This window comes from Sinohyriopsis cumingii, chromosome 1, assembly GCF_028554795.1.
Source record: "Sinohyriopsis cumingii isolate HCF-2022 chromosome 1, ASM2855479v2, whole genome shotgun sequence".
In the NCBI taxonomy this organism is placed as follows: Eukaryota; Metazoa; Mollusca; class Bivalvia; order Unionida; family Unionidae; genus Sinohyriopsis; species Sinohyriopsis cumingii.
In genome coordinates this window covers 45727248-45871426 of record NC_142961.1, presented here as the reverse complement: position 1 = coordinate 45871426, position 144179 = coordinate 45727248, and the positions used below count along the sequence as shown (strand labels likewise).

General features: G+C 38.1%; 1 protein-coding gene across 2 annotated transcripts; it reads right to left on the bottom strand.

Moving 5' to 3' along the window:
* Positions 1–38690: 38690 nt before the first annotated feature.
* Positions 38691–115060, bottom strand: LOC149806798 (uncharacterized). 2 transcript variants are annotated; one of them, XM_089979295.1, is made up of 8 exons: positions 114971–115060; positions 105321–105641; positions 101393–101520; positions 94661–94781; positions 91855–91959; positions 75405–75456; positions 50201–50432; positions 38691–38858 (listed from the first exon to the last, which is right to left on the bottom strand). In XM_089979295.1, exons 1-8 carry the CDS (start codon positions 115047–115049, stop codon positions 38802–38804), a joined length of 1095 nt encoding a protein of 364 aa, XP_089835421.1. In that variant the 5' UTR covers positions 115050–115060; the 3' UTR covers positions 38691–38801. The 2 variants fall into 2 exon arrangements, with proteins under 2 accessions (XP_089835421.1, XP_089835495.1); XM_089979369.1 differs by lacking the exon at positions 50201–50432 and having other exon boundaries at positions 38798–38858.
* Positions 115061–144179: the final 29119 nt, after the last annotated feature.

The following is a 144179-nucleotide window of genomic DNA, read 5'->3' as shown; positions in this document are numbered from 1 at the left end:
AATTTTTCATTCGTGCATGATGATATTTTTTTGCGATAATATTGAGAACACCGGCGATTGTCGTTGTCGATGAGATTATTATCGTTGCTGCGATCGGCGCGATTGTTGTTACCGCGGATAAGATTATACCTGCGCCGGCGATAATTGCGCTTACCGCGTACACAGCAACATCGATGGCAATTAATCTGCGTTGATATTTCTTTATTTTTATCTGATACTCGTCGATGAGCTTTTTTAACGAATCCTGCCATAAACGCGCCTGATTGTATCGGTAATCCGATGCAGTCATTTATTAGTTACCTATCTCAACAATTATCCATCCGGTTTGGCGCCACCTATCTCAACAATTACAGTCGATTCGGATTTACCAACTGTGGTCCATACCGATAAATATTCGAAAATTACAAAATATACAACCGGTCCTGTGGTGGTTCTATCTGGCGGTGATAGCGTAAATGTTTCCGTGGCATTTTCATCCATGGAAATAATAAAAAATCCGCGATAATATTCGTGAATTTTGTGGGCACCTGCTGTTACGCTGAAATTTATCGCCGAGATAATATATACTCGATATACACCCTGAATTGACGCGGTAAAGCCAAATACGTTATTTTCGGGTGTCCAAGTAAGATTCTGTGTCCTAAACACAAACGGTACATGGCAAGGGAGATTTTTTTGTTACCACCTGATCTGGCACGTAAAAACGCGCCAATTTTGGAAGATTCAATGGCGATATTTTTGTGTTAATATCGCTAATTTTTGTAGATGCGTCGAGAAGTTTCGTGTTAAAATCTCGAATTTCTCCGTCGTACAACGATACATCGATCTTTTGACGCGCCAATTCACGTACCACGTTAATTTCCTCGTTGATTTTAGTAATATCCTCGTTGATTTTTTTCGTTTTCTCGCTGATATCATCGTGCGATGTTTTATCGCTTTTCTGACTCATTACAGTATTTATTTTGGTAATATCGGCGAGAATTTTAGTAATATCCTCGTTGATTTTTCTTACTCTCTCGCTAAGATCGTCATGCGATGCTTGATCGGCTTTTTTCTTTGCAAGCTCGTCTGCGGCGGTGGAGATATTATCGACGGATGTTTTTATGTCCTCGTCAATTTTTTTGCTAAATTTAGTTAGGGTATCGTCGAGTTTTTTAAGATCGTTATTTAGCCTGTTAAGTCTCTTTGTCAATCTGTCCTGAAGATCGTCGTATAATGTTTTATCAGCCTTTAGAAGCAACGTTGCTGATAGCTCGTTGTCCTTTTTTTCCACATCCGCGATATTAACCTTCAGGGGTAACTTCGCTATAATATCGGCGATATCAGCGATGGATTTTGATACCGAATCTGATAGGTGAGTAAATTGATTAATGCGATCGTTATATTCGTCTCGCTTGATTATATCGGTTATTTTCACGTTGCTTGTTTGTAATCTTCCTTCGCGGCTCTGAAAAACAGCAACTTCGCCAGGATCCACTTCTGACAGCGATAGAAGATTGTTAATATCATCCCTGGTTGCGAATTTTGATAGATCGACGTCAGTCACTTCTGCTTCCTTCTTCCTGTAGATAAATCTACCGTAAATATCAACCATGATATTTATCTATGGCATATTCAAATACGATTCTATGATACGGACCGGATGATTTTGAAATTGCATCAAGGACATTAATTGATTCAGGACCGCATATCGGTGGATCCATTAACGTCTGCGTTGGAAGTGTCGAATACCAAATCGGAATATTTAACTTTGACACGTAATCGATAAATTCTTTTGGTGGAGCTAATCCATACGAGTCAAAATAAACAACTTCGCGAGGATTAATCGCGTAGGCGACCCAGTGTATGCCAGGACCGGTATTTGAATCGAGATTTATTATTCCTGTCTCGGTGGGGTTTGGTTTTTCTGGTAGTTGATCCCGCATAAATACGCCGCTGAAAAATTTTATTTTTTTATTCTTTGCTTCGTTGAATAAATCTAAATTTGAATAGGCCGTGCTAATCTTAGGCCGGATCCGTACGGGGGGCGTCTTAGATAAAGGCCGCTTCCCTTTTTTTTACCATATCGCCCTCCCATTACTTTGTGTACTAGTTTGTCGCCTACAGCTCCGGCCGCACCTAATCCTATCGCTTTTGCAATTGCCGGAAGAGCCCCGGATAATAATCCAGGAATAGCGGCTAGGAAAGGGAAAATTCCGCCCGTTTTGACCATGTCTCTGATGGCACCTATACTAAGATTCACATGAACGCCGGAATTCGCTGATTTGGCTTTGGTGAAACGTTCACGTTGACCCCTAGTTAGCGATAGTTTGTTAGGACCGCCCTGAATTTGATCGTTTTTCAAGGTTAATTTCAAACCGCATCGCTTTGATATCGCTGATTGGAGCTTTTTCATCTGACCCGGGGTCAGAGTTACGCTGACGTGTTCGTATGGCATATTAATAATCGTTTAATCTAAATTTAGAAATCTTAAAATCTTCGATTTTAAAGTTACATTTTCTCAACAGGTGCGAGTAGTGAAAGGGGATACCCTACGGACAATGGGAATTAGCATTACAGAACCCCTTGGGACAATCTACGGACAATGGAAATTTAACATGGCGAAAAATCGTGGGACAATCTACGGACAAGGGGAATTTAACATGGCAATAAATCGTGGGACAATCTACGGACAAGGGGAATTTAACATGGGGAATAGAGTTTGGGCTTGTTTAGGGACAAAGGGAATGGAACATGGGATTTTTTTTTAAAAAAAAATTTTTAAAAAAAGGGGTAGGCAATTCAAAGACTATCTCTTTTCGAGAAATATGGCTGGCCCTAAAAAGGGCCTTTGGTTTATGTTAATATGACTTAACATAGAGGGCATTTGCGACATCTTCTTTTCCTCAAACTTCGTCTTACAGCAGGGCCATACATCAGAGTCCTCTTGAGGCAACCTTGTCTCTCTATATAGACTCTTCTTATCCACAGGCTGCTGTTGGTCCTGTGGACAACGGTCCACTTGGATCGGACATACATGAGCATGTCCGTCCTGAACATCATTGTTGACACAAGGGTTGAAGATTCAACGTCTGTCCACATGTTGAGGCTCCGAGAATAGGTGAATCAATGCAGTGAACGGCGCTTATTTATAGGGACAGGAAGGATTCAAACGGATTGAGTTCATTCACCAATCCGAACACGCGTTACAGAATTCAGTCAGTCTGCATCCAATCCGAAGAGAGCAGTCTGTGACGTCACGTAGTCAATATAGATTCGCTAGCGCTTGTGTGCAGTCAATCTATGCGATAGTGATTCAACATGACGGAAACTCAGAAAACGATCCAGTGGGGTGCACCAGCAGGGGAGACCGCCCAAGGGAACCCGGACTTACTTTCAGAAGAGGTGAATTGGGATTTTGTGGATTTTCTCTCCTCGCAAGAATTTGTTCCGGAACCTTCGTTACCTTCTTCATTACCGCAAGTGGAGAATTTTAGACAGAGACATAAAGAAGAATTGGAGAAATTTATACAACGACAAAAGGAAGCGGAACAGGCTTTTCTCCTACAGCAACAGCAACAGCAAGAAGAAGAGGTAAGAAAAAAACAACAGCAAGAAGAAGTAGCAGCAAAGAAACAAGAGGGTGAAAATCAAACGGTCACGGTACTGTTGGACATTTTAGCGGAGTTAAGAAGTCTGAAACAAATGTATCAGACTTCTTTATCACGACCGAAGAGAATACGACCTTCCCGAGCCAAACATGTCAACCCTGTGACTAAGCCTACCGTACCACCCTTAGTGATTTCAACCCAATCATTATCATCATTACGCAGTCCAGAAGTAGGCCTTGGCCGTGGCAAAGGCTTAAGGCAGTTAAAATTGATTGCTTAAACTCACCCCTGCACCATAAAGAAAAAAGGCCCTTTTCAGGGCCACCCACATTTCTCGAAAAGAAATACAATTTCAATTTGCCAATAACTCAAAAAAAACTCACCCATTTTACCCTTATAGTACGTGTCTGTGTATGAGTGCGTGAGTGTAGCTTCTTATTTTAAAATCAAAACTCAAAGACTCTTACCTTATATCATTCATTTATTCTTTTCTCCATTTTTTTTTTACAATCCAATTCACAATTCACAACACAACACCTTAATAAAAAGTTCATTGACTTCTTCTTTTCTCCTTGTTTAGTCTCTCTGTTTTTTGAATTTCTTCACCGTCACACTCTTTTCCTCTTCTTTTTCCTCCTCGCTTTCTTCCCTTCTTCTTTTTTTCTCCTGTTTCTTTTTCTTCACCTGTCTTCTTTCTTCCTCAGAAGAATCCCTCTCTTCCTCTGAAGAATCCCTCTCTTCTTCTGAAGAATTCCTCTTTTCTTCTGACTCCTCTTGTTTCTTTTTGGGGCAATCTGGAGACCAATGTCCTTTTTCTTTACAATAATAACAGGTATCTTGACTTTTGTCTTTTTTATCCCTTGTTTTTTTTCTTTCTTGACGGTCTGGACACTCTGAAGACCAATGCCCTTTCTTCTGACAGATATAGCAAGTATCTTGACTTTTATCTCTAAAGGAAGGAGAGTAGTCCGTAGGCTGATCTGAAGAGAATTTTCTAATGACCCCTCGCAAAGCTCTGACGAAACGTTCCATCTGGTTAGTCTCTTCCATCGTTGTGCTCGGCTTGAGAGTGAAATGAATAGTGAAAGGACAAGACACACACCCTTTTATATACGCTGGTCTGCTATGACTATAAAGTAGTTTATGGTGTTTGAACTTGAGTCATTTGACTTTTTGCTTTCAAGATGAAACGATCCCATTCATTCGAGAAGAAAGAAGAAGAAGAAAGTAAGAGGCAGAAACGTGATCTATCGCCTCGTACCAGGGCTGAAATCTTGGCACAAATTCATGCCAGTGATTTTGAAGAGGACATGAGTGAACCAGAATCCGAACCCTCTAAACCAAGTTCACCACCCTTAGTCAACCCTGAAAAGTACTATTCCATTCGAGAGACGGAGAAGCGCTCCTCTAGAAAATTTAGAACCACGGCTTACAAATACACGGTGAAGTTTAAAGATTTCAAGGCTGAAGTGCCGTTAGAGAAAGCAGAAGTGTTCATCACCGAGGTGTGGGATTCTTTGCTCACTGCACTCAAGCGACAATGTCAACCCAAAGAAGACGATCGCTTGAGACTTTCCATACAACACGACGGTTTGAAATCCCCTGTTTGGATCGAGTTTAGCACCCCTGCAGAATTGACTGCTTCCAAAGTCATGGACAAGATTCAACACGTACAACAATCTAATGATCAGTTTGACATCACCGATGGTAAAGCCACACTGGACATGACCCACGTCTCTCCTCCTCAAGGGACAGGACGCAAAAAGATGTTATTGGTGGACGACCTTCGCAACACCAAAACGAGACTCGGCCGAATTAACAACCCTCATGACCAGATGTGTTTAGCCCGTGCCATCGTGGTGGGACGAACCTATGCCAATAAGAACGACACGGTAGAATGGAAAAGAACCTGGGACACTATTCAACGTTCCGACCGAGCCAAACAACGAAACGAAGCAGAACTCCTGTTACAACAAGCCGGACTGCCCAAAGACACACCCTGCGGCATTCCTGAGATGCAAAAATTGCAAGATGTCCTAGCTCCACGATACACCTTGAAAGTGCACCCTCAAGAAATGCGCGGGCCTCTATTGTTTCGAGGCCAAGATTTTAAGGACGAAAAATACATTCATGTTTATCATCACGATGACCATTTCGATACCATTACCAGTATCACCGGATTCCTGGGATACGGTTATTACTGTGAGAAATGTGACTATGGTTATAATAATCGAGAGCAACACAAACATTGTGGATGGAAATGCTCAGGATGTTTGGCCTCTCCACCCTGTCTGAGCGAAGAACCAGTGCCTTGTTCCACTTGTCTGCGCACGTTTGTCAGCCCTACCTGTTACCAACAACATTTGAAGACGCAAGGTTCACAGAAGAAATGCGCTTGTCAACTGCTGAGATTGTGCCCTACGTGTGGACAAGGCATACGTACCAATAATACCAAGGCACACGTATGTTCAGGAAAGAAAAAATGTCACATTTGTCACCACATCGTGGACTTGGAACACGAATGTTACGTGCAAAAATACCAACCCCCACCAAAGAAAGAGGACGGTCACAAGAAGAAAGGCAATTTCATCTTTTTCGATTTCGAATGCATGCAAGAGACTGGCATTCACATTCCTAATTTCTGCGTGGCTCATCGAGCGTGCGAGAAGTGCATTCAAGAACCTATCTTCAGTCATTGCCCTCACTGCAGCAAGATTCCCGGAGGGCGTGAAAAAATCTTTCGGGGACCAAACACGTTAGCCGATTTTGCCCAATGGGTTTTAGACCCCGTCGACAAGACGTGGAGCCAAGAGGACATCGAACGTTACGGAGATTGTCATCGTCATGCCACGGTGATGGCTCACAATTTCTCCGGATACGATGGACAGTTTCTTCTCAGATACTATACGGAACAAGGTACCGAGCGTCCTAAAGTGACTTTGAACGGAGCCAAAATCATTTTCATGCAAGTGGGACAAGTACAGTTTAAAGATTCGATGAGCTATTTGGCCATGCCTTTGAGTCGAATGCCTAAAACGTTTGGAATGACAGAAATGGCTAAAGGGTACTTTCCACACTTTTTCAATACGGAAGCCAATCAACACGCCGTTCTACCCCATTTACCTGAGGCTCACTATTACGACCCCGACAACATGCGTACCGAACAACGAGAAGCTTTCTACGCTTGGTACCAGATTCACGCCTCGGACCCTTTCGACTTTCAGGAAGAAATGCTAAAGTATTGTCGTTCCGACGTGGACATTTTACGGCGTTGCTGTGGAAAATTTCGAGAACTGTTCATGGAACACGGAGGGGTCGATCCTTTGAAAGAAGCTTGCACCATTGCCAAAGCGTGTTCCTTAGTGTATCGACAACGATTCATGCCTGAAAAGACCGTGACTGTCATCAGTCCTCAAACGACCCACTTTGTCAAACGTCAATACTCGGTCAAAGCCCTACGTTGGTTACATTACTTGTGCGACAAGGAAGACAAGTGGATTCAGCATGCCCGCAACGGAGGGGGCGAAAAGACCATCGGAACGTATTCGGTCGATGGCTGGGACTTAAAAAAAACCAAGATCGTGTACGAGTTTAACGGTTGCTTATTTCACGGATGTCCCGTCTGTTACCCTGACCGTGGCACTAAAAATCAGTTTTTGCAACGAACCATGGAAGACTTGTACCAGGACACTTGTCAGCGACGCCTAAAGTTAGAACAGGAAGGATACCAAGTGGTGGAAATGTGGGAACACGAGTACGATCACCGTATGAAAACCGATCCCGAGTTTAAACGCCTCGTGGAAAGTTACCAGTTCATGGACCCGCTGAACCCGAGGGATAGTTTGTACGGAGGAAGGACCAATGCCACCTGTTTGCTGTACCAAGCCGACGAAGAGATAGGAGAAGAAATCAAATACTTGGACGTGTGTTCGCTGTATCCCTACGTGTGCAAATATTGTCGCTTTCCTGTAGGGCACCCGCAATTGTTAACGGAACACATCGACCTGAAAAACATTCGACAATACGAAGGCTTGATCAAGTGTAAAGTTTTGCCTCCCACGAACCTATACCATCCCGTCTTACCTCACCATTGTCAAGGCAAATTGATGTTTCCCTTGTGCCGTACTTGTGCCGAAACGTGCAACCAAGATCAACCTTGTCAGCACAGCCAGGAAGAACGGGCCTTGACGGGAACCTGGGTCAGCGTAGAATTGTTCAAAGCTCTGGACATGGGATACCAACTGTTAGAAGTGTACGAAATTTGCCACTTTCCCAAGACACAACAGTATCGCAAGGGTGATCCCAGTCAGAAAGGCATTTTCGCAGACTACGTGGATGCCTTTTTGAAACTGAAGCAAGAAGCCAGCGGCTATCCTTCCTGGTGTCACACTCCCGAAGACCAAATACAATTCAAAGAGAAATACTACGAACAAGAAGGCATCACTTTAGACCACATCGAGAAAAACGAAGGCAGGCGATCGTTTGCCAAAGTGATGTCAAATTGCTTGTGGGGTAAAATGGCACAACGACCGTGTTTACCCAAGACGGAATATTTGACAGAACCTTCCCGCTACTTCCAGATGATTCACGACAAAACCAAATACATGAAACACGTGGACGTCGTTCGAGAGAATTTGATCTTGGTCAATTACGAAGAAGATCTGGACTTTGTGCAAGACGACCCTTTTGGAAATGTCATCATTGCGGCTTACGTGACAGCCCATGCTCGCTTAAAATTGTACGAAGCTTTAGAACTGTTAGAAGAACGCGTCCTGTACTTTGACACGGACAGTTGCATTTACATCCATCACCCGATTCAACATCACCCTAACATCGAAGGAGACCGTTTAGGAGCCTGGACAGACGAGCATCCCGACGACAAGATTCTAAGTTTCGTCAGTGGCGGTCCCAAAAATTACGGCTACGAATACCGGGACAAACAAGGAGAAGTGCACACGACGTGCAAAGTGAAAGGACTGACTCTGAATTATCGTACCAGTCGAGTGGTCAACTTTGGGGTATTGAAAGAAGCCTTGCAATCGGGAGAGGATGGAAACTTTAAAGTGACCACTCACCAACCGAACAAGATTGTACGTTTACCCACTCACCACATCGTCAGTCGACCCCTGGAAAAAGTCTATCAAATCGTGTACCAGAAGCGAGTTCGACTTCCCAATCATTTCACCTTACCGTACGGTCACGTCGGTATTGGTCTGTATATAAAAAAGGAACCCTAGGCAAGATCGATAGTTCATTGTGACTACCAAGACCGAGCGAACAAGATGAATACTTTGAAAGAGGCATCGTTCCAGTTTGGGGATTGTAAAAAAGTTGTATCTTCCTCTAGTGTGACTAATATTGGATGGATAAGACCCAGGCATTGCGACGGAAAATGTCCGGAAGGAAACTGCGATTGTCCATGTGGTTACCATTGTAATTGCGTAACGGAGTTTGCAGACGAGTGCGATTGTGAGCCTTGCGATGGGACCGATGCTGTACCTTGTGACCTGAGCGATGCCGTAAAGCATCATGGGAACTTTAGTGCCCCTACCCCTGTCATGGAAAGTGATGCTGTGCGTGTCAAACCTGTGGGATGCGAAAGCGATGCTGCTCGTCCTCTTGGACATTTTACTGGGTTTCGTTTTAAAGGGGAATGTCGAACTTCACGTTTACCTCCCTACGGATGTCATCCAGCCCTGAGCAAACTCCTGCCCATTTCACTCAACCCTCATCGAAACGAACCTGTGAAAAACGAATATTCGTTTCCTGTGCGTTTGTCTGAATACTGCGACTTTGAAAATCGTCTTCAATCGTTCAAAGGAAAATGGCCAAAGTATCTGGGAGGACCGACCCCCGAAGAATTAGCCAGAGCCGGATTTTTCTACTTGGGCGAAGGAGATAAAGTCAAGTGCTTCAGTTGCGGTGTGTCACTTCACCACTGGGAACCGCAAGATTCGGTCTACGTAGAACATGCTCGATGGTCACCGAATTGTCATTACTTACCTTTAGTGGGACCGAGACATTGAAGTAACTTCTTACCATAATAATCTGTTCATGGATACTTTACAAGAGAACATTCGTGCTTTGCCTGTGGAGTTGAGAGAACGCATTTATCGAGAACTGGTCAAAATACAAGTGAAACGTAAAGAACAATTGCATCCGATACGTCACCGGTGTTTGAACCACTGGTACCTGAAGGCTATACAAGGACTGATTCAATTGAAAGTGTTCCATTGGACAGACATTGATCAACGATCCTCTAGTTTTAAAAAGGATTGGTTTGGTATGGACGATTGTAGTTACATCATTGTAAACGTACTGCATCGAATTCCAGAGGAAGAGTTAACGAATTACCAACATCTTGAACACAATGTCAACTTGGTGAAAGAGGAAACTTCTGAACGAATTGTAATGTGTAGATTAGTGACTCAACGATTTAAATTCGACACTGAAGTGAAACCATGTTTGTGCAAAGAGAACATTTCTTGTGTCAGACCAAAGAGGATTTAGTATGACCTATTCATGGATACTTTACAAGAGAACATTTGTGCTTTGCCTGTGGAGTTGAGAGAACGCATTTACCGAGAGCTGGTCAAAATACAAGTGAAACGTAAACTCAAAGTGATTCATCCGTTTTTAAATTATGCTCTGTTCCAAAGTACAAGAAGACTGATTATGAGTGGATATTACATTAGGCACATAGTTAAACGAGGCTATTGGCTACCACCCAACGATTCCAAAAACAGTGTATATACTTATGGATACTTTACAAGAGTACATTTTGGGCTTGCCTGTGGAGTTGAGAGAACGCATTTACCGAGAGCTGGTGAAAATACAAGTGAAACGTAAAGAACAATTGCATCCGTTACGTCACCAGATCTTTAACCACTGGTACCTGAAGGGTATAAGAGAACTGATTCGTCAGAAATTGTTTCAGTGGTCAGACCTTGTTCAATACTTCCAGGCCCCCGATGATTCACGTGTTGATCATGTTGGTTACTTCGAGATTCACCTAGAGCAACCCATTGAGGAAGACGAGGTAAAGGATTACCAACATATTTTACGTGGAATCTACTTAGCGGAAGAGGAAACTTCTAATGGAACTCTGACGTTTCGGTTACAGTATGCAAGATTTACATTCCCAACTGGAGAACGAAGATCACTGGCTAGAAAGTACGTGTATTCTTTTCGAAACAAAGAGACTATAAAAACAGGCTGCTATGCCACGACTTTTGTCGTATGTCATCCAACAGATTCCGTGGAAGGAACTCAATGACCATATTCAAACCGTGGATCATTACCATCGATTATTACAAGAACTGTATCCATTCAATTTGGGACGACAAGTGGTGTGTGTCTTAGTGACTTGTTTTCTGGGATTTCGTTTACCAGCCGATTCTTTGTGGACTCTTTACGATCAGTACTTACCACCTCCATGGCCTTAAATGGTCACGAAAAACTCCTTTTGCTCAAAGCCTTGCGTTTTCATCTGGATACTTCTCGACCTCAACAGGAAAAAAAGATTCGTCAACTTTTAGCGACCCAAGACGTGTATGACGATGTGTGTGTAGCTTGTGACTTACACCCTCATTGGACAGATGTTCGTGACTGGAAAAAGGGGGGTTTTGAGGCTTGGACCCAAGAAGTGGCCCAGTATGCACAAGAGTTGTTCAAGGAAAAAAGTTACTTTTCAACCTGTGTTAGTGACGGTGCCAGAAGAACCCGTCACCGAGAACAACCACTCGCTTCAGGACAGGACTGTCATGGACATTCCTGAAAGGTCATTCCGGGAGGACACTTGTGTGACAATACCTCATGTAGAGACTGTAAGAACATTACACACTGTCCCTAGGACATCTTGGTTACCCAAAACATGTTGTACAGACACTTGTTTATATTCCACTTTGATCGCTTTGCTGTTTTTTATATTCCTGTACATCACTATTTGGGTTGTATGTATTTTTGTCTTTCGTGTTCATATTTGAAACATTCAATAAACGTGTTCTGAAAAAAGTATATAAACTCTTGTCTTGTTTGTTTTTCGTGTCACAAGTGACATTTCTCATACCATGGCTACCTCTGCTGTCTCTGCTCCCTCTTCCTCTACTGTCAAAGTCATCGACGAACACTTAGATCGTGCCAGTTGGGAGGCTTTGTATCTTCGCCATCCCTTTAACATGCTCATTGCTGGACCTAGCGGTTCAGGCAAAACCGAATTCGTCAAACGTTTGATCGAACATAAACATCATTTGATCGATCGGCCCCCTCAACGGATCGTGTGGTGTTACAAAGAGTGGCAATCGGCGTACAACCTCTTGCGTGAAAGTCAAGGCGATTCCATCGTGTTTGTGGAAGGCATTCCTAAAGAAGACGATGGCATCGTCTCTGACTCGCGTCTAACCCATTTGGTCATTTTCGACGACATGTTAGGAGAAGACGAAGAAGAAATTAAATTGTGGTTTACGCGCAAAGGGCATCACCGTAATGCCAGTGTCGTTTACATCACCCAAAATTTGTTTCAACAAAGTAAAGCCCATCGCACCATCAGTCTCAATGCGCATTACGTGGTCTTGTTTAAAAGCCCTCGAGATAAATCGCAAGTGCAAGTCTTAGCCAAACAGTTAGGAACGCCTTGGCTGACTCAGGCGTACGACGATGCCACTCAAACGCCACACGCCTATTTACTCGTCGATTTGAAACCTACGACTCCCGAGGATTTGCGATTTCGTACCCACTTGTTTCACCACTGGTGCCAAGACGGAGGGCCTGTCCTGTACACGTCTCCGTCCTCGACTTCATTTCACTCCCCATGAAAAAAATCTATAAAAACCTCAGACCCTTTTTCGTCTGTCTCACACAGTGTGAACATGACGTCCCTTCAGTCGCATCTTCCCGTCAAATTGATTCGTGCCTTGTATGGCATCAGCCGAGAAAAAGATCCACAAACACGAGCCCGTGTCTTAGAAGCTAGTCTCAAAGAAGTCTTACGATGGTTCACGGTGACGGCACGTCAATTACTCCAAGGAATCATTCAGATTCCTCATCAAACCCAACGCTTTTTCGATCGAAACAAAGTCGCTTTGGTCCAACTGGCCGATCCCCGCATCGACACTCAAACCAAAAAACAAATCATTTTGAAACCTGGAGGGAGCGGTACTCTAGGAGGGGTCATCATTCGCTCACTCTTAAGATGGGATCCTAATGCCCCCAAAGTTATCCCCAAGACAAAAGTTCAACGAAGCCCCAAGAAGAAAAAGAAAAAGACCAGGTCCCTAAGAAGAACTTCTCCAGTGGCAGGACCGTCCTCTTACCAGACACCACCACCATCACCCCGGAAGAAGAAAAGAAGCCCCCAGAAAAAGAAACAGAGAAAAAGTCCCCAGAAAAAGAAAAGTCCACAGAAGAAGAAAACTAGTCGCAAGAGAGGCACTTCGGCCAGGACGCAACCTTACACTCGCAAGCCACGACCTGCCACAGCGTCTCCGGCAGCCTCACGTTTGTCCACTTCTCCGTTGATGTCACCAGGAACTGAAGAGTACTTGGAGACGTTGATCACACCAAGAACTTCTCCGTTGATGACCCCCAAAAGAACTTCCCCAGTGGCAGGACCTTCCAATTTAGCGGCAGTGGCTGCTGCTCACAAAGTACCTTCTCCCAAAATCAAAGTTCAAGAAAGATCGGGCATGTTACAAAGTTTACTGGATTTGTCCAAGCAAGAACTGGCTCGATTTAGTCCGTTACGTACCCCTGCACGACGTGTCATGCCTGTCCTCAAACTGATAAAACGTAAAGACAATCAGTGGCGACGCGTTCCAGCAGAAAAAAGGCCTGTGACCGAGTAGGGTATCAGTGTTTTTAGGTGCTCCTAAAGACTCAAAGATGTCACCCTCCAGAAAACCCCAAGGAAAGAAAAGAAAAGGACTACCACCACGTTTAGCCAAACATGGGGACCTGTTATCTGTCCTGTCCAAAGCTTCTCCACCCCTACGAAAAAAACTCATTCAAACGGCCTCCAAAGAGGTCATCGATACCGTGTGCGAATGTTGTTTGAACGTTTTGAAAGGCACGATCCCTTTGTCCAAACACCAGAAACAATGCTTAGGCAAACATCGTCACGTTCTTCGGAAAATGGTTCAAAAGAAAATTCCCATTCGTCAAAAAAAGAAGATGTTGGTCCAACGTGGAGGCATTTTACCTCTCTTGTTAGGCCCCATACTGAAAGGAGTCTTGGGAACCATGTTGGGAGGACTGATGGGAGCAAGATAAAAAGGCCTTCGGAAGTCCCAAGATCTCAGAATTCACCCCTGACAACCCCATGGAAGGACGAAAACTAGCTTTAGTGCCTTACAAACGATGGATGGAATACCATCGGTGGCAAGAACAACGCACCCCGCATTTACCTCCCAATCCCAATTTGAGCGAGATGTCCCAGTTACAACACGAATTGCAATCCTTGCTGGATCGCCAAGATTTGTCCGAAACAGAAAAATCGCAAAAGTACGGTCAACTCTTGCAACGACTGCAACTCTTTCACCAGAAAGCTTTAGACGAAACAGCTTTACCCACTTTGAAAGATTTTAAGACCTTGATGAAAAGTCCAGCACCATCACCAGTACCAGTACCAGTACCACCAGTACCCGTGACCAAGACAGAAAAAGGAAAAGAAGAAGAAGAAGAAGGGTTTCAAACTCCACCAGAAAAAGTACGCAAGTTAACAACACCACCTACCTCCAGAATTGGATGGATTAAAAAGATGATGGCCACCCCTTCTTCCTCACAAGAGAAAAAGAAAGTGAAGGCAGAAGTGAAGACAGAAGTGAAACAAGAGCCGATATCCCCTGCTCAGACATCCTCCTCCTCTTCGACACCTATTGCTGGCCGCACACGCAAAGCCTTGCAATCCAAGAAAATACCCCAAGAGAAAAAGAGTAGCCTCTTCCAAGAGTGGGTGCCTTATTAAGACACCAATGAACATAAAAAAATGGAAAAAGTCTTAGCTAGCATTTACTACGATCCCTCGCATCCTGCAGGTTACGCAGGAGTTCAAAAATTGTATCGTGCTGCCAAAACGCGACTGAAAAGTCTCCGTTTACCTCAAGTGCAACGATGGTTACAAGAACAAGCTACCTACACTTTACACAAACCCATTCGACGCAAGTTTGCCAGAAGTCGCACCCGAGTGGAAGGTATCGATCATCAATGGCAAGCCGATTTAGCCGATGTCTCTCATTTGGCCAGCTACAATCGTGGTTACAAATATTTGTTTTGTGTCATCGACGTCTTTTCCAAATTTGCCTGGGTCGTGCCTTTGACTTCCAAATCCAGCAGCGAGTTAGTGCGAGCCCTGCAACGGGTGTTGAAACAAAGCGGTCGTCACCCTCTTCGATGGCAAACGGACAAAGGCACCGAATTTCTGAACCAAGCTTTCCAAAAAGAATTAAAGAAACGTGACATTAATTTTTTTACCACCGAGAATCCCGAAACCAAAGCCAGCATCGTGGAACGTTTTCAACGCACTTTGAAAGAACGCATGTGGAAATATTTTACGCATCACCACACTCTGAAGTACATCGACATCTTACCGCACCTGGTGCAAGCGTACAACCAATCTTACCATCGAAGCATCGGACGTGCCCCGCAAGACGTGACTCCCGACAACGAAGTGCTGGTGTTCGAGCGCCTGTTCGGTACGTCCCCGACGAGGGCTGTCCCCAAGAAAAGTGGAGAGTTGACCGTAGGAGATTGGGTGCGCATTGGCAAAACCAAACGCACTTTCGACAAAGGTTGCTTACCTAACTGGACGACCGAATTGTTTCGCGTCACTGGACGAGTACATGGCCGTTATCCTGCCGTCTATAAATTGGAAGACATGAACGGAGAAGTACTCAAAGGAACGTTTTATTTGCCCGAGTTACAACGTGTCACCAAAAAAGAAGACGACGTGTACGACATCGAAAGCATTCTCGAACGCAGAACCCGTAAAGTGGGCAAACGACGTGTCAAAGAAGTCAAAGTACGTTGGAAAGGATATCCACCCAGTTTCGATTCTTGGATCGACGCTTCGCAAGTCATCGACTATAAAAAGAAGAAGTGACCATCATGCCCTTTCACACAGCAGCAGACGCAGCTACGTCGACCAGTCCTTCTTCCCCTAGTTCTTCTGTGCAAGATTTACAAAAACAACCCTTGTGGGTGTGGTGTGGAGAACGTGTGCCTAAAACGCAAATCGTCTTTTTCTGCCAAATCTTCGTGGTGTATTGTGTCATCGGGGCAGCCATTGCCAATTTGAGTTTGCAACAAGGAGACAAACAATTGTGGACCATTTTATTGAGCAGTTGCATCGGTTACCTACTTCCCAATCCCTCCCTGAAATTCTCCTCGAACGGGAACGTTGTGTCCAGTGCCAGTGCCAGTCACCACTCCAACAACAACAACCACAACCAGAACCCCATTTTGGGCGGAGACACGCCTCTGACATCCACTAACCCCTCGGACAGCCACAGAACTCTGGAATTATGAGTCACCAAAACCAATTTTACTTAACCTTACGCAGTGACAGTTCCATGGAGGTGTTTCCCAACAACACGTTGTGCTGTTACACGGCCAAATTACCTCAAGCCATCCCCTTAGATCACGAAGCCCATTGGGAAGTGGCTTTAGTGGAAATGATTCACCCAACCCAAGTCCACAATATCATTGCCCAGCAAAATTGGTTTAAGGTGGAAGTTCATGACCAACAATTGCAAGTGGAGTTGGATAAAATTGGCACATCTACCAATAGAACCTATGATGACAAACTTAAAACGTGGACCTACAACTTGTCCATTCTCCCAGGCTATTATTTCAGTGGTCATCATTTGGTCAGCGCCATAGCCTCCAGGTTTAATGGCGTGTTCCATAAAGCTTTGAGTAATGTCCAAAAAAGTGTCACCCTGGAATACCACAAAATAGCTCGTCGCTTTCTGATGAAATTTTCTGAGGGGTCCCAAAAATTCATATCTTTCTTCTTTTGTCCTGAATTGTTTGACATATTGGGCGGTGACACGGAGATGAGAATGGTCATGACGAAGAAAAACGAATTGCCAGTCATTTCCGACAACGATATTTTTGCCAGGTATTTTCGTTTCCCGGTAGAACTGAACCAAGGACTGAATTTGATCTTTGTGTATTCCGATGTGGTGGAATACAACGTGGTGGGACACACCTCCGTACCGTTACTGCGTGTCATTCCTTTCAAATAGGATTCTGCCACGAACGCTGACGAGGAAGGTGGAAACACTTACCACGTCCACCGCGAATTTGTCCATCCTCACTATTTGCCGGTCAGCAAGTCGTATTTGGACACGGTCAACATTACTATAAAAGGAGATTTGGGACAAAATATTCCATTCACCAAAGGAAAAGTCACGGTGAAACTCCATTTTCGAAAACGGTTCTCTCACGACTCGTAAGTCATGTATCCAGTGTACCAAGGGGTGGCTCGACAGCGAGGACACGGTTTAGGAGACATGTTAAAATCGGCCTTTCGTTCGGTGGCCCCAGTGTTGAAACCGATGGTGACACGCGGATTGCACGCCTTGAAAGATGCGGCACTGACACAAGGCAAAGAATTTCTCCAAAATGTCATCATCGACAAACAAAACCCTAAAGAAGCCTTCATGAGGGCAGGTAAAAATGTCTTGCTGCAAACGGGCAAAGACATTTTGGGCCGACGAGACACACCTATAAATGCCCTGCACGCTACCGAGTCAAGCATTCAGCAAGGACAAGGCAGAAAGAGACGACGATGAAGAAAACACCCTTTTACCAGACTTCAAGCGAGAAAGGCCAAGAAAAGAAGAACCGTTCGAGACTTAGACGTTTTCGATTATTGAGACACAGCAACAACAAAAAATGATGCACCGAGAGTCTTGCGCCTGTTCCAAGACGGAACTGGATCTGTTTGCCATGCCCCCCACCATGATGACCATGCAAGAATCCCAATGGGTGGAATTTAATCCCATCTCCTCACTGACCGATTCCGCTCCCATCGAGTTTGAAATCAAGGGGCAGCCCGAAGATTACATCGATCTGAATAGCAGTTACTTGTACTTGAAAGTCCAAGTTCTAGAAAAAGATGATAGTGGAGTAGATGACGCTGACGAAATAGCTCCCGTCAACAATTTCATGCATTCCTTGTTCAGCTCAGTGGATTTGTACTTGAATAACAAACTAGTCAGCAGCAGCATGGATACATACCCTTACCGTGCCTACTTGGAAAATCTCTTGACGTACGGAATAGATGCCAAGGATAGTCATCTCAATGCCTGCGTGCTGTGGGTAGCTGACGAAGCGGGCAAGTTCGAAAAAACAGATGGAAGCAATTCCGGCTTTGAGGCAAGAGAAAGCAAAATCTTAGAGAAGAAGAGTTTAGAACTGATGGATCGTTTGCATTTGGACATGTGGTTGCAAGAGAAATATTTGCTGAACGGGGTGAATGTCCGCTTGAGACTGAATCGCAGCAGTGCCGCTTTCCATTTGATAGCTGCTGATCCTACTAAGGCTCCTAAAAGCATAATCCAGGAGGCCAAACTCTACGTACGACGCGTGGAAGTGTTACCCAAAGTGGGTAACGACATCAGTCAAACGTTGAGCAGAACGACCGCCAAGTATCCCATACGACGCGTGGAAGTGAAAACGTTCACCATTCCCGCTAACCTTCAATCCATAACCGAAGATCATCTGTTTCAAGGACAGTTACCCAAGCGTTTAATCCTTGGTATGGTCTCGAATTCAGCCTTCAACGGAGCCTTCAAAGAAAATCCTTTCAACTTTCAACACTTTTTAGTGAAGAAAATCGAAGTCAGTCGTGATGGCAAGACCTTGTGTACCCGACCTTTCGAACCTGACTTTAGTGACAAGAAGATGAATTACTTGAGATCGTACTTGTCCCTGTACGAAGCCACCGGTCAGTTAGGAACCAACACCAGTCACGGCATTGAGTATGACGATTATGCAGGAGGCTATGCTTTGTGGGCTTTCGATTTCACTCCAGACCAAGGCAGCGACGAGGGACATTTCCACCCTATAAAATCTGGCCAGATTCGTGTGGAACTTCAGTTTGTAAATCCTCTACCAGCGACAGTGAACGTCATCCTGTATGCCGAATTCGATAATACCATAGAAATCAACAGTTTGAGAGAAGTCATTCTAGATTATTAGAAGCCATGGAAGACTGTTATCCCTCTTTACCTAGTGGAGAAACTTTGGAGATGGAATGTAAGGAGACCGTGGAAGGAGAAGAATCTCAAGACAAAGACGAAGAAGATATCATGATGAAGTCGAGATGGCCAGAACAAGAAGCCCATTTAGTCTGCTGTTTTGCCAAACACTTGGTCGACAAAATGACGGAATTGATCAAGAAAAATTGTTATGGATGTCAAAACGATCATCCCAGTCAAATTCAACACGATAAATGCCTAATGTTAAGTCAAGAAGAAAAATTGGACGAGTATCTGGACGAAGCTTGGAGTCTCATCTCGAACAAAGACGTGTTGCACCAGTGGTATAAAGACTTGCGTGAACATTCTTGTCCAGCATTAACCACTCAAGAGATCCATCGTATCGAAGCTCTCCTGAATCAGAGTGAGGAAACAGAACGAATAACCGTTTATTCGTCAGACATTTTCAAGCAAAAAGTCAGGATCGAATTGACGACGTATTATTACCTGTGAAGAAGAAAACAAACACAAAACAATGGATACCTGGGAACTTTATTACCTTTTGAACCACAGTTCGTATACGGCTTCTTGGAATCCTGTCGTCTGTGCTAAAGATGAACTCCCTCATCGCAAACCTAAAGACCATCAAGCTTACGTGATCAACACAGACGACAGTCATCTCCCAGGAACCCACTGGGTAACCGTCTACTTTCCTCAAGAAGGCTGTGTGGAATATTTCGATTCGTACGGATTGCCCCCTTTGGAAGACGATATCATCGACTTTATGAGAAGAAATGCTCAAACCACCCGATTCAATAACGTGAAATTACAAGGCACAGATTCCTTGGTGTGTGGACAGTACTGTGTGTATTTTCTGCATCATCGCAGCCTGGGCTATTCCTTAGAACATTTAGTGACTCATTTCGATCCTCGTTCTTCTGCTAGAAACGATGTGAAAGTAGATCGATGGTTTTGTGACCATTATGCTTATCTTTTGTCTCAAGCTAGGAAACGTAGTGTCCATCAATGGCCTAATGATTTCCAACAGTGGAAATCACAATTTCATTCACAACGTTGTCAGCCTTGTTTAAAGTAGGTGTAAAATGAGAAAAAAATGTTTGTGATTTGAAAAAAATTGTTTGATGTTATAGTGTTGGATTATTGTTAAAAATGTTGTTGTTTAGTGTTAAGTGATTTTTGAATAAAAAATGTTGTGTTTAGAAAAAAATGCCTTTGTCTTTTGTTTAGCTATAAGAATGTTGGATTGATGCTCTTTCATTTCTTACTATCCCTCTCATGAACGTTGCGGCTCGAAAACCGTGTGGGGGATGTTTTCCTTCACGTCCGCGCTTTAACTTTAAGAACCGGGTTGTTCCCAGTCTAGCCATCCATTGTCGACTCATCCTCCTAAGAAGATGTGCTCCAAACTAGCTAAGCTCAACGAAGCCTACGTGAATCTGCATAGGGTCAGACACAGTCTGATACCGAAACCAGAAGAAATAGAGAATGTGAGAATGTTAAAAATCACTGAAGACCTGATAGAAGAGCTCTTCAGAGAAGAAATGAACAGGGAGAAAGAAGAATGGACAGAGAAGTACAGACTTCAGAGACAGCAGCAACAGCAGCAACAACAGCAACAGCAGCAGCAACCTGAAGCTGACAGAGGCTTTGTCGATTGTCGTATCGACACCAAAGAATTCTTCTTCTCTTTCCGAAGAAACAGACCTATCGCCAGAAAGTCTATCCTCAGAGGACATCGCATTCTTAGAAACTAAAAAAGAATGCCATAGCAAAACAAAAAAAACAGCCCTTTTCAGGGCTACCCAATACTCTAGAAAAGAAATAACGATCGATTTGCCAATGTGTGTAGGTAGAGTAGTGTGAAAATAAACACTAACTCTTTCTTAAAAAATGTGAGGGTATGAGTTTGTGTGTTTGTGTTTGTAAGTGATAAAATAGGTTGGTGTGGATAGTAGATTAAAATGATGTTTGGTTTCTTGGGCTGTTTGAGGTGTATATTTGGGGTTAGATTGGATTGCCTTGCGTATGTGGATAGTCTATTGAAGTGATGGGTAGCATAAAAAAGTGAGCGAGTGTTTCTTTTAGGTCCGCGCGTTGTTCTGGTTAATGATCTAGGTAAGATGAATTTTATGTTATTAGGGGGATGTTTTCCTTCACGTCCGCGCTTTCAGTATAAATTGAAACTCGTTCGGCAGTCCAGCTACCCTTGTTGATTGATCAACACAGCCAGAAGAATGAATAGCAGAATAGTGAAACTGTTAGAACTCCAGATGCACCTGGAATATGCCAGGCGCATAGTAAACGAACTATCAGCGGAGGCTATCGTAGAAGAAGCAAGAATAAAGAAGGAAGAAGAGGAGAGAAGACAGAGGGAAGAGGAGGAAAAGAAAAGAGAAGAGACGATGTCGTTTAATATTCCTGAAACAGAGGATTGGGGTGCTGAAGCGAATCATCCTCCCTCTGCGCTCCCCAGAAGAAAGGTGAAAGAAGACTGGGGAAGAAGATGCGTGTGCGGCGCCAGGCCAGGAAGGTGCAACCATTAGATAGGTGCATCTGGAGTTTAAAAAAACAGCCCTTTTCAGGGCTACCCAATAGTCTAGAAAAGAAATAACTATTAATTTGCCAATGTGAGTAGGTAGAGTAGTGTGAAAATAAACACTAACTCTTTATTAATAGTGGAAGTGTATGTGTTTGTGTGTTTGTAAGAGCTCAGGTATGTTTGTGTGAATAGTAGATTATGGGTTTTTTAGCAAATGTGGAGAGTATAGTTAGGGTTATATTATATGAAATGAGAAAGTAGGGGGATGTTTTCCTTCACGTCCGCGCGGTGTTTGGTCATCATCTAGGTAAGATCCATTTTATGTTTTAGGGGGATGTTTTCCTTCACGTTCGCGCTTTTCGTATAAGAACCCACAGTATTAGTTGTTCAAACCATTCTGCAAAGAATACAAAGAAGATGGCGTCAAACCAAATGGACAAAATACAAACCTTGCAAGACGTTTTAGACAACTTAGGAATAATGGAACAGATGCTATTAAGACTGGTTGAAGACCATTATTCCTATAGTCCCCATCGTGTGAAGATGGAAATTAATAACTTAAGGAAAGCAAAGGACAAGATTAGTGGTGTCATGAAAGAGATCAAGGAGGAGAAGGAGGATGAAGAGGAAAGAATAAGAATACGCAATTGGAACGAAAAAATTGAAAAAGAAGAAGAAAATGAAAAGAAGAAGAAAGAAGAGGAGGAAGAGAAGAAAGAAGAGGAGAAGAAAAAAAAGAAAGAGAAGAAGAGTGTAGGAGATAAAATAAGAACTTGGTGGAGGAAAAGAAGAAATTAGAAGAAAACCCAAAGGCCCTTTTCAGGGCCAGCCATATTTCTCGAAAAGAGATAGTCTTTGAATTGCCTACCCCTTTTTTAAAAAAAAATTTTTTAAAAAAAATCCCATGTTAAATTCCCCTTGTCCGTAGATTGTCCCACGATTTATTGCCATGTTAAATTCCCCTTGTCCGTAGATTGTCCCACGATTTTTCGCCATGTTAAATTTCCATTGTCCGTAGATTTTCCCAAGGGGTTCTGTAATGCTAATTCCCATTGTCCGTAGGGTATCCCCTTTCACTACTGGTGCGTCGATAATTCTCATTCTGCCACTGATGCCTTCCAAGATCATTGTTCTATCGCTGAGAATAACCGCGATCACTTTGTGATTAATTCCACCTGTGTTAATTCTGGCTTTGAAATGGATATCAACGACAGATTGCTTTACCAGATCAAGATGCTCCAGGGAAAAGTAATAGATAGGATAAAATTTATTAAAATCTAGCTGCGATATTTGCAATCCCGTATCGATATTTTGATCGCGACCCATGAAACTTAGCAAGCGATGATACGCACGAGCCGTCGAATAATTTTCAAAATCAATCGATATTTCCTCGGATGGCTCTTGTTGCCCGTTTATTCTCAACGATACGTTTGTTGCTCCAATGTGATCAAATATCATGTGACTGTATAATTGATGATATCTATTGGTACGCAAAAAAGCGATAAAGATATGCCTAGGCGCAGAGGTACCCTGCTGGGATGCAATACGCCAGGTAAAATCACCATTAATATTGGTAGTTGTGGAATCTGTTGTTGTTGTCAGCCATGACATGACAGATTTACCGCCTTGGTTCATGAATGATAATAATGTTTCTTCTTCGATTATTGATGGAGGTATCGCTGGCATCCACAAAGTAAATTTAAGTAATCTTACTATGCCGTTATTATTCGCGGCATCATTGGGACCTATCACGCCAGTAGCGTAATCGACAGCACCTTGTCGCCAGATAGCATCGTTGCTATTTTCCTTTCTGACAAACGTAACGGTGTGTTTTGCTCCGTAGATAATTTTCCTGAAATGTCTGCAAAATCCGAATATATGGGATAACGGGATAGCACAAGAGAATCTTCTGTTACCTGGTGCTAGCATAGACCTTCGCGTGGTAAATCCGAGATTATAATCAGGATAAGATTTAATGATCATATCTTCGACATCATTATTGGGAACAGCAGGATTGGCGCGATTGTTGGGTTGTCTGACAAGAAACGGCCTACTTTCGGGACGATCGGTATTATCCTTGACAAACATCATACTAGGGCCAGCTGATCTAGTAAAATCATCCGAGTATCTAGCTAGGCCTATTATTGTCGTTGCCAAATCAACATCGTTGGTAATTGACTCAATTTCTCTTCCATCAATCATATAAGTGGCGCTCTTGAATAATGCCATAATACCGTTGTTAACAAATCCGACTCTAAAATCTGCTCCATAATTGGTACCATCCGTTTTAACAACTTCCCCGATAACTTCGATATATGCCTCAGATGGGAGAAAATATCTTGTTGTATCGTGAACTTGAATTTCCAAACGATTGGGTGTGTTTTGTTCAACTGCAACGTACGAGAAATACTGGAAATCTCGCACGGATGTATCTCTACCTACAGGCTCGTCCATGTCAAACACTTCATTTGACACTTGTGCGAACATTTATTAATAAGAATTTCATCTAAAACGAAGACCACTACCTGAAATAAAACTTGTGTTCGCAACTTCCTGTGCTAGATTTGTGTTAGCAACTTCCTGTGCTAGTTCATTTATTTTTTTATTTGCTGCGTCGTTTATAGCTTTACTGATTTCGGGGGGCATTTCGCTGGTGCTAGGTAATTTGACAGGCTGTTTTTTACGTGTTAAATTTGATATTCTACCTCTGACAAAATCGAAGCCTTTAGTGGCCAAATTACCAATACCAGAAACGACAGTCTCGCCGATCTTTCCTATTGCTTTTGACGCGAATTGCTTAGCTGCGGGTCCTATTTTAGGGACTACTCGCGTGACGAGGCTTTTAACGATGTCGCCGAATCCATTGCCGTGAATATATTTATATACAGGCAATCGAGAGTTAACTATGCGGACCTGTCTAGGTCTGCGCTGATGTTTGTGAACAATCATGTTATTTCAATTGTGCTGTTTTAATCGATGAGTTCATCAATGAGCTCCTTGTAAATGTAGGAGTCGATGACACCACCACGGAATAATCGCTGACAAATATCGGAGGCCTCGTTGATTATTTCACGAGAGTTATTTCCGGCTCGTTTTCCTCCGATTAATATTTCGAGGCGAGACACGTCGTTGACAACACTGTCAGGACAAATGGTATATCCTTCTCCTGTCTTTGGTTCATCTTCAGGTTTATCAGATAACGATCCTAATATTTTTTCCTCCTGACTTAATCGGTTTATTTTTTTTAGAAAACTTTTATATCCCGGATCATCAAAATCAATAAATTTTTTCTTTGAAGCAAAATATACCGCAGGTATCCATTTTCCTTTTGTCATTTTTTGTTCACGATATATTGGTTTCAAATAATTTTCTTGTTCTTCAAAACCAAATCTAGCGACATAAATCAATTTATCTTCGTCACTAAATGTTTTAAGAGCATCACGGGTAAAATACATTGATGGTAAAATATTAATTTTTTTAGTTTTTGCAGGTTCGGTTTCAGTTTCTGCAGGTTCGGTTTCAGTTTCTGCAGGTTCGGTTTTAGTTTTTGCGGGTGGAGATGATAACGATAGTGGTACCGGAAACAATCCTCGCGGCCTAAAAGAATAATTATTTACCAAATCAACAAATTTACCATATTCAGGATCATTACCTTTAATCGAATTGACATCTTTGTATATATAATATACCCATCTTACCCATTGCTCATATGTTACACCTTCGGCATAACCAGGTTTCATCAATTTTTTTCGTTTGTTTATGTCAAAATTTTCCACAGTAAATTTTACAACCTCCATTGGTTCCATTAATTTTATTCTTTCGGTAATCTCATCGGTAAATCTATCAGAACCTAAGATTCTTATTCTTCCGCCTCCAGGTTGCTCTTGTTCTCTCGCTGTTTTACGCGAAAACTTCCTTTTTGTTTGTGTTTGTGCTTGTACAGGCGCTTGTGCTTGTGCTTGTGCTTGTGCTAGTTGATCTGGTAATATTCGAGTGTGTTCCTCAATATCTCTCAACACGGGGAGAATTCCGCGTTTTCTGATATCCGGATCTTTCACATCACCAATTAAGACTCGCTCGGTTGTTTCGGTAACTGGCTTTAACCATTTTGACGATAACTCGGTGATTCCATATTGCGTATCTTCGTGCTCACGAACTTTTTCCTTAAATAATTGTTTTGCCGGGATAAGTTTCTTTAGTGACGCTAATTGCTCTCGCGCTAATCTAGCAGAATGAGGCTCTCCAACTGTGCTAGTTTTCCGACTCATATTATTTTCAAGTATATTATTTTAATGCGACGTAAAATTGGCCAAAGCAGCCCCACGTTGCAACAAAATATTCCCTAAATTTTATTTTTCCTGTCTCGGGTACTATATTTACTAACACACCGGCGCGACCACCTGATGCACTCAGTCTGAAATGCACGAAAATTAATCTCCGTAGAAGGCCGTAAAAGTGAAATCTGAGGCTTCTACGGAGAAAGTTCGCGTAGGAAGCTTTATTTGGTCTGGAACGGAAGGTCTGTTAAACTTCCCTGCTGCTCTGCGCGAGTTGTAATTGTGTAATGCGCTGGCGTTATTCGGATAAAGACGCTCGCCAATTTACCGTGGACAGGATCGATAACAGTCTCGGTCATGTCAAAAACAATGTGAGGTTGACCTGTCTTGAGTGCAATAGACGCAACGGCGCTAGTTAAGACCACGCGGGGGCAATTGAGTATCGTCAGGTATCACTTGAAATTGCTCGCGTGTAAACCCCCGCTGTGGGGCAGTTGAATCCAGTCTATAGATCGGTGGTCTATCAGTTGATCGTGTTATCGTTGATATGGTATGTGTGGTAACACTCCAAATAGGATCAGTAGCTCTTTTTTTACCGCCTTCAAGCTCTCCTGGTTCATACAGATATCTCACGGTGACATCGCCGAGAATCGGCTTGGAAACGCTATCTATTTTTGATCTTCCGGGTATATACTTTTTTTTAATCGCGTCGCTGGGCTTCATGTTGATTGCTCGGGTAATCTCGTTATTTAACGCGGCAATTACGCCTGGCAACCTTTTGACCCATTCACGAGATCGTTTTTCTTGGATGAATTCCTTCGCGTATTGATATCCAAATAACCGTTCAGCAAGAGTCCGATTGAATCGTTCAACAATTGCCTGATCACGATGTAGCGCAGTATGACCTCGTCGTACCGCGACGCTATGATGTTTCAGCGTTGATAGAACAGCGCCGCGAAATTCATTGCCAGGATCAACTTGTAATAGATTTGGCCAGCGCAGAGGGCCCCTTCGATAAATCCGCTCAAACGCATCGGCTACTTCAGTTGCTGACTTTGTTTTTAACGGCTCCGCTTGTTTGTATCGACTCGCAACATCAACTACGGTTAGCGCGTATTTGTAACCGTTGTCATGCGGCAAAAATAGTATATCAGCCTGATGAACTTCATTAGGTACGCTGACATCAAAGCGCGAGAAGTTGATTTGTTTAGGCGGTGGTAGATATATTTGCCATATAGCCTGTCTGGATAACCAATTAGCCGCAGTGGCCCTCGTTACTTTTGCAGCGCTTGCAAGCTTACCAATTGCGGCCTTTCCCTTCCAGTATCCTCTCGGAGAATAATAGATGGATTCCATGTTGTTATCAATTACCAGCGCCCATCATTAATTTACCTTTCATAGCCGATTTTACCAACCATGAAGCCAATTTTTCTTTGAAGGATTTATCAGGAATAGCATTTAACGCGTGAATTAATTTTACGTCCGCGATATGACGCTGTTGCAGATCGCTACTTTTGTAGTAAGCAACATCATGAGCATGACACGCCTTATCAATAGCGTTTATTGGATACTCACCGGGTTTGGGCTGATTTTGATCATCGAGTCTGATATCTAATCGTGTTCCGGGGCCACAGTAGCTATATCCTGGGAGGTGCTTTTCTCCTGGATACTTTGCCCTCGGGGTTCCGGGGAGTTTTGATAACTTGGCTGCGATGTCACCTCCTCGCTTTTTTTAAAAACATCTCCGGGTCTAATAGAAATAAATCTAAATTTCTTTATACCGCATTGTACACACTTACCAGTAAGCGCCGATCTGTTATTTCTTGTTGTAACGGTTGTCATATCATTTGTGCCAGTACGCACTCTACACTTCACACAATATAGATCCATAATTTATGTACAGAGATATGAATATAATTGATTTTTCGGCGACTAAAACAAGAGAACCAGTTAAGCATGTTGCAGCGTTACCAAACTCGATCCGGATGATTATCATCGGACCATCTGGATCCGGCAAGACGCAATTGTTACTCAATTTAATAATGAGATGGATGAAGTGGGATAAGTTGTATTTAATCGCCCCTAGCGTAGATGATCAACGATGCTACGAGGTGTTGAAAGATTTCAACGAGAATGCATCAGCGATCGCTGAAAAAAAAATGTTATTGAGTTTATTACAGATATCAATGATGCACCAGGTATCGATGATATTGATGGCGACGTTAACAATCTAGTCGTGTACGATGATGTTATGTTAGACAATCAAAAAAACCCAGCTAGGATATTTTCCAGAGGCAGGCATAAAAACACTGACGTGATATATGTCACTCAACGATACACTCAGATTCCAAAAGTAATCAGAGATAACTGTAATATTCTTGCTGTATTCAACGGCGTTGATACACACACGCTACGAAATATTTGGCAGACATGGTGCGGCGGTGACATGGACTTTAATGTTTTTCGAAACTTTTTTAGTCATGCTCAGTCGACCCCACATGGATTCGTAACGATAAATTTACATGATCCTCGGACACGATATCGTATCGGACTTGACCAAATATTCGGTTAAATTGTAAGATCATTGTAAGCAGCAGGGAGGGCGATAACATCGACGCGGTCGTCGCGCTTTTTTACCGAACGCTGACGACGCTGGGATCGGCGCGCAGAAGGTATTAATTAAACCAAATGACGATTGGACGATCCCCCGACGACGACGTCGTTTTTTTTTTTTACCGGGCGCTGACGACGCTGGATCCGCTGAGTGCAGAAGGTATTAATTAAGCCAAATGACGATTGGACAAAATGTCGGATTCGCCCTCCCTGCTGCTATGAATGAAAGTTACGTAAACAATGAGTAGAATTCATAGTGCACTTGCCCTGTAGATATCTAACATGCACGCCCTAGCATTTGAATGGTTCAATACTACTTGAAGGTTAGAACAGGACTGTTTGTTTACAACTGTTTGAGTTATATTTATAACTGTTTGAGCCATGTTGAAATAATATTCAATTGTTTGAAAAATTACAGTGAAACTGATTTGTTTATTTGAAATGCAAATGGACTGTATAGAATGACCATACTCGCCACTTATTTTATTAATATACAGTTATACTAGCTTCGTAAGAGTCAGAGAGAGAGAGGACTTGTGAATTATTTGTAACTGTTGTTGGATATAGCACAGCCAAAGAACAATATTTAATTTAAATAGTACTTTGGGACGAAGTGAATTTATTCAAAGACTTGAATACCTAATATAATCGGATTATGTCAAACTTTTCAGGATTTCAGTGATAGTCTATGCTCATGTGATTGCACTGAAGTAAAAAACATTTGGATTAAAAACTTAAATTCATTTGTCTTATCACGGTAGCACATAGGTACTTTAGAAAGTTTATTTGGAATACATTGAAGTAGTTTCTGTGTTAGTGAGAAATTGACAGTACAATTTAGGATTTATTTGGTTTACATTCTAAGAATTCCTACACTCTTATTTTAAATTCTTTCACTTTGACTTTATATTGTATTTAAATAAATTTATATTTTGGAAACTTGAATGCTTGTTGGGTTTACCTTTCATTGTTACTTAAGTTTAAGCCCTTAGACGTAACAGTGCCAATTTCCAAAAATATAAAATCAAGTTTTTGCAGCGTTAAATTAATTGCTTCAATGCTTTAGTTCCCGGATATTAGCTTCCAAACCCTCTGATCTTTAGTTGAAAGTAGATTATACAATCTGTGATCGTGAACTTCTTTACGTCTTGAAATAAAATAAATACATTGTTTTGTTTGTCCTACACGCTTTTGACAAAACCATGGACTTCTGAACAATGTTGTTCTTTTCCTTTTTTTTTAAAGCTGACTTTTCTAATATCAGAAAACGGTTAAAAAATAAAAGGGTACATTTTCAGTATTATTGTGTTGACTGTATACCGTTATCTTGGGTTGGTTTATGCTATGGGATTTTGTGGGGCATGTTTCTGTGGTATCTACTTTCAGATGACACATATCATGAAAAGTGATATTTGACAACATGACAAAAAATTATCTTTCAACTGACACTTATAGCCTTATTTTTTGTTCATGCATATGATTTGCGTACTGTAAGAAAGTCACAAAGATAAAAAATAGGTATAGAAATGAGTGATTAGAGATGTGATACGTATGATATCCGAAATACATTTTTCCGCTATAATCCTTTTAACACCTTATCTGAAATAAACCAGAAATATATATATATATATATATATATATATATATATATATATATATATATATATATATATATATATATATATATAAATCATACAGCTTGGCATCTCACAGGTTGGTACTACACATGGTCGATACATTTTGTCGGCAATAATATGACCTAGTTTAAGCTGTTATTTTGGGTTTAACGTCATTTTTTTTAGTGTATGCTAGGCTATACATGGCTGACAGTATAAGTGGTGGAGGAACAACCCGGATTAACCTCGGTAAGAACCAACGACCCAAAGGAAGCTACTGGCCAGTTCCTCGCATACCCACACTGACTGAGCCCGAGACCAGAACACACCCGGACAGATGTGAGAAGGCAGCAATCGGTAAAGGCGAGGACTTCACACGACTCGAACACCCGTGGACCCTCCTATTTTAAGTTCATTCGGTAATAAGTGAACATAATATTTCGAATCACAAACCAAGCCAGGTAACAAATATATATCAAGAAAAAAAGACATTTTATATATGCCAGAATATATTGCTGCAATTCTGTCTATGAATATTTACACAGTAGAGTTATTCAGGATTTAAAGAACAAGAAAATCTACTATTCAGCATATTTTATTCACCAAAATAAATCGGGAAAGCATATATAAACTAAGGGACATCAATAATTTAAAGTGACGTCATATGCAAATAATCATTCAAGTAGCTACGATCTCCGTAACAATTCATTTCCAAGTACATGTAGTTTAGTTTTTTGTTCTTTTTAGGTAAAAAAAAAAAAAGTCTTTTTCACTGGCGTTAAAAATGCTTTATCTGGGGAACTTTCTCTTGAGGTCGGGGACTCATTTAAGATAATCTGATCTACGAAATTTACAATTTAAATTAACAAGAACTGCTAACATCAATTATGGACAAATTTAAGACAAGAATGAATACGGCATGTGTATAAATTATGTACATAATATTTAACTTTGGTAAACTTCTCATAGACAAGTAAAGTCTCTGACATTAGTCACGTCTTTCGTACTATTTATACATCATTGACTATATCATGCCAAGGAAATGTGAGCTAACTGTTGTTGCCAAGGGCACACAGATACAGCAAGTCATCATTGGTACACTAGACTGGAAGTCAAAATGATGCCATATTTTTGTCATCGACTACAATAGGCAGATTCGATTAGGGCTTTAATCCTACATTAAATCAATGTCATTTTTTTGTTGTTTATATGTCTGATCTTTCTTAAGTTTAAAATGCATCAATGTATTAGGACGTAATTTTTTAGTAAAAGTAATAAGATTGAAATTTTCTCTAAATTGTATTAAAATATTTTTTCCTCATTAAATTATATCGAAAGTAATTTTTTATTAAAATATATTGAGATTAAATTCATTTATTTCGGTATTACAATTAAATACTATTTAATAAAGATTGCGCCCTTATGAGCAAAAGGTAAAACTCTCTTGTACTATACATTTCCCTTGTATCATAAGTCAGCAAAAACTACACTCGGTATGTTGTGTTGATATATGAACTAAACAAATTCCGAAGATTCTTTCTAAATGGGTAAATGAGCTGATCTGGTAGAATTGTCTATCTAATGACGTACAGAGACTCAGATGATAGTTTGTAAGAAATGATGGTGCCCAACTTTGAGATTCTGGCAAAACAAAAAACTAGACGTATGACCATATTTGGCTATGTCCTAAGAAAATGTGCATAAAAGCGTCGGACTTGCGTACACATCAGTCCATTCATCGGAATCTCAAAGAGGATTGTATCATTACAGGTAAGATTATCGTCTATGTACACTTTTTTTTTTAATATAGTATAAGGATTTTTAGTGTTAAGATGTTAATCTACGATCAGTATTTTGCAACACTGGATTTTAATATTTCTTTACTATTCTTTAATATAATGTATCGGAAAGTTTAATTTTTTTGAAGAACTTATATTTCCTTGTAATTATATTATTGATTATAGTAAAAAAAATGACGTTCGCTACCAACTTCATACTCAGTAGTAGTTAATTCAGAAAAAAAATACTCTTTAAATAATAAAGTTTAATATTATGACATTTTAGATTAAATTCAAAAAAATATATTTCTACTAAATGATTGCAGTATTAGTCTAAAATACTGAATTATATATTCGTTAGCTATCGTGAATTTATTCGATATTTAATTATCTGTATTATATTCTAAAAGGCAGAAATGATAAAAATGTATGATGTTGGTAAGTAAAGGAATATTGTAGTTTTATATGTATCTCTTATATCTGTAATTTAAGTTTATGAAGATTGATACTGGAATGTTGATACTGGAATGTAATTTCATATGTTGAGTATTTCAATAAAATGAGTCCATTCGTCGGAATCTCACAGAGGCTTGTGTCGTTACAGTATCCCGTACCTCCCGCAATGCCATTTTCCCCAAGATGAAGCCAACCCGTTATGAGTGACACCCTCTTTCAAGAGAACCCGGAACTCTTTCTTCTCTCTCTCACACCATGAACAAAGAATTTCTTAACTGTTGAGTAATTCCTTCTCATATCAAGAAATGAGAAGAAGGTTATGAGAAAAATTCTGTTTCATAACAAATGTATTATCACAATAACAGCACCGCCTCGCTCCCCATCCCCATTAAACATACAATAATGTGTTGCGTCAAAGTGATGTATGCTTAAAATTCAAGCTGTCAGATGTCATGAGAGAGAGTAAAAAATAATTTATTACAATGTACTGATATGTTTTGAGGTCTTAGTCAGCAACTGTAACCCAGGGTTACATCATGTTAATGGGATCCGATTGTGATAAGTATGGCATGCTCGAAGTATTTTTCTTTCTATAATATTTCTAAAACCAAAATTCCATGTTGGGTGTAATAGAGATTTCAAAAGAAAACAAGAAATAAGGAAAGAAAGATAGAAATCACACAACATTATGAACTTAAAGTTCAAACAATCTGATAGAGAAGTATTTAACATGGCTGTATAAGTTAGCAAATATTTTTTTTTATATTCCTGTGGCTGGAGCACATCTGTGGGGAAATAAAAATGGCATTATTTGGCTTTAATAATTTGCTTACCAATATTCCTATAAAATCTTTAAGCATTTCCATTATGTCAAACAAAAAAACGTCATAACAATAATTACGTTGTCACTTAAGCTGGGTGGAGATTATGCCAACAAATTACTGTATACAATAATCACACTTGTATAAATTAAAGACAAGGAATTTACAAAATGATAAAATCAAGTGATACTTATTAAATACAAATAATACAACATACTTTTTAAGGAAAAATCAGGTGAGATATTAAACGCCAGTTTGACTTGCCAAGTTCCTTCAATATCCCTTGGCTGGCAACGATGAATAAAGGAAAGAAAACACAAATAAGTTTTCAAAATAATATGCACTTAAAATTACATGAATTATGTATTCAAGTCGAAAACAATATTGTAAGAATTTCGGATTTAGCGAAAACAATTTTCATATCTCCATAAATCCCTGCATTTTAATACAAGACAAACTTGAGATAAAATAAATAAAGTCCCATAAAATAAAATATTTGGAAATACAAAACTATCAACCTATCCCTCGTCTCGCCTGTTCATCCTGAATATAATTTAAGAACCCAAGGAAGGTAATTTTGGCTGGGAAATAGGTCATTATGTCATTTATTTTGTACAAAAAATATTAGCAGCCATCAAATGAATTTACGAATCCAGCTTCCGAGTGTTTATTAAACAAGTTCAAAAGAGCGGGTTAATACAAAACGTTGAGATAATAATGCATAACAAGAGTTGCTGAGTATGTCAATTAATGCATGTAATTCAGACAGTGTTGAAAATGAAACATTATTTAAGACAAATCATATTGTAAAAAAGTAGCTATGATGGGCTTTTGTATCGAAAGGTGCCCTAATGATGAATGGACAATTAATTCATACACACTACGCGAGAATGGAGCATCAAAGTATTAAACACTCAACCTTCACAGCGACACCGTAGATGAAGGTGAAAAATGCGGTGTCGAAAAAGCTGTACCTCTAACTTACCCATAAGCAGCAGAACAAAACCAATTAATAACAAGAATCTCTTGATGGGACAAACACTCAAATGGTCTAAAAAAAATCAAGGAATTAAAAAAAAGACAATTTCTCCCTTTAACTGCTGAATATGAAACCATTTCTGATATTTTTTTTATAGAAATAACAAGAATTTTAAGTAGCCGTCGTATCTTCAATATTGGATTAACATTAGCACCATTCCCATTTAGTACAAAATTAGACACCATTAAACATCTTTTGGTGAATACCTCATATGAACATTCAGGAGGAGCAGCTACTACAAGATTTTCAAGATGGCTGCTGGTTGACCATACTGAATGTCACATCAGTATCGTTTTCACTAGGACCAAGTGAGCATCATAATAAATCTTTTGATGAAAACCCTATGTCAATATTACCATCTATCTTGGAAAAGTACCAATAACTAGATTTTTTGAAAATGGCCACCACATATGCAATATTGGAGGTCAGATCAGCACTATTTTAATTAAAACCATCTAGATGCTATAAGAAATGATCTGGTGCGAACCCCGTTATCACTATGACTTTGCATTCTAGAGATGTAGGGATAGCAAGATTTTTTAAGGTAGTTACTATGGCGGTCAAAGTGTATTTCAGATCTGAACTAATTTCACTTAAGTCAAACTAGAAATTAAATTTTTTGTTGCTGTTGCACGGGAAACCCAATGTCAATGTGACCACCAATCTAGGATAAGAAGTGACAAAAAGAGATTTTCAAGATAGTTGCCAAACTGGAGGTCAAATCAGCACCATTTTCATCATTGGGACCAACCATACATCATCGTGAAAGGACAAGGTCGATATGGCTTCATTTGAATAGGAATGATACAATTTTCAAGATGGCCACCATGATGGTCATATTGGAGATCAGAGCTGCACTATTTACTGTTAAGACTAACTAAACATGATAATAAGACGTTTGGTGAAAACGCCATGTCAGTATGTCCATCAGTTAAGAGTAGCAATAAAAGATTTTTTTAAAGTGGCTGCAATGATGACCATATTAGCTCTCAGATTGGCACAATTTTCAAAGGATGGTAACAGACATCGCAAGAGGTAATTCAGTGAAAACCCATGTTAATATGACCATCTATTCAGGAAGAGTAACGATAACAAGATTTTAAATTTTAATACATGTCTCTCACAACTCGAAATGTTTACAAAGTTGATAATGATAAATTCATATCTTTCAATTGTATATTTTTACAGAATATATGTGAAAAAGGCTGTGCAGATTCATATTATATATGTGCACACAGAAATACACACTAAAAGTGTTAGACAATTCAATGAAGCTTTTAATATCACTGACATCATTTAGTCTGTTGCAGTGGCAGTAGCAAAGCCATAAATCTTCAAATTTATATAGCTTTTATTATACTTATCTTATTTTTAAGCTGAAACCACATGTTCTGATTGCTAAAAAGAATTTCAGCAATAACATGATTTTAAAAGTAGCCACTATTGTGGACATATTGGATGTCTCATCTGCACCATATTTAATTAGGACAAAGCAGGCATCATTATGTCTTTTGGTGAAAGCTCCATGTCAATATCACCATCCTTTCACTGGGACTGGTGAAAGCAATATTTTCAAGACAGTCATACAGTATGAACAAATGACACCCTTTTCATTTTGGACCAACAAGGTCTCAAATGAAGTTTTTAAGTAAAAACTCCATTTGGAAGGAGTAGAGATAACATTTTAATATGGCTGCCACGGTTTGCATCATTTAGGACCAACTAGACATCACAAATACTTTCTGATAAATACCCCATGCCAGAACAACTTTCAGTTTAAGAGTAGCAATAGCACGACTTTCCAGATAGCCATTGTGGCTGCCATTTTGGAGATTAGATCGGTGCAGTTTTCATTCAAGACCAACAAGACATTGTAAAAGTCTTTTAGTGAAAACTTCAATGCGATACTACCATCCAGTGAGGTAGAATAGTGATAAGTTTTTCAAGGTGGCTATTGTGGTGGCCATATTGAATGTCTGAGAAGCATTTAAGCCCAACCAGACATCATAAGAAGCTTTTAGCAAATCCCATGTTGACATAATCATTCTTTCAGGAGGCATAATAATAAAAAGATTCTCAAAACAAAAGACTGTTGTGTTGGTGATCTTGGATGTGCGAGTGGCATTGTTTTCACAGTAATCCACCAAGTAGTTTGAGAGTAGTTATAACAAACTAGTACTAATGGACCAGGGAGGGCAGAATATCAGATTAGCTCTTGTAGTCTATTACCAGTAGAGCTATAAATAAGCATTATAATGGCGAGTAGTTAAACTGAAGAATTGTATTTTGTAATAACAAAAAAGGAAAGGTTATACATTTGAGAAAAATACATGCTTTGATAACACCAAACTGAAAATGTCTGAATATATGAATCTAAATTTTCACTTAAAAGTTCTGATTTTGAAAACTGTCCTTTGGCAAATTTTTCTTTTATTCAGCATTTTCTCTTAATATCACATCCATGATTATAATAAGATAATAATTCTTTACTTCAGAGTGCATAGTCCATACATCAAAATTAAAATATAAATATAAAATAAAAATACTTTAAATATAAAAGATCACAGATAACTTATGTACAAATATACCAACACATCAACAACTAAAGAATGTAACATTGTTAAGAAAGAAATGATGTCAGACATTTAAAGATTAATTTGTCCCATCTGTCTATAATATGGAAATTTAAACAAATGTCATAGTTCCACCAAGATTTCAAGATACAATTCTTGCCATTAGATATTCTTGTCATAACTGAAAACATAGTTTCTCATTACTTCTTCAAGACTGAATACATTATAGTTCTCTATCATGCTAGAGGCACTGTTCAATAACAGAAAACAAAGACCATTATTATAATCAATAATTAGTTATCTTTCATATATTTACTACAGTTTGTGCAGCAATAAGATTTAAAAAATCCAATTTGCATATTCAAAGATTTTTTTTTAAAACTGACGTAGAAGCACATTTATTCAAGTACACAAAAATCTGTAAAGTCCGATCATATCTTCATGATCTGACCAATTGGATTTTAAATATAACCAAAATATGTATAACTGGTGACATAATTAAGAACATGCCCATTAAGATGTACCTGGAAGAAGATGGTAATTTGAAAAAAGTTGCCTGAAAGACCATGCGATTATTGTGTATATATATATCATTCTCACATAACATAATTTCCTTAAACCTGTGATTGAAGGACAAATCAATAACATATCAATAGCAAAACTAAAGTTGTTAAGAAATGGCACATTTTGGTGTAAAATGTAACCCCATGTAACACTGATCAGTTTATGATTTAAGTCATCTATGTACATATTATATAACAAAATGGAAAAAACACCTCACTGTCTTACCCATTGCTTACATGGAAGGATCTGGATACTATACTTACCCAATGCACATGGTACAACTGTTTGCTATACCAGTTAACTGAAGTATGAACTATGTCAATGAGTATCAAGAAATTTTGTTAAGAGTGTCCAATGTCTGACCCAATGAAATGTCTTACCAGCATGTAAAATCATGCAAACACACGACCGCCATGTTTTGCGTAATAGCTGACAGTTTCCTTAAAGTCAGGGAGGCATAAATCTGTTGAAAGTTGCTCTTCAAAACCAAACTGGTTATCAGTGATTTTGAATTCACATCTTTTTAGTAAAATACATTCAAATATTTTTGAAATAATTGTCATAAGAGCTATAGGTCTATAATTATATTTGTCCATCCGGTTACCAATTTTACTTTTTAGTAGCATTATAATTGTAACTTTTGTGAAATTATCTGGAACAAAGCTATGTACAAACATAAACTTAAATAAAATCATCAAAAGGACATGAAGTCTACTCTCTGATAATTAAAAATGTTCCACATACAAAAAAATCTGATCCTTCATATTTACCCTCTTTTTGTTTAGCTGTGGCACATTGGATAATAATGTGATTATTGAGAATATATATCTAAATCTTTATTTAAGAAAAACTATAATATGATTAGTTTATTATGACTAGAAGGGGTCTTGAATGCTGAAAGACTTATTCAAATCATTTTTAAGACTTTTGAGTCAGGCTTCAAAGTGATTTTTCCACATGCTGCATGTGTTATTTTGGACGTGCTTCCCATCAGTGCAGATTGGTAGCCTATTGGAAGTTTCTGCAGAATACTGTTTGTTTCCAAAACTCATCTTGGTCTAAATTTTTCAAATTTATTTGCAAGCGTGTCTGCTCAATGTTTTAATTCTTCCTTCCTACATAATCTAAATCATACTTAAACTGAGCTCTAGTTTGGCACTTATAGTTACTGAGAAGTAAATGATAAAGTTTGCCATTATCATGCACACAAGGTAAGCATTTCATGCAGACTTGTGCAGTTTTTTGACATTTTAGTCTGGTATAACCTAGAGAGCACATCTGGATTTACTAGGTAAGTATTTACCAGAAGGGGACAAAGTTCTTAAAATATTTGTGTATTATCCACAATTCCTCAATCTGATAAAATACAATTAAAAATTTTCATCATGCAATAAGTAGAATCATAACAAATTTAGAAATTATTAAATTTATTTCATCAGTATATTTGAAAAGAGCACTAATGTAAGATCTGCTACACAAGTGTTACGTCCAGAGAATCAAAAGACAAAAGTTTATGCAGAATCTGCATAAAAAGAGGTTTGATTAAATATTAAAATTAGAAATAATCCTTCTTAAATAAAGATTAAGACAAATTTAAGCAACACTCTTAAAGAAAACAATACATCTTGTCTAAAATGATGAAGATATAAGCTACAATGCATTTTGTTTACAGTAAACTGACACAATTTATAAATATAAAGTTGTTATTCTTTCCTTACTGCATCTCCTCTGGATATTTAGATCCCTCATTTTTTCTTACAGATGTGGTTATCTATAATGGAAAAAAAAACAACATTTCAAATAAAATACTGGAGAATAAATGTTTTGTATTATATCTGATCAAGCCTGTTGCACCAGTTGCTGATTTACGAGAGATTAATAGTATCGTTAGGTAGGGGGATTTCTTATTTAACCATGGACATATGATGCAAGAGAAGGATATTTTGTTAGGATATCTCACTAGCATTCTGGAGTAACCTGTTTACTGTTGCAGCTTAGCCCTGAAACCATTGACAACTGTGATGGAAGAAATTTCATACAATATTTGTTGCAAACAAGAAAAGTTAAGTAAGATGTTTTTGAAAATAAAAGAAAAATTCATTAAGATGGTTAAAGTTGATCTAAATTTGCAGTGATGTTTCCATGGTTAACTCTGTCATGTTCAATGCTAACAATGAACTGAGTGGAAACCAAGATATCTGTAACTGTTGTTTTGAAAAATAGACTATCATAAACAATATTGATGACATGTTTTAAATAAAACAATTGGTCACAAGTTAAATGGTTTCTAAAATACAACAATGTCATCTTACCAAAGCCATCAGATCTGTGGTAGGACCTAAGTGTAATTATTGCCTCTACTGCTGTACATCTTGGGTTAATTTTATATACAGGTTAGTTGCATGAACACATGTGACCTAGTTCTGGTCACATTTAGGTAATATATATTGTGAGAAAATAAATGTACAGTGTTCATTTGATTACCCACCTATTTTCCAAACAAATGTATGAAAATGGTGGTTAATCAAAGTTACTGTGGACTCCGAGGATGATTCATCATTGGTGGATAGTGGATGGTGAGAGTGTTGAATGAAAAGGGGGAAGGTAAAAGTTAATCAACTGGCACATTCAATTTTGTTGATGGTAAATGAGAACGGTAAGAGACTAGAGTTGTATGTATGTATGTATGTATGACTGACTTTCTTTATTTCCTCTTCAGAAGAGATTTTATTCAGTTAATTTTTAATTCTTACACAATAGAGATAGAAACTTAGCTTGATATTAACAGATTTGCACACACACATACACATATATATATATATATATATATATATATATATATATATATATATATATACAAACATACACACATATATATACATACATATAACATATACACACACACATTCATATATGCATACACACATACATATACAAACATACATACAGACACACACACACACACATACATACATACATACATACATATACAAATATGTACATATATACAAAAGTAAAGAAAACAATATCTAAACACATGAGTGAGAGAACTCAATGCAAACAAAATATATAAGCAACAGAGATTAAGAGATGGAAAAAAAAAAGGAATTGAAATTATTTGCATTCGACTGGAATGATTTAAATGGATTATCAAATTGGCTCTCACTTAGAACACCTGTAAATAATTTATAAAATAGAAATGAAATGGGTCCATTTCCCTAATTTACTGAACAAGCAATGTATCATATATTGTTTTCAAGTTCATTTGTTCTTCTGTACATTGTGTCTATTCCATCTGCCATCACACACATGAATGCCTGCCATGATTGATCATCCATAGAATACAAGATGTCCACTCTCTTGCCCAAAAGGTTATGAAGTAATGAGTCACTGTCTTGACATAAAAGCCAGTGCTAGTCTAGAATGTCTATTGCATCTATTATTTTTTCAAACATAGTATTATGTTTGTTGTTTAGGGCTTGGCAGTATAATAACATATGCTTGGCTCTATCTGTAGTCAATCTCTTGCAAAGTTTACAGTTATATTCATTCTGTATTGAAACTGAACACATAGTTAAATAGGCAATGTTAGCGAAAGTCCAAGTTTTATTACGAAAACATTTACAAAGTTTCCAGACAGCAAGAGGTTGAAGAGTAGTATGGACACTTGCATAATGTAAACGTTCAGGTCTCATTTCAAGTTTAGATCTCCACAATGATTCTTCACAGCAGTGAACTGTGATTTCAATATTCCTCCTCCAGACTGGTTTCGGTACAGAATATAAGGTGTTCATGTATAGGCGGACCTTATTTTAGCACTATTAATTGGAATCATTCCATCCTTTCCAATGCCAGTTCCAACAAGGGAATTAAATAATGATCTTCGTTTATCACAAGCATTTTTCAATGCAGCATTATTAGAAAGATATGTGGATAGAGTAACCCCATCATAGATTCTAGAAGAAACTATAAATATGTATGTATGTATGTATGTATGTATATATGTATGTAAACTTTAAATATTATTTAACAAATGTTTTCATTCTTTCATTAACAAATAACTTGATATGACAACATACTCTAGATGTTTTAGATTTTATTTAAGTAAAAGTAGTCACAAGTTTACTACATAAGTGAAAGAAGACATAATCTGAATTGTACATTACATCCCCATCCTGTGCTTAATAGTCCTTGATGTAGGAAGTGCACAGCTGACTATGAAGGTCACTGACCAAAGGGTCTCAATTACTTCAGTGTATGGTCAAAGCATGCATTCTTGAACTAAACAGTGCAGAAACATTTTCTTTCTTCTTCTGGCACTTATCAAGGCTGTGATCTCTGACTATAATATCCCAAAATGCATTGGGTTTTTTTAATACCCATTAAGTGCAAGGCATCCATCTAGAATAATGGATATTCCTCACCCATTTTTCTCTCAGTCACATGTCTAAAACAACTTCAACTGTCCTTTCCCATGTATTAATCGCAAACCCTCCATAAGATCTAGTCAAAATTACATGTTCCAAAACTACAGTTATTATGCAGAAACCATTTTTTTCTATTAGTCACAGTGACCCTGATCTCTGCTTGACCCTGGAGTAAATAGGCTTCATCCTTATTAAAAGTACAAGCCGTATAAAAAAGATTGCTGTAGGTCTGTGATTTGGAACTATTAATGTTTCTTCTCATCACAATGATATTGACCTTTAACCTTATGACCCACAACTGAAAAGGCTCCTTATTTACTACAAGTGCAAGGCTCAAGCTGTCTATACAGCCTGTGATATAAAACTAACGTTATCTGAGAGAAACCATTCCTTTCTTCTTTCATTCACGATGACTTCAAACTTTGATCACTCCAAAATTAATTGGTTAGGGTTAAGTTTGTCTGTTATGCAAAGTTTAAGGGACTCACAATGTTTTAGTAATTACAGATTGTGGAAAGCTTGAGGTATTATGCAGAAATTAAACTGGTAACTGACAGACAACCAGACAGAAACAGAACATTATAACATACTATTCTAGGGATTATGGTTGACATACAAATTTAAAATAATTATGTACTTGAAAACAAATTCTCGAAAAGAAATTGTCTCATTTCATTCATTCTTTGTGAACTCAGTTATCAGAAATACATCACATATATATCTGAAACCATTACAAATACAGTTTGCCACATTTTCATTTGTATCATTAACCATTCTTCAATCAAAGATATTGAAGTAAAATCTAGCCACTTAGGATCAGCTGTTTCAACTTAACTGGTTCTTCAATGTTACAAATTTACTTGAAAAAATATATTTAAGAAAACTGGAAGCACAAATTAAGTATAAATCATGTCCACCTTGATGACTGTTTAGACATACATTCTCATGGTTAATACAATTTGTAATTTCTTGCTTTTGTTGCCAGTCAACATTTGGTTGCCACAAGTCAGTCAAGTAGAACAATGACAAATAATGATAGTAGCCACAATGAACTTGATACCAAGAAAGCTACAGGACTTGATCAGATTGGTCCATGACTCATTAAATCTTCTGCCTCTGCTATTGTAGATAGCATAACATTCATAATTAATTTAAGTATTGCAACCTCATCTGTCCCCAAAATATGGAAAGCTGCAAAAGTAACTCCTATTCACAAATCTGGTTCTAAGGATGATGCTGATAACTACCAACCAATCTCAATACTACCAAACTTGTCAAAATTGATTGAAAAACATGTCCATGACTCATTCATGTCATATTTAACCAAACACTTGCTGTTACAACCTAATCAATCAGGCTTTAGACAGAACCATTCCTGTGAGACTGCCTTGATCTCCCTAACTGATAAATGGCTTTAAGCACTTGACCAAGGCAGAATAATAGGATCTGTATTTGTAGATTTCAGGAAAGCTTTTGACATGGTGGATCATGAAATCCTTTTGAAGAAACTGAAAATCTACCAATATGATGAAAGCACAGTTGGATGGTTTACTTCTTACTTAAGTGAGAGAACACAACATGTTTACATAAATAATGTTCTGTCTGAACCTGAAACAATTAGATATGGAGTACCACAAGGCTCAATTCTAGGTCCATTACTATTCATTTTATTTATTAATGACCTACCACTTTTACTAAGAGACTCAATATCATCTACAGATCTCTATGCAGATGACACAACATTGCCAGACATCCAAAACACAAAGTATGAACTCGAAATATCTTTACAAGATGTCCTAAACAAACTGGAAAACTGGTGCACATGTAATGGCATGGTGATAAATACTGGTAAAACTAAAATATTACTTATCTCAACACGGCAAAGAAGGACAAATCTTGATAGTGATGAACTATGATATCGAAGGATACAAATTTGCATATGGTCTGTCATGATAGACTACTTGGTGTTCTGATAGATAATAACCTATCATGGACTGAACATATCAAACATATCAGTAAAAAAGTCAATTCAAGTTTATGGCTTTTCAGTAGGATAAGACATTTTCTCCCTGAAAGGCACAGAGAACTATTTTATAACAGTTACATACAACCCTATTTAGACTAGTGTAATACAGTATGGAGTAATTCAAATGATAAATACATAGCAAAGCTGGCACATCTTCAAAAAAGAGCATTTGGGCTAATATGAATCTAGAAAGAAAGCAAGGAAAATTTAGCTGGTAGTTAAAAATATTACCTATTAAAGACCAAATCTGTTTGAGAAAAGCTAAATTAATGTACAGGATATCTCATAATAGTGCTCCTGAATATTTACAATCACTATTCCAGTATAGGCTACCTGGTAATACTCCCCATCTGTGATCCATGTCTACCAAACAGTATAAAATTCCCAAACCAAAAAAGGAGTTATTTAAAAAAGGTTTCCACTACTCTGGAACTCTGCTTTGGAATAGTATTCCAGTTTAGATTAGAAATGCCCACTCTATTTCCTTCTTCCAAACCCAAAATATCCAATGGTTTCAGAGATGCAGCTAAAATAAATAAATTCCTTTGTATGAGGGCCTCAAGGTAGATTAGTTTTTAGCTAATTGTGTTACCCTCTTTAAATGTCATTATTATTATTATTATTATCAAATGGAACAATTAAAAGGTTTTGTTATTGTAATGATACAACACCAGATTTCAAAGTTCTGTTCTTCTATAGCTGAACATACCATGTATCCTTTTGTACAAGTCCCTTCACACTTACACTTTTCTTAACAAAAAAGAATTGCTTAATTGTAAATTGAAATCTCTATAGAATCCTGAAAATATATAGGTTACTTTGATCTACCAATAACTACCTCTGCAATGTCTATTCAAACTTCAGCAACAAATATTCTGGTTGGGTGTTTTATGGCATGGCAATACTAGCATGTTATTTAGTGCCAATTAAGGAAAGATGAGAAAAGTATCATGCTCAAGAACATTACATGGAAGCCAATCCACACTGATCCAGAGGTAGTATTCAAAACCACAACTATTCAGTTGTGAGTCTGGCATGCTAAACACTGAGCCATTAAGGCTCCTGCCACTATTAGCTGCCCTGATGACAAGCAGGAGAGTGCACTGGGCCTATTCTAAATCCATAAGCCTGAAGGGTCTAAAACATACTGTTTAAAATTAAAACATTACAACGCTGCTAGATATAAATCATTGTTACTGTAAAATGCAATGTTAAAAAGATGCAGTTTAAGCATAAAAAGATTATCTGTCTTGTCGTCAAAATGATCATGGCCAGTTTCTATTAGCAAAAAACACATCGCAGTACATATAATAAAATATCAGCTGGGTATAGTTGTATTGATCATTCATGTTAAGCATATCCATTAAAAAAGTATGAAAATATTGTGAAACATTTTGAGCACATACAATTGTATCTGTACGAATAAACAATATCTAAAACTTACAGTCACACTTTTTTCTTGAGTAACAAAACCACAAAACTGGTTCCTATTTTGAGTCTTTCCTTTTTCTAAAATGCATTATACAGGGTGCAAAAAACCTTGCTAGTCATGAACTAAATGCAAAAAATTAACCTATGCCAGTAAATCTGAGAAATAGGTCACAGGTACCTTTTGTGGTAAGTGATGTGATACTAATATAAAAACACAGAAAATATTTTGAAGATTCTATCATACTCAGGGCTTGAGAAAGAAATGTAAACTGAATCAAAGTCAGTGAAGCATGAAATATATGTTAGTTATCTATATTTCTCATGAGGGTGTAGTATCATGATGATGCAAAGTTTTATGATTCCGGGCATAACAGTATTTATACAGTGTGAAAAAGCAATGAGTTCCATGCAAAATCTTAATGAAGAATGTACAACTGATATGCATGCTTGCATCAAATTAGCCTTCACCCCCGGGAGTATGTGCTATGAAACCAACCCAAAACTGTTGCCTACAACAGGAACAATGAATGGTTCTGATTAGATGAGGGTGTACATGTGTATATGTATTATTTATATGGATGATGATCAGATGTCTAGGGTAATTATAGCACAAGAGCTTGTTTCAACTTCATAGAGGTGTGCCGTCGAAATGAGAAGAAAATATTAAGGACAACAATGAAAAAAAAAGAGGAGGCAACTTTTATTTATATTCCCTTCAGTTACAAAGAATTTTTTGGGGTAAAAAGTTACCTTGCAGGGGAAAAAATAATGAATACTAATGGATGAATGTCTACAAAAACAAATGTCATGTTTATATATATTATTTGTTAAAACAGAATTATATCACTACGGATCATAACATGTATGAAGAAAAAAGGTGAACTGAACTGTGTTCCCTAGTCAAAACATTCATAGGTTTCTTATTAACCCGATGTAAAAACAATCCACAAAGTTTGGTCCGGTATGTGATGTAGAACTAATATTACTGTGCAGAAGCAATATTAACTTCATTTTAGTCAAAGTGACCTGGACTTTTGATCCCAAAATTAATATGCTCCTTTCTTACCCCAATTAGTCTGGTCCAGTTATGTGATATAAGCTAATGTAACTGTGCAAAACCAGTTGTCTTCTTTCAGGTATAGTGAAATTTAAGGTAAACATCATCCACAGAATGTGATAACTGTAAATAATGATGAACTAGAGTTATTGTGCAGAAAGTTTATAATACAAAAGCATTTAATTTTGCACAAGATTTGGGATCCTGGCTTCTAAAAGTGTATGTTATCAGAATGATAGTTAGGCAAATCTTTATACTTCACTAATCATGTTTACATTTAAAAGATGGCAAAAAAGACACAAGAGGGTGAATTATTCTCGTTAAGATATTCAAACATTAATTTACACAGTTATGTACCCCAACCCAACTAACTTGATACAGTGAACATAACAAAGTGATTCCACTGCTAATATTTACAAAAAGCAATAGAGGCACAACAGTAACATACCAAAAATCACAGAAAATATCACATGCTGCTTAATAACAGAATAATTGTACTGTAATATTATTCTTTTTAATCTGGTTTACTTGCAGGTCAAAGTGACACAATCAGGTAATTAACACATTCATCCCTGAAGGTTTTTGTTGTTTTCGTCTGAAATTCGAGTAGGAAACACATTTTGAAAGCTATTTCTGAATACATCTGAAAACAACTACTTCCAGGTATGTGATCTTCCAATAACATACTGCACAGCTGTGTTAGAAACATGGTTTTCATTGGCTATTGGGCTTGGGTATGAGCAGAAGGGTACAAGTTGGAGTTCTTTCTTTTTTTTTGGCTTAACGGACCCATTACTTTCGTATCGAGACAACTCTTTATTCCAAATGCCCATCTTATCCTACTTTTTGCAAAGGTTCATTTGTCTGTTTGCAGTTCATACTGGTTTTCGTTAGATCTGAGACCAAAAAGTCTAAATCCAGACACAAAATCGGATTCTGACCACGGGCGAATTTTGGGTAGAAAAAAAAATTGGGTCCAAAAAATGCAGTTTTTCCCTCTGTATTTTGTAGTGCAACTAGATATTCCAGATTATTTGGTATCATTGTAGAGCTACATCTGTCTACCTTTCTATAATACCCCACACTTATGGTGTATCATACATGACCTTGACGCTACAGAGATCGGCATTAGGCTACTACCTCAAGCCATTTAAACTCGTTGCCAGGGGTTAATGTGTTAGCAGCACACTGGAGAAAATAATTGACAAAGTTTTGAACAGATCATGATTTGTGACATTTTTTCTCAAACTCTCCCCTACAATTATGGATTTGTGTGTATCACATATGAAGAAAAGCTGTACAATAATTATATTTAATTTTAACAAATTACTTTAGCTTTCTTACTGTATACATAAATTAAACAAAAATAATGTCTTCCTATGAACAGAAAATCTGTAAAAAGAATTGAGGCAATCTTAACTTATGCTTAAATGTGCTAATTCAAGCATTTTTACTTTAATTGGACAGCCAAAGTTATAAGATAAACATATATGTAAATGAAAATGACCAAATTATTCATAACACTTTCATAATGAATATCTTAAACAGCTTTTCTTTATAATAAGATTCAGGTCCATAACAAATGATCACATTATTCACCAAACTGCAGTGTAGTGAGAATGATGAATATGTGATGGGGATCTGGTGTGGGTGGAGGTGGAGTAATGGGGTTAGACAGAATGAATCAAAACTCCAGTTAAGTAATAATGTAAATTATGCAATTTCAAGTTATTTTTTCACTTCGATGTGAACTTCTCCCTCAATAACTTGTGCACAATAAGGTCCAAAAACACAGACTGCATTATAAGCAAGGGCAAGAGTTACTGGGGGACATTTGAAGAATTCAGAAAGGGTACCATCCTGGCTAAACATTGAGAAGACCTGGGAAAGTGGGGTAGCCATGCTATTTATTGGCTGAGTACTAGTTTTATAGGGGACCTGAGTGGCCTAGTGGTCTAAAGCACTCACCATTACGGATCAATGCCATTTCACCTCTGTCTGCTTGGGTTCGAGTATCAGGTTCGGCCAATGTGGGTATGTGAGAGAGCTTGCCAGTAGCTTCTTGTGGGTTGGTAGTTCTTTCTGGGTTTTTCCAGGGTTATTCCTCCACCATTAATAATGGCCACCACATATAGCCTATCTTGTGCTGAAAAATGGCATTAAACCCCACAACAACTAGTTTTATAATCACATTAAGAACAATTGTCAACAAACAGCTTTTTCTATTAAAAAAATTGTTTGCCCTTTGCCAATCTCTGATAGATCATGAAAATATAGCTCCAAGATGTTTCAACATATCATGTACATGTATGCCTCAATTTGTACCTGCAAATCATTGTGTACATCACTACTTTCTGCACACGAGAAAACATGATTGCTTTTGTTAAAAGAGAAAAGACTTTTGTTTTGTGAATAAAATCCTCAGTGTTGAAACTCAATTTTTAAAATTGTTTTATCAGTGAAAGATGTAAGCCGTGATTTCAATGCAAGTAATAGTGAAACTTCTGCTCATCCCTGAGCAAGTCTCTCAGTACTAATTCAGGAAGTCCTAGTTCATGAGGAGTGATAACAAGGGTTTCTGATGGCGATGGATAGGTGCCATTTTAATAGTGAGCCAACTAGATATCATAATTAGCCTTCTGGTGTAAACCCCATGTCAATATGACTTTCTGTTGTGGAATAGCAACAAGATTTCAATGCAGCAGCTAGATATCACAGATAGTTTTTGTGAAACCTCGTGCTGATATGATCATCCATTTAGCAGTGATAAGATTTTCTAAAAGACAGCTGTAGCTGCAATATTGGAGGCTAGATCTGCACTACTTTCATTTGGGGCCAACATCTTCATGTGAAAACCCATGTTGATATGACTTTCCACTTAGGAGTAGGATAACAAACTTCTAAAGATAGCTGCTATGGTGGCCAAGTGACATGTCAGATTGGCATCGGTTCTATTCAGAATCAACTAGGCTATATAAAAGTATGATCTCCAATTTAGAAGAAATAGCCACTACACTGTGTCAGCTCTATTGGATGTCAGAACAGCACCATTTTTTTAATCAGCACCAACAAGACATAAGAATTCTTTCAGTGAAGATTTGATGTTTATATGACCACCCTTTCAGTAGGAATAGTGATAAAGTCATGCATAGGCCATATTGGATGTCTGAGCTGGACCATTTTCATATAGGACTAACGAGACATCATAAGTCTTCTGGTGAAAACCCAACGTCAATATGACTTTCTGCTCAGAAGTAGAGATACAACATTTTTCAGGATGGCTGCCACATTACTTAATGTTGAAGCAGCACAATTTTCATTTACAAAGTAGTTGTGGGAGGAGTGAGAAAAAAAAATCTGGTGTTGAAGGACATATGGCTTTCAGATGACAGATGATGCACTACAGGCCATCCCATATGCTGTTCTGGTCTATGACCAGTAGAGCTAACAATTAAGTTTACAGAAGCCTTCTTCCTGTAAAAAGGATAAGCTGTCACTGAGTGGCAAATTACAGCTCAAATTTTCACATAATTGCTCAATTACACGTGAAATACATTTGGAAAGTGATTAGTTGTGTCAGGACATTTTCTGAACAATTACTTTCTGAATGATTATTAAACAAAAAATATAGCTGAACAGTTTCCTGAACTGCAATGAACATTTACTTTAGAGTTTTTAAATTATCTAAACTTTCTCTGGGTAATTTCTGAATCTTTAAGTATAGAACATATTTTGCTGAAAACGTGTTGAAAAAGTGTCAATTTCTGACATATTTCAGAAAAAAAGTTAAAAAAAACTAGTTCTGCAAAAATTCTTAAATATGTTCAACAGGTTTTGAGGAACTTATGTTCTTGGGGGCAAGCAATCATCACTTAGAAGACTATATAGATTGGAAGACAGAAGGGTCAAATTGTGATGTTTTTTCCCTTATCTCTAGCTCCTTTAATTCCTCCACATCCACCCCCACCAAAAAATATAAGAAAAGCAATTTTTAAACATTTTTCAAAATGTTTGCCAAGCCAAATTTGTTTTTGTGAAAGAAACATGCAGTTGGTTACATGTACCAATTCAGATTTTAGATAATAAATGTTTTATTATGATGTTTGTTGCTTTTCTTTTTTTGAGACATCTGAGTCCTCATGTGAGTTTCTTTATCCTTCTCTTTCCCTTACTTCTTGTTCAGGGCTCTCTTCATCCTTCTGTACCTTCTTCTGTTTCTTCCTTTTTTTTTTAGGCTTCACCAAGTTCTGCTGTCCACTATTGGGTGGTTGATTTACATTTCCAGAAGTCAGGGAATTTAGGGGTTCAAGAGGCAAAAGGCGACGTACACTTGGGTTAACACTTGTTTGGGGTTTTACTTCTGTGCCAGCTTTGTTTAGAGTTTTAAGATCTATTGCTGTATGCCTGAAAATTAAGAATCCCTGCACTTATATAATACTGGAAATAGTATGGAACATAATGTCTACATCATAAAAAGCATCAAAGTCTGGAACAAATTGAAACGGTGTTATGAATGAGAACTCTTTTGCTACATGCAGTGCTATTACAGAAATAACACTAATAAGAGCCAAAGAAAGTAAGTTTGCACACTGAACTAAATATGCACAGGAGACTCTTGCCATTCACTCAAGGAGATATGTTTTAGATCCTGCATAAATGAGGAAATCCAAAAATACTGTACTATACTGAGAATAAAGACTTGTACAGAAATGGTGATTTGTTCCTGATGAAAAAGCAACCACATTTTCATTATATAAAGTAATGTAATAATGTAATAAGCGGGTGATTAACATGCATATTATGTAATAATGCAGTCAACACATGTAATATATAAAATGAAAGTTTAAAAAAAAAAATAAAAGTCTTTCACTGGTCTTACATTTAATGGTGTATAGGGAAACATCGTTTAAAAAAAAAAACTAAAAGTCTTTCACTGGTCTTACATTTAATGGTGTATAGGGAAACATCATGGGTTAGTGCAGCGCAAAACAAATTGCAAATCTGTGAATAACAAGAATGTCCTGTATTGCAAATGTGATAATGTGACCTGCATTATTAAGTGATAGATAGTGTTGCAAACAACAGTGCAGTGAGATATCATAGTCTGTGCAAAGCTTGAAATGTTTTGTGGTGCTGCAGCATATAAATAATAGAACTCTAGACTGAAACCACACTGTTTATAAAGGAAAAGGAAAATCACAAACTATGTCAGAGATATCAATAATAGAAAAAGAGGTCCTCTATATCTTTATGGAACAAACTTGTTCAGGTAATTTGTTCAATGTCATACTTTTAAATGAAAAAGACAGCTTAAACCTGATTATATACATTGGCAAAACAACAGGCATGAATGTTATAAAGTCACTGATTTTCACATCATGAAAAGAGACTGTGTGCTTTGCCTGATGTTTATTTTAATTTTGTAGCATTGTAATTTTTCATTTATTTTGTTCATATCAGTGAAGCAAATTTTATAATTGTACAAGTAATGGTGTGGAAGAAACTCGAAGTGAAATGTAAAAAGATAAGATAAGAATTCTTTATTTCAGACTACATAGTCCATACATCTAAATTAAAATATAGATATGAAGTAGAAACACAGTAAACATAAAAGAACATATATATACCATACAAACAAGTATACAGATACATCTACACAATTAACTGTGTTAAAAAGCTTTCCATGGTGACATATTTGATATCACAGAAATGTTTTGCCCAGACTGAATGCAGATATATAGCTCTATGACTGCACAGTGTCTTTGAAACTCACTTTGAAATTAGACATTTAAACTGTCACTGAAGCCTAAATTAAACTGACCAACTTTTGGTTTGATAATGTTGTACACCTCAAGCTATTTACACACAAAAATGTTCATGACTGTACAAGCAACAAGATCAAATTATCATATATAAATGCAAAAGGTGTATATTATTGCTGAAGTGCATAGGCCACAGTGATCTATTTTTTTAGCATTTTACTCTTCAGGATGTGTAAAAATTGCAAATAAAGTCAGGTGGGGTGGAGTGGGTAAAACTTATTTTAATTATGTAAGAGAGATTCAAATCTAGTCTCAATAAGCAGTTTGTTCGGGCTAAGTCCATTTTTCTGATTAGTGCATGTTTGGATGCTGGCAAGAGTAGATCACAGAGAAGTTGTGAGACTAGTCTGCACTCTCAGTGCAGAAATTGTGCGCTCATTAAAAAGGCAGGAAAGGTCTTTAGGGAAATTCTAAGCTTGGATTGTTGACGAAGACTTAAGAAGCTTTCAGGGTGGGAGTGAGAGGCGACACTCAAGAATCAGAGAGAAGAAAGATATGTTGATAACATGTGGGAGGTCTATTGTGATGTAAGCAGTTTGGGTGGAGGCGTAGTACTGGAAGAAGCATGGAAGAGAGTTGTGGAAGTGCAAGGAGAGCACAGAGTCGAGGGTACTGGAAGTATCAAAAGAGAGAAATGAGAGATGGACAGAAGAATAACAGAATCAACACCGAAGGGAAAACACACTCTCTTAAGACTTTAATTTCATATGAGGATAGTAAATGGCAACTGTGGAAAGGTCATTGTTTGTATGGGTTGGAATTGTCTATCAAACAGCTTAATACGTCAATATTTATTAAATCGTTACACATTTCACCTTGAGTCTTTTATACACCTAGACCGTTGTCATTGCTGACTGGAGTCTAGGAGCTACTTAAATTTAAATTGTCCATCCTTCTCCGGTGTTAGAAATAATACCGTAGGAGGCATGTGATGGAAACCCTGGACGTTGTGCATGGAAAAGGTGGACATGCGAGGAAAACCTTGGATAGTTTGGACTTAAAATTTTGTCATCATAGAAAACCCTGGAAAAGTGTGGACAGTTTGGACTTTTATATTTTTTAAATATGTTTCAGCATAGAAAACTCACAAAAATATTAGTCAATTGGCATTTAGTATTATTTATCATTTCTGCTCAATTGATATGGGTTAGCCATGCAGAAAAATCTCAACAATTCTCATGCGCTTCTTATAAGCTGCACATCTGAATCTAGTTTTCAATGTATGTAGAAAGGGTAGATTTTGCAAGCTCATGTGTGCAGTTTGTTAAATCTTGTAAGTGAAGGAATAAGTAACCAAATTTTCACATGTGCAGATTTTGGACTTTGATTCGAATTTTAAGACACATGATAAATCTGTTCAAAGGTGGATTTTCTCACATGCACAATTTGGATTTGTTGTGTGCAAATGTTGGATATCTGGCATGGCATCCTGACTAATGTCAAACTGCCATTTCACTGGAATACAATAATACTCAAGGACAAGATTATAATGTTTAAGTGCCCCATCTGCACAGTGTATGCAATTTATCTTAAACAGTGGTATCAAAAAACCTAATTTTTAAACAATTTCAAGTAGCAAATGTACAAGTAACAATTTTATATTAACGATACCCTCAATTAAATTAATGAAAATTATTTTGTTATTCCAGTAAGTCCAATTTGTTACATTTTATACTGCCATATTTGTAGATTTCTGAAGGAGGTAACTATCAAAACTTTTAATAATAATAGTAATAATAAAAATAAAAATAAACTCCATATTTATTTAAGATTTAAGATAAGTAAATAAATATTTTATTTCCTGTATTATATATTTCCATACAATATCAATACTTAAATAATGAGTATTTTTACAAAAGAAAGGGGGCAAAAATCAATCATTATTTTTTAAAAATGTGAATCTTTCGCTCTAATCATCATGCATGTTATACCTGTCCCAGTTATTATCAGTATAGATATAACCTGGATTTCAGCTTCTGTGTAGAGAAAAGGATATGAGCCGTGGCATTTTCTGGACCTACATGTGTTTGAAACATGTGCTTTCAATTATGTGCCAAAAAGTTGGTTGCTAATTTCAGTAATGTGTTCCAAACTCAAGGCTATTAAAGGACTGAAATTCCATTGGTTTACGGGACTATTTTGAAGGCTGTAGGGCCTATATCTATGTCTGTTGCTGCACAGCTTTCACATAAGATTTAATACTTTAGATGAGGTTTTGTAATCTTGCCAAGTAATCACCAAGATGATAGCTTTGCAGATCATTATTAAACTGCAGTTCTTGATGAATCAGTTACCAACAATACATTGATGAAAATTAGCATACTGCATGCAAGTTTGTTAATGTAATTTCCATTTTTCTTCTCACATGTCAAATTTGGCAATTCTTTAGAGGTTATTGGAACTACATTTTTTTCTATTTTTAAACAAGATTGAAGCATTATATTCAAAGGTATCAAGTAACTTTTCGTTTTGTTTACAGATATAGCATAAAGTATCAATTGTTTGACATGTAGCCCTTGCAAAATGGGTGGTAGAGCTAAACTTTAGGATTTCTTTAAATGATGATCATGAACAACACAGAGATGTTTCTATGTCTTGTAAAGTGATTTTTGAATGTTGAAATAAACAAAAAAATGAAATGTTTTTGCCGAACAAGTAAAAAGTCATGATTTTTTTTTCTCAGGATGTTTCCATCCAGGTCCGAAGATCAGCCATTGTCTAACTGCTCTAATAATGTCTGTCTTACTTGGTGGATCAAACATGTATATGTTCATTAGCATTGGAACTATGTCTTTATTTATACAGTTTACACTTCTGAAGTTGTTCATAGATACCACTTAGCTTATGCCACTTTATTTATTTGGTGTATGTGTAAGCAAGTTACAGCTGAATTATTATACATTAAAGTTAAACTTAAAAAATCTTGAACAGCGCAATTAGCAATTAAACAAAACCATTAAAAAAATCAATACTCTTGCAAAAAAATTTTGCCAAAATAATTTTGAGTAAGTCTTTCCTTCTTATCTCAAAGTCAGTGAAGACTCAAAAATCAAAACAGCCACATTTACCCCTTTAATACTTATAATACCTGACACCCACCAGCAGTTTTTGCCCTAAACTCTTTAGATTACAAGAACAAAGCAATCAGTTTACAGCCTGTCATGTAAACATGCTTTACCATGGTTTTCCATATAGATTTGTCCAGGGTATTCCATGCTAAAGTTTTCCATGGTTTTCTATCCTACCCTGGACAAAGCCTGGAATATTAGTCCAAATACGCCATGGTTTTCCATGCTAGAATTGTCCAGCTTTTTCCATGCTTTTCCATGTCTTTCTTTCCCATGCTTTTCCAGCCTACCCTGGACAGAATCTGGAATATTAGTCCAAATACTGCATGGTTTTCCATGCAAGAGTTTTCCATGCTTTTCCATGGAATACCATGGAAAATCTACAGCCAGGGGTAACTTCCAACATTCAGAATGTCTTCCTTCCTTGACTCGGAAAGGGATTGAATGATATTAAAAAAAAGGGAGGAAGATATCAAATAAAAGAGGAAGGATTGTGTAATAATAGCAGGTATTACAAAATTAAAATTGTTACACCCAAAACCAACATAAGTTACATTAAAAAAATGCAATATATCACCTGCTATTATTACATTGCTATTATTATTCAGTCATATCACTATGATGTCTGCAGTGTGACAGTTTATAGTGATGTCTAGCACTGGGGCATAATGCCGCAGACATGTAGCATCATGTCCCACCCAGTCACATTATCCTGACACCGGGCCGACCAGTCCTAACACTAACCTCTTAATGCTGATTGCCAAGCGAGGCAGCTGTTAGTACCATTTTTGTAAGTCTTTGGTATGACTCGGCCAGGGATCAAACCCACGACCTCCCGCATCTGAGGCGGACGCTCTAACCACTAGGCCACCAGAGCAGTGTCTAAATGACCTACTTGTGTTGCTGTGCCATAACAACCAAAACAAACCAAACCAAACTTCTGAGCTGAATATCATTAAACACACCAAACCAAACCTAGACTGATGGCCAAACCTTGCCTCTGGTCTGAAGAGTGTCCACCACCTGCACTTCATGTCTGGTGACCAGTGTTCGGTGTACCATGACTGCAAATGGCTGATCGCCAGGCAACTAGTGTCAAAAGCCATGTGCCTGGCACATACTGTCAGACCTGCATAACTGTGACCAGACACATATGCGCATGACCAGCATCCACTGCCCACTGACCCTGTGACAGAACTTTTGTTGACTGTCATCTGATACACTACCCAGTGATCCAGTACTTGGTGACTGGTCAGTGTGTTTGTGGAACTCAACTCTGACCTTGATTTAAATCAAAGTTTACTAGTTCAAGATGACTATGCTTCCCTTGAATCAGACAGGCTATCTGGGGTTGGTAACTTATCAATATCCGGAAATACTTTAGATAAATTTGACCTTAGTTGCACGCTCAACTTAGCTTTTCTAAAGAAAATGGCATGTCTAGTTAAAATTGACATTTGGAGTCATATTGTGAATAAATGCGCAATGCAACAACTTTTCCATCTGATCTGGAACGAATAGACTTTGGGTTTTTTTCTCGATTCTACAAACTTTTGTGATTATGGACTGGATTTATAGGTGACAATTCCACATGAAATACATCGGATTGAAGAAGCGAGGGAGAACCATGTTTACATCTGCAAATGTGTTTCTGTTTCTGTCACTGAATGTTTGAAATCGCAATGTGGGGAAAAATATGAAGTTTTTCAATTGCAATTATCAAAAAGACGCTATGGAATTTAATGCTTATTTCATTTTGAGTGCAGTAAGAGGATGTAATTGCACTTATATTCAAAATTACAGTACAATTTTGAAATGTGTAATCAAGATTGAGAACCTATGATATGGCTCATGTAATTCAGATTTGCAGAACTAAGAAAGTACATTTTGAGGAAATTCAGGATGCAAAACTGATAAGTATATTTTATTGCCATTCTTATTACAAGCTAAAGAAGAGAGTTTATCCCTTGTAGGTTATTTGTAAGGACCCCTTCTGGCGTCAACTGTATAACTAACCTAAATCCAAAACACTGGATCAAAAAATTTAACGCAGAATGTGCCAAAGCAGCTGGAATGTGGCAGTCCATGAAACATCTGCTTTACTTCATTCAAAAACAAACTTAATCAACTAAAACATAAAGCGCCTACTATACGAATGTACAGGACTTGTTTACAAATCAAAAGTGCTGGCGTCTGCGTCTATTGTTTGTTTACAATAGTAGTACCTTTATGCACGTGAATGCAATATGAAGGTGTGGAATACTGTAAAATATTAAATGATTCTGACAATGTAAAGTTAATGGAGAATAAAATGAGCATATAATAAGTATTTTTCTCATACACGAATAAGTTTTTTCTTCTTAAAAGTACAAAAACAATTTATCTATTGTTACATAAACAAATTCTTTGTCCATATTGACAAACCATCTTAACAGTGCACTATTGTATCATAATCCACTTATGTTGACATCTAGCATGAGTACTGTACGTTGTGAGATATCCGTTTTCTTGTTGTTGACATTTCTATAAGCAGAGATCAACTGGATGAGGCATTATCTCATAATCTATCTTTCGTTGGATTTTCGGCCACTCACAAGGAATTAATATATTTATATAGACTGACATTTGTATGTGGATGGTAAGTAAAATTCCTCTTCATTTCACTCAGAATTAAATCCTTCAGTACACTCACATTTTCTGTAGTAATCCCGGTCATCAGAACACCTGTGTCTCTATTGTCCATTGACCCTTTGTTAAATTTTTGATGTGTGTGTGGAAGGCAGCATTCCTCCGCTACCACAAATGTAAAAAAAAAAAAAAAAAAAAAAAAAAAAAAAAAAAAAAAAAAGCAAAACCAAAAACAAACCAACAAATATCTTGCTTGTTGGTCTATTCATAGTCAGGGAGGAACAGTATATACAAACGACGGCTAATTCCCTTTTTAAAAATGTACCCAGATAAACTAGTTTGATGAAATTTCAAAGAAAACAGATTACCTCTGAAGCACCGATTTTTACGAAAACGTACTAAGCAATGGAAAAAAAATCAGTCTCAATAATGCAATACAATTATTTGATGTTGCCGCCACAATAAGAAATGGGAAATTGTTTGGTTCTCCAAAGATGTCCTTTAGCAGCAACTTCAATAACGCATGCATCCTTCAAAGAAAGCCAACTACAATCTTCAATAAAAACAAAGAACTTTTCTTCAAAGGAAGTCAGTACCAAACTTAAATAAAAGCAATGGAATCTGATGGATTTTTTCCATTTTTCAACATCACTGGAACACGTTTACTGTGCCATGAAAGTTTCCTTTTCACATGGAAAAAATGTATGCTTACGAACTCTATCAATGGCGGTTTAAAATGCAAATGTTTACCAACTTGTGATGTACTTTAAAGTAAATGTGCTTCATCATTCATTACGTGATTGTGCTTGTTTTTCAACTGAATTCGGACCTATATGACCTGTTACAAAATTATTGAATATTTTAAATCTCTGTGTGTGTGCATATGTTTGATAGAATTACTTGTATTGTGGATTCAATATATGTGATGAGATTCACAGGTGAGTACATGGTGGTGATACTCTATTAGACATTTGTATATAAACAGTATTCATGTATATGTACCAATTCATGGTTGTCTAAATAAAGTAAAATATTATATATGCCTTCTCTGTTTTCACTAGAGGTGTATTTCACATTTAATATGCATCAATTTAAGATGGTAACTGCCAATTAAGCATGTATTTTACCACCACCACCCATGGCAAATTTATTTGGGTACATGCATCAATTTCTTCAGGTAACTGATTTGGTTACTTATAACATGGTTCGGTCTATAATACAGTCTGGTTCTATGGCTCCCAACTACCATAATATATTGGGGTCACACTGTATATGCCTCAGTGCAAAATGGACACAGATACAAGAAAATAAAGCAAGGCTGGGGAAATATTAACAAATAAAACAAAACAGGATATGACTGACAGTAGATATGCCAAAAGCCACCTAAGTGATGAAGTGTTGAAGAAAGATTTGTATAAATCAATCAGGGATCATGTTTTTTTATTCTACACCACAAGTTATGAATTGTAGAAGGAATAATATTCTTGGTCTGGGAAATAGATTTTTAAAAAGTAATGGAATAATAGTAGGTAATGTGTTACTGATATTTAAGTGTTCATTTTTTAATGCTTTACTAGTGGCTATGGATGACTCCAACTATAATGACATGGGTAAATCATAGATTACACACCCACAACAACTAGACTAGGCCATGGTTGGATCAGGAGATTACTGAAAAATGGTCAAAGTGAACTAAACATACCTGAAATATACCTAACGCAAGGTAAACCAGAGGTAAAAGATTTGAAGTACACATATATCATACCTCCAAAATAAGGTAAAATAATTTAGGTAAAGTTTCATGGTACTTTTTAGGCAAGTTATATACCTCAAATACATCTATAATATCGAAAACCTGATGTATTGGCTCTCAGTGACACCTAAAAATTATGTTGCCAATGGTACTTACAAAAACCCAGATGCAAAGTGTGATCACGGACATTATTAAAGTATGTGTTGAAGGAAACAACAAAAATAATACTATACATGTTGAAGAAAAAAAAATAAGAAAAAGCCTTCACTAAATTTTATATGTCCATCTACTGCTTAGATAGATAGAAGAATACGCTAGCTTCTTGCAGCCCTTTAATGTTAGGCATGTTGTGCTCTCATTCCTTAACACAAAGACTACCCATACTTTAGAGTGTATCCAAGCCACCTAAAAGGTGGGATACAAAATGTAACTTGTATATCCTAAAAGAACTGAATTCTAAAGGGGAGAATATTTACCACAACAGAAAGTAGATGAAAAAAAGTATGGAACAAACTGTGTGACACTGAGATTCATATTAACTGCAAATGGAACACCGCTAAGGAGGTAAGCACTTGCTACCAGCAAATTTTCTTTCATGATTGAGGTGTATCATCCATACTGCATTACATCCCTGAAAAAGTGACCACTGTATTCATGTGCCATGCCATATGTATGAGTGGAATGTGTCATACTGACAGTTTTCTACTCTGTGGAAGGATGTATTTGTATGAAACAGATGGTGAATTTTTGGCATGAAAAAGTAAATCTATGCAATAGCATCAGGTAAGTTATTGCTGCTATTAAAATGTACTGTACTTATACTAAGCTTCATTCCTTCATCACAGATAGAGACAAAATGATAGTTTGGAAAGAAAAGTACAATGGAACAGTTTAGCATGCTACATGTTTGACTGCAATGAAAGCATTCCTGAACAACTATTCTATACCTAAACTTGTGGTCTGATTGTATTATCTACAGATCCTTTATCTAACCCTAGTCTATATACCAAAGTGTCCAAAATCTAAGGTTTTATAACCAAATTATTGCCATATTTCCACTCTCCCCACACACACACACTCTCTCTCTCTCTCTCACTTTTGTACCTGATAATGTACATTAGAAACTCCAAAAATATTATAGTAAGTAGAAAATCAGTTGAAAAATTTATTCTTATGAGCTAATCAATTCCAAATTAAACTGCAACAACCCAACTCTTTTTTTTAGCACTTTATATCTACTAAGAGATTCAAATTTCCCAACAACTAATTTAAATGTTTGATTTCTAAGGGAAACGTGCTATCATTAGTTTATAGACCTTTTTCAGTAAGTCAAATCTGGGTTTTTCCACTCCAATATTTAATGCATGCGCAATCAACATAGGGCAACTTTTAAGCGATTGTCATGAACATAGTGTATGTTCGTGAAGAAAGTTTAAATTTTTTTTTTTAAAGGTTTGACATCTGTACACCCTTCACAGAAATAGTGTATTTAAAAATCATGAGTAAATAGTTCAATAACCTGCCTAAAACAAAAGTAGATATGAGCACAGAAAGCATCAGAGAGGACCAGGGCAGGGGACAGGATTTGTGTGCCCTAGAAAAAATTATCCAATGGCTCCAATGACTCACAAATTGAAACAACGATGGAACCCCTGACCGTTGTGGTCTCGAGGAATTATTCCTACCCTGTCCGCGGTCCTGGATATCACTTACAAAGTTGGATTATCCATTTCTGAAAGGAAAGGGGTGGATGGATGATTTTCGCATGTGACCAGAATTACAATTTGTATAAATCTACGTGTATTTAGATGATTCTTCAAGACTACATACTCATGAAAACATGAGGACTTAAAAATCTTGCATATAATTAATTTCATTGTGGACGGATGCATACAGGTGAACACAGCATTATCAATGCCAGCATAATCAGATCAAAAGCCCAATCCAAGGCACACGAGTTACACATAGCTTATAGCAATGTAGCAACTGGCCATTGCAGATGTATCGCAGGATGAGTTAACTCATCATTATTATCCATATTTGTTCAAGGAATTAGCAAACTAAGGCGAGAGAGAGAGAGTAAATTCCTTAGCCAGTCCAATGTATCATAAGCAGTTTTGGGATTCACATTCATTCCCCATTTAATTTATGAACTAAATGGCAAACCTTTGAGGAGTCTGCTTAATATGTGATGTGCCACCTTTGGTGTTCATTGTTTGCTGCTAATTAGACAAGTTAACTTTTTTATTTTTGGATTATTCATTACCATGCAGTCATAAGGGGTGGGGGTCAAGTTTAGATGAGTCACGATGCAGTAACGTAAAGCAATAGATATTCTTTTATTGTTAAATTTACTTGATGAAAATGTACATTTCAACTCTTATACTTGTGTGCTGGCATATTGTTGTTTACTACTATCTCCAGTGATCTATAATGACAAATGTTCTATTCATGTAAGAAGTGTAGGTCACTTGAGTTGCCCTACGTCAAATGCGTCAAATACATCAAATGCGCATGCAGTCCTATCTTATTAATGCGGTTATATCTTATTGAGAGACAAGTAATATTATGATAGTGATATTAAATATTCTATTAGCATTCATAATCATAAATTCAAGATGTACTTTCATCGAAAAAGATCGACCATGACAAGATTGATAGTACAAATACTGTACATCATTTAACATGTTACTATCATAATTTGCAGTTAACCGAAGTACGGTACAGTACAGCTTTAAATCAGCACGACATGAATATAGGTGAAGAATAACGTATAAAGATGATTAGAATCCACTCTTTCAACGTTTACTTAAATGAAACAAGAGTCTACAATGAACAACACTAACGTAATATTGTTAAATCAAACACAATGAAATTGACGATTTCCGAAAGAAATCGGCAATTGATGTCTGCACATAAGTTTTACTAATAAGTTGGTGAACTGCCAACTCTATTTTGTAAAACGGTTCAAACAGCTCACATTCTCTCTGTTCCATGAATCTGCGTAAATTCTGAAGTGACTGAATAGCAACTTTAGATGAAACCTGGTCATCTACTGCGTCGTCGTCATCACTTCTTTTGTCATTTTCTACTGAGTCGTCGATTTCACCTTCTGTCTGAAGACCGTCATCTATTGCAACATATGATTGTTCCCACGCTATTGCTCTCTGGTGGGCGGGAATATACATGTATCTACCCCCATGGCGTCCTTTACATGTCAATCATTTACAAAGTCGCATTTACTGGCTTAATTGTCGGCATATTTGAAGCGTTACAGCAGTGGACTGGCAATAACTGATCCTGACTATAGATTGTGCAGTTAACCGGAGTAAAATTGTAATGAATAATGTGCCACGGGCAGAACATTTATCGTGCTATTATCCGGAGTGTGCATTTAAGCGAAGTGCAGTTATCCGAAGTTTGTTCCCATTGAAAAGCATTGGGAAAAAACGGGACCGGCGTGACTACATGCAGTTATCCGGAGTGTGCAGTTAACCGATGTGCAGTTAAGTGGAGTCGACTGTATAACGAAAATTATTATTTTTCATAACAGCTATATATATTTATTTATGTATGATTGTAGGCTGCTTCATTGAGTGTTGATCATCTCTGTGTTATTGCCCGTCGAGAAAAATGTATTTTACCGCCTCTAAAAAGTAGCCATGTTAAAGATAATTCAAGTCTTCGTATAGATTTCACTGCTCTAGGATTCTTGGAATGTAATTCATGCAACGAAACCGATACTTTGCAACCATTTATGATCACGGGTGATGGGAACTGTTTGTTTAATGCATTGTCTATTGGACTTGGTGGTAGTGAAACGTTAAGTGCAGAAATTAGAGCACACACATGCACTGAAATGTCCATGCATTGTGACTATTATACCATGCAACCTTACGCCAAGGACTTTTCATTATGCTCGCCATCGTTTGCCGAAGCAACTGCGAACTGTGCAAAACTTGGTGGGTACTTTAGTGCATGGACTATTCAATCCGCATCAGATGTATTGCATTGTACAATAAATGCTGTGTATCCATTTGTTAATGGCAAAGCGGACTTCCAAGCTAAATTGCTGACAAGAACACACGAGCCACGGCATAATGAAAATTCGTCTGAAGCGCTTTGTGTAATGTGGTCTAGACTAGGTGTCAGTGGCAGGATATGGCTTCCAAATCATTTTGTACCATTGATGTCACGCAAACCAGAGAAGGTCAGTACGCCAGACAAATTGATAAATGATGCAAGCATGATGTGCGATGAATCGCGCATAAGTAATCATTCAATATTTCATGATTAAGAAAATGTTGTCAATGTTTCTACCACCACGATGATTTAAGTGATGATACTTACGTTGATTGTGATGACATATGATCTTCTAGAGACAAACATATTGCAGGAACGTATTCGTTACCAGCCGGTCGACCGCCGAGTTCAGAGCAAATAATGGACATTATTTTAAGTGAAATTCTGGCCGTGAACAAAATTCCTTTAGGTGTCAAAGAGACTGTATATCGTGCTTGACAATTCAGAAAACACAGAAAGGAAATCTGCAAAACAGCCAAAGCACTATTGGGACGATTGCGGTGCATGGGATTATAGAAAAGGCCGTTGTGTAAAAACAAAATTCATGATGAAAGGCGACGGACTGAAAAAAAACCTGTGCAGGTTATCGTGAAGGACGATGTAGTATACACTGAGACTCATGAAAAAGGCTCAAAAGCTTTGAAACAGATCGTTCCACAACCAGAGAAGACTAATATAGTCATATTTACCAGGTACTACACAGCATTAAAACACCAACTATCTTATAGAAAGCGGGTAACACACGTTGACGATTCATTCAACAGAGATGTTGCCATTGTCGCATATACTGGACAGTATGCTACAGCAGAAGTGCCACATGAAAATGCAAAAATATGCACGGAAACATACGAACGAACCAATCCACAAACTCTTCAAAGGATTCAGAAAGAGGTTCAGCATAAAAAAGCCAGTAAGGTGTATGGAAAACTGACGGACCCCGCAAAGAATGAATCATTAAATTATCCACGTGATATCCGACAGTGTCAGAATGCTAAGGCTCGCGTGAAGGCTGAAAAAAGAGGTGGAGTAGGTTTGAAGAACGTTGCTGATGAACTTTTGAAAGTTATAAGTATGTTAAGTGATAAGAATCTGTATGTAGCTGAGATTATTCATTCTAGAGACAATCCCTTACCCTCAGTAATATGCTACACTAATGAACAAATACTGGACTCGAAGTCGTTTTTATCATCGAAAGAAGGTGTTGTGGGCATCGATAGAACATTTCACTGGGAAAGTGTTTTGTCACAACCATGGTATACAAATCGAACAAGGCACTGTGCAAGGGAACTGGAGACACGCCAATACTTCTGAGGTCACTTATGCTTCACTGGGATGGCCGCCAACAGAATTACTTCAGATTATTTTCGCATTTGAGAGGGGTGCTCGGCATGGAAATTAAAAACATTCAAATGATCCTGGGAACTGACGACGAACGGGCAATGATCATTGCCATAGACATGGCATTTCCGGGCTGCTCAAGGAAACTGTGTTCGAAACACCTAAAAGACAATACACTTCGACAAATGACTGACAAGATCTCAAAGAGTACCATTGATAGAAAGGAAATCGTTGACATGATTTTCGGAGCAAACGGCGTTGCAATGCCAAACGACTCTGTGACCTTTGAGGAGTGAAACATCAAACTTAAAAACAATCTTGGAGGACAATGTCATAGTGACTTCCTGCAGTATTATGTTTGGCATGTCGAGGACAAATTGGTGAACTATGTTATTTCCAGATGCGGCTATGGAATAGGTTTGACCAACTAAAAATAGTATCGATAAATGATCTATAGTAAATCTACAAACACAATCCCACCACTATAATGGCTTTTTGGTTTTCATTGCCTCAGCTTGCATTGTAACCTAAAACTATTGCTCCTGAGTGACTGTAGATAGTACCATATTTAACACAAATCACACTCCTAATTTAACTGTAAATACAGATGTACTCCTCTATCATCTACATACACCTCTCCCTCGATAACCCGCGCACATCAGGGTCCAAAAATATAGACCACACTCTAAGCGAGGGTCCATGTTACAGAGGGACCTCCAAAAAAATCCACTAGACATGCAGAGAACTGTGGGATGGGGGAGGGGGACTGGGCTGTTTAATGACTGGATCTTTGTTTTATAATCATGTCGAGAATAATTGTCAGTAAATTGCTTTTCTGATAAAGTTGTTCGTTATTCTGTATAAATTACATTTATTTTCAAAATGTCCAACATCTGAATGATCAATAACATGATTCCAAAACTGATTTCAACAACCAACATGGGTACACAAAAACATTTGTGTATTACGTCATGGCTTTTTGTGTTGTTGACTAGTCTGGTTCCCGGAGTGGTGTGTATAGTATTTTCCAAAACAAGGAGTCAACAAAGCACAGAACCAGACTAACTGTTGATACACTACCAAACAAGATTCTTTTTATCAACAAAAAAACCTGCTACATTTCACGACACAATCATGTACGTCAAAACTCAATTATTGATTTGTTCAATCAGTAAAATATTGAAGCTGTGATTTCATTCTAAGTAGCCTTGAAACTTTTAATCATCCTTGAGGATATCTCTAATCGCAAATTCAGGAATACTCTGAAATTAGTTTTCCCCACAATGATCCGTATCTGTGAAACAAAGCTCTTTATTTCACGAAGTACTCATTTCGCTTGGTTGCCTTGCTATATTTAATCAGTTATGATTGAGCAGGTTAATTTCAGTTAGTTTAATTAGATTATGTACACAATAACATTTATAAGTGTTCGATTGATGAACTGAAATGAGTTATCTGACATATGACCGGGGTTGCTGGTTCTTAAGCATGTAAGATTTGTATGCCTTTTAAATTTCTTATTTATTCCACCTCCTTTATTTGATTCAGAAGACGTAATAACATGATAATAGGAAAGAAGCCACTTTTTTTTTAGTGTAACAATACAACAAATGCTTCCGTTAGCCTGATATCAAAACACGGTTGGCACTGAATTAGGTTCTCAGAGAAATGCTTACGGACATAGCTGATATGGTAGATTGACACATTTTTCGTTTAATTACAAGATGACAAATTACATTTATGATGATTACACCTAAAAGAAACTAAAAAACTGCGGGAGGTCGTGGGTTTGAACCCTTGCCGAGTCATACCAAAGACTTACAAAAATGGTACTAACAGCTGCCTCGCTAGACGCTCAGCATTAAGAGGTTAGTGTTAGGACTAGTCGGCCTGGTGTCAGGATAATGTGACTGGGTGGGACATCATGCTACATGTCTGCGTTATGATGCCCCAGTGCTAGACATCACTATAAACTGCCACACTGCAGACATCATAGCGAAATGACTGAAAAATTATTAAAGCTACGTTAAAATTCCTAATCAAACAATCACACACACAGAACTTTAACACAAATTTCAACTGATAAAAAAATTTCTATTTGGTGTTTATTTATTAAAGTACTGCCTCCACTAGGCATAAGTGACATCTTCATGGATCAAAATTTCCTTGAATATCGTTAATTACGGTGTACTATGAATGTCATCTGGAAAGAAAATGTAAAAAAATTATGACTTCTTTTTAAAGTTGACATTTCCTAATGTTGATTACAATTTCCAGGTCTTTTCTACCATTTTCGACGATAAAACAAGCTATATATCAAAGTTTCCATTCCCAATTTTGATCACGATTTTCGTCAAGTTCAACAAATAGGGATCAGATGTTTGGTATTTTCTGGTTTAAAAAATGGGATCTGCATCTGACCCCGCATTATAAACGGGTTTGCGAGTTATCAAGGTGCGAGTTATCAAGTGAGTGGTGTACACTTGTTTTATTTACCAAGAACATTAGAAAATTTATATACAAATGTATATTCTTTTCTAAACCATGCTAAATACCATAGCACCTTAAATAACTAAATTAGTCATATTATGTCCCTCTGGTCCACAAATTTGTATAACTATATATTATTGTGTTGGCCAAATTACTGAATAAACAGGATTAAACAAGTATTTAATAGCGCTTTACCTCATATCAGTTCATTTACATTACAAACCTACAAATTAAACTCTATTAACAGAAATTAAATTCCATAGGGCAGGGTACTAAGGTATAACAATATTGCGCTTATTACAATTTTTTCGATTGGACATAGAGAAAATAATAATAGTGATAATAATAATAATAATAAAGAGGATTTTGTATAGCACCTAATCTTTAGAAGCTCTAAGCGCTTTACAACATTAGCCAACACCCAAAACATAAAAAAACATATATAATGATATTATTTTTAAAAAAAACACTATAGAATAAAAAAACATAAAAAACATGCTGAAAATATTTAAGGTAGGGAACATTATTAGGTCTTTAAGTTTGTTCTTGCAGTCGAAATAAGTGAGTTTTAAGAGAAGGCTTGAATGGGATCACTGTCTTTGTGTCTAAGTTCAGTGGGTAATTCATTCCACATTGCTGGGCATTGGTATGCAAAAGAACGTTGTCCATATGACTTCGTTTTCATAGTGGGAATAATGAGTATACGATTGTCAGAAGAGGAGCGTAAGTATCTTGCTGGTGTGTACACATGGGTGAGGTCGGACAGGTATGTAGGACTGGAGTCCGTCAGTGAAACGTAGCACAGAGAACAAATTTTGTGTTTGATTCTGGATCAAATGGATAGCCAGTGTGGGGTACAGAGCAGCAGGGAGGTGTGCTCTGATCGTGGTACTCTAAGTATGATCTGAGCAGCTGTGTTTTGAACTGTTTGAAGTTTCTGAAGTAGATACTGAGATGAACCAGACAGAATTGAGTTATAACAGCCCAGTCTTGAAAGTACTAATGAACATACAAGTGTTTTTGTGGCATAACCTGAAAGATATTTGCGAATGGAGCTGATGCGTCTCAGCTCAAGATATGCAGCCTTGCATATGTTCATGACATATTGGTGCAACGTGAGAGTACTGTCCTGAGTGACACAGGTTTCGTACTGACCGTGTGAATTTAATGTTGGTGTTACTGATATTTATTGTTTGAGGTAAAGGATGTGACTAAGTCTTTGTGTTATGATCAGAATGGCCTCAGTTTTATCATCATTCATCTGCAGCTTGTTACATTATTGTCATCCATGATTTCACATCAGAAATGCACCTCTCTAAACCTTGGATGGTAGCATCAACTTCAGCTGGGTGGCTAGATTTGTATAAGGAGAGTGAGGACTGTAATCTTTCTGCTATCCAAAGCAGAGAGAATGTCATTAACTACTTTTAGAAGAGTAGTTTCAGTACTGTGACAAGGGCGATATGCAGACTGTACATGGCTAAAAAGACTGTTTGAATTTAGATGAGATACAAGCTGGGATAGAACAACCTTTTCTAAGATTTTTTTATATGAATGGAAGATTAGAATCTGGGTGGTAGTTCTTTTAAATCGTTATGGTTGAGTGTTGGTTTCTTAAGCAGAGGCTTTATAACGGCAGTTTTGAAAAATGATGGGAATTCCCCGGATGAGAGACAGGTATTAAATAACATCAGTTAGTGAAGGCAATACTGAATCTAAGCACTCAAGCAGCAGCGATGTTGGAATTGGATCAAGTTCACATGACTTTGGTGCACTCTTCATCACGATTGTATGTACTAAATTCATAGAGACAGAGATAACTTGAAAGTCCCAAGAGTTCTTATGGATGCCAAGTTTAGGTTTAACCCTAACCCTATCCTGATACATGTACATGTTAAAAAGTTTTAAACACTCAGATATTAAGCACACTAATAGTTTCTATATCATCTTTGTCTGTCCTGAGTCAAATGAATGACAATTCCCTAAATGTCCATCTTCTCACTAATAAAAAGTATACCTTATAATGTTCCATGAATGTCACATCACTTGGAAGGCAATTTGCAGATGTCACAAATATTTAAAGACTTTCATGACCCTAATAAGAGTTTTCACCACTGACATGTCATTCACTGCTTTAACATTACATTAAGTTATTTGTTAGCAAAGAAAATCCATTTGGAATGTGCAACACAGCTGTCAATGGTTCAAGTGTGAGATTTATACACCTGTTCTGCTATGCCAATGTAAGGAAGAGGTGTATGAAAGATATGGAATAAAAGGTTGATATGAAAGTATAGCACAGCAATACATATATAATGTGTCCACACTTAAGAACTAACTTATCAAATCCATTTGCAATCATATCACTTTGTTAACTTTTTCCTTTGAGCATTTTGGCTATGTGAAATTCTCATAGTAAAAACTGCAGTAAGACATCCTTAGATTCCAATGTTGTCTTGGGGAAATCTTGCCATTTAACCCAGTCAACTAGTTTGCCATGCCACCGACTGCAGGCTAGAACTGCATCAATAATACCCCATTCTTCTTTCGGCAGCAACATATTCCTCTGATATCAAGGCCTTTAAAGACAAATCTGTTGTAGGTGTTGGAACATCAACTGTTTGTTGTGGGCTGGTTTTATTAAGGTTTTGTTACCAGTTGTTGTTGTCTGATAAGATACTTGTTTCTCCTTTGATGTTGTGTAACTGAGTTGTTTGATAAAATTCTGATCTGTGTTGTCTGGACTGAAGTATTGGTTTTAGTCTGTAGGCATGGACTAATTGACCTTTGCAGCCTGTGATTATAATAATTATTCAATTTGTATGTATGGTTGGGTCTAGTGTCACTGATATACCATGGTCCTGGCGATTTCCTATGCAGTTAAGTTGATCTCTTTGGGTACTTTGAATTCTGCAACCATACTCTGTGTAGGGTTATTGAGTGTGTTTATTGAAATATTCTTTGAATCTCTGTTGTGAGTTCTGGACATTGTATTGGGCCGATTGTCTTGTTCTTTCCATCTGTCTTTTGAGCTTTTGTAAATAAGTTGTGTCTTTTACTGTCTTCTCAGTATTTGCAGCGTGTACAAAAGAAATATCCAGTGGAGCTTTCATCTCTCTTCCAAAGATTAGCTCATATGGGGAGAATCCTGTTGAATTTGATGCATGGTGTCTTGCGGTAATCTATTAGGATTCCTGGTAACATATAAACCCCATTTTTGTGTGCGTTGTCAATATAGGTGTTTATAGATTGGTCCAAGGTTCTTCTGAATCTCTCACATGTAAAGCTGGTTTCTGGATGGTAGCTTGATGTATGGAAGCATTTAATATTCATTTTCTTAGAGTTCCAATATAATATGCTTCAGAAGTTCTAGCCATAGTCAGAGACTACAGCTAAAAGAGCTCCATAAAGGCAAACAATTTCATTGCACAAAATATCTCCTATTTCCATTGCTTTTTGTGATCATAATGGAAATACTTATGCAAACCTGCTAAAACTGTCCAAACCCCAAAAAATATACTGGTATTTCTCTTATGTTATTGTTAATGGACCAATAAAATCCATATGCCAGCATACAAATACAACAACTAATGGCATAGGTGGAGGTGGGGTCTTGGTAGAATGAAAAGGCTGTTTTGCTTGTTGGCATTCTTCAGAGGGTTTAACATAGTCTTGTATAAGTATTATGTGCATACATTTTTGGCCAATAGTTCTTTGACTGTATTGTTGAATATGTTCTGTCAAAGCCTTGATGTCCTCCTCCAGTTACAGTGCAATGAGTGTTATAAGATAAGATAAGAATTCTTTATTTCAGACTACAAAGTCCATACCTCTAAATTAAAATACAGAGATAAAGTAAAACCATTGTAAACATAAAAGAACATACATATCACACATACAAGTATAAAGACACATCTACACAATTAACTGTGCCCTGCATTGTTAAGAATGAAATTAAGTGGCACATTTAAAGAGTAATTTGTTCCATCTGCTAATTATATGAGAATTTAAATGAATGTCTTAGTTCCAAAGAGATTTCAATATACAGTTCTTACTACTAGATATTCTTGTTATCATTGAGAATACATACTTTCTCATTACTTCATCAAGAATGAATACATTATAATTTACAAACGTGCCAGAGGCACCGTTTCACTTAGGAAGACCTAACAGAAAACAAAGACTACTATTATAACCAATAACTAGTTTTCTTTTCATACATTCACTAAAGCTTGTCCACAGAGGAGCACAATACATAGTACAGCAATAAGATTTGAATAATCTAATTTTGCTATTCAATGAACCATTCTTAAATTTACGTAGAAGCATGTTTGTTTGAGTGCAAAAAATCAGTAATGTCTCATCATATCTTCATTATCGAACACACTAGATTTCAAAATATGACCCAAATACGTATAACTGTTGACATAAGTAAGAGCACTGCTCTTTTCTTCCTCCTTCTTATATAATCTAAGAGCATACTTAAATTGGGCTCTTGTTTGGCGCATTTGGTTTACCATTATCACGCCACATAAGGTAAGCATTTCGTGCAAAGTCCTGTAGTTCTTTGACAGTCTTTTAAGTCTGGTATAACCTGGTGACCACGTTTTGATTTCCAAGTCAAGCTAATACCGGATTTCGACAAAGCTTTTACTATATCAGTGTATAATAGTTTGATCTGCTAGAAGCTGGAAAACATGTCAGACAAATCAAGTTAACTGCAGAAGATTGGTCTATGCTATCCATCATGTCATCAAAACATTGAAGAGGAAATACTTCGAGTTTTGTAAGCTTCTTGTGCTTCCTGTAGTCTACATTGAATCTATTTTCCCCAGATTTTCTTCTTCACAAGAACCAGAGGACTTTGCCATGGTGATGTAGACAGTTCAATGATATCATACTTTAACACTTCTAGAATTTGTCTGTCAATTTCTGCTTTCTGTATGGGGTTGGTTCTGTAAAATCTTTGCCTCTACAGGTTTCTCATTGCAATTGTCAATTTTATGTTGGTAGATATGCATAAATCCTAATTCTGATAAGTCCACCACAAATACACCTCTATTTCTCCCAAAAAATATCTTGCAAATACAATTTTTCATCAGAGATCAAATCAGAGTCTGACAATCCAAAGCCAAGGTCTTGCATAATTTTCACAAATTTACCCATTTAGAACTGTCAGCTGTTTGCCCAGTTTCCACTACAAGACTCTCCATTTAATTAGATTAGGTTTATGATCAGGCAGTGTAATGTCATCCATTTGAAGAACTTCCACAGTTGCTAATGTTTTATCAGGTCTTAAGGTAATGTCCTTCTTGTGGGATTTAGTAAATGAAATCATCCTCTGCCTCCTTGAATCTTATCTACTGCTCTTGCCCCAAGTAATTGGGTTGTGAAGGGTAAGTGTAATACAGGTTGCAACAATATATTGTCCCTAGGGCAGTTCTTAATTTTCACTGGAATCTCCAACTGTGCAGGCACTACAATCCTGGCTACCATTTTAGCCAGGCTTATTTTCTTTTAAGTTCACTTTTTAAGGCAGATACTGTTAATCCATCATACAGGGATATTGTTTTGGAGTTAAGGTCTATTGTAGCTTTCTTGCTTTCCAGGATGTACATACCCATAAGGTCACAATATATATGTTTAAAAACATGGAAACTGTGTGCACCTTTAAGTCGATTAATTTTTAGGTCCAGAGTTACACATCCAAGAGGCTTCTGTTGATCGCCATTAACACCAATGATGAAGGGAACTTTGGGTGGTTCCAATTCAAAATTACTGTCCAAACGCTGCAGTTGTCTGCATGAAATGTATGAAAGTGCTGCATCTATATCAATTAGTGATGTTGTTTTCATGTTATCGATAATCAATGTTACGTGATTTCTGTTAATGTCAGATGATTGTATATTGTATGCTATTGAGATTTCATTGTGGCATTTTCTTAATGTGATGGAATTTTAGTTTCTCTAGTTGACTGAATCTGTGGGGCTGATCTGCACACTACTTCAAAATGGTTAAATTTTCCACACTGTTTGTCATTTGCTGGACATCTCTATTTTACATCTTCCACACCATCCACAAACCTCGGGATTGCTGCCCTGTCCGGTTATTCAAGTATCCAATTTCTTTAAGTGAATGCTTGAAATCTGGTTTGGATGACCCTGCAAGTGACATGGTTTCAAATTTTTCTTTCAGTCTCTGAACAGCTGCCACAAGTGTTTGTTGCTCTTTAACACTGCAATCGTGATGATGATTCATCCACCATTCTGGATTATGTTGCAAGACGAATTGTGGCTTCAGTCCATTGATGATGATATGCTTAATCTGTGGGAGCTCTAGCTGTTAGCTGTAGTAGTGCCTATTTTGATGTCCCTGTGCTAAGTGGAATTAGTCACAAGTGAGTTTTTCTTTTTCCATATTTAACTGAACCCTAATGTTTCTATGTTCTACATGCTGACTCCCTGCCCCATGTCTGACCCTAGCTAATAAACAATCCTAGCAAACTTCAGAAAAAGAATTACCTGAAGATCTTTTCTATAACTAAACTTGTGGGCTGGTTGTGTTATCTACAGATCCTGTATCTAACCCTAGTCTGTATACCAAAATGCCCAAAATCTATGGCTTTATAACCAAATTATAGCCATATACATGTATCCTCTCTCCACAAACATACTCTTTTGCAACTGATAATGTATATACGAATTTCCAACAATATTATGTCCAGTAGGAAATTACTTGTCAAATGTATCCTGATGAGCTAATTCATTTCAAATTAAACTGTAACTACCCAACTCTATTTTAAGAACCTTATATATATTAAAAAAGATTCAAATTTATGAATGATTGGTCACTAATTTAAATGTTTGAGTACTAATTATTGATTTATATTAAGTCTACAAACACACAAACCTACCACTGTAATACCTTTTTGGTTTCCATTGCCTCAGCCTGCACTGTAATATATATATATATATATATATATGTATGTTTGTGTGTGTATGTGTGATTGTACCAAGTTTCATCCCTTAATCTAAAAGGCTCTTAACCTATTGGGTAGAAGAGAAGATACAACTGTAAAGAAAATTTAAAATACTGAGCTATAACGTTAACTCAAAAGACAAAACACACTATGGCACATGACATAACTTCTAACAGTGATGAAAAAGTATTTAAAGTAAGCTTAATCTCAAATGCATCTATAGTTACATTGTCAAAAGGAAAATTAAAATACTGAACCATGACCTTGAACATAATGATCTTACTATGGCAAATGACTGGTGATGTGAGACAATACAAAGTTTCATCTATTAATCTCAAACAAATTCATAACAATAAAGGTAGAAGCAAAATCTTAGGGTCACTTTATTGTCACATTTTATTTTAATCCTTCACAATGACAAAGACATTACAAGTATATCAGAACACAGTATACATAATTTAAAACAATGCATGTATCTTAAGCTATTTATCTGCTCCATTTTTTCATGTTTTATTCTTCCTTACCTACAACAGGTACATGTATAAATTCTAATAAACTCTGGAACACTAAATATATTTCGCTTCAAGATATGGCACATAGGAAGTACTACTCACTGATATATGACAAGAGTTTGGCAAGCTGCAAATATCAGACTAAATAGATACCAGGGGTTAGTATAGACTAAGTTAGCCAGTGATATTAATACAATTACAGTCTCAGAATTTTTATTTCAGTTTGTTCTGATTAAACACTATCATTTACATGAAGCAGTAGCCAAATTTGCATTTGATTTGCACATAAATGTAAGAAATATTTTGCGTCATAAGAATAGTGACAGGCTAAAGGAACTAACAAAAAAACATTAAAAATTTACTGTAATTAAGAGATGTTTATTTATATGCTATATATTTCAGGATAGATTTAAATTACATGGAAAATTTAACTACACAATATAAACCTGTATCTGATCCTAATTTAGTATTGCATTTATAATAACATCAATGAATAAAACATTACTAAGAGAAAAGCAAGATTTCAGTAGTATAATTTGTTTATATTAAGTTTGTGTTTTTAATATCTCATATCAACAATTAAATTTACTTGTCTTGGTAAAAAGATCTGAGAAAAAAATGTTTGCACATAGCCTATGAAAGAACAATTGGAAGATATTAAATGTAGTGAAGTTAGCAAGCAGTTGATGGAAGTATTACTCACATTCCTTGTGATTCAGTTCCATTCTGCTGTCCTGGCTTATTTCCTACAGGACCTAATATATATATATATAGTTGTTTTAGCCTAACATGACAATAAATCCTGGTATTGCACTAATAATTAATTCAAGATGTAGATAATGTAAAACTCAAACTGTAACATTACAATATAATGTTATTATAATGTTATCAAACAACGGTCACCAGTTCATTTTCTAAATTACAAGCTCACTGATTTTCCCTGTTCAAAATGTAAAAATGGATTAAACTATAGGTAATTTAAGATGAAACCTTTCAAAAAAAGCACTTAATTGCCAAAGTACAAATTTCATTCTAAGCATAGTATGACTATTACAGGCTACATACATGTAACACTTGTCTTTCTGCTGAAATCTGGACCCATTAATTCCTATTTAAGCTGCCTCTATTGTATCTATTAATAAAATAGTGACATCCAATGACAATGGAAAATGCATGGAAGAATTATTTATTGGACATTTTCAAAATTATTTTTCTACATTGGTTTAACATATATAGCCCGTTTAATCCTGTCCCAACTTTGACAAAATATCTTAATTTGATTACTTACTCATCAACTTGACTCAAAGATGTCTACCTCTATAAACAACCATTACAAAACTATATTATTGACAGTATTCTTGTTGTAATGTCCAATGATGACTGATCCAAAACAGAGCTGAGTATGTACTCTGGGTTGAGATAAAAGTTTTGCGAAAGTCAGGCTTGGTAAGGTATGTTTTTCACAGTTTGCACTGATCTTTAAATTCAGATATGTGCTTGATGATTATCATGAATTGGTATTATTACTGTAGTAATTAAAAAATGTGATAAATATCTGAGTAAGTTTTATAAATAACTAGTCTTCACTAACAAAAAAGTAAAGTTAGTTTACATACTTTTATGAAAGATTTTTTTTCTCCTGTATGAGAAAAGTTCATGTATATGTAATTTTGGGAGTTGCATCCGATCACCACTACAGAGTGGAAATGGCCTTGATAAAATGGGTATGGTTTACTGTTTATGACCTCTGCAAGCATGCTCTAAAGAAGTACAGAAAGGGAGAGGCACCAATTTATTTACATCATTATCTCTTTGGGAAAGAATCTGCTTACTTTTTTATATTGAGAAAACAAAATCATTCACTTAATTAAATATCTGCTAGTTCTAATTAAGAGAATGTATAATACATAATGCCAAATCAAATGACATTGCCTCACAAACATTATTAATACTAATTTTGTGCAATTACTTTATTTCTTCAAATTGACTATGTTATCAAATCTACAAATGTGTACATGCCCTTAATTCTACTCCAGTTCACGCAATATACATTTTAAATGATGACATGGAAGTCAGTGATATTGTTCTCCCTGCAGTAAAAAGAATGAAAATTGTCAAACAAATTAAAAACAATATCCATTCATAAATTGCATTCACACCTGGCTTAAGTAAAACAAAACTACACAAGTTCAGATGGTTATCCAATGCATGAGTTCTCATTAACATAATGCAGGATTTCTTCTGACATTCAATTATAGCATTATAGAGGAGTGATTATGTTGTTGTTTTTGTTGTAGGGTTTAACGTCATTTTTCAGCACATGATAGGCTATACATAGCGGCCAATATTAATAGTGGAGGAAAAAACTGGGATAAACCCCGGAAAGAACCAACGACCCATGAGAAGCTACTGGCAAGTTTTCTCACATATCCACATTGGCCGAACCCGAGACTCAAACCCACGCAGACAGGTGAGATGGCAGTGATCCGTAACGGTGAGTGCTTTGGACCACTCAGGACCCCGGGGAGTAATTAAAATTTGAGGAAGCATAGCTGTTGTTGCACCTGTTTTGGGTTTAACATCATTTTACAGTACAATAGGTTATACCTGCTGGCAGCCAGTATAACTGGAGAAGCATGGTAATATCATCTAAGTAAAGATTATTTGTTATTGGAGAGAGAGAGATAGAGAGAGAAGAGAAATAGTACAGCAGTTTAAATGGACAATGGTCTTGCTCAAGATCTAATTTGACCTTTGTTATTAACAATAAGACCTACAGCACTCAGTCATTTGGCTCCATTTCTGTAAATTGATTCCTTCCTTTTAAAATTTGAATGGGGAACACACTACTGACAAAAACTATAGGTATTCCATCTATACAAAATCTCAAAATTTGCATTATCTGGGATAAGCATGTACTCACTTTTGTATGTAAATACTGAACATAATTACATACCTGTACGCTGACACTGCAAATGTTTCCAATGATTTTTTCACCAACATTACCACAAAAATTAAAAGAACCAGTGATTGAAAACAGCTTTAATGAACTTAAAAATTTATGCAGCAGCAAAATATCTAAGGAGGTCTGTTCTCTATCCCATCAGTATCAAAAAACTTTGTTAAAAATGTCTCAGTGAACTTAATACCAAGAAACCTACAGGACTTGATTAGACTGGCCCATGACTCATTAAATCTTCTGCCTCTGCTATTTTACATAGCATAACATTCATAATCAATTCAAGTATTGCAACCTCATCTGTCCCCAAAATATGGAAAACTGCAAAAGTAACTCTTATTCACAAATCTGGTTCTACGGATGATGCTGATAACTACCAGCCAATCTCAATACTACCAAACTTGTCAAAACTGATTGAAAAACATGTCCATGACTCATTCTTGTCATATTTAACCAAACATGTGCTGTTACACCCTAATCAATCAGGCTTTAGACTGAAAAATTCATGTGAGACTGCCTTGATCTCCTTAACTGATAAATGGCTTCAAGCACATAACCAAGGTAGAATAATAGGATCTGTATTTGTAGATTTCAGGAAAGCTTTTGACATCGAGGATCATGAAATCCATTTGAAGAAACTCAAAATCTACCAATGTGATGAAAGCAGTTAGATGGTTTACTTCATACTTAAGTGAGAGAACACAACATGTTTACATAAATAATATTCTGTCTGAACCTGGAACAACTAGATATGAAGTACCACAAGGCTCAATTCTAGGTCCATTACTATTCCATTTGGCCCTGGAGCTTTTGTCAATTTCGCCTGCAATGCAAGTAGGAAAGACATTTTGGGGGCAATTTCTGAATATATCATAATACACCGATTTTCAACATATTTTTCATGAGACTAATGCGTAGCTGTATTAGAAACATCATTTGCCATTGGTTATTTTGCACACGCATGAGCAGAAGGGTAAAAGTTGGAGTTCGTTTTTTTTTTTTTGCTTAATGGACCCATCATTTTTGTATGGAAACCACTCTTTATTCCAAATGCCCACCTTATCCAAGTTTTTGCAAAGGTTCACCTGTCTATGTGCAGTTCAGACTGGTCTGCCTTACATCTGAGGCCAAAATTTCTAAAATCCAGACTCCGCTGAGCGAATTTTGGGTGGAAAAAAAAATGGGTCCAAAAAATTAGGTTTTTCCCTCTGTATTTTTTAGTACAACTAGAACGTCCAGATTATTTGGTATCATTGTAGAGCTGTATCTGTCTGCTTTTTGTAATACCAGCCTCTTTGGTGTATCTTAAATGAACTTGATGCTGCAGAGCTCGGAAGTAGCGTACAGCCTCATCACGCCTACAGGCAAGATCGGGGTAAATGAGTTAATGACCTACCACTTACTACTTGGTGTTTTGGCAGATAAAACCTATAATGGACTGAACATATCAACAAAAAAAGTCAATTCAAGTTTATGGTTTCTTAGTAGGATAGGGACTTTTTCTCCCTGAAAGGCACAGAAAACTATTTCATAACAGTTACATACAACCCTATTTAGACTACTGTAATACAGTATGAGGTGATTCAAATGATAAAAACATAGCAAAGCTGGCACATCTTCAAAAAAGAGCATTAGGGCTAATATCAATCCAGAAAGAAAGCAAGACAAATTTAGCTGCTAAGTTAAAAATATTATCTATTAAAGACCAAATCTGTTTGAGAAAACCAAAGTAATATAAAGGATATCCAATAATAGTACTCCTGGATATTTACAATCACTATTCAGTACAGGCTACCTGGCAATACTCCCCACCTGCTATCCATGTCTGCAAACAGTAAAAATTTCCCAGACCAAATAAGAAAAGAAAAAAGTTTCCAATACTCTGGAACTTTGCTCTGGAATAGTATTTCAGTTGAGATTAGAAATGCCCACTCTATTTCCTTCTTCCAAACCCAATATATCCAGTGGCTTCAGAGATGCAGCTAAAATAAATTCCTTTGTATGAGGTCCTCAAGGTAGATTAGTTCTTAGCTAACTGTATTACCCTCTTTCAATAAAGTCATTATTATAATTATTATTATAAAATATAAGTTTAATATTTCTTGCATTATTAGTCTTCAGATTTATCAGTATTGTATATGCCACTAGGAGGACAATGTCATTTTCCATATGCAAAATTCTGACCGGCACCTCAGGGACATATGGGAGATCCTATGATAAGGTTTAACATGGCAATGACACTTGGGAGACCAAACTATTTATAGGGTCAAAAGTGTTTTTGGGGTCAAATGATAACAGTGTTACAAGTGACAGACCTCAATACACAATACACTAGGTAGGTATGGAAAATTCTTTTGGTGTAATGAGTGCTCATGGAGGGGTAGTACCTCTGGTGGGGGGTAGCAGTTGTACCCCCCTGGGAGTAGCTTGTCCACCTTTGGTCTCCACTTGGCACTCAGCTCTCACATGTGGCTCCAAGAAGCCATAGCATGCGTAGTGGCCACACCACAGGCTACAGCTTCGACTGGCCGGCCAAACCAGGTTGAGGGTAACCGACGGGTCTCAAACCACCGGTGAGTCAGGGATTATCACTCATTGCATGTGAAGACTGGACCCAGCGGACTGAGCGGAGGAACCACCAGCTGGTCAATGGGCAGGAAGGCGGACCCAGCAAAGCAATGTGGAGCGCTAAGAGCATGGCAAGACACGAAGGATGCATTGGTCATCCACTGCATCCAGTCTCCATTCCAGCTGTCTTGGCTACATCTTGCAACTGGACAAAGTGGAGCCTGGATGATAGAGTGCGGCTGACGCAGCGCAACTCTTTCTCACTTTAATCCAACTCACATGCAAGTCATTAATGTCATCACCCATGCCCTGCCCATGTCATGTGGCGATGGGCAAGCTGCAATGCGGCAGGTGCAGATGCAATGGCAGCCATAGTGGCAGACCTGCATGCAGGAGGCTCAGGCCACATGGTCGTCTTCCAATGATCTGAAGCAGAAATGGATGTCGGCAGCCATCTGCGCAACTAAGCAGACCTCCTCAGGATAGCGTTGCTTACCTCTGTAGCCTGAGGAAGAGGTTAGAAAAGGTGCCCTAAAAAAAAGCCTGCTTCATCTACCCCGACCAGCTTACCGTGGCTGGAGGGAATCCCATTTTTGTGGTTGAAACACAAAAGAAAACCCGAAAGGTTCCACTCACTCTAAGCACGTGGAACGTACACGCTCTATTGGATCATGCAGAGGTTGAAAGACCAGAGAGAAGAACTGCCCTGATTGCAAGAGAACTTGCTCGCTACAAGATAGAGATAGCAGCCCTGAGTGAAACTCACTTGGCCTACAAGGGCCAACTGACTGAAGTTGGGGCTGGTTACACCTTTTTCTGGAGTAGACGTGGTACCCATCCATGAATGTTGTGTATCTGGAGTTGGATTCGCTGTCAAGTTTGGTGAATAAGCTCTCAATTTTCCAAAGGGAATTAATGACCGGCTTATAATGCTGAAGCTACCCTTACATGGATAAAAGCAAGCCACATTCAATAGTGCTTATGCACCAACTATGACCTACTCAGAGGAAGCCAAAGACAGGTTCTGCCAGGATCTGGAAACTCTGACTGCTTCAGGACCAAACTCAGACAAGCTGATCATTCTTGGTGATTTTAATGAGGGAGTTGGTGTGGACCACATCTCGTGGAAGGGAGTTATTGGTAGACATGGAATTGGCAACTCCAACAGCAATGGACATCTGCTCTTGAGGATGTGCACAACATTTGATCTCCTGATCACAAACACTATCTTCCGTCTGCCTAACTGCAATAAAACAGCTTGGTTGCACCCACGGTCTAAGCATTGGCATCAGATCGACTACATTTTAGTCCATAGGAATGACAGGCAGGATGTCCATGTGTGGTGCTGACTGCTGGACAGACCACATGCTAATGAATCTTAGAATTCAACCTTCCAGACATCCACAGGAAATTAATGTCCCAAAACGACTCAACGTCTCCAGGCTGAAAGTCTGCAACACTAAGCAAGCTCTGTCTGAAGCTCTGACAAGCGAGCTAGAAACCACAGACTCTGATACCAATGACACAGAAAAATGCTGGCTGCCTTCAAACATCTGGTGTAATCTACTGCATATGAAACCCTTGGCATCACTGCGCAGAAGCACCAAGACTGGTTTGACGAGAACTGTGAAGAAACACAATCCCTGCTAGAGAAGAAGAATCATCTCCATTGTGCATACACCATTGACCCCAAGTCCGCTGCAAAGAAAGATGCCTTCAGCAGAGTTTGCCAAGCTGTGCAGAAGAAACTGCACGAGATGCAGGACACATGGCTGAGCTGAAAGGCTGATGATATCCAGTCCTTTGCTGACAGACACGACATGAAGAATTTGTATAGTGCTGTTCATGATGTTTATGGCCCAGTAACATCTGGCAAAGCTCCATTCTTGAGCTCCGATGGCAGCACTCTCATAACCGAGAAGGAGAAGATACTGGTTTGCTGGGTGGAACACTTTGATGGTATCCTTAACAGACCCTCTTCCATCAATGATGAAGGGATCAACCATCTACCCCAGGTGGAGATCAACCTAACCCTAACCCTCCAACAGTGTCTAGTGGGAAAAGTCCAGGAGCAGACTCCATCCCAGCTGAGATCTACAAGTCTGGTGGACCTAAGCTAGTGGGAAGACTAACAAAGACATTCTATGGGATGTGGAAGATGAAACACATACCCCAGGAATTCAAAGACGCATCCATCATCCACATTTACAAATGCAAAGGCAATCATCAATCCTGCAACAACCATAGAGGAATCTCTCTACTCTGCATCACTGGTAAGGTCCTTGCCAGGCTACTGCTGAACAGACTCACAGAACACCTTGATCATGGCCTACTGCCAGAAAGTCAGTGTGACTTCAGAAGGAGAGAGGCACCATCAACATGATCTTTGCTGCCAGGCAGATGCAAGAAAAGTGTCTCAACAAAATGTCCAGCTATACACCACCTCTGTGGACCTGACTAAGGCATTCGACACTGTCAGCCGGGAAGGCCTTTGGAAGATCATGGCCAAATTTTGGATGTCCAGAAGTCTTCATTGAAATGGTGAGGCAGTTTCATGACAGCATGCTTGTCAGAGTCCAGGACCAGGGTAACTATTCCAAACCCTTTGTAGTTATGAATGGTGAGAAATAAGGATGCATCTTAGGCCCCACTCTCTTTAGAATCATGTTCTCCACAATGTTGATGGATGCTTTCAAGGAAAGCAATGTTGCAGTATGTCTCCAATACCGTCTGGATGGGAAGTTGTTCAACCTGAGGATGCTTCAAGCCAAAACCAAAGTCCAAGTTGAGAACATTCGCGACCTGCTGTTTGCAAATGACTGTGCCCTCAACTCTAGCAGGCATGCAACAGAGCATGGACCTTTTTTCCAGTGTGCACCAACTTCAGACTCACCATCTCTACCAGCAAGACTGAGGTTCTGCATCAGCCAGCTCCTGGAGAACATTACCTGGAACCATCCATCACTGTCAATGGCCAAAAGCTCAAAAATGTAGACAGGTTCACATACCTCGGCAGCACCCTCTCACAAGCAGTCCACATAGACAATGAGGTCAACACCAGGACTGCCAAAGCCAGCACAACATTTGGCAGACTTCGCTCAAATGTCTGGGATAGGAGAGGCATCAAGCTTACCACCAAACTCAAAGTCTATGCAGCGGTTGTTCTCCCTACCCTCCTCTATGCTTGCAAGACATGGACTGTGTATAGCCATCACGTTAAAAAATGAACCACTTCCATATGAGCTCCCTGAGAAAACTACTGAAAATCAGATGGCAAGACAAGGTACCAAACACAGAGGTGCTCACTAAGGCTGGCATGACAAGTATCCGATGAGCTGGCCATGTTGTCCACGTGCCAGTAGAATGCCTACCTAAGAAGGTCTTCTATGAAGAGCTAAACCAAGGCAAGAGATTGCACTAAGGTCAAAAAAAGAGGTACAAGGACACCCTCAAGGCTTCGCTGAAGAACCTAGGCTTTGATCCTGACAGCTGGGAGAGTGTCGCTGCTAACCGATCTGCTTGGTGCAGTCAAGTCAGTGCTGGTGCAGCAGCCTTTGAGCAGAAAAGACTGGTGGACACAGCTAAAGGCGTGATCTGCGCAAATCCCGGTCAGCAACTGGTACATCCATATCCATAGTGCAACAGACTCTTCCAGGCCCGGATCGGACTGATCAGCCATCTCCGTACGAACCCCCAGTGAATCGATGACATCAAATGGTCCTCATCGACACCGATGGATGAACATCATCATGTAAAAGTCTATGTTAAATGTTCATAGGGATAAAATCATTTCTGAGGTCAACATAAATGAATAGAGACATATAGAATCTATGTTGGGGTTCGGACCGAGACAAGGAAATCCCAGTCAAGAGGTTACATTATTTGTCTCCCCACCAGGGCAAGCCTCGTGGGGAGACATATAATGGAACCCCGCAACTGGGATTTCATTGTCTTGGTCCAAACCCAATGCATATTATTTTTCTCACCCAATATTTTCCTTTTAAAGTAAAAAGAACTTTTCACTAGTGTTCATGTCCCAATGTTTACATGCAATGCATGAATACAAATATGTTAATCACGGCTGTGGTTTGACCGTTGCGTCCGAAGTACACAGTTTATATGTGCGAGCAAAGAAAAATAACAACATAAAACGTCGCATAGTAATGAGGTATTACCACATTTAATATATGGATGTTATATGAAATTGACAATAAATAATTAATATTTATTACAAGAAACTGTTTCATTTTCATCAGTTCCAATTTCAAAAAGGTATATTGTAAATAATGAAACAATACTGGTATTCCGCTCTACTGTAGTTATACTTAGTACAAGCTGTAACGAAGAGCAACATGTTGCATTAGATTATTCATGGGCAATTAGTGATCTGTGTCACTATCGTGTATAGCTCTCCTTTTCTTTTTTGGAGTTGAATTTCTTTGTGACATACTTGTGTTGTCCTTAACATTGATTGTAAAATTACACACACACACACCGTATAAAAGACCCTCCTAGCAGATAACCAACCATGTGCTAACCTTTCAAGTTCACAGATTCTATGAAAATTTATTTTTCTGTCTTGGAAATATGGCAAGTGCTACTGTGAAATTTGCTTATGGATTAATGTGTTGACGGATAAATGATTCCTTGTGGCTGGTAAGTGAATTATTTGTCATTAAATATTTTAGGTATATTTTTTATTCAATTGGGGCACAATGGAGATGCTTAACAAAATTAGAATAAAGCATGTTTGACATAACACATTTCTGGCTGTTACAAAGTTTTCCATAGTTTTTAAGAGAGTTGGGAGGCTATGAAGTGTATAGGTCTATAGTCTATGTACATGAATCAGCATTTTCTGTCATAGTTCATTTCACACAGCATTGAGAATTTTATCCTATCTGTAGCACAGTCAATTTTCAGGTCAACGTCATTAAATGTAGCTAACAGTACATAATTTGCTTCACACGAAGTATTTAAAAGTAGTTAGGTAGTTTTAGCTACATTTAATGATGTTGACATGCATCATTGTACTGAGCTAGGCCTGCATTTAGGATAAAATTGACTATGCTGTGTGGAACGTACCAGCATATCAAAAAGCTTGACATTGTATGCGTGTGTGTCTCTGTCTTTCTCAAAATGTTTTTGTATGGTGTGTTCTCAAAGATGGATTGACCTTAAGTTACTATGTTTTTGTTATATATCTGTTGTTGTTTGATTTTAGAACAATGTCAGGCACAGCAGAAGACAACAAGGGTTTCTGTTTTTTAAAAGTAGTTTTGAGTGCATGGACACCTTGACTGAGATGACTGGTCTGAGATGACTAGACTGAGATAAGATAAGTAAGGTTAGCAAAAAGAGCTAGATTTCTCTGTCGCATGGGTGAGAAAATACATATACAACACAAAAACAATTCTTTTGTGATTGGAGTCAAAAACAGACAATACTTGTAGAGAGCAAAGACAAAAAGTATTTTTGACATTAGTCAAAGAGAATATTTTTGACAGGCAAATGAGTGGCCTGAAAAGGGCTGCTGGGGTTTGTTAACCAAAGATGGTTAATATACAGGACACTGCACTGGTCTTCTTCTCTTCCTTAAACTTCGTCTCACAGCGGGACTGTGCATTTAGGCTCTTCAGACAATGTTGCCTCTCCGCATAAATTCTTCTCTTCCAAATAGCTGTATCTGTAATCTTCTTGACAGCTTATGAATTTCACACATATTGGGTAGTCCAGGCTGAACAGTATCCATGGAATTAGGATAGACAACTCAACATTTGTCCACATCTTGGTAAGAAAACAGGTAAAACCATGAGGTGAGTCACTGGTATTTATAGTCTCAGCTTGAATCTAAACAGATCAACATCTTTCACCAATCCAAAATTGCATTAATAAATTCAGAGTGCCGAGTCTCTTCCAATCAGATGATAGCTGCGTGCAGTGTTGTATGCAGTATATAGGTGTCCTAACATCCATCTGCAGTGAACTGATGCAACATTCAAGATGGAGAATGACTGAACTAAGAAAACCATCACACCACCTATGCAATCCAAAAACCCATATCCAAAACACCTTGTGTTAGTTTAAGAGTTTTAAAAACTAAATCAAATCTCACAAACCTACTATCCATCACACCACAAAAATACCATCCAAGAACCAAAACACACTATCCAAAATGCCTTGTGTATTCTCCAAAGAACAACCATCATACCAAACAGGGAAGGAATTTTAAACAAATTACATGCAATACAACAAACATACTATCCACTGCATCACCTCTACCTTCCAACATCCCTTACCAACAATTCCCAAATGCCTTGTGTTAATGTAGAGTTTAAAACAAGGTGAAATCTCACAAACATACTAATTACTGCATCAACTATACCACCCAATACACCAAACACAATCCAAAATGCCAAGTGTAGGGTCTCAAAGCCCACATCAACTATCAGAAGACAGGGAATCGTGTAGACGGTGATGAAATCTCACAAACAAACTATCCAAACATGCCTATACCATACCATTCAATACCCAAACAAACTATCCCAAATGCCTTGTGTTGTGCCTAAAATCCCACACCAGCTATCAGAAGATTAGGATATTGTGTAACAGAAGATGAAATCACACAAATATACTATCCAAACATACCTATACCATCTAATACACCACACACACACAATCCAAAATGTCTTGTGTAATCTCCACACACCAACTACCAGACCAAACAGGCAAGGGTTGAAACAAACTACATGTAATTCATCAAACATACTATCCATGACAGCATGTGGATCATTCAACAATCCATATACACTATTCAAAATCACTTTACCCCATTATGGAAAGGTGTGCATGTATAAGTGCATGTGTTTTTATCCATAGTCTATAAAAATCAGTACAAAGAGCCACTTACTTTTCTTTTCTGTATTCTTTTCTAAAAATCACAATGAAATTTCACAACACATCATACAAGTCCATTTTCGTCTTTCACCCTCGATATGTCTCTCTGAATTTCTTCCTAGTCATCACATTCTTCTTGTGGTCTGGATTTCCTGCCTTTCTTGATGGGCATAGGATGTTCTTCATTTTCAGAAGACTTTTCCTTTTCCTACTCTTGTTTCTTTGTTTTTTTCACTTCTTAGGACACTCTGAAAACCAGTGTCCTTTCTCTTGACAATGATAACAGTTCTCTCAACCTTTGTCTCAATCCTCATGTCTCGCTTTTTGATGCTGTAGGTATTCTGGAGCCCACTGTCCTTCCTCCTGACAGATACAGCAAGTATCTTGACTTTTTCTTGTGATGAGGAGTAGTCGTCCATTGTCTTCTCTGAAGTAAACTTTTGAATGACTCAATTTCTGATCATGCTGTAGTTTGTTGTGCCAACTATCTGACCAGAAGGGCAAGTTTTGTTGATTTTTGTATCTTGACTGTTTGACAGCTGAATGAATACTCCTTGGGAAAGTCCCTATATATATAATGTACTCTGTGTCTAAAACTTAGCCAAATGAAATGTCGCAATCAAGAAGAAATTATCACACCATTTCAGTCAAAAAGCAGAAGAAAGTATGAGGCAACAATGTACCTACTGTCTCACAGACAAGAGGAAGTGTTAGCTAAAAAATCCATGCAAGCAATTTAAAGATAACTTGAGTGAATGTGAACTGACACCCTCCATGTTTCCCAAAGTCCAAAAGAGTCTACCCAAAGAAAGTTGTTCAGTAGCTCCCAAAAAGTGTTACCACATTCAGGAGATGCAAAAATGCACTTCTGGAAAAAATTTAGAACCATGTTCTGCACACACATGACAAAATTTAAAGAATTCCAGTCTGAAGTGCCACCCCAGAAAGTTGAAGGTTTCGTCACTGATTTGTGGGACTCCTTGTTAGAAACACTGAAATGCCAATGCCAAGCCAAAGAAGACAATCGTTTGAGACTCTCAATTTGTCACAACAGTTTGAAGTCACTTGTCTTGATCTTGTTCAGCACCCTGACAGAACTGACACCCTGCAAAGTCATGGATACAATTCAACATAATCAGCAATCTCATGGTGAGTTGAAAATGACCAATAAAAAAGCTACACTTCTCATGACCCAAGCTTCCCTTCCTAAAGCTAGTTTGCCATGCATAATATTAATGATAGATAACATTCACAGCACCAAATGCATTATACCAGAAACAAATGCAGCTTCCAGACCACAACACTTTACTGTATGGAGATGCTGAGCTCTGGTATCAAAAATGTTCCATGATGACAGTAACCAAGACGGATGATGACACAGCAAGAATCAAGTGAGGGACCCAATGCAGACTCCAAGTTAATAAAATACAAATTTCTGGTCTCCTTTCCTGACAACAGTGATTGTGCCAGTTGAATTAACACATTTAAAAATGGCTTAATGATAGGAAAGATTACCTACTCCCAACGTTTTAGCAAGGACAGGATTCGTTTATTTGGGACCTGATACCAGACTGGGATAGGAAGTACAGTGTTTCAGTCATAGTTTGATGATGAGTATGGATCTATCTATTTAAAAAGATTCAGCTATCCTGAAACATCTAGATGGTCTCTGCACTGTCCTTACCTTTCTATGGTCTTTCCAGTGATCACACTATGGTACATTTGTGACTACCATAGAAAAGGTAGTACCGAAGTCCAGGAAGAAAAAAAGGACTTCCAAGACAAGGTATATAATGGGGAAGACTTTCAAGACCGACATTTCATTACAACTACAAATGCTGAGCTAAAAGTTGAATCATTCCACAAAAGAATGAGAGGTTCAAGTTCAGTGAGATATTTGAGTGCGATGCTTTGCCCTACAAGCTTTGCCTCCTTCTAAGGTTTTATCTAACCTTAATAGTCAAGCCATTTTTAAAGGATGACTGGGACTAAAATCTGATTGATTTTTATGAAACAGAAACTCACAAAGAAATATATTAAGTATCCATGTACATTTTCTATTAATTTGTAAAGGGTTGGTAGAAGTGAACTTGGACAACAAAATTAAGCATGAGTTACTGATTCAAGTTTTCTGAAAAGGGGTGATTTGAACTACAGGAATGGCCAAGTTTAATACTCTGACTAGTAAGATATGTAATGACTTTTTTGCTATGAAAGAACAAGCAGCGTTCAAAAGTTTTGGGCCAATTTGATTTTGACAGGACATGCTCAAATATGTATCTGAATACTTTACCTATGTGAATTTCATGAGGTAGTTTATTTCACAGAGTACACCTTTAGCACGCTGCAATTTGCATCAGTTGATGCCTCTTTTAATTTAACATGTATATTTTTCAGAAAAGGTCATTCAAAACATCTGAATAGAAACAGTGATATTCAGTCTTTCTTGTGTCAATTTCTTTGACATCATTAAATTGTACCATTTTAAATATGCCTAATTTTTGTAACATTTTTGGAGCCACACAGAGATCTTTCTTTTACAGTATACTATTCTGTGGATATTTTTTGTCATGGATTTCAGCTGAAACATTGTGCAAAATCCAGGAGCAGAAACAGAAGAAAGCAGAAGTATCAGGAAGCCCTCACCCAGCCGAAGAACGGCAAGGCAGCTGGACCTGACGACATCCCACCAGAAGCCCTCAGAGCAGACTTAGAGGCTTCAGTGGAAATGCTATACCCCCCTCTTTGAGAAGATCTGGAAGGAAGAAGAAATACCGACTGACTGGAAGGAGGGATACTGCATCAAGATTCCCAAGAAAGGTGACCTCAGCAATTGCTTCAACTACAGATAAATCACACTCCTGTTGGTATCGGGCAAAGTCTTCAACCGGGTTCTCTTGGAGAGGATGAAGGAGGTCGTCGACCTAGGTATGAGATGACCAAGCAAGCGGGTTTCCAACAGAACAGATCGTGTACGGACCAAATAGCAACTCTTTGCATCATAGTCAAGCATCAGTGGAGTGGAAATCTTTGCTCTACATCAACTTTGTCAATTATGAGAAGGCATTCAACAGCGTGGAGCAAGAGTCACTCTGCTAACTTCTTCTCCACTATGGCATCCCAACCAATCTGGTGAACCTGATCAAGAATGCTTACAACACAATGTCCTGTAGAGTCATTCATGCAAGACAACACAGAGACAGCTTCCTAGTGCAGACTGGCATGAAACAAGGCTGCTTGCTGTTGCCGTTTGTCTTCCTTCTCACCATCAACTGGATTATGAAGCTGTCCACCAATGGGCGGAGAAATGGGATCCAGTGGACACTGTAGAGTCAACCTGAGGACCTGGACTTTGCCAATGGCCTAGTGCTCTTATCCCAGTCAGCAGCAAATGCAGGACAAGACAGACATACTGGCAGCCACATCAGCACAGGTTGGCCTCAACATCGACAAAGACAAGACCAAGATCCTCAAGATCAATTACGTCAGTAACAACCCAGTCACACTGCATGGAAGACCCTGGAAGAAGTGGAGTCCTTCACGTACCTGGGCAGCATTATCAACCAGCAGGGTGGCACAGATGCAGATATCAAGGCAAGGATCGGAAAGCTCAAGAAGACCTGTAGCTCCAAAGAAATTTCCTTGACTACCAAGATCAGACTGTTCAACTCCAACGTGAAGTCAGTCCTACTGTATGGAGCAGAGATCTGGAGAACCACCAAGTCAACCGTAAAGAGAGTTCAGACCTTCATCAACAGCTGCCTAAGAAGAATTCTCAAGATCCGCTGGTCAGACACCATCAGCAATGCCAAACTGAGGCAGAGAACCTCTCAGCTTCCAGCAGAAGACGAGATCAAAAAGAGAAGGTGGGGTTGAATAGGACAAACCCTTCGTAAGCCGCCAAACAACATTACCAGACAGGCATTGAGGTGGAACCCTCAAAACAAGTGGAGAAGAGGCTGACCAAGAAATAACTGGCGAGGTGACCTTAAGGCAGACATGACTAAGCTGGGTCACACATGAAGTCAGCTCGTGGTGATGGCACAGGACACAAGTCTCTGGCGGTCTTTTGTGGGTGGCCTATACCCCTGCAGAGGTGACGGGCAAAACTGAACTAATTTTTTCTCAACTTTTGAATGAGTTTCGTTACTGAATTTCCCCATAACTTCAATCTCCTTCAATTTTCCAATGAATTCCTTTTGATAATGTCATAGTGAATTGGAGAAGGAAAGTCTTGTTTGTTATCTACCACCATTATTATGATTACCACCTATGGTATACAGTAGAAAATTTAGTTAAAATCCATTGGTATGTGTTGAAAAATAAATGTAAGGATACAGTACCAAAACAAACAAAAAATCAATGGAAGTGAGCTAACCAAAAAAAATTAAAACAGATTAAGTTGTAAATTGTACTTTAGACAATGAGAGCTGCAAATAAAACACCTTTCTTTTTTAAATAATACATGTAATGGCATAAGCATCTTAAACAACATTTTATCCACATGATAACAATTCCAAAGCCAAAATAAGTAAATATCACTGTTTGACAATTCATGTCAATAGCCCAATATTTGTGAAGAAACTCAATTTTTTTTATATAATTTTCCGACAACTTTCCATGCATTATGTATAACCTGGACAATTAAGTCAATGCTGGATTTGATGGCACCTGTTCATATTTATAAATTACTGTATATGATTATGATAAATGACTTGTCAACACTTACCACTGCCCTTGTTCTTAAAACATTTGACGTAGATGACTGCTCCAGATATTGCGAGAATAACCAAACATCCAATTGTTATTCCAATAATCGCTCCTATTTTGTTACCTACAGAAAACATGAAAATATAAAATAAATATTTTAACCTAAAAAGCCATGTTTATACATTTCAAAAATTTTCAAACCAAATTTGGTAAAAATACCTTGCCAGTTGCCTTACATAATTACATATATATCAACATCGTGACCTATCTTGTAAAGTCTGCCTCATGGTCACTAATATCATTTAAAATCATATCCATGGATTAGTGGTGACAATGCTGAAATTATAAATCAATAACTTGTTATTATTATATACTCCTTTTTCTCTCTGTTAAATTTACATTATCATAATCATGCAGTATTCTATGAAACGTAACACCTTACACTGCATGCATATGCACAACACATGTGCCTACAAATAGTACAGTGTATCAGGAACTACTTTGTAAACAAACCACATACATTTATGTAGTACACTTTAGGTTTTAGTTTATTAGATGTGTTTGTGGATGTACTAAAGCAGCAGTTTCTATTTGAAAGTAGAGATGATAAAGTGAATAATGTGGATGAGTTTATTGAGTCACCAATGAAACTTTCAAACAAGCAAATGAAAGAATGTGATATTTGCTATGTCCACAATAAATGTAAGAGATGCAGTATTGAAAATACCATTCTGATCATGCAAATAGTTATTTAGGAGAAATGTTCGTAACTTTTTGGTAGTAGAATTGTCCAGACTGTAACCAGTGCTCTCTGGGGTATACAGAAATAGCATAGAAAAACATACTGAGGGCAAGGGCTAACGCACATCTATCAGAGAGTACCATTTTATAAGTTAAAGTACTAAATTTGTGGGGGAAAAATGCAACTGAAGGTTTTCGAAGAAAAGTAGGACATCAGAGCCAAAACAATAAAAAATGCTGATTTCCACTGGCTGAATGGATTGTGACACACCAGCTGCTTTGAAATTTTCAGTGTTAACTTTTTTGATACAATATTTCAGATTTAGGCTAGCGACACACACCATACAGGTCATAAATACCTGTGATCCCAACAAAGAGTATGCAAGTGACCAGGCATAAAGAGGTCTTCTTTAGCTGGTAATAAGAATGGCATCTTGAATTTCTTAAAATGTGCTTTCATACTTCTGCTCTGGTGGCCTAATTGTTATAGCATCCACCTCAGAAGCGGGAGGTCGTAGGGATGAACCCTGGCTGAGTCATACCGAAGACTTACAGAAATGGTGCTAACAGCTGCCTCACTAGGCACTCAGCATTAAGAGGTTAGTGTTAGGACTGGTAGGCCTGGTGTCAGGATAATGTAACTGGGTGGGACATCATGCTACATGTCTGCGGCATGATGCTTCAGTGCTAGACATCACCATAAACTGCTACACTGCAGACATCATAGCGATATGACTGAAAATTTGTTCAAGCTATGTTAAAAATCCTAATCACACACACACATAAATCTGAATTACACAAGCTATGTCACTGATTCTAAAGTTTGATCACACATTTCAATTGTACTGTAATCTTGACTAAATTCCAACTGCACTCAAAATGAAATGAACATGGCATTCCATCAAGTCTTTTGATAACTACAACTGAAAGAGTTCAAATTTTCTCAAATTATGATTCCAAACATTCAAAGACAGAACAGAAACACATGCAGCCGAGTCAAGACATGTCCATCCCTGTTCAAATCACATGTACTTCATGTGGAATTGACACAAATAAATCCAGTCCGAAATCAATGGTACTGAGTAGAATCAATAAAACAAACAAAATCCATTTATTCCAGACCAACTGGAAAAGCTGTTGCAATGTTCATTCATTCATAATATGACTCTGAATTCAGCTTTAACATTATGGTTGTAGATGACTGACAATATGGCAAGATTGGTGGGTAGGATGGTATGGGCTTAATGCCATTTTTCACGACATGATAGCCAATACCGGGGAGCCAGTATATTTGGTGGAAGAACCCAGGAAAAACTTGGGATGAACCACCAATCTACAAAAGCTACTGGCAAGCTTTATCACACATTCATCTTGGCTGAGCCCAAGAATCAAACCCATGCAGACAGTGGAGAAATGTCAGTGACCTGTAAAGACCAAAGCCTTAGACCACACAGCAAACTAAAGCAACAATATGGCAAGGAAAACAAGTAATTTATATTTTCCACTCAGGTAATCTAGAATCTGTCTCACATACAGTACCTTAGGGGACCAGAGATTGTCTCTGCAGGGTAAGGGAGTGTGTGTATGTATGTGATTTGGATTTTTAATGTAGCTTTAAAAAAAAATTCAGTCATATCACTATGATGTCTGCAATGTGGCAGTTTATAGTGATGTCTAGCACTGAGGCATCATGCTGTAGACATGTAGCATGATGTCCCAACCAGTCACATTATCCTGACACCAGGCCGACCAGTCCTAACACTAACAACTTAATGCAGAGAACCTAGCGAGGCAGCTGTTAGTACCATTTTTATAAATCTTAGGTATGACTCGGCCAGGGTTCAAACCTACGACCTCCTGCATCCGAGATGGATGCTCTAACCAATACCCCTGCGAGTAAAAATTTCTTAAAAGCATATAGATTTGGGATTATTTACTGGGCCAGGTTTTGCTTAAATTCAAGAAATAATACAGGAACACAGAAATATCTAAAGTGTGAAGAATTTCAATTTATCAAGGTTTTAATGTCGAGAGATATTTTATCTAGATACACACAAATGAAAGGGCAGAAATTAGCATCTTACCTGGGCATGTGAGTTCAATACAAAGAGATTGCCCAATGTAGCAAGTTGCAATTTCAACTCCTTGAGCACAACATTTGTATGCTTCACCAAAGTTACCTACAAAGCATCTAAACTCACTGTTCTGCAAAGAGAAGAAATAATATCTAACTAATAAGTAATCAGTTTAATGGATACAGATATACAGTAAACTCTCGATTTATTCGCATATTGTGTTCCTGAGAAACTTCATGCATGTCAAATTCAAATGAAAAAAGGGACATCCTGCTTGGGAACTCAAGCTGTCTATTCACATCTATACACCAATGATGCGTTATCTCGGGATGTAATTATCAGCTTGAGTTTTAATATTAATTTGTGTAAACACAAGATACGGTTAAGTCGAGTATGCGTAAATCGAGAATTTACTGTACACAGATACCTACATACCTTCTGGGGTAAATTCCAAACCTAATTCCATCTTAGATCATCCACATGGCTAGGAACTATAATACTGCTATAGCAGGTGGTCAATAAATCTGAGTTAAGAGTAAGCTTTCTTTCAAAATTTCTTTCAAGTCTGTTAATTAGCTATTAAAATGTGGGTGGGGGATAAAACTAATTTTATTGATGTAATACTCACCTGTTTCTATTTCAAAGCTTGTACTTTCCCATCTGAAAATATCATCCACACATTAAGGTGAATGAAAAGATTCTAGAACACCTTACTCATGCATGCTGTCCATCATTCTTTTCTGGAGGCAGCCTATGCAAGAGGGACATCAGTGTGTGGCAGGAGTAGGGAATTTGGCTATAGCAACAGGTAAGTACAGTATTACTTAAACTTAGTTTTACCCATCCCAAAATACTATATTTTTAATGTCAGTAATACAAAGCTTCTTGCTATTGCATAGCTTAATTCATCAGGTTGATAAGGAACTGATGATCTTAGAATGGCCTGTACAGTGGAAACTACTGCCAGATGAAAAAGTTTCCATTTAGGCATTAGCAGGCATTGACACTGGTCTTGCCATTCCAGTAAGTAGACACCAAAACAAAGACTCGTCAGATGACTCAGATCTGTAGGAAGACCCTTCCTTAGACCTGATAGACTTAAATCTGAGCCCTCTTTTTACCAGGGACAGAAAGGTTGCTGCTCCCACCCTAATGGGCAAGTACTACTCACTTTCAGCCCTCACTAAGCTGTGAGTAGAGGGTGATGTTCCTGCCCCATGTGGGCAGGGGGAAATACCCCCTCTGTGCCCTTTCTGGTCTAAAGAGGGTCCTGCTCCTACTTGTGGGGATGGCATGACTCAATGTCTAAGTTTTTATTTTTGTTGCTGCTCCCCCTTTACAGGGGTGAAAGAAGGACACAACTAACTTTCAGTTACCACCATGCTATGGGTGAGTAGAGGATGCTGCTTCCAACTCAAGAAGTAATTTAGGATCAACTCACTCTCTGTCCTTTTGGACAAAAGACGGCACATTCCCCACACATACAAACACTTGAAGGGAGGATGCAACACACTCTGTCCTAGTGGAAACAAGAGGGTGCTGCTCCTCTCTCACAGAAGGGAGTAACTCAATGCCTTTATGGTGGAGGTGATTTTCCATGACCTAATGGGAGGGCACAACTCAATCTCGACCTCTTTATAACTTCCTTTGGGAGTGGGTCCACCAACCCTAAGATTCTCCAAAGTGTCTAGGGTAATCCATTTTAGGGACCTGAGGAACCCAGAGAAGTAAAATTTGATTTAATTCTGATGAAGATTAGGAAGGATCTCTCTTCCTTCATTAAATGTATCTCATTTTTGTGAGTTCCCAGACCTCTCCAAAAGTGTGGTGGTATCACACACTCACTCATTGCCTAGAATGATAGCTGAAATAATAAGTAATGTATAAATCTATTTGTGACACTAATTAATAACAGCAAGAACACATATTTCTAATATGCTGTCTCAGAGAAATAAAAGAATCACTAATGTTGAACGTAAAAGGGAAGCAATGCTAATCTGAAAATGAATGGTGTTTGATAACTAAGCAAACAGCATAAAGAGGAAAACTGGTAAGCAACCTGCTTTTCCAAGATAAAAATAGTGCAAGTAAAATTTAGAAGAAAATGAAGATTGATTACTGTAATAAAAAAAAACAAAAACAGAACCAATATCAGTCTGCAGACCAAATTGACTTAAGGCAATAAAAAGTCAAATAAAACACTAAAGATCATAAAAATGACATTGACCAGCCATACTTGAGAAATGATACCTAAATTCAGTAAAGAAAAAAGAAACTGAATAATGAAGGTCTGTTACTGTAATAAAACAATAAACATAATTAATTTGAGTTGACTCACCAAATTCAGTATAGATAGGGATATTTAAATAATATATACCTGAGTTTGGAGTAGGAACTTAAATGCAAGGCTATGCTAAACATAACCATAAAAAAAGCTAAAACCCCTCCTGAGAGCTCAATAGGAACAGATAACAATTCTTAATTAGGAGTAATTCAATCATGATAAAAATGATGCACATAAAAAGACAGCTCAAATCATGATGTAACACACAAAACAATGTCACTTTATGTTCATAAACTGAAGCTATGTTTACAAGATCATAAATGTTACAAGAAAGAAATAACTGGAAGAAAAAACTGACAATATTAACAACATTCTCCTTTTCATTATCAGTATGTTAAAATGTCATCTGTTCATGTAAATTGACTGTAAATGTACATGCTCACTTACAGCATTAAATCAAGACAGCAACTTGGTTCATGTGAAACTTTCCTTAACCCAATCATAACTTACGGATTACAACTTAAGAAGTTTCCATTTCTGGAAGGCTTGCTTCAGTACATACCCTTATTGAAATAACTTATTTTCACTTATCAGTGTTACATGGTGTAACGTAGTCGAGTTGACCCTTTGAGACCGGGCAGGGTTTTAAAGAAACAATAAACACGTTCGTGGATGACAAATGACAATATATTAAACACTGGTACTTATGATACGAAAATAACACAGAAAAGCATATAAAATGAATATAAAACACATATGAAATATATTTTGACTACTATGTCACATTCATGTAGTCAAAAAGCTCTAGCAACTCCATATAAACTTCATGTATACAAATAACTCTAGCAAACTTTCATATAAACAAATGCTTGTTGCAAACCTATATAATCAACTACTGGTTGCAAACATTTATGTAGTCAGACACTACTGTCATAGTTCACATGTAGTCAAACCACTACTTGTTATTATGCTTTTACTTGTAGTCAGTACACTACTTGTTATTGTGCTTTACTTGTAGTCAATACACTACTTGTTATTGTACTTTACTTGTAGTCAAAACACTACTTGATTGGAAAATACATGTTGACATGGCCTTCTCTCTGGCACGGTCACTTTCCCCTCCGCACTTGTACCCGTACGTTGGCACTGAATTGGTGGGTTATACTAGTAATGGTACACCAGACGTCATGGTATCCACAAGCCTATCCGGCTGCTCATAACCGGCAAGCTGAATATGGAAAATAAACACACCTTTCCAATCGTCTAATTTAATTGGAATGGGTTTTGTTGCAACTACTTTAAGAAGATACGATATGTACGAAGTATGACATAAGAATGCTATGTAATAAAAATAAATATACGTAATGCTATGACATTAATACATACATATGTTTTCGAAATTAGTCGCGATAGCGACTAGATGAAATTAACTCGCTACCACATTGCCTAGGTTATATCTTAATAGACTGAATTGCAAATACGATAAATGATGTGACCACATAATACAACAATGAACGTGCTTTTACGAAACTGAATAATTATTGTAAATAATAAAAAGAGTTGACTAAAAAACATTCGACTCACCCAACTGTTTAGCTCTAACTAAATTACAATGGCACCTGCCCGACAGCTGAATATGTTTAGAGCTTCCCTCTATATTGGCTGTGCCCTTCAATATCTCTACCCGATGTACATAGTAGTGCGCAATAATACATTATTTTGCACGTGCCGCGCGAGCAATAAAAGCGTCACGCGATACGACGAAAAATGACATTTACAGAAATATTACGGCGCGTGAAACAAGACAACCTGATTAAATGAAAAGTATGGAAGACTAAATGAGCCATATCGGGCATTTCGTAACACATGGACAACTTGAAAGGTATTTACAAGTCACGTGTAAATTACTAATACTTTGCACATGAAATGAAGTAATAAGTGACATTTAAGTCATGTGCCACAGACCTTATTTATTTATTTAAAGTGAATAGTTCATGGTCATTCGCGGACTAACAGTTTACTGCAAAACAGTCTCAAATTCAAGGTTTACTGGATAAAATAACAGAAGAGGTGCAACTACAAATTTTTAGAAGAGCATAACTTTCCACCAGATTCAATTTCAAAGATAGTCATATCAAAATAGAGAGAATAACTCCCTCCTCCAACCAAAAAAGACTGTTTTCTTGCTCTACTAAGCATCCACCTGAAGAAGTAAGCTTCATGCCTTATCCATAGAATCAGGCTTCATCCAAAGGTACATATAGGCTTTTAGTTAGATAAAACAAGTTACAAGAGAGATCAATTAGTGAGCAAGACAATGGTCTCTGCAGCTCAAAATAACTAACTGATTGGGTCTGCTATTTGGAGTTCACATTAATAGTTGTGCCTTTCAAAAATTTGAGTGTGTTGGGCAGGGCTGCTCTACATCCATTGATAGAAGTAAAAAAGCATGGACTCTCTTCAAAAATGAAGAGCAGAAATTCAGCCTGCACTCAGAGAGGGACAGCTAGGATTAACAAGCTTCCTACTGCACCAACTGCAAAAGATTCTCCACTTGGCATCATAGACCTTGGATGAAGATTATCTCCTGGCTTGAATGATGCACTTGTCAACTTTGCTTGAAAACTTGTCATGGTGAAAGATTCAGTAGGACTAGTAAATTTAACAAGCTAATGGCCCTACTACAAAAAAATTTACGTCAAATTCTAGGTCTGTCAAAATGAGTGAAACTTGTAACAGCAGGGAATGAATACTCAGAAAAGAGTTAGATAATTTTTTTGCCTGATATGAAAGGTCTTTTGTGTATCAAAATGCAAGGAATGGACAACAATGAACAGATAGATGCAAACATTTTATACCAGCTTTTCTTTCTTTTACAAAAATCAAGCAATGGAATGTGTTGATGGCTTCTGTTCTGCTAGGTTATCGAAAAAAATGGTAGCACAAAGTAGTAGTTTAAATTAAAGTTATGTATATTTAGTTCAAATGTTTGTTTGTTAGTTTTTAAAAAAAAATATATTTCATTACATGTTATTGTATAGAAACATTGTATGTTGGACTTCACCTTGTCCAAAACTGAGTTCATTTCTGCTTGACCTGATTGACTTTAAAAAAGAAATATTTCATTTTATGTCAACAACTACTACATAGCTAAATTATTCTCTATGTTTATGGGCTTGATATCAGGGTTTTGTACTTTCCTAAGTGAATTTTACAGGTTATGGTTTTGATTTTGTAAACATCTGGATCATTCTAGAAGGTAATTTTCTATTAGTTAATGGCTTTTTAAGAAAATACTAATTGTGACCTGAGGTCAAGTAGAGAACTATATACTCTTGCAATTGTGAGGACTTGGTCATTTGTGCTTTAACATATAGCACTTTTAAGTTGTATTATATCTTGTGATCAGGAGCTTTGGGCTAGAATCTTTCTTGTTCAAATTATGAATTCAAGTGCTTATTTTCTCTGGAAATACAAAAGTACTCTGATAAAATTCTTTGATACAAACATTCACTAGAATTTATACTTAATTCAAACCTGGAATTATATTTCTGTGATTCAATAAAAGACTGTTGACACAGCAACACTTCAATAGCTACCACAACATGTGATCAACTTCAGTTTTGGGATTCTTTCTGGACTTTTAATGAATTTTATTCAGGACTTCAAATTACTAGGACTTGTGTCAGTAATTCTTTGATTATTTTGGGATTTAAATTGCAATACAGTAAATTGTTTTTTTCTCATTTTCACTTTGTATACTAGGGAAATAAATATATTTGTTAAATTTTACAAAGCTTGTTGTCTTTAATTCTTTTCTGTTACTTATTTTAATAGCATAGACTCGTAACAATGCAAAATCTGAATAATGCTCTCTTCTCTCTCTGGGATTTCTAAAAATTGTGTGATCAGGAGGGAATAATATCCTTGGACTGGGGACTAGTTCCAGAAAATATAAACATGTAGCAATGTAATAATAGCAGGTAGTGTAATATTGCTATTTAAACTTTCTTGGTTTCCAATGAGAGGGATTTGTATGTCTCTTTTGGTTGAGTTATTTGTATGTAAGCACTTTAAAAACTTTACCAGCCTCAACATGCAGAAATGCATCAACATTAGCACAAATAACTTCTGACAAAGACTAACTTATTTGTAAAACATACTTTATAGTTGTTTTTGATAAAAGATGTCAAGTGACTCTTTATCAATAAATAGCGATTGACATGCAAATGGCTACATGTCATATTATGCACCTAATAATCTCTTCACAAATAATACATTTTACAAAGCTTTATTTTATTTCCTGCATAAAACATGATTATTATAAGTACAGTGTAATAACATTATATATTTAAAAGCTAAAGTGTTTGCCTTTCAAATTATTTTTCAATTAATAACAGAGATCTTTCTCCATCATGAATCTGATAACACATATGAAATCAAATAACAATACTTACATAGTTCTTGGCATCAACAGTCCAGACAGTCCCACTAGAACTTTTTACAGGGCATGCATCAGGGATGGAACCAATTAACTTGTATCCATCAATATTACCATTTGGTTTACAAGAGGCATTTGGATTTACTGCAACAGAAATATAATGAAATATTGGCAATAATCAACAGGCTTATGCTGTGTAAGTAACAGGACAATTTTCTTCTGCTTAAATAACATTAAGTGCACAGAAGTAGTATATCTGGGGTGCAGAACCTTTTTCTGGCAAGGGCCAGAGTGCATTTTCTAAGACCACTCGAGGACCACAAACAGGGTTTGCATGCCAAACATTACTGTTCAAGGGCCAGATTTCTGTGTTGTTTTAATTCGCCCTGATGGCCAGACAGAACATGTTTGTGGGCTGGATGAAGCCCACGGACCATAGGTTGTGCATCCCTGTAGCATATGTATGGACAGTTTCTAAACAGCCAACAGGTTAAAACTGGTTTGAACTGCTAGAAATAATTGTTCAAGAGAAGACTACATCTATAATGGGGCACAAACCATGGAAGGATTTAATGTTCAAAAGAATCACCATTCCCTTATTTAAAAGATTCATAAATGACATCATGGAAACAAAAAGGAAAATGTACATCTAAATACATATGAACACCAAATTCCTCCTTAATGCAGTTATGCAGGTAGCACCAATTAGTAACACCCAAATAATTCAGTGAGTCACCTGAAATACCCTTGTTTTCCAAGCCAGAGCAAACCCCAAATTGTGTACATCAAGTATCCTCACTTACAGGGGTCACAAACACAATACAGAAACACAATCCAGCATTTACCATATGTAGGGTATATGTTGGGACACTGCACTTGTTGGGACACTATAAATTAATTTTAAAAGTAATTTTTTTGTGCAGTGTATGTTCTGGGGTACATAATTTTTTTTGAGTCTTAAGTTGTGGCACGCATGTTAACTCATTAAAAAATTACATGTAAGAAAATGTACTCAACTGAAATTTTATTTAAAAAAATATAAAACTGTGTAATTGAGATAAAACTCTTTAATTCACTGCAGCAGCATCTCATCAACACAACCCTCCATTCTTTCAGTGCATGAATACTTTTTTTAAAATTGTTAGATGCAACACATCACCAGAAGTGGCAACTGCAAGGACTAAAGTCAGATTTTTTAAAATCTGCACCAGTCTTGCTAATTCTAACACTTCTGACCCCCATCTTATTGTCAGTCCGTCCAGGAATGCGATCAAAGTACACATGAATTTCATCCATGTTAATGATTGTATTGTCTGCAAAATCATCTGCTTCTCTACTGGCCTTTATAAATTCATCACGATTTTCTTTTTTTCCAAATATACTGTGTGATGCTGGCTCATTGATGTCCATGCATGAAGCACTATATTGTGTCACTTTAAAAAATTGTTCTATCGTTTCAAATTATTTTTTATAATTTACGTGAATACCGGTGAAAAGGAACCAAAGTTAGGTTCCATATCTCAGCCATCCTTGTATATTCAAAAAAAAAAATCGGCACACTTAAAAGAATATGTAGTTGGCTTCCAATGTGAGCTTGCTAGACAGTAACTAGAAGAGACCAAACAACAGCTAATTCCTTTTTAAAAATGTACCCAGATGACATTTTGCTGAAATTTCAAAGGAAACAGATTACATCTGAAGCACCGATTGTTATGAAAGCGTACTCAGCAAATGGAAAAAAATCAGTTTCAATCATGCAATACAATTATTTGATGTTGCCGCCACAATAAGAATGGGCATTTGTCTGGTTCTCCAAAGCTGTCCTTTATCGGTGACTTCAATAATGCATGCACCCTTCATCAAAGAAAGCCAACTACAATCTTCAAAAAAACCAAAGAAATCTTCTTCAAAGGAAATCAGTAACAAACTTGAATAAAAGTAATGGAATCTGATGGATTTTTGCATTTTCCACTGGAACTTGTTAACTGTGCAGTGAAAGTTTCCTTTTTGCAGGGAAAAAGTTTATACTTATGAATTCTACCAATGGCAGCTTAAAACGTAAACTTACTTTTACCGACTTTTGATGTAATGAAAAGAAAATGTGCTTTGCCATTTGTTACGTGATTGTGCCATGTTTTTCCACTGGATTCAGACCAATATGACCTATGACAAAATTATTGAGTATTTTAAATGTGTGTCTGTACATATTTTTGATGGAAACACTTGTATTGTGGATTCAATATATATGATGAGATTCGCAGATGAGTACATGGTGTTGATACTCTATTCATGCTATACATTAGACATGTATATAAAACAGTATTCAGGGCCCCGAGTGGTCGAGTGGTCCAAAGCACTGACCGTTCCGGATCACTGCCATCTCACCTCTGTCTGCGTGGGTTCGAGTCCAAGGCTCGGCTAGTGTGGGTATGTGGGAAAGCCTGCCAGTAGCTTCTCGTGGGTTGGTGGTTCTTCCCTGGGTTTTCCAGGGTTCTTCCTCCACCAGTTATACTAGCTGCCATGTATAGCCTATCTTGTGCTGAAAAAACATATAAACAGTATTCACATATATGTACCAATTCCTGGTTCTCTAAATAAAGTAAACTATTATATATGTCTTCTCTGTTTTCACTACAGGTGTATTTCTCATTTAATATGCGTCTATTTAAGATGGTAACTGTACCAATGAAGCACATGTTTTACTGCCTGCATTTATTACTTACCCCCCTGCAAATTTTTTGGGGTACATGCATCATTTTCTTCAGCTAACTGACCTGGTTGCTTATAACATGGTTCAGTCTATAACAAGGTCGGGTTCTTTGGCTCCCAACTACCGTGTTATAGCGGGGTCACACTGTATTTTGTTTCTTAAGTCCTAGGACATATGAATTAGGTGAGAAAAAATTTCACTATAAGTTCTGCGACAGGAAAACAAATAATTATTTGATCATGTCCCGATATATACAGTAACAAGCTAGATGAACAGGCAGCCTAGTCAAATACCTATAAATCTGTTGCAAGCAGGAAACCAGTCTTCAAGGCAATAACTACCACAGATATACATCCTAAACCCTCCTCTAAGATACAGCGCTGTACAATGTCCTCATCATCATTATTATTATTATTATTATTATTATCAGTCCTGTATGGGATTGTTCCACGTGGGCTTAGGGACCATGTATACAAACATTCAACACATAGTACCAAAACTGACACTCTATATTCAAACATCAGTATGCATGATGTCCCTGAAATAGCAACTGCAATCATCTGCATTAGAGGAAAGCTTTCTAGAAAACAAGTCTGAAATAGTCTGAAGAAAAATATCATTAAGTGATTGAATCTTTGAAATAAAAATAATCTCAAACTGTTAAATTTTCTTCTGCAAATCTGCTCTCATTGTGTGACATAAATAGGACCACTGAAAGGTTGGCCAAACACTGGGATATTGGATGTTTGATGCAGAAAGATGGATTGCAGATGTGAGGAACTGCTGCAGAAATGATTTCATCCATTCATTGGCATCATGCACCAATCTTCTCCTGGGAACAATTTACCAGATGTCATTGAAGTAGCAGATAATGTTGATAAATTGTATGACACTTAAAATGGTCACTGCAGCTGTATGATGCATTTTAAATTGGTACATTTTTATAGCATGATACAAGCATATATCTAACAATGATATGAAATAATATGCATTTTTCAAGAATTTCAAAAGATCTGTACCTTTTGTTAGGGACTGATATCCTGCCCTTTCCAGTTGCAAGCTTGACCACCACCTAGTGTTCCTAAATCAAAGAATTTACAAAACTGATTGTGACATGCAGTAACATTATTTACAGATACAAATGAACATAGCAAATGTAACCAATAGTGTAAACATGTCACAACAAGTGGTGGATTTGAAAATAGCCATTTACATCTACATCTAGCATACTTACGATATACAGTCACTGTAGCACTTGCACTGTGGATAGTACTTCCAATTGTAAGAAAAATGTAGTATGTTCCACCATCTGAGACTGATGCAGATGACATTTTAATACCCCCATCTCCAATTCTTGTTAACCTTCCAGTATAAGCTGATGCTGCAGCAAAGCCAAAGGAGTCATCAGCTACATTTGCATATCCACCTGTTATACCTTTTTTCCATTCTGTTACTGAAACAGTTTCACCAGGATCACGTGTGTAGCTCCAAATTAGATATATCTCATTGTTTTCACAAGTAATATTGGATATAGGATTTTGAGTCCAAATCAAACCTAGGAAAAAAGAAAGGACAACAAGAATGATATTATAAAAACAGCAGAAGAACTAAAAATTGACAATGAGAGACTGAAAGATCCTAAGACCGCTCCACTAGCTGACATCTACCTTTAAGCCAAATGTATGGGCAGTTAGCCATAAAATCTATGTTTATATGATGGTTTCTGATAATAAAAAAAATATTTAAACTTATCTAAATAACAAGCTATTATGGATGCTGTATGGTCATCATCTATGCAAAACTGAAAGGCCTTCATGCCAGGATGATCTGCTGAATTTAGTCAACTTCTCTTTACAAATTTTGGAATCTGTTGTAGTTCAGTTGGTTGAGAACCTGTAATCCAAAGGTTTTGCTTTCAATATGCACCAAGGGCATTCATAATGACTTGCTTGATCTTCTGAAAAGGCGTTAGCTGCAATTTCCTCAGCATGATAAAGCCAATAATCAGAGATCCTGAAATTCTAATAACTCTTGCCAGATACATGTATTTTTCCTGAAAATTATTGTGATGGCCACATATTTGTAAAATTTAATATAAATGCATTCAAATGAGAGAAAACAAGTTGTGGCAAAAAAGGGAACAATGGATACACCTATTTATAAATTGTAATGGAAAATATATCATTTGCAGTTCCAGATTTGCTGTTTTAGTATTAATATTTATCCTTTATGAGCCAGGTTTCTGTCAAAAATAAGATACTGATGTTATGCTCAATGTTAAAATTGCAGATTTTTGTTTGTTTTTCTGGTGTTCCAACTGACTGGGCATTAAATGATGCAATACACAGTTGTTGTTGTGGTGGGGTTTAAAGCCATTTTTCAGCACATGATAGGCTATGCATGGTGGCCAGTACCCACATTGGCAATATACAGTATTTTCAGGGATGGTAGAAGATGTATTTGTATCAAGTTCTCAATGTTAACATAATGTGAGTTTGAGGTATTGAAAGTGCTGTTGAAAGGCAGTCTGAGCAATAATGGAGGTGATGGGGAAATAACTGATTTTTCAATCAGTGTGTTTCTAAGGTCCTGTTTGAAAAGAACGGTTATTTATATGCTGTTGGGTGCATTGTGCTGATGAAGAAAATGAGCATAATCATAAATCTTAATGTTAAGAGCTCAATACTGACTGAAGCACCAAGTACATGTTGTTTATGCTGCACACTGAGTCTGGACTATAGCTCTGAACAATAGAGACTGCACATGGTGGACAGATTCTCCAATATGGCAGACTTAAGTGAATGGAAAATCAGATACCAAAATGAAGAGTACAACAAAATGGATGTAATGAAATCACCAGACTCAGATGATGAAATGAATAAACTATCCAAATGCACAATAAATTCAGAGCAGCTGCTTCTAGCCTGTTAGGCAATGATGAACCAGAGCCGGACTTCATGGTCAAAGTAAAACCAGAGATGTTTTGATGTGGAGTAAATATCAGGATGTGCAAATAGGAACTGTGAAGGTTGATAGATGCAATGTGATCGGGACTGAGGAGGTGGTTTCATTTTAAGGCTGCTCCAGAAGAAGACTGTTTAAAGGGTAAAGATCAATTCTGATACAGATTTCCCCTTTTCATAAGAAACCAGGAAGATCTGAGAGTAGAACGTAGAAGACTGATCATTCATGACCTCCTTGCAAAAGGGTGTGCACATCTTGCCTTAATCTCACCAGATTCAACTGTTGAATGAATATGGGGGTCCTTGACAGAGGTGGGGTATTCCTACAACTTAAGCTGGTAACCCTCGCTCACAACTGAAATGACCCACCCAATGTCCATGATACTATCCCTAACCCTCCGTCCTTAAGAAAAAGGCAGGTTGAGATCTTTCTTCTTGAGGCAATTTGAGAATTTCCACACTTTTAGCCCAACTGATGAAGCTCTACTGATAATACCAATGTGACAAAAAATATATGCTGGGCTGTCTTGGCCACAACTTCCAGTACACATTGTAATGTGACCCGATTCAGTATGGAATCTTTCTGCATATTACTTAACGAAGTAGCAGAAATGAGGTCTGCATGGAAAACTATGATGACCAGAGCTGAGCTTGCTGCTCAATAGTTTTGATAGTTTCAATGGAAAGGTGTGTCCCTGCTTCAGTTGAAATACTTGGGGTACACCAGTGTCCAACTAGTGAGGTATAATGGGTCCCTTTGAGGAATGAATCCAGTAAGTCAAAACAGATAAAATATACCTCAAGGTAGACGGAAGACCAGAACCGCCTCTATGTTGTTGAGTGATATCTTTGCTGGCTGAAAATCTCTATTTTCTCAATCAATGAGGAATTAGCGAGAAACATGAGATCTGGTTGTGGATAAGCCCCAGGCATATTTTCCAAACTTGGAAGGATCTTCTTAAACTGTCCACAAGATAGTTTCATGTCCATTCTACCAGCACAACCTGAACTGATTTGGAATTCCACCGACCAGCTTCAGAGTATGGAAGGGATTTGGATTGGCATCCCCACTTTCTATTATCCCAAAGAACATGGAGAACATGTTCTCAATCATGTACAGGGTGTTATGGTAGAGTGGAGAAAGGGGAGAAAAGTATGATACCTATCTGATACCATGAATTTATCACTGATGTATATTATGTGACTGGTAGCAGGTGACTGGTATAGTCTGACTGGTCACTGGGATTAACTGACTTGTCATCATACACTGACCAGTCACTTTGATGAACTGATCAGTAACAGGTACCTGATGACCAGTGACCAATGCCTGATGTCTGGTTACCAGACACATCTTTGACTTGTGACCAGAAAAGTCACTGGTAAAAAACTGATCACTGGTCAATGACCAGTCACCAATCGCTGACTGGTCAAGCAATATAGATTTGTCAGAGCTTAATTCACCTGATTCATCACTCATCCAGGTTTGGCAGTGCTGCTTCTGCTCAGGAGGTGGTGATATGCTGCTCTTCCTTCCTTGCAGAAGGGAGCAACACACTGTTCTAAAGATGAGGTTCCACTTCTCCCTTTTTGAGGTGGAGACATTCAGTCACTCCTAAAGGAGGGACCTCACCTGATGCAGAAGAAACATTGTCCCATAGGCTCCTGTGACCTAGGAGTGCTCTTTGAGAAAAATAACTGGTCAACTCACAGGGGCTCTGCATGAGATAGACCTGAAAAATCAGAAGATGATGGGGACTGATGTTTCCTCTGTCCTCTATAAGTATAACTGGAATTGATTAAGATTCTGGATTTGATTTCTATGACATTTGATTAAAGGGATTCAACATGGCATTGAATAAGTATCAAATTCTGCACACAATCATAGCATTGTTCACTGGGGGAAAAGAAAACAGTGCTGATTATATATCCTATGAGATTCAAGTCCTTGACTGAGGGTGGTAGTTATGGCCTACCTGGTTTATGTCATGTTTTTAAGTAATAAATAAGTTCTTGATATCTGAGTTCAAGGTCTAGCCTTAATCAGAAAATTACAAAGCTCTGCAAGTGAACTTGTGACCAATATCGAAGTCATTTTATCATGTCATAGGTTTCATACAAAATTGGGGTAAACACAATTATTTATTCCTTTTTCAAGTTCAGTCAGTGGAATTATTTACTGTTGTGTTCAAATATAATTTGAGAGGAATCATTTTGATTAAATTATTCATTGGAATTGAAAAGAGTTCACTGACTTTATGGAAAAAAAACACTATTTTGGGATTCATTCAAAGACATTTTGGATTGTATCATTGTGATACATCAAGACTGTTGGTAAATCAACCTATTCAAGACCATTGGTACATCAGCACATTCAATCCTGGAAATCATTTGGAACACTCTATACTTTTTTCCTGATAGAACTTTTAGGACTATTTGGGATTTAATTCACAATAATGTAAGTTCCTCTTAAATTTTCACTTTGCAACTTAAGAGCAATAAATTTGTTGATTTTACTAAGTTATTGGTTTTGTTTTTTTCTGTTAATAGCCCAATCAAGACATTGTAAGCTATGAAAAAAGCAAGTTCACCTTTACAAGCTTAAGGGGGTAAGGTCAAATTTTTAAAAAAAGATAAAATTTGTCACACATATAAAATGACTTGTACTCTACATGAATAACATTTAAGTAAAACAGGTAGACTTTTCAGTGAATATAGATTGTGCAATATATAACACTATTTGGTGTGTTCTATGAACATGTGAGGCAGTCTGGGTGGTGTCCTTTCTTGTGGCCACACTTTCTCACATGCTGTCTTGACAATGTTCTCTGAAATAAAAATTATCTGAAACAGAACAATAATTAATGACAATATATACTGTTACATGTGAAACCCACCTGTTTGCATAGAGTGCTATACACACACCCAGTGTATTGGCACAAGGTAAACAATGAATCCACACAAGGAATGTATGCCTTGTCTTAACAATTGTTAAACCAGGTGTATTGTTCTCTAGGAGCAATGCAGACACACACACAATAATGATGTCATGTAAATAACACAAACTGTTATTATTATACAATGGTGAAAAGGAAAACAAACAACAAATTGACGTGTAATTATTTAAAAAGAATATAAATTCCTGTTAATTATGAATAAGGCCTATGTTTCATTATTTCTTAGCACAACCATAACCAATCTGATACTGATAAGGATTTACTCTAACCCTTAAAGGGGTGGGATACAAAATGGCAACTTAAGGGGTTCTTTCCAAAACTATTTCTACAAAGGGGCAGAGGTTACATGCATATAAACCAAGATAACTTAGAAAGAATATTGCTGAAAGGAAGACCACATTGCGGTTCTACCTCACAACAAGCAATTTTTCTCAGGTCACATTATGTATGACATAACCACCATAAAAGACAACTCCTAACTCTGTGGGAGGGTGCATTCATATTAAGCTGACAAGTTTTTCAACATGAAAAAGTGAATAGCCTTAGGTAAGTTATTCCTGCTATGAAATTTACGTGCCCATTAGTCCACACTCAGTTCTGTCCTTGTCACTGAATCTCAAACATCTGTAATGTATATTGCACGGTAATCCATACGGTCAGTAATAGGTTGGCCTGTCCACATTCCAGAGGATACAAGATTCTTGCGTGTGGCATATCATATCGCACCTGACACTGTGAGAATTATCTGAACAACCCAAGTTAATTGAACCTGTGATGCTGTCAGTGGCAGTTCAAAAAGCAGGTCGGACGTGACAGGCATAGTTGTATGGGGTTACATTCTGTTGGGGTTTTCACTCACCATTCAACCAGGTGACTTGATGTTGATTACGCCCACAACACCTGTGTATCTGCCATGCTATAATAATCGGCTGACTGATATCCATCCTGAACTTGGTTATTTTCACTTCCTGAACTTCAGAGGTAAATTGTATAAAAAAGAGCCAACAACTTTTTTTTACAATTTATATATTTGGTAATTTATTCATTGCACTCTCAGAAGCTGGTATTGTCTAGTCTGGCAAAATTAATTTTCCCTATTTTAGTAGCTGCTACGGATGGTGTACTTTAGAATAATTCAGGCTGATTTTTTTTAGCATAAGGGAGCAGTCATTTTAGGTAGCAGTGTGCTTAGATCATGTACAATTTCCAAAAGTACAATATCCAAAGAAATGTCAGCCACATTACATTAAAGTAGAATAGAGGTATGCCAACATTCTCTCCACTGAGAATGTTTTAAATGCAAACAACTTCACCTTACATACGTCACTCTCTAAAAAGTACATAATAACTGGTGAGCACCCCCTTAAAGAGAATGTAGGTGTTATTATTATTGTATGATTTTTTATTGTATCGCTGAAACATTTAAATCGCAGGCATCAAAAGAGTCCTTTTGAATAATTCTCCTGTATTTCCCCCCACAGAACAGTATTTATTAGTGTCAGAGTCTCTAACAAGTCTAGCCCTCCCCCATGATAAAAAGTGAGCTATTTTAAAAATGCACATTACATTTTGTCAACATAGCAACCATTGTTATGCTGAAAGACAGGAACATGAAACTTGCCAGAATTATTCCTGAGATGTCAATGATAAATTTTACAGTTTGAAAAGGAAGGAATGGAAAAAGACCTTTCAAAAAAGTGCTAGCTCCACTTTGTCATTTTCACTTCCTGAACTTCAGAGGTAAACGGTATAAAAATGAGCTGAAAACGTTTTTTACATTTTACGTATTTAGTAATTCATTAATTGCACTTTCAGAAGCTGATATTGTCTAGTCTGGCAAAATTATTTTTCCCTATTTTAATAGCTGCTACGGATGGTGTACTTTAGACTAATTCAGGCTGATTTTCTGAGTACAAGGGAGCAGTCATTTTAGTTAGCAGTGTGCTTAAATCATGTAATATTTCCAAACGTACAATATCCAAAGAAATGTCAGCCACATTACATTAAAGTAGCATAGAGGTATGCCAACATTCTCCCCACTGTGCATATTTTAAATGCAAACAACTTCACCTTAGATATGTCACTCTCTCAAAAGTATATAATAACTGTTGAGTGCCCCTTATATGATAAATCCATGAATTTCATTTTTAGGCCATATACCAGTATAAAAATAGTTCAGAATGATCCAATTCAAAATATCACATATTACATTAATTCCACATGTCATACAGATAAACAATTGACATCCACATTTTTGTGATTCACAATATCCTATACCAGATCTAATGTCATCTGGTACAAAGTCCAAGAATTCATCCTCACTGTCTGATGAAGTTCTGAAATTCTCCATCATAGTCTAGTCATTGTAAATTGTCACTGTCTAGTTATCATACATATCATTCAACTCCATTTCCGCTGCTTCACTGTCATATGTAGGTGCTTATGTAGAGAATGAACTTGGGCTCTGTAAGTAACAAACTGTGTGAAATCTAAGGACTAAAGCTGTAACTGAACATGTGTTGATTGTGTAGCAAGTTCACAGGGAGTTCAAATAACCACCCTCTGCTACTTGGCAATGAACAAGTATCAAACTGGCAGCTCAAAGAGTTGTCATATGGGAAAACAATCTCAAACATTCATTGGTTATTGTTGTTGTGGGGTTTAACGCCATTTTTCAGCACACGAGAGGCTATACATGGCGGCCAGTATTAATGGTGGAGGAAGAACCTGGGAAAACCCCAGAAAGAACCACCGACCCACAAGAAGCTACTGGCAAGCTTTCTCACATACCAACATTGGCCGAACCCAAGACTCAAACCCACACAGACAGAGATGAGATGGCAGTGATCCATAACGGAGAGTGCTTTAGACCACTCAGCCACTCGGGGCCCCCAAACATTCATTGGAAGATGTACAACTGTACTTGCCACTTAATTAATACATGTCTTAAATTTGTGGCTCGATCAGATTGATTGTCAACCAGTAAACAAAGAGAGAGCTGCCTTTACAAGCCATGGGCTTATTAAGCCACATGCGTCAGCAAAATGTTTGGGAAATATTACTTCAGAATTATACTTACTGAAAAGGAGAATATAACTTAAAACTGTTACTGCATCAACACAGTGGTTATATAGCAAAACATAATATTAATGCAAATGTATACAGGTTGGTAGGAACTGCACAAAAATGGAAGTAATATACTTGGTAGGTAAACACTCACAGTAAACAACATTGATAGACACGGTAGGCAGTATTTAATTTGCCCATAGTATTTTCAAGTTATTAAAATCTGAATAACTGTAGACACAAGTATTGTGTAATGAATACCATCATGAAATGGATAAACACTGTGCATACCATATACACATTTCTGAATGGAAATAGAGGAATGAATCACATTTTCAGCATAAAAGCTTGACTAATAAGTGAGTACATATCGTATACTGAAGCAATTGTTACATTATTCCACACGGTTTCAATACACTTAATGTGTGTCTCTCAACACATTGTGTATTATTACATCACTGCTTGTGTTGAATTGGATACATTATAGTTGTACTGTTTATTCAAAATTAAGAAAACACAAATATTAAAAGATTTCATTTTTTGAAAAGATTTACATTCATTTCTATTGTTCTTTTGTCACTAGATGGATCAATCAATAGATTTACTTACAGCGGAATGCACGAAAATAAATTCACAAAGGTTAATCATTCCTAAACAAGAATTAAATAAGTCTGACACAAATTTTTAAAAAAAGAACGTAAATGAGAACATGAGTGTTTGCAGTTTGTGACACACTTTACAAAATATAACTTGACATTTCACTGCCTGATTTGCTTAGCATATATCTCCAGACAACAAATTTATTCCATGTAGATGATGGAACCTCCTAAGCAATCCATAGCTTGCCATGAAATCATAGTCATTATCCATATTTTTGCTATTTTCTCTGCCTGAGACATCAAAATTGTTCCAGACATAGAACACCTTGTTCATATTGCTGTGTAAACACAGTGTCATCTAATTTCACCTTGTTTGCAGTTGATGCCCTTTTTATTTTTGAACCCAGTATCAGAATTAAGATCATGCAATTAATCCAAATATTTCTGCTCATCCTTGAGCCAACCTTTCCATGTCAACTCTGCATTTTCGAATTCACTATAAACTCAATCTCACTTCATCATTATGAACCCTATCTATGACAAAAAGCTTTTCATTCACCAAGTATGCTTTTGAATTGATTTCTTTACTCTTCATCACATTTACAAGTGCTGAGGACACAATACTTTATTAATGTGTGTGTGTGTGTGTGTGTGTACATATATGTTCAGTACATACAATTTCAAACCATGTTTGACTTATCCAATAAAATTAATTGTGAGACATGATAGTGATCACAATAGCTTATGCATGTAGGATTTGCATGCTGCTGAAGTTCTTTGTTCTACCTCCCTTACTTGATTTGATACAAAAGAGTTACTTAATGTGATAATACAGGTCTCTTTTAATAAATGTTTACAATGCAACAAGAACTTCCCCAAGTTGTAGATCAAAAACACAGCCAGCACTTATTAGGTTCTCACATAAGTGCTCACGGGTATCAGTGTGACTACTAATTGACTCTTTTCATGTTTTAATAATAGAGAACATGCCATGATCATACCATTTACACTGAAACAGAATTAAAAGATTAACAAATGGGCTTTTCACCTGACATTTTAACTGATGTTTCTTTATTTCAATGTTACCACCTATCTGCATTTACCAGAGCTTTTCACTGATTGCTATTTCACCATATTATTTATATTGTGTTGAGAAATACCACCCCAATAAATCTAACAAACTTTTAGGGCAATAGCCTCAATTTTCAATGATAAAATAGTGATATGTCAAGGTTTCATGTATCAAATCTGATCATGATTTTCTTCATATTTAACAAATACATGCCATTTTTAAATATTTACCTTTGACATTCTGTGAACAAACAATCAGCAAGAAAAGAAGTCTGATTTGTTCCATCTTCTCAAAACACCTTATAAGCATTTATGCAATACCTTCAAAGAAATAAAAAATACTGATATTAAACCAAAGTCATCCTCATCATAATAATTAGCTACAATTTAATAAATAACTGATTTTTATGTCCAGAATAACAATATTTAATTTTACTACAATTAAGCTACTTCAGGTTTATAATTCTGGTGAGGCTGTACATTGTTAAATTTCTTCAACATACAGATTTCAGAAAAGTTTCAAAATTCCAAAATACATAATCTATATGTTTAATGAGAACTGATTTATACTTCAATGCCAAATCTAGAAAATTTTTGTTTGTAGAAACATAGCTCAGCACACATTTTTCCATCAATGGAAAGGAAATGTAATCAATCCTTGGCAACTTTGACACTGCCACAGTGATTCCCTGACTTGCAAGAAACAGTGATGATTACACAAGATTTGATGGTCCAGCAATGATGTTTGTCAACCATATAACTAATAATGCAGATAACAGCATTCTATTGGAAACATCAGAAATGCTGAAGGAGATGCTGAAACACCCAATGTAATTGGCTGCAATAAAACTTTAAACCTTGGAATTGGACAGCATCAACAACTCTTTGGATCCTCATAGATTGAGGTTTACTTGTATGATTCACATACATGTACTGTATTTGGGATGTGTAGAGATGTTTGCAATTTATTTTGGAGGCAAAACACATGGTCACATTAGTTCATATCAATAATGCCAACAAAGCAATTCTGGCAGACATTGATGGTAAAACTGTATTAAAAACATTGACTTTGTGGATGCCTGTGCTAACTCCTTCACTGACTACAGAATCACATTTGTTGTCATTTATGAAATCTGAACCGCTTTAATACTTTCATTTTTTGAGCATAATACAGATGTGCACCCAACAAGTATGAAAAAAATAGGAAAATACTTTCAATTATGTAAAATAAATTGCAAAATACCTTCAGGCAGAGGTCTTCTATAAGAGTTTTTATGCAAAATGAACTTGCTTTCAATGGTGCCATGCACAGGTGAAAACATCATAAAAATTAACCTGGATTTGAGAACAGGGCCTGCATGTACTCATTGGGCTGCATCTGTGATGATCCCCCAATCATTCATAATACATTATTATATTTTGACCCATATGATCTTGGACCACCACCTGAAGTTGTTAATTATTATCCAGAGGTGGTATTGATATGGATCTAAGGAGGTTTTGACCAAAGCAGATTAAGCTGAATTTACCAGTCATGCTGCTGATGTTGACCCTAGTGAACTTGTGATTTTTAAGAACTGGCAAATTACAAACATAAAATATTGACATTCAAAATATTATCAGACAGAGGTGACCCATGCTGCTGCAAAAAATCTGGCTGAGATGACTTAAGATGATGGAATCTGCGGCTCTGGAATGTTAAGATTTTAAAAAAATAACACTGATGTAGCTGAAGATGCCATAAACTATATTTCTTTATAACACACTTCGCTATAATATAATTTGGGATATAACATGGTAGTGCTATAGGCTACATAAACAAATCTATAAAAACTATCATTTAAAAAAAATATTAAAAGAAATTATTTTTAAGATCTATTAACTGGAAACTTTCCGTCAAAACGAATGTACCTGATTTAGACATGACTAGAACCTGTCTTTTAAAGCCACAGTTTAACTACAATTAGTCACTACAGTGGTCCCCCTCTAATACAGCCACCCCTTCTGCATTGGGAAAGTGGCTGTATACGACAGGTGGTCTTTCCAGAGGGGGGTATATTTGTGGGAAGCCAGTACATGTAGTAAGAAAGCTATAAATAACTTCAAAGCATTTAATATCTTCATTTAAAAGTAGCACTGACCATTAAAAAGTTCTACTTAAGAACTGACTCATTCAAATTAACATTCATTAACAGCTCTTATTGTTAAGCGTGAAATGTGACCTGCACATTGCAAAATGGTTCATAAATGTCATTTAAATCTTGGTACATACACTGCTTAACATTAAAAAATATTCGCTTTCCATTCACTCCATTTTCCAAATGCCACAAAAAAATTTCCTTATCTGTTATAATAATGCATATTTAAGTCTTCTCAACATAAAATTTTTCAGCAAGAACTCTTGAACTCTCCCATAGTTGTCAAGTCGAATAACTTTTACTCTTTCTTCTAAAGTATTAATTATGTTTATGTGATGACATGTTCAAGTTTTGTAACAATTTATTCTTGTGTTGCTAAATGTTCAGTACTGAAACTTAATTATGCAGACAAAACTTTCGTAGAAGCGACTAAATGCCTTGTTTATAAAGGAATTGATACTTGTAGTGATGTACTGTCACATGATTTTTTTATATTTGTCTGGTACCCTGTTTTGTTCAAAGTTAATTTCTCTATGTGTGTTGATCCTCAAAATCTATATTTAGGTGGTTCTCACTAGTTTCATATTTTGCATAAGCTTAGAATTTTTAAAAAGAAAAAATTCCCCGGGTTTCCTCACTGGTTATGTGTGTGTTGGCATCCGTTAGTCTCGAGAGACGATGGAACTGCACCCATGAGAGATGTCCCAGTTGGTGGTTGTGCAGCGTCTGCTGTGGCTAAGTAGTCCAGTGCGGGAGTGGCAGTCCCTGTTGCACTTGCTGCACTTGAAGGTTGTGTCAGGTGCTGGCTGAAGCTGCTTCTTCTTCCTCTGCGATCGTCTTTCATCAGCTAGCAAGCGTTGCTTGTCCACTCCGGCTTTCAGACCAGTGATCAGAGCATGTCGCCAGCCTGATCTGTCTAGAGTGAGCTCTTCCCAGGTGTTGACATCAATATCATGGGCTTTCATGTCATGCTTACAGACATCCTTGAAGCGGAGATGTGGCCGTCCGATCGACCTTTTGCCAGAGGCGAGTTCCGAATAAAGAATGTCTCCAAGACACTTTGTGCTGTGGCTTTGTCTGAAAGAATGAATTGGTGATGCTGAGTTTGTGGTACGAGCACATCTCTAGAAGGCGCTGCCCATTCTCATTCATCTTCCCAACGCCAAACTTGCCAAGACAGGAGGGCCAAGAGTCATGATCGGCACCCACCCTAGCATTGAAGTCGCCCAGCAAAATCAAGTTCTCTTCCTTGGAAATTTTGTCGATGAGCGAGTTTAACTCATCATAAAACTCATCCTTGGTATCTGTGGCAGATTTTTGTGTGGGAGCGTAAACACTGATCAGGTTGACAGGCCCGTTTGTGGTGTGGAGGCGGAGCCATAGCAGTCTTTCATTTCCTTGTTGGCAGGGTTCTATCATTCCCAGCAGAGTGTTCCTGACAGCGAATCCAACATCAAACTCTCTGGCTTCATCTGCACTCTTTCCTTGCCAGATGAATGTGTAGTTCTTTTCTCTGAGGGACCCAGAATCTGGTAGTCGTGTCTCCTGTAGTGAGGCGATGTCGACCTGGAGCCTTGCAAGTTTGTCGTTGATGACTGAAGTCTCACGAACATCACTGATTGTCTGAAGATCATCTGAAAGCCCAGTCAGCATGGTCCGGACATTCCAGGTACCTAGCTTGAGGATTGAAGTCTTCTTTTTTATTTTTATTTTGTTATTTTTTGGTGCAGTAGTTGCAGTCTGCTTGTCAGGTACTCGCGTACCTTAAGCCTTACGCACCCAGCAAGGCAGGTGAACTGTGGCGGGACGGCACCTTATTGGCTGGGGGCTGCCCAGTTTGAGGCGGGTGGTAGCTGTCCAGTGAAACATGTTGGTCTCTCCCACCGTCAGAAGCAACCCCTGGCGTCTGGCTCTACGCCAATCAAGCGGTGACTTATAACCGGTAAACTGCTGCTTCCGGTGTTGTGTCGACACTATGGAGTGAAGCTGGAGTGTCCTCTCCCGGGCGCAAGCCTGGGCAGGGTGATATGAAGAATCAACTGTTGCCCATGCAGCTGATGCCCCCTCTCCACACAGCTGATGGATCCAAGGGAAAGGACAAGCCGATATGTCATGGCACCAGCTGCGTCGCAGGAGTTGCCGAGATGACACTGAAATCAATGCCAAGTAGCCTTAGGGACTCCGACTCCGGATTTTCTGTTGGGGTTTACTCCCTTAGCTTTTCCCCTGAGAGGGTATAGTCACAAGGCAGCGAAGGTTTGAAATCGGAGTTTACCTTCTCCTAGATTGGTGACCACCCAAGGTTAATGAGCCCCATCTGCCCGAAGCATCTGGTTTTGAGGCGCCAGAAGCTCGCCTGTCATCCCTTCTCCAGTCATTTTAAACAGGTTCCGCCACTCGTGGAGGCCTGGAGCTGGATTTGGTTGTCAGAGGCTCTATCAGACGCAAGCCATTGGGAGATTTCCAAGGGAAGTGGGTGCTTATCTCCCACAACCGACCCCGGCGATGACAACCCTTGAAACTGTGTAGTTATACACTGGTTATAGTGGCTGTTTAAAAGGACCTTGTATATCTTAGGTATTGTTCAAAGAATCTTTAATTCCCTTTATTTTGGTGTATGATTGATGGGTGTAATATGGGTTACAGAGTATACAGCTTGGACTTAATTCAAATGTGCACGTCTCAAAAAACTTTAGCTCTATTTAATATGCAAGTGAGATCCCACTGAATGGAATACTGTCCTCTCATTGGTTAAAAGAAAATGACGTCATTATTTATTTATAACTTATTTTCAGCTGGCCAATGAAAAGGTAGTATTCCATTCAGCGCGTTGTTCTTGCATATCAAGCGGGCGAGATCATTGCCATGTCAAGCGGTACCGTGGGAAAATGACTTGGCATTCCTTAAAGGTATGATATTAAGTCAAACTTTTGATAGGGATACACAGTCGAATGCCTGAGCTAAATATCGGTACCAAATTTATTAAGCTACGCAAAGCGTAGCTTGAAATATCAGTGTTTATTCTTAAATAGGTCGCGCGAGCAAGAAGACAAGTGTCCTCCCTTGTAGTTATTTTTTAAAAAAATAAGTATATGTATGACAGGTCAATTGTAAACAACAATACGAGCCCCTGTGGTCTCCGCTACCAGTAATGCTATAAAAAAAAAATTTAAAAAAGCGGAGATCACTTGTTCGTCTATATCGATGTTATAACTGGTGTAGCTGGTAAAATTAGAACAATTACATTCACGAATAATCACGATACGATTGATGAACTGTGCTTGGTTACTACTGACGATACAGTACTCAGTATAGTCTTGGAAGTAAATTTATAAGTTTTTATCTTTTACGATCTCTTAAGTACTTAATTTTAAGAACAGCAGTTAATATTTACGACGAGCAAATGCACCTGCATTACTATGTTGACATACACTTAGCATAATCAGGGCTAAATTTGAACATAAACATTTAACTTACGCTTTCGGGTAGTTAGTCTTTCGCATATCTCTTGTTCACAGACTGGTCCTTCCCTTCACTAGGGACTGACTATAAGAGAAAGATATAAACTTCTCGAGAACCAGGCAACCGTTATCTCTATAGCAGTTAGTCGGGTTTTGGACAATTCGGCCCAAAAGACAATTCTGTTCAACTTGGACCGAAAATAAGACAATTTGGCCCAATTCGAAACACAATTTGGCCCAACATAACAATAAATATATATATATATATATATATATATATATATATATATATATATACCCACCATGTCGGCCAATTGTGCACTTTTGGTATACGTCATTTCTGTAAACATTAGATCACGTGTTGTTTCTGGTAGAAAATTCCATTTCGTATCAAGAGAGAACGATCGTCATTTAATTAAGGAAGGTGATATTCATAAAGTATATATTATTGGATTAAAGTCGCGTGCACCATTTGGTATGTGTGACCGGTTGGTTTGTACACGTTTGTGTACTTTTCGATTTTTGCGATTCATCGCTATTTGTACAACGCCCCCAAGCAAGCAACCGGAAACCGAGGTGCCTCAAAGGGATGCATAATAGCAACTCATTTCTGGCGATCAGTCTCGAGCGATCAGCGCGAGTTCTTGTATTGGCTGAGGATCCCATCATTCTAGCTTAGTAATCTGCATAGATAAGAAGCTTCTTTTGAGATAACTAACGTACTAAGTAAACGGAAGAATAATAAGAAGAAGAATTAATTTGTAACAATTAGTAATCAATTATTTACAAATATCCAAACATAATACAAGAATCATATATTGAATTACCACTTAACATTACTTTTTTCTTGTAACCTTACATCAGTGTCACTGTGTATCATGATATCACTTTCAGCAGCAGAGGGGGGGAATCCTACAAAATACTTTTCCGAAATACCCCTTCCACTGAAACTATTCCCGATAGAGGGCTTATTTCGACGAAATAACACTTTTATTCAGAAAACGAGACAAAAAAAATGTCTTGAAAATGCTTTGTATTTCCGCTGACATAACGCGAGTTACTTCAATAAATCCGACTCCGCCGACATAATTTCCACGGTGAGGTATCATCGAAAAATCAGGTGTAGTTTGCGCCCCCTCTGCTGCTCTACGAAATGAGTTTCCAAGAAAACATTTTTATGTTAACCATACAGTGTATCAAGTCCGATACGGTATCGTGTACGCGGGTCGTGTAAATTTATTGTTACAAATCCATGCGGGGTTCTTTGAGCGCGACTAAAGAAATTTTTGAATTTATTAATATCCATATCGCCGCTACACCAGGTTTGATGAATATTTCTCAGCGTGTGAACATCAACTCCATTAAACACCGCAAGAAGATTACAGTTATCCCTGATTACTTTTGGTATTTGTGTGTAACGTTGAGTAACATAAATGACATCGGTGTTTTTATGACGACCCCGGGAGAATATCCTTGCAGGATTTTTTTGCTTGTCCAGCATCACATCATCATACACTACTAGGTTATTTTTTTCCCCGTCGAGGTCCTCAACGCTGGGAGCTTCTTCGATATCAGTGATAAATTCAACTACATCCTCGTCACTCAGCGCTTTTGCACTCTCATTAAAATCTTTTATAACATTATAGCATCGCTGATCGTCTACAGATGGTGCTACCAAATACAGCTTATCCCACTTCATCCACTTCATAATCAGGTTCAGCAACAACTGCGTTTTACCCGATCCTGACGGCCCAATGATAATCATTCTGATAGAATTTGGCAACACCGAATTATGCTTGATTGGCTCCCTTCGCCGCGTCGCAGAAAAGTCTGTAATTTCCATTTGTATACAAAGAATAATAATTATGGATCTATATTGTGTGAAGTGTCGGGCACGAACCCCTACGAATGATCTAACAACGGTTACAACAAAAAATAACAGACTAGCAACTTCAGGTACGTGTACGCGATGTGGCACAAAAAAATTTAAATTTCAAAAAAAAAACAAGGTGGTGACATTGCAGCCGCCCTCGGACGACTTCCAGGTACCCCTTGGGGAAAGTATCCCGGAGAAAAACATCTCCCAGGATACAATTACTGCGGTCCGGGAACACGACTAGATATCAGGCTTGACAGCAACGATCAGCCCAAACCCGGCGAGTATCCGATAAACGCTATCGACGCAGCGTGTCACATACATGATATTGCTTATCGAAGTAAAGATCTACAAGACAGGCATATCGCGGATGTGAAATTAATTCATGCACTAAGCGCCATAAAAAATAAATCATTTAGGGAGTCACTCGCTAATTGGTTAGTAAGATCAGCGATGAAATCTAAATTAGCATTAGGCGCTGGATAATTAATAACGATGCAGACAAGTCCAAGGACTTCCAACGCTAGTGTTTCCATGCAAGCGATTTATTATTCCCCAATCGGATACTGGAGAGGTAACTCAGCAATTAATAAACTCGCCAACGCGGCATCAGTAACACGCGAGGCTGCCAAAAAATGGCTGTCAAAACAAGCAATATGGCAAATCTACTTACCACCACCTCGACAAATCAACTTTGCACATTTTGATGTTAGTACCCCCAATGAAGTTCATCAGGCTGACATACTATTCCTGCCTCATGATACTGTCCGCAGAAAAATATACAAATACGCGCTAACAGTAGTTGATGTTGCCAGTAGATACAAAGAAGCAGAACCGTTAGCGACTAAAACAGCGTCCGAAGTTGCCTCTGCGTTTTCGCGAATTTATCAACGAGGACCTCTAAACTGGCCACGATTATTACAAGTTGATCCTGGCAAGGAATTTCAGGGCGCGGTATCATCACTGACAAAGCAGCATAACGTTGTTATACGACGAGGGCATACTGAAATTCATCGGGATCAGGCAATTGTTGAGCGATTTAATAGAACACTCGCTGAGAGATTATTCGGATACCAGTACGCGAGGGAATTCATTTACGATACGAGATCTCGTGAATGGGTTGCAAGACTGCCAAACGTGATAGCCGCACTGAATAATGAAATTACCAGAACAACAAACATGAGGCCTGTAAATGCAATCACAAAAAAATATATACCCCCGATCACTAAAGTGATTCACGGACATGTTTCAACGCAGCCAACGACGCTAGCGGGTAATGTCACCGTTAGGTATTTATACGAACCCGGCGAACTCGAAGGAGGAAAAAAAAGAGCAACCGATCCAACATGGAGTGTTACCACACACAAGATATCCAGCATAACCAGATCAACTGGGAGAAACGCAATCTACAGATTAGATTCGACTGCTCCTCAGCGTGGATTCACACGCGAGCAACTTCAGGTGATTCCCACGGATACACAATTACCACCTCGATCGCTTAAATAACTGCAGCAACACCTCTGCGTCGATTACACTCAAGACAGGTCAGCATTACATTTTCACGCGTATGACCGCGATTGCTGTCTATTCTATCCACGGTAAATTGTCTTGGGTCGTTTTTCGGATACTGCCACAGCAATAAACAATTACAACTCGCACAGTGATTATTCTGACGCTCACGTAACGACAACACAGCGTTGATATCCAGGTTAAACTCTCTATTATTTTTCTTGTCGCTTTGTCGGTAACTGTCTAATTTTTTTCTTATTTGATCTTTTTGCGTTAACTCAACAACGGCTGACTTCGTTGACGTATCTAATGCAATTCTTCGTAACTGAGCCATCTTTCTTACTCTGGACACGGCTAAATAAACTAAATTTGACCATTCGATGCGGTCATCAACGATCCAAACAGTTGTATCAGAAATAGTTAATCCTTGTGCTGAATGAATCGTCATAGCATATCCTAGTGTCCACGGTGATTTATTTATTGCTAATGCATCTTCGACCGCATCGACGTTAACTGTTACTATATCATTCAATACTAAATTTTGTTTCTCTGGTTTTCCGGGAATATCAACATCAGTATTCTGCAATCGTGTATCATCTGGTCTATAACATAACGGCACTTCCAACGTTGGAAATTTCTGCCGCTGTAACTGAAATAGTCGCCGCTGAAGTGTATCTCTGACTGATTTTCTACTTGCAACAATTAAATCATCTGGTTTCCACGCCGTTAAAAAGTTATCAAATGAAGTCTCTGGAATTATTTCACGCATTATTTCACATTGGACTTTATTGGTTTGTAGCCTAATTAGTTTTTTAAACTCCTTTAATGTGTCATCAAGCGCTCTGATGTCATCACGCATTTCCTCGTAATAATCAACAAACCCTCGTAACCACTCGTGGGGAGATTCGCCGACAAATGGTGGTGGTTGACCATGATCGCCGCACATCACAACTGCGGTATTTTTCGTTAACAACCACGTCAGGAACCGTTGTAATGTATCCAGCGGCACAGTGTCTATTTCATCCCAGATGATTTTCTCCGGGATATACTTCGTTCCCATTCGCGTAGGAGTCCATGTACCGCCGCTGTATTTGAAAAAGCCGTGATAAGTGCAGGCCTTTACTCCCCGTTGTATCATTTCTCTGGCAAGTCTGTGTGTTGGTGTTAGCACGATCAAATCAGAACCGCGGAATAGTTCGATTGCACGAGTTGTCTTACCACAGCCTCCAGGTCCGTTCAAATAAACTGTTCTGTGTCTAGCAATTGGATCGTGCACAGAAGGTCCCGATGAAGGTGTCCATGACATCCCTGTTGATTTCCGATATTCATCTTTAATTTCGACATCAGCTGATGCGCAGTACGAGTGTAATTCTTCTTTTTTTACTCGCCATGTTCCCCATTGACCATCAGATTCTGGCAAATCTAACACAGTCAAATCGTCTTCGTGAATATAAAACGAATCTGTCGCAACTCTTGCCACGAAGGGAACTCTATTCACCATCGACAGTAAATTTATAGAAACATAAGCCAGCATAGAGGATCTCAAATGAGTATACTGAGCTGAATCACCGTCTATATAACTAACAACTGTTCCTAATCGTTTTCCGTCCGGGATTATTATGTCCTCGCGGGAGCAGAATGTATCTTTCGCAGTAGTATCAGCGATAATGAAATTTAATTCTTCCTCATCCATAATTAATCGACTGTGATGTCGTTTATGATCATATGCTCCGCCTTAGGTAAATTTACCTATCAATCTTCGGCCGAGATCTTTACAGTTGCGCTCTTCCTCGGACGTGTCCGCAGTTGGTAACCAAACTGAGGTTTGTTTTGAGTAACAAATAATCCCCGTACTGACAGTAATAGATTTTAATATTCCTTTATCAACCATAAATCGCAACAGCGAAAACGGTACCCATTTCTTTTCGTGGAAATGTCTGCCAAACCAAGCATAATTAATAGGATGTAACCGTGTTGCAAATTCGAACGATTCCACGTGAGCAAATCCAGTCAGGTCAAAATCAGGTAAAGGTCCGTTAATAGCTACTCTTGTCATTAAATTTGTGGGATGTCCAAACCGCGCAAAGTATTCAGCGCATTCACCACGGCCAAGAAAACTTCCTGGATAGCACGCAATCATATCCACCGATACCATATTATCACTAACAAACACACTATTCCATAAACCGCCGTGTCCGTATTCGATGCAACTCTGCTGAACATTCTCGAGAAAACTCTTCATGGTTGGTTTCCAATTATTTTTTTGTCGTGCTATATGTGCGGCAACACTTGGAACAGTAAAACAATTAGTTAGTAATTGATCAACTTGCTCAGTTGAATATTTTTCTGTGAGCGCTTTCATTTCATTTTGTAACTCCGCAGTTCTATATATTTCTCCGTTCGGGGTCACGAACTGGTCATAATCACCAACTTCAGAACTTCTAAACAACCATACCGATACCGGATCGGTTTTACTCATTTGATAAATACAATCAAACATACCCGCGGAATAATACCTTATAACACGATCGCGTGGAAATATTTTAACTGATTCCGTCCAGGCGTGGCTGTTATGATCAATAATTGTTATTGAAGCTCCACTACGGTTGTATTTCGATTTATACAATTCCTCGCCTGTTAGCGATAATACCGTTATAGGAAATCTTAATAATTTTTCTAGCGCGGCAACATCCTTAATTGACGCCCCTACATCTTTGACTCGATTAGCCCATGTTGTTATTTTATTTTTTCTGATCTCAGTTAGACCATTTCCACGTGCTGCGTTTTTAAAATGTTCCATTACTCGCTCAGCTACACAATTTAACACCACTGATGTTTTCATTGGCGTGAGTTTATCTACACTTGGTTTCTTTATCGGATATATTCCGTAAACGACTGCAGTTACTGGATACGATCTGGCGTAATACGGTATATCAACCCCCGTCAACATTCCTGGTCTAGAATTATTGCTCAACAAAATAGTTTTCCTTTTAATGTCAAGGATAGGATCATTTTTATCACGGATAATCCACGTGTCATCGTCGTTTTCGTTGACCACTTTGACAATAAATTTTATCTGTATGAAATATCTTCTATCGTCGAGATACCCAATTATGTTACGCGCGATTGTATCGTTCATGGTAGCATCAATGATAACGCTCGCGTGAGCGATGCTAGCATCGCCAAAAACTCTTCGAGTTTCGGGGATAATTTTATATGTCGACCACACATGTGCGGCACCATCACGACGAAACTCTTCCTTGGCATTCTTGATAACACCAAGCAGTTCCTTTAACTCTCTTCGTCGTACATCGCCGGTTAACCGGTCAAGATCGAATCGAGAACCTGATACGGGTTTTATTCTGGATAGTCTTTCAAAACTCATTATTATAATTACGACAAGTATTTAAATAGACAAATATATTATATAATGAACCATTGTTGCTGGCTTCGACTTAATTCATCAACTCCGTGTAACAAACCCTGCAGGGGCGAATACTGCGGACAACACGCCCAACAAGTAAGAAATGGAAGTTTAGGACCAATACCGTGTATCCGATGCCACGTTGGAGTTAAAGGAAAAACACAATTATGTGCACGTTGCGGTGGGAAACGATACCGCGAGCTTAAACGATATTATACTAAAAAAAATAATATTTCCGCGGTTGATTTTCATGAGCGTGATTACATAAATAAGTTTTCAGACAAATTATGAATTAGACAAATGATTTGCTTATAGTATAATGAATCAAGAATTCGTCCCCGAACAAGAATTTGTTCCCGAACAAGAATTTGTTCCCGAACAAGAATTTGTTGCACATCCAACTATTCCAAATTATGAGGCAAACCGAGATGGCATAGTACGACACTGCACGCGAAGACGACCAGTTGGTACAGTTGATAATAATGGTTATTTAAGATTTACTGTTACCAAAGGGAGGTATTTATGTCATCGTTTCGTCTATGAATGTTTCCATGGAGTAATCGAGCCGGGTTTTGTCATTGATCACATTAACGGTAATATACTTGATAACTCTATAAACAATCTTCGCATGGTCACTCAGAGCAAGAACTGCCTACTGGGTAACACAGGGCGTTGTAAAACAGTTGGGAAACGAGCTGTTAGGTCTCAAAATATACAGACTCGTGAAGAAATTGTATTCCAGTCAATGGCCGCAGCCAGTAGGTATTTCGGTATTTGTCCACCTGTTGTACAGCATGTCGCAGACGGGATCAACAAAACAGCATTTTCAAAGAAGCTCAAACAAAAAATTTCATTCTGTTATGATGCCCCCAAGGAACAGTAACCGCTCATCGATGAGTTCCCGAAACTCGAAGAGTTTTTGGCGATGCTAGCATGAGAAGTCCCTTGGACTTCCAGAGAAACTCTTCGAGTTTCCACGCTCATGCATTTAAAAATATAAAAATATATAATAATATGAATCACGAAAACATAAATGTCATAATTGTTGAACTCGAAAAATTGCAACAGCGGGGTTTTAATATTTTACTAGACACTGAAACAATTATGTCAGATTTTGAATCCTTGAATGAGCTATCACGGTCCGGGAAGAACAATCTCCCTGCCAGATATAGGTTCATTAAGGGTTTGCAAGATCGCATTTACAGATCGCTTGCCACGATAACGTCCAATCAGGTATCTGAATTTATTCCACTGTGCGTTGCAGTTGAGAAGATCAGGCTTGAATTGTCATCCGAGTATGAGACTCGAAAATTAATTAACACCAGGGTGAGACTGTTAAAAGGGTATATAAAGAACGAAAACTCAAAGAGTTTCTTAGACGCGGAAATGCCTGAAAATACTAGTATTTGTGACGCCGAAGAAGTATAAATACCACCGCGTGCACGCCAGCGTGGAAATGTCGAGTTGAGAAATTCAAAGAATTTCCAGGGTAAAAAAAAGTGTATTATTTTTTTTTGCCTTGGAATTTCTCAACTCGAAGAGTTTCTCATCGATGAGTGTTCAGGATTTGCTTGAGCGTATCAACATCAATACAACAATGAGAATAGTTCATAATCTGTTCTCGTTGACACCAAGCTGTGATCATATGATTTTGCTGTAACTGCGTCAATTGTGACGACGTCAACAAGAAGTCTTCGTCGCCATACACGTCAACGATTATTCGAACGGGGAAATACTGTTCGTGTGCGTTTCCAAATGCGGTTTTTATTGCCTCGTGAAGAATTTGCTTATCATGAATATGAACTCGTGCGTGAATGTACTCACACATTATACACAACCGTTTTTTTTTAAATGCGTGAGCGTGGAAACTCTTCCAGAAATGCTTTGCATGAGCGATGCTAGCATCGCCAATTTGGAAACTCGAAGAGTTTCAGGACTTCACCAGTAAGTTCACGGAGACAGTCTCGCCACGCAGGTCCAACAAATTCCCCCGTTGGTCGGCAAGTTTAAAATTTATCGTTGACAACCACGGATTATTACACCGCAGATAGACCACATTGATTGGTTCTTGCACAATCAGAAAACCAGGGGGGTCTCTTGGTGTGAACGTATACAGGATAAACCCCTGTTGGGCCGTCGTTGTGTCTGCGCTGTAACTGCCGTCGATGACGTCACATACAAGATTGACCGCAATAACATCTGTGATATTTACGATCCCGGGTGAGATGTGTCTGCCATCGGATGCTGTACTGTTGTCGTGTCTTAAAATAACAGGTTGTGGTTTTATTTTCGCATACGCGGCAAGAATATCTTTGAAAGATTCCTCGATGAGATCCTGGACTGATTTTCGTAGCGCAGGTGCGTTATATCCAGGAAATTTAAAATCTGGAATATCCTTCACGGAAATACCATATTGGGTTGCAAATTTTAATCTAGTTTGCTGTCCATATTCCCCCAAGACATTCCGAGGATCCTCCTTAAACGAATCCGGATCCACGAGATCCAACAACAACTGAATTATTTTTAGATTTATGATTTCCATCGCGGATGCAAGTTTGTTTAGTTTTTCTATGGTGGTGATAATTTTATCGCGAGAACTGCTTGCAGAAACGCTAGCGTTTCTAGTTCCCGTTGACGTATCGGAAATATAATCCTGAAAATATCCCCGCAACAATTGTAGCTGTTGCTGATGTTCAGTCGATATCGGAATAAAAAATTTAGAATTTAAGTCGTCGAGTTTGTAATTATCTGCAATGGGAGTTCCATCATCACGTGGAACCGTGATCTTCCAAAAAGTAAACATATCATTTGGCGGCCAAAGATCTCCTTTTCCTTTTGATAGTAATTTATCTGCAAGGGAAAAATAATTGCTGTACGCGAGGTCGTGTATTTCTTCCTTGGTGGTCTCGAAATCCGATTTTTCAGGTTTTGGTGGACCCGGTTCGACCTTGGGTCGTTCTCGTGGCCATCCTAATACTGTTCGAAGAGAGCTGCTATAAATATCCACGGCGTATCCCGGTGTTGAGATTTCAATGACCGCAGACAGCGTTGGTTCGTGCGCGGCTATAGATATTTTGGCTTCCTTGCCGGTGATTCGTTTTATTTGGCGTTGTATCTCCGCGTTGATTTCTTCGATCTGATAACTCCCAGTGGGTAGCGTAATTGTATCCCATTCAAGTTCACGTTGTTGTGGGTCCGCGCTGGGTCTCCCGAACACAAACGAATTATTCGGCTGCTGACCGCCAAATGATGCCGACCTGATATTGGGCCAGCTGTGATACGCACTGAGCTTTGCTAATGCGATTTCGTTCACGGCAATTGGAGTTCGAAAATTAATGCTGAATTCTGGTGTCGTCGAGGACACTGATATCATCGTTGTTTTTACCGGCGTTGTGTTTGTGACTATTTGTTGAAGCAGTTCCTGTGGCGTTGCCATCAGTGACATTATTTATTTGTTTAGTTTTCAAATAGTCATTGTACACATCTGACATTAGTTTGAATTCAGAATCTGATATCAACGCAGCGTCGCTGGATTGCGCGTCTAACGATGATGATATCAGCGATGATAATTTCTGGTATGCGGTCGTGGCTGTATTTAATTTTGTCGTGTAATCGTGTAATTTTGTGTTAGCACACGAGGATATTTTTTTTGCTATGATGCCGAAAACTTCTGCTGTTGCTGTAGCAGCGGAAACAGAGATCGTGGCAGCGACTACTGCAGTCACTGGAGTGACCGCTGATAGTATTACTCCCGCGGATGCAACAACGGCGGATACTGAATAAACCATAACGTCTAACACTGTTATGCGTCTGCGGTATTTTTTTACTTTTTGACTGGTTACTTCGATGACAGTTTTTAACTCAGATTGCCACTCACGGACTTGATTGTATCTATACGCGGATGCTTCCATTATTACTTTACCCGGTGACCAATTAAGGTGTTTCGGCGACAAATTCCAAACAATACCAGTAATTGACTGTGGCTAATCCTTCCGGATTTTCGGCTTCCAGCGTAAAAGTTTCTTCGGTTTTTTTGTTTATCACCACAGACGCAACTCGGGAAAACTTGCTAGTTAAATAATGTCTGGCAGATATCTTAAATTCTACAGCAGAGAGTATTGTCAGTCTGTATATTCCAGTAACATCTGCAGTATGTGTAATAGTCTTGTTTTGTTGTGACCATGTTTTCCTTTCTGATTTTATCGTACACACAAGGTTTTTTGGGGTTACTCCGGCAGGAATTTTAATTAAATTAAATTTTTCCATTATCTGCGGAATTCCATTTACTACGTTATCTAATGTTTCCTTAATTTCGGTGAGTTTCATACTGACGGCATTAGGTTTCCCGAAGAACTCATCTACGGTGTTAAGAACGTTTCTGCGAAGTCTTCCAAACTGGGTCACATGAACATCATACTCAGCTCGTAACGTGGATAATTTGGTATCTATGACGCTGTCGGCTGTGTCCACATACTGTTTGTTTGCGGCATCTTCGAGACCTTCCGGATTTTTTAGAACGGTTATTTTGTTTCCATTCATGCTGAGTTCGCCTGTCATCGTGTCACCGGCTTTTTTCACACATTTATCAACACCTTTATCAATACTGTCTTTGATGCTTGCGATTGATATATTCGAGTCCTTGATCCGGCCGCCATCACTAAATGCAACGAAGTTATCCTTGGTAGCTCCAAGAACTCTGCGAATTATATCATTCCACTTAATGTTGCTCGTTCTTAGTTTTCCTTGCCTGTCTTGGAAAATAGCAACTTCATCTGGGTCAACTCCAGCTATATTCAAAAGATTATCGACTTCATCTCGGGTCGCATATTTTGAGAGATCAGCATCTGTGCTTGGTTTACCTCCTCGTGTGAAAGGTCTTCCGTAAATATCCACCATTATTCTTATTGCTGTTTTTCAAATGCGAGCATGAAAATGCTAAGCATTTCTCGATGCGGTATATTCATACACTACTCGATGCGGAGACGTTGCTGGATTTCTTGAGATTGCATCAAGAACATTTAAAACCTCGTTTCCACAAATGGGCGGATCAATTAATGTTTGTGTTGGTAGCGTCGACTGCCACACTGGAACATTAGAAAATCTGCTGTTGAGAGTGCGAGGCACTCCGCGGACATACCTGAGAAACTCAGTTGGCGGTGCTAAACCGTACGAATCGAAATAGATAATTCCACGTGGATCGATCGCGTAAGCAACCCAGTGAGTTCCCGGACCATCTTTGTTGTCGAGATTGATAATGCCAGTTTCTGGATTATTCGGCCGCGTCGGTAATTGATCTCGCATAAATACACCTCTGAAATGTTTTATGCGCAATTTTTTAACAGCATCGAGTAAATCAAAATTAGAAGCTGGAAGCGTCAACGGCGTTAGAATTTTTTTGGATACCATGATGGTGGAGTTCCTGGTAGTCTTAGCCCTGATCCGCGAGTGGATCTCCCCTTTTTTTTCTTGTATCCCTTTCCCGTTGCCTTCTTTAGTGCCATTCCAGCTGCGGTTCCAACTGCACCAAGTGCTGCTGCCTTTGCTACGGCTGGTGCTGCCGCGGCAATCAACGCCGGTATTGCTGCGAGAAGAGGAAATATTCCACCGGTTTTAGTCATGTCCTTGATAGCTGCAGCAGAGAAATCAAGTCGGACACCGGTTTTTGCTGTTAGTGCCTTATTAAAATGTTTAATCTGAGTATTAGTCAACGACAATTTGTTTGGACCACCAACAAGTTGATCTCGTTTTAACGTTATTGATGTCCCGCACGTGCTTGCGTTCTTTGATTGCAATTTCTTCGTTTGACCGGAAGTCAAGGTGACATTAACATGACTGTATGACATTATATCCTAAGTTTGATTTTAATTGCGTTACATATTTTTGAAAAACATCACATGTTTTCTACGGGAGCGTCGATGACCCTCATTCGTCCGCCAACACCTTCAAGCAGCATTGCTTTATCGGAGAGTATGACAGCAATCGCTCTGTAACCACCACCAGGAAGAGGACCTATACGAGCTCGGAAATGTAGGTCGACAACGGATTGTTTAACCAGATCAAGATGTTCCAGCGAAAAGTAATAAATCGGATATAAACTCATAAAGTCTCGCTGTGATATTTGCAGGCCAGTGTCTACATTAAGGTCGCGCCCCATAAATGACATCAGACGATGATACGCGCGTGCGACACGATGATGTTCGAAATCTATTAATATATCCTCAGATGGCTCCTGATGCCCATTTATTCTCAACGAAACTTCAGAAACTCCAAGTGTATCAAATACCATTGGATTTCTTTCCTGGCTATCTGTTCTAGCACGGTATTGAAATGCAATGAAAATATGTCGTGGTGCTGATACTCCTTGTTGCGATGATATATGCCATGTAAACAACCCAGTATTATCACCCTGAATAACGTCTGTGGTTGTTGTTTTCCAGGATAGCAGTGATTTACCGCCCGTGTCCATGAAAGACAACAGTCGTTGTTCTTCGGTGATTGACGGAGACAACACTGGCATCCACAACCACAGTTTAGTTAGTATTACCTGACCAGGGGCAACAGCAGCATCTCGCCAGATAGCGTCATTATCATCAGGTTTTCGCACAAGTACAACTGTGTGTTTGGCACCGAATATGACCTTGTGGACATCTCTGCAGAATCCAAAGATGTGAGACAATGGAATCACACCTGAGAACTCTTCATCTCCACTTAACATCGATCTACGTGTTGCAAAACCCAAATTAAAATTTTCGTTCATTGATAACACTACGGGTGTATCTGCTGCTCCTCCTGCAGCTCTTACATCACCCGTGATAACATTCCTGTTCTCGGGGCTGTCGGTTATATCCTTTGCAAACATCATTGATGGTCCGGCTGATCTGGTGTAATCATCCGAGTATCTCGCCAACCCGAGAATTGTTGTGGCAACGTCGACGTTATCATGAATTGTTTCAATTTCTTTTCCGTCTATCATATAAATAGCGGATTTAAATAACGCCATGATGCCGTTGTTAACAAATCCAACTCGGTCGCCGATTCCGTAGTTAGTGTTATCATTCTTTAAAAGCCTACCTTCAACTTCGATGAAGGCCTCAGCGGGCAAGAAGTATCTACTTGTATCCTGGACCTGTAGTTCAATTCTTCCACGTTGGTTAGGAGCACGTGCTTCATAAGAATAATATTGAAAATCACGTACAGAATCATCTTTAAGTACTGGTTTGGACATATCAAACGCGTCATTGGATTTTCGTGCAAACATTATTATTATTTGTGATGATCTAATTAAAATGTTATCGTCACCGGAAACCACTACCAGCTATCAAATTAGCAGTTACACTATCTTGCAACGCTTTGGAGGTAATTCCCGCTGTTGCGATCTCAGCTAATTTCTGATTTACGGCCTTATTTACTACGCTACTAACATTTGCCGGCATAACTTCAGTGGATGGTAGTTTTACTGGCGCGGGCCTCTTAATTGGGGTTTTTTTTTGTATCAGCTGTGCTAGTCGATCCTTAATTGATTGAAATGCTTTTCCGGCAAGACTACCAACAGTGCCAATGGCTTTATCCTTGACAACATCAGCGGCTTTCATCGCGATTTGTTTTACTAACGGTCCAGCTTTCGGAGCGATTCTTGTGACTAAATCCCTAACAACATCACCGACTCCATCTCCGTAAACAACCTCGTATACTGGTAATCGTGAGTTTACTACTCTGACACTTCTTGGTCTGCGAAAAGAATCGTGTAGTATCATTTTATTTAATTATTGTTTCTCTAACTAAATTTACTAGTCGCTGTGGTAACCATCCGCGAGTTCATCAATGAGTCCCCGGTAGATGCCGATATCCATGATGCCACGCTGAAATAGTCTCTGACAGATATCTGCGGCTTCATTTATAATTTCCGGAGAGTTGTTTCCGGCGCGTCTTCCTCCTATGAGAACTTCCAACCGTGATACGTCATTGACGATATTATCAGGGCAGGGAATAAAACCGGATCCTAAACCGCTCCCGGATTTCTCTCCAGGGTCACTAAAAAATTCCTCTTTGGTATCCCCCTCCGAGGATGGCTGTGGTTGTTGTTGTTGTTGTTGTTGTTGTTGTTGGTGGTGTTGTTGGCGTTGTTTATTTACTATCTCTTTCACTTCCGCATTAAATTTTATGTATCCGGGATCGCTTACATCAACGGGTAAATCCTGCATGCCAAAATATACCGCCTTTGCCCATTTCCAGAAGGTATTAATTTTTTCTTCATGTTTTTTTAGTAAAAAATCTTCTCTGTTATTAAAATTTTTTATAGTAAAAATGGGAAGATTCCCTCTTATTTTTTTAAAACCGGCTTTCGTAAACCACCCCCGAGGTGTTTCTTTCTCGGTCTGCTGCAACGGAGGAGGAAGCCGATATAATTCTTCTGTTTCTGTTGGCGTTGCGACGACTTCCAGTTCTTGTTCTGTTGGCGTTGCGACGACTTCCGGTTTAGCTGTTTTCCGAGTTGGTTTTTTATGTCGCTTTGTCTGTCGCATTTGGACATCAAATCGATCTGATCCTGACATATACTCTCGATAAAATACATCACTGGTATCTAACCGTTCGATACCCTGTTTTATTTTATAAATTCCATCGAGAAATTGTTGCTTAGATATCTTTTGATTAGGATCTTTTATAAATTTTTCTCGAGAGTGATATGCCCTAGCAGCGTCAGCACCAAAAGCAATTATTTCATCTCTATTTCTGACTGGACGATTTTTAATTTCATCCACAAACCCTTCAACGAAATCCGTTTTATAATTAAATCCTTTGATCGGTTTCGGTTGAGCCTTCCTAAGTTCTTCTATCGCTTGAAGAAGACTTTGTTGCGGTTTATCAGGATCAGGTTTTCCTATGATAGCAGTTTTTATTGTTTCAGTAGCTTTGGTCACGGGTTTAAATAATTCCTCCGCGGATTCTGCAAAGCCTTCCCGTGCTTGCTGTCTTAGTTGTAATTTTTGTCTGACACTATCACGGACAGGAAGAAATTTCTGAATTGCTTCGAGACGTTCTCGAGCTAATCTAGTAGTAAGTGCTTCTCCGATATTTGCCATTATTTATTTGTCAATGATTTAATTTCCCCGCATGGATTTGTAACAATAAATTTACACGACCCGCGTACACGATACCGTATCGGACTTGATACACTGTATGGTTAACATAAAAATGTTTTCTTGGAAACTCATTTCGTAGAGCAGCAGAGGGGGCGCAAACTACACCTGATTTTTCGATGATACCTCACCGTGGAAATTATGTCGGCGGAGTCGGATTTATTGAAGTAACTCGCGTTATGTCAGCGGAAATACAAAGCATTTTCAAGACATTTTTTTTGTCTCGTTTTCTGAATAAAAGTGTTATTTCGTCGAAATAAGCCCTCTATCGGGAATAGTTTCAGTGGAAGGGGTATTTCGGAAAAGTATTTTGTAGGATTCTCCCCCTCTGCTGCTCTTTCTTTCTTTTAAATTTAATTAGTAAACTAAAATAATTAAATGACATTAATAATTAATATACTGACATATATCAAGAATGCTGACTTTAAATAAGCTATATTCAAAAATCAAATTTAAAATTATTTACAATCAACTTGAAATTAAATATTTACATGTAAATATTTACATTCATTTAAACATGCACAATTTTAATAATTTTAAATTGTAGACTGAAATAAAATAAGTTAACTTACTGGGTTGTGATTTGTCTCACAAGATAACATTCATTGATAACAAAAGAGTAAGTATTAATACTGCATTACTCATTAACAAGTCCTAAAACAATATTTATCATTTTAAGGTTGCATGAAGAAACAACATGAGAATTTCATAAGGTGCAAACATGTAACATGTCTAATTAAGGTGAGTGAAGGCATTTGTATAATCTTTACTATCACTTGTTTATAAATAAAATTATCATGCTTTAAACATGAAACAATTATTCCTCTTTTTAATCCACTTTAATTGAATTTGTTTGCTTTTGATGTCACGACAGTAGGATCAATTAGGAAATAAATAATTAAAATCACTTGTTATGAATGAATACCCTTAATGTATGTGTAGTATAAATTGTATATTTTTTAATGAAATTATATTGTTATTATTATTATTGTTATTATTTAATTAATTAATTAATTAATTAATTGAAACATATGAGATTAGTTAGGATTGGATTAATTAAATGTGGAATGAAGCAGCAGAGGGGCTGTACAGACCGAAACTTTTTGCACAATAAACCCCTCCAGGAAACTATTCCTCGATAGAGGGCTTATTTCGACGAAATAAACCCTTCTATTCAGAATACAGGACAAAAAAAAATGTCCCCCGAAAACTCGAAGAGTTTCCAGGGACAAACTCGTTGAGTTTGCACTGACAACTTGGGTTACTTCAATAAATCTGAAACAGTTTCCGTGGCGGGGTCGTTATTGAAAAATCCATGGGTCGGGTCCATCCCCTCTGCTGCTCTGGGAAATGAGTTTCCAAGGAAAAACATTTTTATGTTAGCGGAATTAAATCATTGACAAATAAATAATGGCAAATATTGGAGAAGCACATACGACTAGATTAGCTCGAGAACGTCTCGAAGCAATTCAGAAATTTCTTCCTGTCCGTGATAGTGTCAGACAAAAATTACAACTAAGACAGCAAGCACGGGAAGGCTTTGCAGAGACTACGGAGGAATTATTTAAACCCGTGACCAAAGCTACTGAAAAATCCGCAGCTGTTACCAAAGAGGCTTTAATAGAGCAAAGGAAAATTTTACAGGATATTTCAGCTGGACTTAAACCCCCGCCTCCACCCGATGAAGTTGTTGTGTCAGTACCTGCTGGTAAGCGAGTAACAGGGAGAATTACTGACCCCGCCAAAAGATTTACGCCGGATTATATTGAACTTCTTAAAAATGTACCAGAAGAGAAATTACCTGAGACAATACTGTTAGGATTGATTAGAAGAGATGTGTCTTTAAACCCAGAACACGGTTCTATGACAGATGATAATTTTATCAAATATTCGTATCGTATACGTGAAAATAAAAAACAAATCAGCAGGGACGATACAAAATACGATAGACTTGTAGATGCTATACGTAAACTTGAAATTCCACCATCGCAACCTCAAGAAGAAAAATCACCGTTGCAACACACAGAACGACAACAATATCCTTCACGGCGAAGAGCAATAGATCCTGACCTAACTCCGTTAAGTGAATACGAGGCTGCATCTGAAGGAAGTCCGCGGGGCCAAAAATTCAAACAAACTAGGTCGCCGATAATTAGCTTAACAACATCTTCTGAAAGTTTGCCTCAAGACATTTTATCCCCAAGAATTGTACCATCAACAGGGGAGGGTTTAGGATCCGGTTTTATTGCCTGCCCTAATAATATCATCGATGATGTATCACGGTTGGAAGTTCTCATCGGAGGAAGACGTGCCGGAAACAATTCTCCGGAAATTATAAATGAAGCCGCAGATATCTGTCAGAGACTATTTCAGCGTGGCATCATGGATATCAGCATCTACCGGGGGCTCATTGATGAACTCGCAGACGGTTACCACAGCGACTAATAATTAAATTTGCTAGCAAATTCAGTTAGATAAACAATAATTAAATAAAATGATACTACACGATTCTTTTCGCAGACCAAGAAGTGTCAGAGTAGTAAACTCACGATTACCAGTATACGAGGTTGTTTACGGAGATGGAGTCGGTGATGTTGTTAGGGATTTAGTCACAAGAATCGCTCCGAAAGCTGGACCGTTAGCAAAACAATTCGCGATGAAAGCCGCTGATGTTGTCAAGGATAAAGCCATTGGCACTGTTGGTAGTCTTGCCGGGAAAGCATTTCAATCAATCAAGGATCGACTAGCACAGCTGATACGAAAAAAAAACCCAGTCGAGAGGTTGGTGCCAGTAAAACTACCATCCACTGAAGCTATGCCGGCAAATGTTAGTAGCGTAGTAAATAAGGCCGTAAATCAGAAATTAGCTGAGATCGCAACAGCAGGAATTACCTCCAAAGCGTTGCAAGATAGTGTAACTGCTAATTTGATAGCTGGTAGTGGTTTCCGGTGACGATAACATTTTAATTAGATCATCACAAATAATAATAATGTTTGCACGAAAATCCAATGACGCGTTTGATATGTCCAAACCAGTACTTAAAGATGATTCTGTACGTGATTTTCAATATTATTCTTATGAAGCACGTGATCCTAACCAACGCGGAAGAATTGAACTACAGGTCCAGGATACAAGTAGATACTTCTTGCCCGCTGAGGCCTTCATCGAAGTTGAAGGTAGGCTTTTAAAGAATGATAACACTAACTACGGAATCGGCGACCGAGTTGGATTTGTTAACAACGGCATCATGGCGTTATTTAAATCCGCTATTTACATGATAGATGGAAAAGAAATTGAAACAATTCATGATAACGTCGACGTTGCCACAACAATTCTCGGGTTGGCGAGATACTCGGATGATTACACCAGATCAGCCGGACCATCAATGATGTTTGCAAAGGATATAACCGACAGCCCCGAGAACAGGAATGTAACAATGAATAATGCCGGTGACGCAGTTGCATCGATGAACGAAAATTTTAATTTGGGTTTTGCAACACGTAGATCGATGTTAAGTGGAGATGAAGAGTTCTCAGGTGTGATTCCATTGTCTCACATCTTTGGATTCTGCAGAGATGTCCACAAGGTCATATTCGGTGCCAAACACACAGTTGTACTTGTGCGAAAACCTGATGATAATGACGCTATCTGGCGAGATGCTGCTGTTGCCCCTGGTCAGGTAATACTAACTAAACTGTGGTTGTGGATGCCAGTGTTGTCTCCGTCAATCACCGAAGAACAACGACTGTTGTCTTTCATGGACACGGGCGGTAAATCACTGCTATCCTGGAAAACAACAACCACAGACGTTATTCAGGGTGATAATGGTGGGTTGTTTACATGGCATATATCATCGCAACAAGGAGTATCAGCACCACGACATATTTTCATTGCATTTCAATACCGTGCTAGAACAGATAGCCAGGAAAGAAATCCAATGGTATTTGATACACTTGGAGTTTCTGAAGTTTCGTTGAGAATAAATGGGCATCAGGAGCCATCTGAGGATATATTAATAGATTTCGAACATCATCGTGTCGCACGCGCGTATCATCGTCAGTAGTGAAGGGGGGCACTTTACGGACAATGGGAATTAGCATTACAAGACCCCTTGGGGCACTTTACGGACAATGGAAAATTAACATGGAGAAAAATCGTGGGGCACTTTACGGACAAGGGGAATTAACATGGAGAAAAATCGTGGGGCACTTTACGGACAAGGGGAATTTAACATGGGAATAGAGTTTGGGCTTGTTTAGGGACAAGGGGAATTTAACATGGGATTTATTTTAAAAAAAAAATTTTTGAAAAAAGGGGTAGGCAATTCAAAAGACTATCTCTTTTCGAGAAATATGGCTGGCCCTGAAAAGGGCCTTTGGTTTATGTTAATATGCCCTTAACATAGAGGGCATTTGCGACATCTTCTTTTCCTCAAACTTCGTCTTACAGCAGGGCCATACATCAGAGTCCTCTTGAGGCAACCTTGTCTCTCTATATAGACTCTTCTTATCCACAGGCTGCTGTTGGTCCTGTGGACAACGGTCCACTTGGATCGGACATACATGAGCATGTCCGTCCTGAACATCATTGTTGACACAAGGGTTGAAGATTCAACGTCTGTCCACATGTTGAGGCTCCGAGAATAGGTGAATCAATGCAGTGAACGGCGCTTATTTATAGGGACAGGAAGGATTGAAACGGATTGAGTTCATTCACCAATCCAAACACGCGTTACAGAATTCAGTCAGCCCGCATCCAATCCGAAGAGAGCAGTCTGTGACGTCACGTAGTCAATATAGATTCGCTAGCGCTTGTGTGCAGTCAATCTATGCGACAGTGATTCAACATGACGGAAACTCAGAAAACGATCCATTGGGGTGCACCAGCAGGAGAGACTGCCCAAGGGAACTCGGACTTACTTTCAGAAGAGGTGAATTGGGATTTTGTGGATTTTCTCTCCTCGCAAGAATTTGTTCCGGAACCTGCGTTACCTTCTTCATTACCGCAAGTGGAGAATTTTAGACAGAGACAGAAAGAAGAATTGGAGAAATTTATACAAAGACAAAAGGAAGCCGAACAAGTTTTTCTCCTACAGCAACAGCAGCAAGAAGAAGAGGTAAGAAAAAAACAACAGCAGCAACAGCAGCAACAGCAAGAAGAAGTAACAGCAAAGAAACAAGAGGGTGAAAATCAAACGGTCACGGTACTGTTGGACATTTTAGCGGAGTTAAGAAGTCTGAAACAAATGTATCAGACTTCTTTATCACGACCGAAGAGAATACGACCTTCCCGAGCCAAACATGTCAACCCTGTGACTAAGCCTACCGTACCACCCTTAGTGATTTCAACCCAATCATTATCATCATTACGCAGTCCAGAAGTAGGCCTTGGCCGTGGCAAAGGCTTAAGGCAGTTAAAGTTGATTGGTTAAACTCACCCCTGCACCATAAAGAAAAAAAGGCCCTTTTCAGGGCCACCCACATTTCTCGAAAAGATATACAATTTCAAATTGCCAATAACTCAAAAAAAAATATTCAACAGCCCATTTTACCCTTATAGTACGTGTCTGTGTATGAGTGCGTGAGTGTACGTTCTTATTTTAAAATCACAACTCAAAGACACTTACCTTATATCATTCATTTATTCTTTTCTCCATTTTTTACAATCCAATTCACAATTCACAACACAACACTTTAATAAAAAGTTCATTGATTTCTTCTGTCTCCTTGTTTAGTCTCTCTGTTTTTTGAATTTCTTCACCGTCACACTCTTTTCCTCTTCTTCCTCCTCGCTTTCTTCCCTTCTTCTTTTTTTCTCCTGTTTCTTTTTCTTCACCTGTCTTCTTTCTTCCTCAGAAGAATCCTTCTCTTCCTCTGAAGAATCCCTCTCTTCTTCTGAAGAATTCCTCTTTTCTTCTGACTCCTCTTGTTTCTTTTTTGGGCAATCTGGAGACCAATGTCCTTTTTCTTTACAATAATAACAGGTATCTTGACTTTTGTCTTTTTTAGTCCCTGTTTTTGTTCTTGTTTGACGGTCTGGACACTCTGAAGACCAATGCCCTTTCTTCTGACAGATATAGCAAGTATCTTGACTTTTATCTCTAAAGGAAGGAGAGTAGTCCGTAGGCTGGTCTGAAGAGAATTTTCTAATGACCCCTCGCAAAGCTCTGACGAAACGTTCCATCTGGTCAGTCTCTTCCATCGTTGTGCTCGGCTTGAGAGTGAAATGAATAGTGAAAGGACAAGACACACACCTTTTTATATACGCTGGTCTGCTATGACTATAAAGTAGTTTATGGTGTTTGAACTTGAGTCATTTGACTTTTTGCTTTCAAGATGAAACGATCCCATTCATTCGAGAAGAAAGAAGAAGAAAGTAAGAGGCAGAAACGTGATCTATCGCCTCGTACCAGGGCTGAAATCTTGGCACAAATTCATGGCAGTGATTTTGAAGAGGACATGAGTGAACCAGAATCCGAACCCTCTAAACCAAGTTCACCACCCTTTGTCAACCCTGAAAAGTACTATTCCATTCGAGAGACGGAAAAGCGCTCCTCTAGAAAATTTAGAACCACGGCTTACAAATACACGGTGAAGTTTAAAGATTTCAAGGCTGAAGTGCCGTTAGAGAAAGCAGAAGTGTTCATCACTGAGGTGTGGGATTCTTTGCTCACTGCACTCAAGCGACAATGTCAACCCAAAGAAGACGATCGCTTGAGACTTTCCATACAACACGACGGTGTGAAATCCCCTGTTTGGATCGAGTTTAGCACCCCTGCAGAATTGACTGCTTCCAAAGTCATGGACAAGATTCAACACGTACAACAATCTAATGATCAGTTTGACATCACCGATGGTAAAGCCACACTGGACATGACCCACGTCTCTCCTCCTCAAGGGACAGGACGCAAAAAGATGTTATTGGTGGACGACCTTCGCAACACCAAAAAGAGTCTCGTCCGAATTAACAACTCTCATGACCAGATGTGTTTAGCCCGTGCCATCGTGGTGGGACGAACCTATGCCAACAAGAACGACACGGTAGAATGGAAAAGAACCTGGGACACTATTCAACGATCCGACCGAGCCAAACAACGAAACGAAGCAGAACTCCTGTTACAACAAGCCGGACTGTCCAAAGACACACCCTGTGGCATTCCTGAGATGCAAAAATTGCAAGATGCCCTAGCTCCACGATACACCTTGAAAGTGCACCCTCAAGAAGTGCGCGGACCTCTGTTGTTTCGAGGCCAAGACTTTAAGGACGGAAAATACATTCATGTCTATTATCACGATGAACATTTCGATACCATTACCAGTATCACCGGATTCCTGAAATACAGTTATTACTGTGAGAAATGTGACCATGGTTATAACAATCGAGAGCAACACAAGCATTGTGGATCGAAATGCACAGGATGTTTGGCCTCTTCACCCTGTCTGAGCGAAGAACCAGTGCCTTGTTCCACTTGTCTGCGCACGTTTGTCAGCCCTACCTGTTACCAACAACATCTGAAAACGCAAGGTTCACAGAAGAAATGCGCTTGTCAACTGCTGAGATTGTGCTCTACGTGTGAACAAGTCATACGTACCAATAATACCAAGGCACACGTATGTTCAGGAAAGAAAAAATGTCACATTTGTCACCACATCGTGGACTTGGAACACCAATGTTACGTGCAAAAATACCAACCCCCACCAGAGAAAGAGGACGGTCACAAGAAGAAAGGCAATTTCATCTTTTTCGATTTCGAATGCATGCAAGAAACCGGCATTCACATTCCTAATGTCTGCGTGGCTCATCGAGCGTGCGAGAAGTGCATTCAAGAACCTATCTTCAGTCATTGCCCTCACTGCAGCAAGATTCCTGGAGGACGTGAAAAAATCTTTCGGGG

Coding starts and splice junctions, on each gene's coding strand:
- LOC149806798 (XM_089979295.1), bottom strand. CDS start 115,049: ATGCTTATAAGGTGTTTTGAGAAGATGGAACAAATCAGACTTCTTTTC. Junction 75,457..91,854: donor TTTTAAGAACAAGGGCAGTG/GTAAGTGTTGAC, acceptor TATATATATTAG/GTCCTGTAGGAAATAAGCCA. Junction 38,859..50,200: donor AAGAGAGCCCTGAACAAGAA/GTAAGGGAAAGA, acceptor TTTCCATTATAG/ATAACCACATCTGTAAGAAA.